At 40.6% G+C, this 106,196-nt stretch overlaps 3 protein-coding genes across 5 annotated transcripts in view; all 3 read right to left on the bottom strand.

Annotated features, from left to right (window-relative positions):
• Positions 1–8,164: 8,164 nt before the first annotated feature.
• On the bottom strand, positions 8,165–37,241 carry FZD6 (frizzled class receptor 6). The gene is made up of 6 exons (XM_038128689.1): positions 36,861–37,241; positions 19,497–19,693; positions 15,578–16,595; positions 13,101–13,249; positions 11,412–11,840; positions 8,165–10,237 (listed from the first exon to the last, which is right to left on the bottom strand). The coding sequence occupies exons 1-6, from the start codon at positions 37,038–37,040 to the stop codon at positions 10,081–10,083; spliced, it is 2,130 nt and encodes a 709-aa protein (XP_037984617.1). The 5' UTR covers positions 37,041–37,241; the 3' UTR covers positions 8,165–10,080.
• Positions 37,242–46,881: 9,640 nt separating this feature from the next.
• BAALC (BAALC binder of MAP3K1 and KLF4) lies at positions 46,882–77,504 on the bottom strand. 3 transcript variants are annotated; one of them, XM_038129551.1, is made up of 4 exons: positions 77,156–77,504; positions 59,088–59,257; positions 53,415–53,534; positions 46,882–49,209 (listed from the first exon to the last, which is right to left on the bottom strand). In XM_038129551.1, exons 1-3 carry the CDS (start codon positions 77,319–77,321, stop codon positions 53,430–53,432), a joined length of 441 nt encoding a protein of 146 aa, XP_037985479.1. In that variant the 5' UTR covers positions 77,322–77,504; the 3' UTR covers positions 46,882–49,209; positions 53,415–53,429. The 3 variants fall into 3 exon arrangements, with proteins under 3 accessions (XP_037985479.1, XP_037985480.1, XP_037985478.1); XM_038129552.1 differs by lacking the exon at positions 46,882–49,209 and adding an exon at positions 49,863–53,336; XM_038129550.1 differs by lacking the exon at positions 46,882–49,209 and having other exon boundaries at positions 49,863–53,534; positions 77,156–77,502.
• Positions 77,505–96,167: 18,663 nt separating this feature from the next.
• The window catches only part of ATP6V1C1 (ATPase H+ transporting V1 subunit C1), a 17,651-nt gene continuing 7,622 nt past the window's right edge, over positions 96,168–106,196 (bottom strand). Inside the window, exons 5-13 of the mRNA XM_038128696.1 lie at positions 106,123–106,196; positions 103,663–103,754; positions 102,499–102,597; positions 101,119–101,187; positions 99,723–99,815; positions 99,541–99,634; positions 98,918–99,015; positions 97,665–97,791; positions 96,168–96,777 (exon numbers count right to left, since the gene is read on the bottom strand). The exon at positions 106,123–106,196 is cut by the window's right edge and continues 21 nt beyond it. Coding sequence (XP_037984624.1) covers positions 96,682–96,777; positions 97,665–97,791; positions 98,918–99,015; positions 99,541–99,634; positions 99,723–99,815; positions 101,119–101,187; positions 102,499–102,597; positions 103,663–103,754; positions 106,123–106,196 — 842 coding nt within the window. The 3' untranslated portion in view covers positions 96,168–96,681. The remainder of the gene's footprint in view (positions 96,778–97,664; positions 97,792–98,917; positions 99,016–99,540; positions 99,635–99,722; positions 99,816–101,118; positions 101,188–102,498; positions 102,598–103,662; positions 103,755–106,122) is intronic.

Below are 106,196 nucleotides of genomic sequence, written 5' to 3'. Positions count from 1 at the left end.
CCGTCACACGCTGTCCTGAGAGCTGGGACTGATGTCAGCCACGTTGCTGAGGTGAGGGCTCCTACCTTGCAAAGAAAGCAAGCATTACACACTGACAACTTAAAAAAACAGCTGGTAAATAACAATGGTTCCCTAAACCAGCTGGGAAAATTTATGGAATGATGTAAACTCTTAATTGTAACAATTGCTTTGGTGACAGCCCCAGTCAGCGTCCACAAACACACACAGGCAGAGGCTTCATTGAGCAATTGCTCTGTGCTGTCAGCAAACCCTGCTGCCTCTGGGCTGATGGCAGGGCTGTGAAGGCGGTAATGTTTGATTTCTGTGTCACCTGCATGTTCACACAAGTGTCCTTACCAAGGGCTGGGGATCCTCAGCATCAACACAGGCTGTTGCTAAGGTGTGTCCCTTCACAGGGTGCCAAACTTCTGCATTACAGAATTAATTTCTTCAGGCAAGGTGCAGCAGCTGAAGTTCACAGTGCGGCAGCACTGCACGCCTTCCTAAGGCTCAGGGTTTTAGAGAATAACATTTGCATGGACGTTCACAATTATTTCCCCACCTGGGTTTGCTCACCATATGTTAAGTGTGGTTTAGAAGCTTTGAAATTCCAAATGGCTTTGCCAGAGGAAGCAAACTGAGGAGCACTGTAAGAGAAGGTTTTAGCAAACACCAGGGGGACATCTGCTTTGAGCTCTGGTGAGTGCGCTGTGCAGTTCCTAGCACTTGTTTGACTTGCAGTGTGCATTTCCATCTGGAAAACAGAAACATCAACATCCTCCTTTGCCTTCTTCAGCCCAAGCAAGCCTTGCCATCTGTTAGGCCTACGTTTTGCGGTCTTCTGATATATTTAAATGCTTCTGAGGGCACCAACCACTGCCAAATGCTGGTGAGATACTCAACTTGAATCAGAACTACTGATCTACTTTGCTTTAACTATTTTGCAGATCAAAGGAGTGATAATAAACTTGCCTGAGCATTCTCTGACCATGATCCAAGGACTGGAAATAAACCTGCCTGAGCATCCTCTGACCACGATCCATATTACATCAACTAGTGATTCTTTCATTTCATCCATCCTGCCGTATGATATAGGCTTTGTCTTTTATATGTGGCCCCGCAAACATATCAGCAAATATTATGAGTTGTTATTAATGTCAGTAAAATCTCCCAGATGTCCAGTCTGCTCCTGCACAGCCTGGGCAGGCGCACATAAGGTCACTGTGGCACAGTCAGTGCATCTTGCACCACAGATGCTCATAGATGAGGCTAATGCCATGAGTGCAGTCTCTCTGCTGCAGCTTGAGCTGCTTTCCCCCTCACACAGCCTCTCAGCATCCCAAAAATCCAGACACACAAGTCTGGAGAGGAGGATGCTCCCATACACACATGTGTTTCCATTCATCTCAGCTATAACATATTTAAATTCAAGGGTCTGCCCATGGGGTCACTGGGTCTCTCTGCCTTTCCTGTCCAAACTATTCCAGTTTATGAATACTGTTTGTTAGCACACCGGTTTGAATTCAACCAGTAAGTATTTGTTATCCAATTCAATTGTTATTCAGTCCTTATTCTTTACGGTGTGAAATAACTGCAGGGAACCAGGAGCACCAGCCTTAGGTGTCTAAACATTAGAGAAAGTTCGAGGCTGAGGATCCTGAGACAAAAGAGGCCCAGGAAGATAAATGCGAAGACTTGGACTTTTCATCTGCCTTTCCCTCTTATTACTTTATACATTTCTCTATTCTGAGGATGTCTGGGGATTTTGACTTTGGCTGGCAGCCTGATCTCTGCATCACTCTGGGGAGCATGTTGTTATACCCTGGCTAACGGCAGAGCACTCGAGGTTAGCACTGCAGTGCTCAGCATCACAATACTCAGCATCCTTGCCAACCTGTCCTTGGCGCTTTTAACTGTGGAGTTCATAATTTTAAATCTTGTTCACTTTATTACTGACATTTTAGGGTGAGTTGTAAGTTGGTGTAAAAGGCTGAGATCAGGGAAAACTGTTGAATTTTTCAAACAGCTCTTTGCAGGCTGCCTGTCTGATCAAGGAGACAAAGAGCTGTCTGTACTGCTGTGGAAGAAAACCAAAGTAAGAGCTCTCGGGTAATTTATTACAGATTTAAGAAATTGATTCCAACTTCTTTCACCAAAAAGCGTTGGAACTGCATAAAAATCAATGGGATTGTGGTCTTAGTCCCTTCTTACAACTCTTAATTTAAATATGTGATTCATATAGCATTAATAATGTTTTAAAAAAATCCAAAACATCTCTCCCTCTATTTTATTGCTTTACTAGCACAGATACACCTATTTTTAAAAAATATTCTAGTTGCTTCTACATAAAATGATAAAAGCATTATAGCGACAGCAGTTCTTTGCAGGTACACATATTAATATTTGAATCTTAAAATCTAATTTGGGGCATGTGCTCACCCTTCAGAGGCTTGTCTGCAGAAGAGAATTCCTGTGTTCACATGCATGAGGACAGCATTTTTTGAGTGTGAGAAAAAAAATCCTGACGGTAAATGTTAATTCTTTATTTCTGAATAAGCACATAGTAGTTCTTAATGTTAGCATAGGAAATGTATTTTTACATAATAGAAAACATGAGAGAATCAACACTTTTTGTTATTCATATTAATTCTGTTTTCTATGGAGAGAAATATTTAACATTGTCTCCGACAAGTCAAGACCAGGACAAAGGTCAGATACCAGTGAAAACTTATGGAAACAGTTCCTTCCATTGCCTGCTGGGGTTCCAGGCAGATATGGTTTATTCTGTCCAAGTCATCAGTTGATTTATAGTTGCATTTGCTTATAGCTGTGTTTCTACAGTAATAATGGAGGCGCCGAATATTTTAAACACTATTCACAAAGAGTCAGAGAGAGAGAAAATTTAATAAAACTATTTGGGAGAACTGTCTGCCTCACTGATAAAGGATAAATCAGGACATCCAGATGTTTCCATAGCGCAAACCCTATGATGAAAAGCCCATACTGTTTCCATTAACTGCTGGCTGCAAATTTCAGACCCTGAAGAGGTCTGGTCTGTGCCTCTGCAAGTCTGCTCCCAAGAGCAGCTGGCACAATCCCAGCTGCAATCATGGAAACATTTGGATCTGCTGGGGCATCAGGAGCACATCTGGTTGAAGCAGGTCCACTTAGATTGAGTTGTTCAAGGACTTGTAGAATGGTAAAATTATTTCAGTCCAGTTTAAAATTAAATTCACTGGGTGTCCAGTGAATCATCACGTGCAAGGGGAGAGCTGAGTCTCAGGAGGAACATTTGCTCATTAGAGTGGCTGGGAATCAGTCAGTGGTAGAAAAATCACTTGGCTACCTCATGAAACCTCAATGAATAGAAAGGCTTATACAGAACTGAAAAGCCAACTTTCCTTAAATCCTGTGCTAATAAATGGTTATTAGGATGTGAAATACAGTGCTCCATTCAGACAGGAAGGCTTCTTCAAATGAAGGGCACAATCTGCATTTTTCTACACCATTCATCAAATGCACTGCCAGAAGTTTGTCCTTCCAGTTTTGGAAGGTAGTAGCTCGAATTAGCGATAATCCTGAAATTAAAGGAATGGACTTGAACTTTGAAAGTTTTATTTTATTTCTGTCCAGTAAACCCTTTGAAAAGCAGTTCCTCAGGATAAGCAAGCTATGAGTGGGGCTGAGGCAGGGCTCTGCAGCCCTTCAAGGTGGCTTACAGAAAACAGAGGTCTACAGTGACCATAACAGGCACACACAAAATGCACAGAAGCCTGTAGATGAAGGATTTGGTCAAAGAAACAAACTATTTGGCCCATTTGCACAAAACTCAGAAGAGAGGCAGATGAGCAGAGCCAAACAACAATGACAGATGGGAACACACGTGATCACTGCAGCTCTGCTTCTTGGATATAGTAGTGGAGCTTGAAGCCTGTGGCATTCCTGTGACCTGGCTGCCCATGCCCACACTGACCTCAGTGAAAAAGTGCCATGGCTTGAGGCAAGCAGGGCTGTGGAGCTTCTGGGCACCACCTCCAGCATCTGCTCACACATGACCCACTGTCACTGAAAGGCCAATGCATGGACAGGGGCTGCTGGGTCAGGCACAGTGAGGTTCACCACAAGTGGCTCAGTGGGGTCATCCTTCAGCCCTGAGGATACTGAAACAGGTAAACTCTTGCATTTAAGTTGTTTCATGTGCTAATACAGGAATCATATTTGACTTGCATCAACAAGTGATTGGTGCGACGGCACTGGAAAGGCTCAAGCACCTGAATCCCTGGCTCATGTGGAGATGAAATTGTGTTTGGCCAGAATAGCAAAAGATCCGCCAGGTTCCTGAGAAGAAAAATGTGATTTTGAGCCCTTCTTTAAGTTATATCTTTACAGTAGGTGCTCATCTAACTACGCTTTTGTGAGGCATAACTCGCTTCTATCCTTGTAACTTTGCTGTAATTACAGCACCTCTTGGTTGATTACAGATCTTATTTATGAGGTCATAATTTCCTGTTGGCAAGTAGAGGAACTCTCAGAATGTGTGCCCTAAAAATGCTGAAGTAATTGAAGTAATGATAATAATGAAAATATAGAAGTAATATTAATTTAAAAGGCAAATTCCTTCTTTTTTTTTTTTCTTTTGTATGTGTGTGTCTGTGTGTGTGTATGCACGTGTGCTTTCTTGGCTTTTCCTGCTGGTTTGGTGACTGTCCATTTCTCTCCATAGGGAACATCATCACAGCTGTCAGCATCTTTTAAGTTTTCCTCAGGATAATCTTGCCTACTAAAATTTTAAGAAAAATGTTGAGAAAAATTTTAGGAAAAATAAATTAATTTGCATGGTGAGCCCTGACTTCAGCTAGCCCAACACATCTGCATCTCCTCCACCCACTGGCACACCACACCTATCAGTGCCACATCTTCACAGTTCATAGATTCATACGTCTAGATTATTTTTCTCTGCAGTGCATCCACTTGTTCTTTACTTGGAAGTCTGGATCACAGCCACGCCTGTAGGAATCTGGAAGGAGGAGAGCAAGTCCCAGCTGGGACTGTGTCCAGCGGGCAACACCAGTGACTCAAACCTAGGGCTCAACTGCTTCAGCTTCCTCAAAGCCTCCATCTTCAGTCATTCAAGACTTACCTGCACTCCTGGATAGTAGGTATGATGCTACTAGATTTGGGTCTGGAGGGAATGCTTCCCAGATAGCTTAAGCCTTCAATTAATAAATAATTTACTAATTATTTTTTGTGATCCAGTTTCATGTGGTAAGGTAGAACATCAGGAAGATAAACTGGGACACATTCTCTTCTTAGTCCTTCATACACAACCAACATGGAACATCCTTTTTCTTGTTAAGACCCCCTTGGTGGCCATGTCTAATCATTCCCCCCTCACCTCTCTGACAAACCTACTCAATGGCAACAAAAAGTCTTCATGCTGTTTCTCTTCACCTTGTATGGGAAAAAAGAGTCCTAAAATACCTTTCCCTTTAAAATACCTGATGTTCTCTCATGACTATCCTGCTGTACCTGAGTGTGCTCTCTGGGAGGGAGGTCAGTGTCCCTCCACATCACCTCCACCCAGTACTGAGCGCCTGTTTAGCCCTGCCCTTCCACAAAAAGTGCTTTAATCCAGGACACTTCCAAACAGCAGGAACTACTCTCCTCTCCAGCTCCTGTCTGTGCTAAGAAACCAGCTCTGACTCATTTAATGAAGGTCGGTCATTATTTGTTTAAAGAGCTCATTGGCCATTACTTTATTTCAACTAGTAAAACCTGAAAGAAAGCGAACTTTTATTTCACATTTTGTTTCAGTGATCCAAGTTTGAAATGCGGGGAATAAACATTAACAAAGAGCTCGGATATAAATGTCCTGGCATGTTTTTAATTATAATTTATATTGTAATTTTTTATCATTTTAAGATTAATTATGCTTTTAATCTCAAGTGCTTTTTAATAGGAACTAAAATCTAGTTAATAAACAGAAGTGGACTTCATAGACACACATCAGAAATACAATCTGAGCTCCACTTCTGGGTATACAAAGCAGAAAGCTCATGAATGCATGGTATAAGTTGCTTTAATTAAACTCCAGTCCATTAAAAATACAAGTATGACAAGTTTAAAGGCGTGAAAGAATAAGTGCAAAAAAAGGTAACTTGCAGGAAATAACATCTATACTCATGAGACTAGGAAATACCTTTGGTGCCAGCCATCTCAATTACTGCAAATACCACTGGTTAATACTGGCAGGGAGCTTTACCAGTGAACGCAGGCAGAGAGCAGCCAGATGCCTTCAAAGACTGATCCAACAAGTGGCCAGTGTGAAGGGAAGGATGCAGAATCCGTCCTTTGATGTGCAGCCTTCTGAAACAGCACGTTGAGACTGGGTGGTCAAACTCCACAGCAAAACAGGATTCCTCATTCTCTTCAGCTACTGCATTTTTCAGTGTTTTGCAGAATAAACTTATTCTTATTAAAGAAGTTCAATTTTTCTTTTTTTTTTTTTTCTATTTTGCTTCTGAATTTCAACTGGATTTGACTGTTTAAACCAAATATATTCTGTATCCTGTAAGGAAAAAGGAGCTACAGTTCTCTGTAAATCAGCTGAACAGTTGTCAAAGAAAATAGTATGATACTTCAGCTTGTTAGTGCTCCATCGCTGAATTGTTGGGGTTTTTACTCTAAAAAACCAGGAGGATTTAAACCAGGAGGTTTTAAATACTGCAGGTTTGTTGTTTTTTTTTTTCTTCTCTGGTAATAGCACATTTTAAATGTTACAAACATTATTTTGTTTATATTTTCAAACTTAGATTTATTTTTTCAACTATGTGCATAGATTTACACTCAGTTTTCACTAAATACGTTTAGCAAAACAGAGCAGTAAGATACAGTATAACAACATGGACCATAAAAGTACCATATTGTTAATTTCAGGTGCTGTTTATTTCACAAATCAAATATTATTTGATATGCTAAATTTACCTTGTTCTTTGAAAGATTTTCTATGCAACCTGAAAACTCAGTGCAATGCATAATTTGAACTGATTTATGACATCTTCATTCAGAGAAAGACTATTTGGCACACGAATTCCAGGTTTGGAGAAGCTGTCAGTATCCCATAGTCTAGCTTCTTGCAAACAGCGGCAGCAAACAAGACTAAAATGGCTGTATCAGTGTAAATAGCTGGATTTACAGTAGATCTTCCAGAAGATTGCCAGCCTCCATTAAACAACTTCAGCTGATGGAGATCAGCTCCCTTCTTCCCAGGGAGAAGTTATTCTCACAGGTTCAGAAACGTCCTTTGAACATGAATGGTTTAACTTCATTGAGATAACAAGAGGAAAGCAAATAAATAAATACCTTTTCTTAGAGAAATCTCATCTGCTTATGAGATTCTGCACTGCCCCTCACCGCAAAGCAGTCAGTCTTCCAGGCCCTGACTCATCTCTGTGCCCCTTTTCTTTCAGTTTCCTTCTCCTCATCACTGATGTGAGCATTCAAACAGCACTTTATTTTCCCACTGCTTGGGTACTTGGTGGTTAAAGCACCCAGAGAGGTCACAGCCTCTTTGCCTGCAAGGATCACTGCCCTGGAACACACAAAGTGCTACAGTCTCAATCTACCACTGATGGGTTCACTGCCAGTCAATGTTTTGATTATTGCTTCGTATTTCACACTTCTTTGATAATTTATCTATTTTTAAGTCCACAGTATTGCTACAACTTCAAAATTACTTTGCATTTATCTTTTGTAGAACAGTTACCACAAAAGTATTTTTTTTCAGAGCTTCCTAAAAAGGGGGAATAGCACTAAAAAAATTAGTATTTTAAGAAGGTGGCAGCATGAGCAGTCTGGAAATACACATTCTACATAATCTAAAGGAGGTCTTTAGAGGTCATGAAAGAAAAGATGCTGTAAACATTAGGATGAAAGGACTAGTTCAAGTTCCTCACTCCTGCATAAGTCTGTGTTCATGTGAACAAATCTCAGCATTGTTCTGTCTCAGTTTCTCACACAGGAGAAATAAAAACATTGCAATACTTACTAACTCACATAGCCCTACTAAAAAATACTTGTGTTTTAGGTGCAAAAATACTACAGTAGTGGGTAGAGCAACAAACATGCCGCATCTCGTTACTGAGAAATATCCACTCACAAGCTCTTACTATACAACAGCATATTTTATTACTAACAAATACAGTAATAACAAAACTACTGAACATGTGTATAAAGTGACCTGGTTACAAACAGAACTAGAAAAATGAAGGGTATTTAGTGCACCTTTTCACAGGAGGTTTTTTCATATCTTTCTTACTGTCCACTCAGTAGCAAGAATTCTGTGTACTTTTAATGGGAAAATTCTAAAAGAAAGAGCATATCCCATTGAAGGCAATAAATTACAAATGCTAAAATGTAGATACTGTAACATAAAGGTAAAGAAATTTCCTTTTTAATGCATGATGGATAAAACAAATAACTGTTTTATCAGAATTGTAGTTCCTGTTGTTCCAGCACTTACACGTCCTTTATACCACGCAATTTTCATTGTTCAATGCATCACCATGAATGCTGCCCCAATTCACAGTAAACTCTCTGCATAATACCAAAACATTGAGACATATTCTTATTAGTGGTCAAATGCAAATTATTGGACAGTTTTACAAAATGCACTGAAATTTAGTTTTAGAAAACAGCAAAATCTGTCCCCAAATTATCTCAAGTAATAAGTAATAAATCCCATTGGCTCTTAAAAAAATCGTGACTCAAATGAAGACAGACAATGAATTGGATATCAACAATAACAATTGTTATCCATGTCAGCAGTACTTGCTCCTGAGAACCACCTAGCATAAGAAAGGCTGTATGTATTAAGGCCTTTTTGATTTAGAGAAAATATATTGCTGTAGCATAATAGAAAATTAGGTTTTGTAGAAAATTAGACTTTGGAGAAAAAGTAGTAAGGCTGTCTTCTCAGTTAAATAGATTGTTAAAGAAGCCTGCATATTAATAACTCACCAGTTATTTGCAGCAGTTATCGGCAAGATATTTCTTTATAGCATTTTTTAAAAAATGAAGTTACATAGAAACAGCACGAGACGAGCAGTCGCTGCAGCTCAGGACAAAAGCCCCAAGCCTGCACGTCAGGCTGTGCCCATGGAGCCCGGGAGTCTGAGGTGTTCCCTTTGTCACCATGCCCTGGAACGCCAGGCCAGGAGAGGCTCCAAGAGGCATTTTTCTGAGACAGTGCTGCACCTTGTGCAGCATCCCTGCGGCAGGACCCGCCGCACCCCAAACATCAGAGCATGCTATGGATAAAGGTCCAGCCTGCTTTTGTCAGAACTGTGTCGTGCTGGCTGATCACCAGGGGACTGCTGGCTTCAGCAACACCCTGAGGGAAGCACGGGAACTTTCCCAGGTTTGTACAATACATACAAAACAGTAGTTCTAAAGATTGACCTTATGCAGTCACTTATTTACAAAATTCAATTTTATGTACAAAATAAACTGCTATAATTTCAGATTCCCTTTCATATTCAGTGTACAAGCTACCATAAACCAGTGTTATAATTGATACAGCATGATGTATAGAGTATTTAGAAATTTGTGCATCACTTAAGTGATACTGTTTTTTAAGAGACAGCAAAAAAGACAAAAAATTTAACAAGTTTTGAAAAATATTGAAGAGGCAGATGGAATTTTATACCTTGAGAAGTAACAATGCTTTTGAAGCATTATTTCAATGCACTTCATTACAAAGTGTTCTTTATATAAGGAATAATATTTGTCTCTCATCTTTTTCTTATTGCCATTATTATTGCCATGTCCTACAGAACTTCAATTTCCATTAGTCCTGGACAGGATTAAATACAGTACATTATTGCTAGCTGTCCGCCCCAACAAAACATACATTTTTTAAGTGCAAAGCAGGATATATGTGTTTTTTAATAAGGCACAGAATATCCATTATTTCCAGTGTAACAAAGAACTCATGTCAGTTTTATACAATGCAAATGTTTATACAAATTTTCAATCTCTCAGTTTTATGCAATACAAATGTTCATATACATTTTCAATCTTTCAAGGATTAGAACTGTTTCCTGAATCCAACTCTCTTCTGGTGTCTGAAGCTGAGTAGACGAGTAGTGATACGGAAGGTGACTGAGGGATATCAGGTATTTGGGAACAGCTCCTTTGCAGTGAAGGAGATTCACTAAAATCATTTTTAGGAGTTATTCTGTAAGTAATGAAAAATAAAACACAGATAGTAAATTTTAAGCACAGTTTAATTTCCATTACACTGGAAAAAAAATTGAGTAGTGAAATCATAATATATTTTCAGCTGTATTCTTTTCAAAAGAATGCAGTACAGTCTTTTCAAAAGAGTACAGTACACTTTTCCAAGCCAACAGTCATCATTGTTTGTCGGGACTCACCCCCGGATGGGGGTGACTCCAAAAGATGGAAAAGTCTCTCCTCCAACCCATGCCTGTAAAGAAAGACTCAGTAGTTCTCAGTTGTCCGATTTCAAGGTAGTTTATTCTAAGTTATCTGAAAGATTTTCTTCCTGAACTGTTGTGGCCTGTTCAGCAGGTCAGACAAAGGCACACACTCTGCTCCTGAGGCTGCTGCTATCTTTTATACTAAAAACTACGTGTACTATATTTACAATTCTGTACCAATAGTTATCACTTATGTTACACAGTCAGCTTTTATTCTATACCAACCTAAAAGTGCCAACATCACCCAAATCATGGAGGCTAGGAAGAAGGAAGGAAGACAAGGCACGCCCTGATTCTTTCATCTTAGAACTTCTGATCCCATGTACAAAACTCAAACCTCCTGTATAGAGCCCAAAAACCCCCCTGTACAGCACTCAGAAATTTTTCCCTTCACTTTGTGATTATCTCTACTATGCTACCTAAACTTGTGTGGCTTGTAATTCTTCATACAGAGTTGGTAATTTGCTCCACGGGCTAAGATCAAAACCCCACGTGTCTTTGGCTGCATGCCAGGGTCTCAGAGCCCCTTGCCAGGGGCTCAGGCCATCCAGGGCACCCAGAGGGGTGTCCTGGGTTCTGACAATTGTTCTTTTTCAGACCCATCACCTCTCCAAGTGATTGCAGTACAGACACAGGTTTCTTGAGGGTCACTGTTCAGCAAGGCAAGAATATCCCACAAGCTGAAGCTCCATCACACAATGCTTAAAAGAAAAAGAAGAATCCTACAAAAATACAAAACCGCCCAGAAGCTAAACATACATGGCCATGGTCTGCAAGTTCTCTTGACAGCTCCTGAAGGTCAGGTGCATCCTGAGAGTACCCTGATTCTTCAGAGAGAAGAAACAGAACACTAACAAAACCAGTGGTAATATGCAGAAACAAAGAAAATACTGAGTTCAGGAGCCTTACCTTCCTTCACCTACTCTCTTGATACTCTCAGCCAAAGTGCTCATGTGGCAGGTGCTGTCTGCTTTGTTTCTCCTTTCCACCTGATCCACGGTCAGTTTAGCACTGGGTAACATTTGATCTCCGCTGTTTTCACCTTCCTCCACTCTTCGGGCGGATGCTCCATCTGCTTCCATCTCCTTCTCAGACGTCTCTGGAGAGCTTTTAATTTCTGCCACAGTTTCTTGGCTCAAGTAATCATGATTAGTAATTGCTACTGCAGAAGTTCCATGATTTGTTGTGCCACCTGTACTGGTCCCCATTGACTTTGAAATGACTTTCAGTCTGTGTGAAGTTGACTTGTAGTGCTTCTTCTTATGTTTAACTTTGGAATTGTGCCTCAAGAAAAATTCGCATGACTCTTGCAGCACTCTTCGACTCTCACTGATTGGACTGGAAGAGAGTATAAGCACATCACTGAACAAAGAGGAAAACCCTAGCTATAATATAATAAAGACTACTACATAAAACCTTGAAAGAGCAGCAACCAGTGATGCAATCTGAGCTGGGTGTTAATGAACAGAGAGGAAAAATTGTATGTGAAAAGAGGAGGAAAAATCATAACAGCTCCAAAGTGATTGTCTGTGGAACAAATAAATAGAGCAGATTTCTACATTTCTTACTTCTGCAAATAGGTCCAATGACTACAGGGAATTAATGATCTACTAGAGAGAAAAGAAGAATTAGCTCATAAGCAGCTGCACTACCAACTTTATGTAGAGTCAACCTCCTCCAAATGAAAAAATATAAGCATTGTAAAAATGACTTCATTACTTTTAAATCCTTGTAGCTAAAAGCAATTAAAATCTGAAACACATGCAAAAATTATACAGGAAATGGAAAAAGAGGAGAGAGGGAAAGGAAACTATAAATTCACCATTGAGGAATGGAGATGTAAAATTAAAAGAGACTTAGGGCTTAGAGACTACTGCCTTGGGAAATCCAAAGAAACAAAATTATCTAAAGCCACAATATTATTTATAAGTAACAGATAATCTGAAAAGAAATAATCAAGACATAAAAAAGCATTGAAAAAAGCAACAACTACAAGAAATGGAGACAAAATTTATAAGCTATATAAGTCCATAGATATAAATTTCCTTAAATTAGGTAATAAAATGGAATTCTGCTGTTTAATTAAAAAAAAAAGGAACACTAGATTAATGCAATAAAAGTGATAGTAAGAAGGGTTCAATATTAATGAATATTAATTTTAAAAGAAGACAAGCCTGGCAGAGGAGAAAAGAGGTTATTATTATTGCATGACAGTAAACATAGTACTAAGTACTGTGTCAAATGAAATGGTCACAACACATGAAAAGAACTAAACTGATGGCTGAAATTATCTTTCCTCTTTTGACTATGAACCAGAGATGTATTAGCCAATGTTAAACACAGCAACACACCTTCTCCTCTACGAAAGAGAAATCAGCAGAGGAAAATATTTTCTGTCTTCTTGAGACTGTTGTTAAAAAGTCATTGCATATTTAAAACTTCCCTAGATTCCAGTGGAATTCTGTTGATACCCAAAGCAGCATTTATAGTCTGAGGACAACATTTTGATTACCTGAGCTATATATTAAAAAAAAAATGTCTGAAAGTCAAGTTTATTTAAGGATGCACTTTAAAAAACAGAGAAAAAAAAATTCTTACTCTCTTTTGCGATTTCTGTTGAAGAAATTGGCCCATTCGGAGCAGGTCTTTTTACTTCCCACCCAGAACACTGGAGATATGCCAACAATTAATGTCAGCAAATATTTCATCAGAAACAAAAATATTTCTGGTCTTGCTAGTGCCTTTGCCTAGAAGATAACAAAATTTAATAAATGCAAAGAAGAAAATATACTCATTGATTTATTTTTTTAAATGAAGAAAACAAATTTCTTAAATGAGAGACTTTCCCCTTATGATTGTTGTTCTTTGTTGAGGCTTGTACTGAGGACAAACATCAGACATGTACAGACAAGTCAGATGTGGTTCAGCTGAATATACACACAGAAGAGCTCTGTCAGAAGGAATTGTTTTTCTTTAAAATTGAAAGGAAAGGTAATTTTGGGAGTAATAATATTGTAAAAATATTCTCCAGAGGTAAGTGTGAAAGATTTATCCCTTCAACTTAAAAGAAACAGCAAGTGGATCACAGAATGGTTTGGGTTGGAAGGGACCTTAAAGATCATCACTTCCATCCCGGCTGCCACAGGCAGGGACACCTCCCACTAGACCAGGTTGATCAAAGCCCCATGCAGCCTGGCCTTGAAGACTTCAGGGATGAGGCATCCATAACTTCTCTGGCAAACCCATTTCAGTGCCTCTCCATCTTCAAAGTAAAGGATTTCTTCCTAATATTTTCCTAATCTAAATTTACTCTCTTTTCAGTTCAAAGCTATTCCCCCTTGTCCTGTCACTACATGCCCCTGTAAAAAGTCTCTCTTCCTCCTTCTTCTAGGCTCCCTTCAGGTACTGGAAGGATTAGCTGGGAGTTAATCTGATTAGACAGCATCTTCAAGGAGCTGCACGGAACCACACAGAAGCTTTCTGTTTATTGCAAAATTAATCCACCTATTTGCAGAGCTGTACCATAGGAGCTGAAATATTTAACTCAAGTGAGAGATCACTATCTTCAGCTCTCATGCTACAAATTTAATTTATGCCACTTGTCTTATCTGCAGCACCCATCTATGAAAGTCACTATTTTTGTTAGTCAGGTAACATTAGCTGCTTCAGTTTGTTTTTATTTGGTTTTCATCTGGCAGATGTAACAAAAGTCTACAAGCCAGCTCAGGTAAGCCAAGGCCAAGCACACCACTTTGAGCTATTCCACAATTAGCACACACTGTCTATCATAGACAGATCCCATAAAGTAGATCTCTGTGTAATACTTAATGTTGATATTTCTTCCTTCCAATGGGTTAATTAAAGGCTAAAACTACATGCTCAGTGTTATTGTGCCAAGCTGTTATATTTAAGCACTACAAAACAAATTTATTGATTATTTTTGAAGCATAAAAGTCTTGTTTTCAAACTTGTATATTCTGAAGCATTTATGTTTATACAGAGCTCAGAATAAAACCTACTGAAGTCAAAATACACTTGTTAAGAAACAGTATTGGAAGCCAAAATTACCAAGTAGCTGTGCTACTCTCAGCCTACACTGACTTCAATCCAGAGGATATTAAATGATGTTTAAGAAAGAAAAAAGGTCAATCCTGATCATTCCATAATGACTGTGTTCCTATTCCTCATTTTTAATGGTAGTTTATTGCAGCAAAAACATAGATGGGAAGTGTAATGCAATGAAAGATGTCACAAGACACTTGTATTTCTTAGTGATGCTGTCTTCTTATATATTTGCTCTCAAATGGAGAGATAATACTTGTCAGTATACAAAACTCCCTGCAACTGAGCAGATTTAATCTACTGAACACAGGCAGATTTAATTTAAAAGTCTTTCCAAGGAGGTTGGATTTTAAGAGGCAAATATTAAGCACAACCACCTCCACAATTCTAAGTTAAGGGTTTTTTTTCTTTATTTGCTTCTTTTGGTTGGCTTTTTAATAAAGAATTCTTTGCATTTCTGAAAATCAGCCTGCAAATGACAGCTATTGTGGGAAAAAATATATGGGAAATTTGTTCTGTAATTTCACATGGTTTACACTTCTACACTTTAAAGAAAAAGAAAAGAAAAAAAGTGATTATAAATCTGTTGTTACAAGCAGCATTTAAAATTCAATTTAGTCTAAATTTTTAAGAATCTTTATTTCAGCTTCAACTTACGTACTTTGATACTGAACTTGGCACCAAAGTACTCAGCATATACTTTTAGAAACAAATATTGTGAGGAACAACCCTCCTCCATCACAATTTGTAACATGAAGTTCAAAGATCATAAAAATGCTATATATTCTGTTAGAGCTGCAAGTTGAATATAATTGCTGAATGCTACCAATTAGATTAAAATTTTCAAAGCAAAAGTAATATTCCATTGTTTTTGACTTAAAGAGGAACTAATCACTCCATGTTTTTGAACTGATTACTTAACGTAAAAATAATTTACTCATTGCATGGCAGATATGCATAAGGGTTTTGGTAATTAACTTTACAGTATTATTTAAAAGGAAAACATTACTTGCCTGATAAGGGCAAGGAATATGGTACTGGTCACAGTGGTCAAACACCCAAGTAGTTTCCCAGATTTTCCGGTTCACCAGTTCATAAACGTAACATCCAAGAAGGGCTACCAGAGGCACCAAGTACAAACCACTAAAAACTCCAATTCGGATCATGAACTTCTTGAGCTTCTCCTGGTTCCTGCCATCGTGCTGAATGACCTGCCGCACGTGGTTTAGAGAAATGATGCCGGCTAGAAGCAGAGAGAGACCGAAAAAGACACAAAGGCACAGCGGCAAAAGCACGAAGTACAGAGAGGCGTCCAGGTCATAGAGACCCACAAAACAAACTCCACTGATATTGTCCCCTTCCACCTTGTTCATTGCAAGGAGCATAATGGTTAGAAAACCAGGTATTCCCCAGGCAACTGCATGGAACCACATGGCCTTTTGTGCAATAGCTTCACAGCTCCATTTTCTTCCCGCTGCAAGGAACCAAGTGATGGTCAGAATCACCCACCATATAGTTCCTGCCATAGTGAAAAAGTACAAAACCATGAAAAGGACAGTACAGGCTTTGTTTTGGGAGCCAAGAACAACCGTTTCACCAATTTCTAACTTCTCATCTGCCTCGTTACAGGCAGTTCTGTTCCCAAGTAAAAATCCAATGAAGTACATTAGAGAGACTATGCTGTAACAGACAGAATAATAGATGATTGGTCTCTCTGGGTATCTAAACCTTTTGACATCAATCAGAAAAGTTAGGAACGTGAAAAGTGTAGCACAAAGACAAAAGATTGAAACTATTCCAATGAAGCTTTTTGCCACATCCAATTCATAATTCTTGAAGTACATATTGGGACATGGGGGTGCACACTGATCAATTCCTAGAAACTTGTAGCCATGTCCATTGGTAGTGTGTAGGTGTCGGGGACACCAGAATCCATAATCCCTTCGGATCTGGCTTGGGGTCTTCTGAGTTCCATGTACGTTTGTGGTTACAGCGGCAGTGGCAGGAGCAGTCTCATCACAATTGATTAGTCTGAACAAATAAAGAGAAGAGGAAATATCTCAATAGCCCTCATTTTCAACTAGAAATGTTGCCTTAGGTTTTAGCTTTTATATTTTTCCAATTCTGTACTGCTTTAGTGTGTAGTTCTGAGCTTCATTTGAAGGGATGGTAAGCTCTCTTCACAAAGCAGCTAGACAAAACAATTCCTTTCCTAGCTTGGAACCAAGGACAACCACCCAAATTTCAGGCCCAAGAGCATAAACAACGTGGACTAAAGAGAGAAAAGCAAGCTTTAGGTTATGATGGGACTTCATAACCTAAAGTTATAACTGGACAATTAACTCCAATATGCAAATGGACCAGAACTTATAAAAGTGTGAGACCTCATGACCAGTCATCCATTTTGTGACCATTTTGGGTTCACCTCGGGTGTAGCCCTGGCTGGGCTCTTGTGCTACCCAAGGTGTATCCACTGAGGCCTTCTAATAAATACCTACTTTAGCTCTGTCTAGCCTCTGTTCTAGGTCAGCCTTGATAAGGCATCAGAACCACTCCTTAGAAATATGAGAAAAATCTGGTCCTAAGCACTGTTAAATTTTATAGATGATGTAAATGTGAAATTATGTGAAAAAAAATCATCATTTTATAATGTCAGATGACATTATAAAAACCAAACTTCAACTATCTTCATTTCAGAAGATTTCAATTGCATTTATTTACTGCTGCTTTCTAGCTGTTGTTTTATAGTTTATGCAACACTACTCAAATTGCAATCATTCTACACTTTACAATTATTTTATTTAAACTTTTACATAGGTACATAAAATATTTACAGTATATATATATATTTAAAATTTTTGATAACAGACTATTTGTGACATCAAAAAATCTTGTGAAAATACAAGCTTCCAATTAAGAAGAAGACTGACATCATACTTGATGACTAGTACATGATTATTAGAATTTTTTGTGTTGTACTGCTATTTCATTACCAACAATAAACAACCTAACTGAAAAAAAAAACCTAGGTAGAAAATGCAAGCACTGTCAAAGTTATTAGTATTTTAGCAATTTTCTAGCTCTGTGATGTTAATTTAAAAACTGCTCAAGACTCAACTACTCCAGGGTTTCAGTGGACACAGGATGTGATCTTTTTATATGGATAATACCATATTAGCAGTGCTGTATGTATCTTCAAATGAGATCATATAACTCAAGCAGGTAAGCATTTACTCAAAATGGGATTTATGGTCACGTGCATTCCAAGTTTAAGTGTACATTAAAAGGGATAAGCTTTGCATTCTAGCTTTTAAAGTAAAATTCTGTTACCTCGGCATTCTTTGTCAAACACTATCACAAGAGCCTCTCAATTCAGTATCCAAGCTCAGCTTCAGCTAAAAACTCCTTCAGTTCTTTGTTTTACTGCACTATCATGCTGTCCAACTAAATCCAGACTAATTGTTAAGAAAACTGACTCTATGGCAGATTTTTTCATTAACCACAGGCTGGAGCAGTACTTGTGGAAACAGAGTGAATTTCATTCACTCATTGTCTTAATCAGCTTCATGTTCATCTGTAAGAATACAGAAATGTCAACCTCAGTATTCCAGTTACTGCCGACGCTCACATCAGCTTCTCTTCCACGAGCTGCAGCAGCTGGATCTCTGCTGCTCTAAAAACATCCTGGACTTCTCAGAATGTGGACGTGAACTTTTCAGTATTGGCTACCAGGGAGGTATCACTTCATATATGAATAGGACAGGTTCATTTTCAGTAAATGCTAACAGTATTAAAATAATTTAAAGCTGCACTAAATCCTGCAAAAAAACATAACTTGATTTAAAATATCATTTTAAAGATATATTGAATAATTGGATTCACTTGTAATTGTCCTACTTTTTCAAAAAAATTCTTGAAGATATCTGCTGGCTGAGGGGCACTATTGTCGCATAGAACCCCACAAAAGATGGGAGAAGTTAATGACTTCTTGTCTTAAAACTCCACAACTTCTATTTTTCTGCAGAACTATGGGAAATGGCATTAATGTCACTTGTTATATTGACTCCAGTACTGATTTCTACCAGAAGTCATCCACAGGACAACTGTCCCAGCTCTCCCTCAGCCCCATCACAGATTAGCAACCACTAAAAACTGAGTTTCCAGTCTCTGCTCCTTTCCTGCACCTCTTGACCTGATATGTGTTAACAAACAAAAAAAAAATCTGGCCTTAATAATTTGTAAATATCCACAGTTGAGGTCATAATCTCAAAAAGATTGCACTGGAATGTTTCCAGTGGTTTCCATTTAAAATATATAGACATCTTTTCTCCAAATGAAGTATTAATTGTCCTCTATCTAAAACAGGCATGTGAACACCTTTGAGGAAAAGGTGACACTTCAAAAAAGGGAGTTTTGGCAGACAGTACAGGCAAAGCAACACAAGACTAGGTTGGCACATTTAAACAGTTAGGAGCAATGTAAGGTTTCTACTATGTAATGTTCTGGCTCTGTTGAAATACAGATATTCTATATTTAATTATCTTATGAGCAGTTACTTCTAAAACCCCTAATAAAGTAAGCATGATCATCCCTAGTTTAGAAGTCAGAAACCAAAGCAAAATTTATGCTGTAACATATATTTTAAACTTTCAGAAATGTACAGTGTAAAAGCTACCTCTTGGAAGGATCCGATTATTGAAAAGAACTGCTGCAGAGCTTTGTTGCAAAAACTGTCACAGGCAGAAAATGCAAGTGATAATTTGAATAAAAAAAAGTTTTAATAAAGAAATGGTCCTGTGCACAAGCACTGCAGGGTCAGCATACTAAGGAAGTTACTGTGAGGTGAGATTTAACAGTCTGCCTCAGATTTTCAACTCAGTCTGTGTCAAACATGAAAATACCACTCCCACCACCTGTCAAGATGAACAATACCTGGTGCATTCCAGCTCTTCAGGCCATGCAATTCCAAAAGTGTCCATCAACTGCTTACAGTCAGAATACACTTTCTCACAGAGGCTTCGACACGGGTGAATCACGTGAATCTGATCTAGGCAGGCTGGGACAAAAGCTCTGCACAGAAATGTGTGGACGTCTGGTGAACAGTGAAGATTCATAAGAATAAGGAAAGGCTACAGGGAAGAAAAAGGCTTTGGTTAGCAATTTTTAAAAGATAATTCAAAGCATCAAAACTAACTTTCATCACTAGGGCTTACATTTAATCCTATGTAGGTTTGAAAAGATAACTAGAAAATAATGTTTGTTCAGCAGTTCTGAAAAAGCAAAACCCGCTGGCCTGAGTGGCAAGAGGCTCCATTGGCACTTCCAGCCCAACCCTTGTCCATCCAAACCTCATTTTTCCTGTCTGACAATGTTAGAAATCTGAAAGGTATTATGAATGCCCAAGATATTTAAAAAGAAAGTAAAACATTGAGTTTCTCTGCACACTAAACAGCTTCTAAACAAATGCCCTGAGGTTTTCCAAGGTGTGTCTGTTCCTGTAGTTCCTGTTAGATTACATTTTCAGCCCTAAGTGGTGTGATGTACTCATCTCTCCCACTACAGAAATTTAGGGAGGTTTTTTTTCTGTTGCTGCTAAAGAGGTCTAAACATTATTTCCCATTTTTAAACATCTCATTTAAAATCTCTCTCAACATGACTGAGAATTCCTTTGCCTGGATTACCAAGTACCAGGCAGTGAGTAACTGATGACTGTTTTTACTAAAGAATTCATAGAATGAAGTTTAACTTTTTCTGTTCAATGCATTCAATTACTTATTCACAGTCAGACAGGCTTTCAAGTAAAAAAAACCCCAGCCTTTCTGTTCTACATTTTCTCAGCTTTATTGTTAGGGCAAATTATTTCGCCCAAAATACTACTGTGTGTGCAAATGTTATGTGTGATGCTAAACAGGGATAGTGCATGCAATTTTCAAAGTAGACCAAGCTTTCAGTAAGATTTTTATTTACTAAGAATTCTGTTTAATTATTTGCCATCAATATCTATGTCTCTCAAACATTCAACCAATGGCTGTAAAAGGAAAGATTAGATTCTGAGTCCAGAACAGTACTTTTTTCAGCTTTTAAGTATCCCGTATCTATCTATCCATCCATCCATCTACCTACCTATATCTCTACCAAAGATGTAAGTCTTACTACTGAACATACAGCTTAAAAGAAAAGACAATGCTAAATAAATGTCCCTTACAAAATGGAATACCCACAACTCCTTAAAGGACCTTGGTAATAAATACAGGAATGTGTGGGGAGGAAGGAAGGAGGTAAGGTAGAGCAAGAATAACATGAAAGTGCTTTATGAAAAACCCAAAAAATGCTGGCAGTACCCTTCAGAGCACTCCAGCTGTGTGCTGCATCTGCACTTGCCATTACAACAGGCACACATTAGTTTGATCCCCTCTCCGAATATCTCCTCTTGAGCTGCCTTGGTTGGAACCCAAGATTTGAGTATTTTGTGACAAGGACAGAAACGCAGTTCTGTGTACTGTGTGCCAGTTCCATAAGTTGGATTATTTCCTAAAGACTGCACAGTCTCAGATGAAAAAAGTAGTCAGGAGTTTACCTTACATGAATTAAATTCCCTTTGCATATTTATAATGCTTCTTTTCTTCTCAATTGTTAATTTGTATTTGCTCTGTTCTTCCCAGAACTTAGGATAAACAAAATAGCCTGGGTAGTCATATTCAATTGTTACAGAAATCGAGTTTATTTTTGACATTCTTTTGTAGAATTTGTCTTGATTGTTCTGAATTCTTCCTTTTTGTCACCCACAGTTCATCTCATTCAACAAAAAGTAAAATTAATTTTCTGGAGCAAGTTTTGGACTACCAGCCAAAAACTTTTTCATCAATCTTATCTAGAAAAGTAAAGATTTTTTTAAATCTCAGTATTTATATCAATGAAACAGAGTTTACCTACAGAGATATTTTACAAACTATATTTATATGCAACTTGACAGTTTTAAAATAGCATTTTCCAATACAGATAATAAGTTTACATATTTTAAGCCTACTCCTTTGAAAATGAGCATAAAGAAAATGTCCAGAGAAGAAAGTCAGGACATCAACCTATACCACTCTAACAGAGTTTCTGTCATATGAAGCTACCCAAAAGATAAAATAGCACAAAAATCACACCATGTATAATGGTATTGTATATTCGAGGCAGATAACAAATGACAAGCAAGATTTAAATGTTTGCAAGAGTTTTACTGAAGCATGTTGTCATTGTCTAAACACTCATTTAAAGAGTATATTTTATTTAAATGCAGAACCACCCTAACAGATAAATTTAAAAAATTTTTAGGAAGAATGCTATGTTTAGCCTATAATGTAACCAGAGTAGTATTCCAAGGACTCGGCTGCCAAGAGTAACTGTCCTTACAATATTTCTTTTATTTCTTTCAGCTTGCTAAAAATATTTACCTTCTGACACCTGAAAGCATGAGCACAAGAGCAAGAAGCTTGATGTTCTGAAAAAACAAGCTGACCTCCTGAGTCAGACCATCCAGCTGGACACCTCATTCTACCCTGGCTGGTAGCAAGGGGGCTGTAATAAGACAAGCTGACATCCCTTCCAGTTTCCTACTATCAAGGGTTTAGGAAACGAGCTGCACATTGTAACACAACCACTGTGTTGAGAAGACAGTGACAAACCTTTCTAGAGTGCATCTTACCCCTTTTCCAATCATTTAAGTTTAAACCCTTTGTAAAATACTACAGCAGTAAGTTGTTCTGCATAATTTAAGCAGACATTGGTGAGAAAAATACTGCATTTTACCTGATTATTGTAACTCCTGGTTTTGCAGCCTAATGTGTGTTCTGACAAACAGGTAACAGATTGCACTATACTTTTTCCATATCCTTTTGTCTACCTGCTATAATTTTTATATTATATTTATATATTAGTATAGTAATGCTTTATATTTTGATTTCTGCTCCTTTCATAATATACTTTGTCTTCAATTTGCCTTGACTAAATTTGAAGACTGACATCACATTTCCAGTGACAACAAAGACTCTCTGAGTGACAGTAACTGGTAAAATACTGTGCCCACCCACTAGTACAGATGGTGGGTGTTACTTTTCCCCCATATTTATTACTCTGGGGTTATTTTCCCCCAAACTTATTACTCTGCATTTCCCTACCCTAAATCACACCTGCCACTTTATTGTCCAGTTGCTTCTAGCACATAATCTCTGCAATTCTTTCATCCCATTTTGTTTTCTCAGCAAATTTAGTACCTATCCCTCTTCTAGGTCCATTTATGAATTAGTTTGTTATCAGAGGTTTCAGTACAAGTAACTAAGGGGAACCACTCTAGTGATTTATTTGGTATAGCATGAAACTATCAGCTCAGGTTTTAATACCTCTTATTGGGAAAAAAAAAAAATCTATTTATTTATACTACTTTTCTTCTTGTTCTTTAGGCAGGCATTGGAAAACAAAGTCTCCAATGAGTTACCAGCACAGTTTCTTAAAAAAAATATAGGCTGTGACCATGTTTTTGGAAACTGAAGTATATATAATCTGAATTTTCCCTTCCAACAGAAGTATGGAGTCCCTCAAAAATGAATAGATTTTACAGCCAATGAGTTTTCTCAACCAAGAAAAACCTCTATAAAATGTAAAACTTTGCCTCAAGCACACACAAATGGGATTTGTAAAATACAGATATATTTTCAGCAAGTGCCTACTTTAACATTTAAGAACATCAGAAATGTTAGTGAATTGTGCCTGCAACTGTGCTAAAATTAGTTATATTTAAATGTGGGCTTCACTTCCAGCTAGCCAAAATGGAAAAGTTTGCTCATAGAAAATAGTATGTCTGCATTTCCTGATGGACCATAAAAGCAAAATCTTACCAAAACCAAAGTATTTATTCCTCCAGCTTCATAGTCTGGAAGCACAAAGTAAAGCCAAGATCACAAGCTCGCTGACAGTAAAATTCAGTTCCTTCAAGGACACTTCATCTGAACTGTGGATGTCCCAACCACAAACCACATTTTACCCATGTGGTCAGCTGGGTAAGTTGCATGCATGCACATGCTGGTGTCCTAAGCATGCAAGTCTGGGATTAAACTCACAATCTTACACCATAATTCTCCTCTCTTAGGAAGTTCAAGGTCTGCACTTGGCACAAACAAACAAAATTCGCTCTTCCAGGAAAGTAAGGCACTTGGCATTTCAAGCATTAGCAACCACTGCCCTGTCATATGAAGAAGAGATGAAAATCTTCACACTGGGTGATGAGAATGTTAAAAATACCAATACTTTCAAGAGTGTGAAACCACACTCTTGAAAAGCAGAAAGGGAGACTCACACAGTCAATGTAAATTCTAAAATATAAATTCTCATCTTCTTGACAATTGAAAACAAAACTCAGTAAAACCCAAACCAACAAACTAATAGCAGCTGTAAAGTCAAAGATTATGTAGTCTGTAACAGCAAGAGTTAATGCCTCAAGCACTATAAGTAAAGAACCAAGGACTGTGGGATGCAACCATTCCACTAACAAACATGAACGCCGTATCAAGTCCTAGATTCCTTACAAGGTGTGTCTATATTATATTTTCTAGAGTGGCAAAGACAAGCTACCTCAGAAACCCAGTTATGGTGTGGTTCTACAAACAGTAACACAACAGAGACAAGTGAAAACAAATGGTGCAAAACACAGAAAAATGTCTAAGTGCAAACAGGTCCTTAAATGTGCTTTGCCAACAAGTAAATTGCAACCTAGAACTATATATGGATCCTGTGCTCACCATGCTTCTCTGTTTTGCAGGCTTACAACTCCAAGACACAAGAGAAACAAGTTCATTATTCAACGCAGACATTTCAAATCCTCTGTTGTACCTCACCTCAGTCTGATCCTAGAGAGAAGCATTACCAGAGATGATCAGTCTCTGGGGTTCTGATGTATGATCACTACCAGCATATACCAAAACAAGTGAGTGAAAATACTCTCTTGTACTCTGCCGATTACTGTAATCATTTTCATAATATAGAAAACTGTGGACTGAAATATCAAGGTCTTTGTTACAACCATCTATGGCAAACCTTTATTGTAAGAGACAGGAAATACCTTGAATTGCTGAGACACACAGAGGACCTGAGCCTTTGTTCAGCCACTGGAGTCAGATACCTAAGACAGTAACAACCTGCTCTCCTGACCACTTGGCTCTACTTACCATGTGAAAGCATTTAGCTTCATTAATCTAGTTAATACTGAGGATAACTGAGACACTGTCTCAGTGTTAAGCCACATCACCTCTTTGATACGTATCTTGTGACTAAAGGAACAGCATCACAACCTTGTTGCTCACAGAACTCTGTATTTCAGTCACTAAAGCAAAGGCGGGCTTAAACCTGTATTTCTACAATTCTACTACACTGTGTACCTCAGATTCCTACCTATATTAAGGATACACATCACTATTCATGTAACTATGTATCTGCTTTACAGGAAATAACACCCACCTAAATAATGAATAATTAGAGCAATAGAATATTTCAAATTAGAAGGGACCCAGAAGGATCACCAACTCCCTTGCTTCTCGCAGGGCACCTTCATGATTAATAATTAAAAATTAATTGTTAATAATTTACAGTACCATGCAAACAAACCTACTATCCAGTCACTACAGAACTGAAGTACAGCCTCAAACCCTAAACTAAATATATTTATGAGTATGTAAATTTTCAGATGTGACAGTCAGAAAATACTGCCACTGTCAATCACAGAGCATATAAACTATCTCAGAAGAGGAGACAGTAATTACTCTTGATACTCACAGAGCTACACTAACAATCTTCACAGTATCTTTAGCCACTTTTACAATGATAATCTGTTTCAATTAAAAACAGTGGAGCAAGTATGGCATGGCTGATTTAATCCTACACTATTGTTACAATGGAGTTATTCTCGACTGGACGCAAACAAGATTAGCATCACACCCAGAGAGATTAATGCCTTCATGCAATTCCTAGACAGGCTGGCAAGGGTGGCAATTTGCTGATGGCCATAGTGAAATTAGCTGCCAAGAACCTCCGACTTCTAGTTCATGCACAATTAACTAAGTCATGATAAATAAATGTCCCAACACATGAAACTAAATGAAGGATGAAATTTACAAGTTCAACAGATTCAAAGCAAGGTTAAGAAAAGACAAGGTTTTTCCCATTGGAAGTGACACTGATGAATTTAGATCAAAGGCAAAGTTAAATACATTTAATTTGGTATGTAAGGATTTTGCAGAAAGCTGAGGCAGTTTAAGCGTCAGTGCCTTGTTGCTACATGCCTGCTAAAAACTGCTACTTAACAGAACTGCAAAACAGGAACATGGGAATGCCCGGAAACATGAGTGAAATGTCAACCGTCCTTTAAACCAGCAAGGAACATGGTATGAGCTCATTTGAGAGCCCATATACACCATGTCTCTACCTGAGCTGTGAGTAATAATCAACTGTGCTGCCAGCAGCAAGTATCAGCTGTAATCTGTATTTTCTCAATTCAGTTAAAATTACATGGGTAAACCAACAAAAGGTTTTCAGGACTAAAAGTCACCATTTATATTTTAGCCATAAATATATAAAAAATATATATATTATAAATCTGAATATTTTAAGTTTAATATGCATTATTAGTGCATCTTGATTTGACAGAGGTAAAAAGAAAACCACCAAACATACATGAATTTGATATCTATTTTAATAAGCTGCTTTAAAAAAACCAGCATTACTTTCCGCAGCTTCCGCTATAAACTAAAAGTACATGAAGCTGTGTTTAATCTAAAAGCTTTTCAAACATTTTTAAAATGTAATCAACTTAATATTTACATAGATAAGAATTAAGTATTTTGTCAGAGTACAAAGTAAGTTGCCCCCGTAGTTTAAAAGACAATAGTTTAAGTTTCCTACTCCAGGAAATCTGAAGTTCAAAGAGCTGGTAGAGACTAGGGGTGGTGCAGAGAAAGAAATGGGCAGTAAACAAGCAGTGTGACAAACGTTGCTGTTCTGCAGAAAGATGTTTGCAGAGATATAAGATTATTTTTGTCCTTCAACCGAACAGCAAAGGCAACACATGCACTTAGACTGTCAAAGGGCTGTGAACAAAGCCTGGGCACAGCCCAGCGGGCAGTGGCTGATAAGCTGGACCGTGCCCAGCAGCGCTCCTCCCAGCCGGACGGGCTGGAGCTGCCTGCCGCTCAGTGCCTGAAGATCAGTGCTTAGAGGGCTGCTGGGGAAGATGAAACAGGAAAGCCTTATAAATATGATTGCAAAAGATTTTGAGAACATGGAAACTATAAGCGAGATTGAAATGAAAGCAAACTTTGAGATACCTTAGTTACTGAACAACTGGAAAACAATGGTATGGCTGGCTGAAAGTAATCCCCTTTTAATGAAACAATACCCTCTGCTTGCAGACAGGTCCAAGGTTCAGAGCAGACCCTACCAGCTTGGCAGAAGAGGTCCAAAGAGTAGTTTTTAGGGTTTAAAATGTAACACAGTATGGTAATGTAATGATTCTTATAGGCTGTATGTAAATGCTATGGGATTTGTATCATGTATTAGATTAGTTAGTGAGAATTAGAATATTCAACACAGAAGATTTATTGTATTGTATCAGGAACCTTGCTTTCTGATCCTCTCTTTTACTCTCTCATCCTCTTTACCATGCTCTTGCCTTCTCTCTCTTCACCACTCTCTTTACTTCTCTCCGGCCTGCTCGGAGCTGCGGCTGGCAGCTCCAAGCAGGGCCCCTGCACCCAGGCCCTTTGCAATAAACCGCAAGATCCACGACCCGGCTTCAGAGATCTCTCATCTCCAGCCGTCCTACTCCGTCACCCCTACAGAGGGCAAAGGGTAGCAGCTGATCCTAAAAACCCCTGTGCCGTGAAGCCGGCAGCCAGGTGCCCGTGGGGGCGGGCTCGGTGGGACTGAGCTTCATCACCCGTCCAGGCAAGAGTTCAGCTGCCGGGCTGTGCGATCGCTCAGGGAGCCCAATCGCTCAGCAGCCACGTGTTCAATGTATCTGCAGCAAGAACGAGACTGCAAACTCTTCACCATCACTCCCCCAACACATGCAATACACATACATACATATATATTATACACACATACATTTATGTGCCTGCATGTACATTCTGGTCTGAACTTTCAGATTAGCTATTCAAAGGTTATGGGAATATTAATCAAAAAATCCTACCAGGGCAAGGATAAAGCACATGAGGGAATGTTTTCAAAGGTCAATAGGACAGCAAGGCACTCATGCACTTTCAAAAAAATGTAAGACAAACTCCATAAAAACTACTCCAATACCACACCTTGGCACTAAGGTTGCCATTGACACTGTAAACGGACACAGACACAGAAGGATAAAGCAGGCTATTCTGCTTCTTTACTTTTATACACTCTGAATGGTTTTGTACTAACTATACAGAGCTGCAAGAGTTGGAAGGGACTCACTAGGACCAAGTCCAACTCAACAGAATGGCCCATGCAGGGATCTAGCAACAGAATTTCTTTCTGTAATAAAACTAAAGTCCATATTTTCTCTTTAAGTATTTTCATATGCAAAATAAAAAAACATTCATACCTGTATTTTTTAACTACAGCAAAGGTTATAAACAATATAAACAGGAACACTACATCTCACTATCTGAAACAAAGTACAAGTATTTCAAATACTTTTCAAAATAGCTTATGACCAAAATCCACTGCATTTTTCTGTTCTAACCTAAATTATAGCTTGACCTAAATTACAGATATTCCAGCCTCTGCAATTTACAGTCCTTAACAAATATGAGAACTTTTTCCCAAGTGGTACAGAACTGAACTATTTTTACAAAGATTTTCAGTTATACATTGTATCTGGTTTAGGTTTTGTGTAAACTAGACAGCATAAAAGACAGACAACTATAAGTTAACTGCAGACCCTGAGACATCTGAAGTCTAGACAGAGCTTCATTACATCTGGACTGTAGTAGCACAAGAATCTCAAATCTTAAATTCTCCTTGTATTTGCCGTGTGTTACAGGAGTACATGGATTTATCGCTAAACTTCTTGTTGTGCAGCATTCAATGTAAAGGACTGCGTGTAATACTGTTGATAGACAGTCTTATCTTTGAAAAAGCCCCCCATTTCTAAGAAATTCCAGCAGAAGTTATTACTGCTCTGGTTCCAAAAGTCATGCAGATTTATGCTTCCCTCTCTCTCTGTGAGTGTGGAGACAAACTTCAGCACAACAGCACTGCCCAAGTTACCAGAGCAGTAAACCTGCACCATTTCTTTCTTATCTACTTCATGCAATTTTAAGCAGTCTTAAATGAAAACTTTAGTAGTCTTAAAAAAACCAACTTTGTTATGATGTAGGAGATGTCAGTCAGGCATGCACAAGTCATTTAACCAAGCTGAAGCCCACAAAGCTGCAGTCACCTACCTCAGTATCTGCAATCATTACCTCTGTCTTCTGCTTTCACTGCTTCCAGTTGGTCATACATTGAGACACTCCCAGTTTTGACTGCCTGCATTAGACACTGTTTCCTTATTGTTAGCCCACAGTGCTCATCTTGGTGACATCCCCCTTTTATTATCCTCCCTATTTCTACTGTTCTAAAAACTTAAGGCCACCTTTTCTTTCTCTCTGTCATGTTACGATTTAGGACCATGTTAACCTTTGACATTTAGGACCATGTTAACCTTTGACATTTAATGTCCTGTTTGTAGCTCCCGAGCGAGACCCTCCAGGCAACTGGATTCTTAGAATGGTGCACCTTGTAGCTTCCTCGCAAGAGCATTAGCTCATGTGAAACAGTATGCAGCTGGGACATGGCATCCTAGCAAACAGGTATTGCTAGGTCACCATGAAGCTGGATGGGTACAGTCCCTCTCCAGAAAAGTAATGCTGTTAGTTTTGTATGCCCGACAACTGTGAGGAGAGTTTGGCCACTAAGTGTTTTGTGGCAGTAGCTACTGAGTCTAAAGAAATCTGATTATGCAGGCCCTCTGGGGAATACAGTGTGAGCCAGACTTGGAAGGATGTGGTTATTCTCTGAAATAACTTGATCTACCAGAAATTTAAGTACAGGAAAGGTGGATTATTTTTTCCCCTCTCAGATAGCTCTTGTCTAGAGGAGAGGTATTTTCAGTAAGAGGACACCTTTACTGTCCTACAAAGACTGATCATCCAGGCCTCTCTCCCCCCATATACAGTAGCTACTTACACAGGCAGCTCTTACACACCCCCTGCACACCTCTCCCAATAGCTAAGCAGAAATCTAGCAAGTCTCCACTCGTCTACACTACATAGCTCAGAAGAAGAGGGCAGACATATGCATCTTTTATTCTGGCAGGCAAATTACCAATGTGTTACAGCAATCACAGATGCACACAAATACACAGAAAGGACCCAAAAAGGCAACCATGTGACAAAGGAACTAGGTTTGCCCCTAAGGGCTGGTGAATCAACAGTCAGCACTGAGAGAGAGAAAAAGGCAGCAAACTTTGCAGTGCAGCTACTCCCACCCCCTCCTCTGGAATACAGTGAAGAACTAAAGAGATGACACAATAGTAGTTTTAGAAATTGTCAGCTTTAATCAGTCCACTGTCAAACTAGAAAAGAAACCATGGACATTTGACCACATTCTCCATCCAATGTGGTTATTTTCATGGTCTTTATCAATGAAGGCATAGGTAACATCTTGTAGCCAAGTTGTCACCCTGAACATCCATCCTGCAAATGGAAAACTAAGTCTGCATTCCACCTCCACCAGCACACAAAAAGGGCCCGAGCTCCATCCAGCCTCCTGACCCATGCAGCACTGTGGGCAAAGAGCATCTCACACCTGAACACCACAAAGCTTGCTCCAGAAAAACATCAGGATCCTGTACCATTTTTAGGCTAGATTTGTAGATGACAAACATCAAGAGCCTTGCAAAGATGTCCCACAATGTACCTTGGTTCACCAAATCCTTCAAGACAATCCAGTTGCTGTTGCCAGAGCTGCTGTGGGCCAATGCACTGGGTGTGAGTTGTTACCCAGTTGTCGATCCCATGCAGTTTGACAGGTCACGGACAGCAGAGGGCAAACAGCATGGACCACCAGGACACAACAATATACAATTTTGTCCTACTTGCCTACTATTCAAAGAAAGATATGTGAAGATGGCCTTCAAAATCATGGCCACCACATCACCTATCCTACCTAATCTAATGAGCAGGTGAAGTTCACAAGGTTCCAATGGGCAGCAGCCATTTCCACAAAAACTCTAAGGCAATATGGAAATTGTACCTGTGTCTCAAAGGTTCGTACCCACTGCTGACTCTCCCCAACTCCAAGGAGACAGCTCAGCTCCCAGGCCCTAACTGCCTTCTATCAGTGAAGGCAAAGAAGTTACAAACTCAGTAAGTAGCTCTGTTACTGTTTTCGTTCTGTATATAAATAGTTTCAGGGAAGCTGTTCCGTTCATCCACAGGTGTCCCCTAGGAGTAGGCTACAGCCACAGGACTAAGTCCATCACTGCCTTGATTTAGCCAGTAATTGCAGATTTGAGTGTGGAGAAGAGGGAATTGGAGACAAGGCTGCACAGCAGGAGAAGAAACCACCAACAGCTTGCAGCTACACTTGAACATTAACCAGGGCACTGCAGAAGGGACAGACATCTGCAGGAGACAAACAACAAGATACCACGGTATTTCTCAGAAGTCTGCTGTTGACAAAGATCTGCAAGACAGCCTTCCATAGGCTAGCTTCAGACCCCATGCACAGTGAGACTGGCCAAAATCTAACCCAGAGTAGAACTCCTCTGTTTCAGGCAGCAGACAGGCAAGAAGCATGCTGACAACTTCACCTAGTGATCCACTCCTGTAACACCAAATTACTTGCTAGAGTAGGCATAACCTCTGAAGATGGAAAAAGAGGAGGCTCTTGGAATCACACTGTCAACACCATCTCCCAGAACCCCAAGCACCATCTCTTCGCCAAGCAAGCAGTACTTTGGACCCCCATGCATTCTAAACAGCATCCTTGCAGAACAAAGAGCAAGACAGTGCTATTCACATTATCAAGTGGGCAAGTCCTGCTGCTCAGAGAAAGCAGCAGCAGATTTTGTGGGTGACTGATACGCTTAGAGCCAGGGTAATGGGATTACACAGATTCGCCTGCCTGCTTTCAGTCAATCTGCACAAGCCAATCACAATTGAAGGGCCTCAGTACTACAGGTAACTAACACTTTTTTAGTGGCTGTAATTTACTGTACCCATAGGAATCAGCAAAAATGGTTTATGAATGCTGCTATAAGCGCCACTCTCAGAACTAAACACAATGTATGTTTCTTTGGAATACCTGAGAGAAAGAGAACACCAAAAAAATGAACACACATGCCAAATTTTTACGTTATTTTACAAAATTAAACAGATAATTCACTTGTTTTCAAACCCTTAATCAATGCTTTTCTGCAACTTCCATGGTGATGCACAAAAGAATTACTCATGTCCAACTAATCCATATTTCTTGAGACATAACTAATAGAGAAGTCGGTTGTACTATCTTGTATGTCCTTCGATCTATATGAACTATGTATAAAAAATACTTTGACATCTGCCAACTTCCATTTAACAAGCATCAATTTAGCTGTTTCATCACCACAATCTTTCGTGATATCCACTACATTCTGAGAAGCTAGAAAAGTTATCTTAGTTTGTAAACAGTAACACATGATGTTTTAAATTTACCACTTTTTACAAAAGCCTTCCCTGCTCTTTAGTACCACGGTAAAGAGACAACAAAAATGTTATGACCAAAATATGAATTAAAGGCTCCTTTGCATTTGTTCCATTGGGTCAATGTCCACACATTTGCACACATTTCTCCATTTTAAGGTCTGAGGCAGCACCAGGGACAAAACAAAACTCCAAGCAGATCAAGAATACTGACTGTTTTCCTGAAAGATGCTGAGATTTAAGCTTCAAGTTTCAAGTACTAGCGTTTCACGTATTACACTAAGCACCACTCGTGGCGTACAAGCGAGAAGCAAAGATGGCTGTCTCTAGAGATTAAGTAAATTCACACCTGTGCTACTTTGCAGGCTATCCCAGTAATAACCTTTTCACAAAACAGCACTTATTTCCCCAAAACTCCCAACCTACAGTGGTAGACAGCTTTTTCCTTCCTGCGTGTATACACACATACGTACCAATTTAAGCTTGCAGACACCAGGTTTGCAGGTTTTTATAAGTATCATAATTTTGAATTAAGTGTAAATTTGGATTTAGTGGAAGCCAGTGAAGCCATTACATTACAAATTTTAACTCATGCAACTTCAGTATTAAACTTTGGAAGGTACTTTTTAACCCCCTCTAAATGGCTTTGTTTAAACTGACCCCAGTTCTCACACAATTTCTGCCACTGCTGCAGACAGCTGCATTTAACCCTCCATAGACATGCACACACATATTCTGGCACATGGCCATGAACTCAGAAGTGAATGGAAAACTTGCTACTGAATCATTTTTCCAGTCTCTCTGAGGTACTTCATTGTTCTCTGTGCAACATTTTCCAGTGTTTTCTATAGTCTGCTCTAAAAGCTCACTGGCAAGCTTTTCCCTTTGTACTTCTACAGACCTGGATCTTGCTCACATCAGGAAGTCTTAAGGGCTTGTCTCCTGTGGACACATTCCAGAACTGCACCAGAACAGATTAAGAGATATGAATGTAAGTTACAACACAGTAACTCTCTGCCTTGACGGAATAATGCCTTCATTTGACAACCTATACCAGGATAGTTAAAGCAGGAATTACTCTGGGATTAGAAGTGACCTGTTTTTGTGGATGACCACGAGGGGGAGTTACACCTATTTAAGTACAGCTGCAATGAACCAGATCTTCTGTTGTGTCCACTTATTTTCCTCATCAGACAAACCCTAGATCTTCCACCTCCCAATGTGAACTAGTAGTAACAAGAACAGTCACTGATAAACTGCTTTGAGATACAGAGATGGCAGGCATCTGCAAATAATCAGATTCCACAGTCATGCAGCTGTTCAGCAAACATACACAAAACTTCACGCCACAAAACCATGTGGTTTTACTTTCCTAAAGCCACCATTTGTTGTGTAAACAAAACAAATCCAAATATAAAGTAAAACTCAAGAAACCAAAACTCAGTCTGTCAAGTTGAAAGTTCAAACTTAAACTAAAAAAATAAATATGTGAATGGAGGGAGCAACTGGAAATTACATATTTTTTATTGCAGAAAACAAGATCCCAGAGGGACTATCCTCACTAGCCAGAACATCCATAACAGAGGCCCTAGGACTGAGTTAGTAATCTTCCTGCTCTAGTGCTTCAGCGTTCTGGTTTATAGCACATCATTATGAACAGCTGATACATGAGGCAGAATTGTAAAACTATGTATCAACTGCTTTCCTCAAAGACAACCGCTAGGTGTGACAGTAGCTCCACATCATCCTCTTCTGGAGGATTACCATGAAGACACCATCCAGAAATACCAATTTAACACATTCCCAGCAGAGCTCTTCTTGCTATACAACACTCCCTTGCAGAAGAGCACGCCTGAAGAGCCTTCAGAGCGGGGCATTGTGAGTTACCACTGTTTTGGCGAGTGAACTTCACCTTGAGGTGAGACTTGCCCCCTTGACAAATCTTGGTCCTTTTGGGGAGTAACCACTCCCCAAAAATTCTTAGAGGGAATAGAAACATAAACCTCGATTAATACTAGGGCTCTATGCAAAAAATATTTTTGATTTCTAGAAGAAGCCCCTACCTTGCTCCTTAGGATTGCATGATCCTACTAAAAGTCAGTTATGATACAGGGAGCAAAATACTGCAGGCCTCAACCTCAAAACCCTGTGAGACCTCACATGCAAATATGTAGATCTCATGCCCAATTTTGAGAACAGGCAGGGGGAAGGGAGGGGGAAGAGCAAGACAGAATTTAAAAATAAAGCCTTTAAGCATTCCTGCTGAGGATCAAAGGAAAGCACTTCTATCGAGTGAAAACATGTCATTAAAATTCTTTCTTTGGTATGAAGTTGGGACTGAAAATTACAAAAAAATTTAAGCTCTTAAAACAAGAGAAGTCTCCTCCACCTCCTAATCCACTGCCTTGTTATGGCTGCAAACTGAAATTAAACACTATTCCAGAAGTGAGTGACTCCTCCTCCCCTGCTGCAACACTGAAAGCCCCCTGAAAAGCAGAACCCTTTGACAATCCTGAGAAGGTTCTCTGTTGCAATCAACTATGGACAAACTGGCACCATTACTGAACGACATGAAGAATGACATCAAAATATGTGACACTGGTACACACTGGTCCCTCTCAGAAAGAAGGCCCAGCAATGAAGCACCATAAGCTTTTACCATATTAATTCCAAATCTAACCACTAGCAGCGGATTCAACATGAACTTCATACAGAATGGCAGAAAAGACCCTTTCACCTGTAAAGCAGCTGTCTTAAAAATTCACTTTGACCAAATAATCCATCATCACTGCTGGACCACAACAGAGGCAGGCAGACCACCACATAAGAGGCAGTTCAGAAATGTCTGCACAGCACCACAGTAGTTAGGAATACCAAATTAGAGGCCAGGCAGTGGGAATGACAGGAGACTAGGAAGCAAATCAAAGAGGGTAGGCAAATTAAATCCTAATAGACACTGTTGTTCCCTGCAGCCACCCAGCCAGTTGGCTGAGTAGTAATCCAACACTAGTAGTCAGGTTATAAGGGTGACAAGATGGAAAAAGAGAGAAAACAAGAAAACTTCTCACTACCACACAATTTTTAATGAAATAGCTATACAAGAAGGGAGGTAGCTATATGCAAGGCAAGCCATGAATATTTTCCAGGAGGAACTCCCTCAGCACATGCACTGGGCACAAGTTACTGAGTGTTGAGAAAAGTCAGTCATAGCAACCTAATAAAAACGGCTCTGTGGTCTCTCTGCCCTAACAGCAGCATGACTGGAAGGCACAAATACTGGCAAGTGCTGGCTCAACGGCTGCAGTTAACACACTCCGAGTCAGAAGCAGCAGCGTACCTGAGGAGATAAAGTGGCAGACACTGCAGGAAGCATTCCTGAGAAGTGATGGCTAGAGAAGCACAGCTCACAGCTGAAGCCTACAGCCTGCCTTCTGACTAAAAAGTCCTCAATTTGTCAGAGATCTGCAGCAAATTCAGTTGCCTGCAGACAGATAGCTTAACATTTGATACCAGAATTTCCCACACATCTACACCAGGCTGACAAAACCAACGTGAGACCAAAGCCTGTCGTATTTCAGGAGGGCAACTGGCAGCCGAACAGGGAATCGTGATTATCCAAAGCAACACTAAAAACATATTTCAGCAACTGAACCAAGCTCCTCCTCCAAGCTCAGTAAACAGTATGCAAATAAGATTTTAGTAGCACTACCTCCAACACCACACATAATTTTTTTTAAAGCAGAAACTTAATATTCACCTCATTTCTGTGGCACTCTCTGCCTAGCACAAGACACTGAGCTTTTCAAGACTTGTGTTAAGATTTTCCCCCTCCTCTTACCACTGAAAAGCCATTATTAAAACAGGTTTAAAACTTGTTTTACAAGCCTCTCACCCAGAGAGGCTCTCGCCCTTTACAGGTATTGCTACAGGCAAAGCCTTTCCACAACGTGGCATATTCTCAGGGGAGCCACACTCACAGTCACTTCAGGTAAGAAAAGTGCTTATTTTCAGTTTAAAAGAGTAAAGTTGCTCTTTCAGTCAGAAGTTTCAGCATCCACTCAGAAGACAACAGAATGCAAAAGCCACAATGGAGAATACGGCTAAGAATAACTTCAGGTGATCTTCCTTAGCAGATGTAAGGTGAGAGAGGATCAAAGAGCATCTTCTAAGTATGATTTTTGCACTGAGTTCAGGCAGGCCAGGATATCATAAACTATTTCTCCTGAGAATTTCAACAATTGTTCTGGATAACAGTAAGGTGCCTGACCTGTATGTGATCAGCTCTGCCAAAATGCTCTGAATAGCCACATTGCTGTGCTACACCCATTCCTCTTCCACTCTAATACAGGATCCAAGGCAGGGTGGAGGGAGGAAGTCGGTAGCTCCCTTATATAGTGCTTTACAAGAAGCTCTAGAACACTCTGTTTGAAGACACATCTATTCACTAAACATTATAAGTCTTGTCATTCAGTGCAACAGGTATCCCAAATAATTTCTTAATGACAAATTTGTTACATACTGGGGGGGAGAGGGGGGGTGGGAGAGGTGAGAAACTTACATCCATTTTGCGAGCAGCCGTGTCCTGATCATAGTGTCCCATAAGGTTTGGGAAAAAAGTCATATTGTAAGGCATTCCTGAACATCTGGAAATAGTAATTGGCTCACATGTGAATAAGCTGTGCCCTCGCACCAGAGCTAGAAGTAAAGTGCAGGTCGCAAAGAACACAAGTGCTCCCATTTTGTCAGGATCTCCAACTTCAGCACATCGCTCTGTTCAGTAGTTACACAGACCGGCGTTGCACAAGGATAAAAACATGCATCTTCCTCTGCTAGCTCCAGCGCAAGGCAGTAAGGCGCACAATCAGACTCCTCAGAGCTGCTTTAGCTATCGTCCCATTTTAGCTGAGCGCGACTTCACTAAATCCCTTCTTCTTCGAGCCTGTACGTGCAAAGACGGGACAGAGAAGTGAACAGCAGAAACAACCCGACCGCGACCACCCGTCCGAAGGCCGAGCTCGGCCTCCCGGCCGGCCTGCAGGCGAGAGGGCGGCTCCGGCCGGGCCGGCTGCCCCCGCGGCGCCTCCCCGACCCCACACACGCCGCCGGGGCCGCGGCTCGGCGCAGCCCCGCTCCGGGAGCGGCGCGTTCGTCCCCCGCTCCCGCCCGGGCCCCGGAGCCGTCTCCGCTCCCAACGCCCCGTTCCCAGCCCCGCCCTGGGAAGCGGCGCCCGCGGGCTCGGCAGCGCAGTCGGCCCAGAGCCGGGGCTCGCCGGGCGCGGCCCCGGCGCCGCATCCCCGCCACGCCCGGGCCGCGCCCCCGCCGCCCCCTCACCGGGACCCGCCTCCCGGCGGCCGCCCCGCGGCAACGCTCCGAGTTGGAGGCGCTGCTCCCCGGAACGAGACGGGACGGGACGGGACGGGGCCCTGACCCGCTGCCCGCCGCACTCACCGGCGGCGGCCCCTCCGCGATGGCCGCCCCGCGGCACCTGCAGGATGTGGCGTCTGGCGGGCGGGGCGGGGCGGCTGCACCTTCCCGCCCCGGCGGGGCTGCGGGCCGGTGGCGGCGGGCGGGGCCCCGGCCGGGACTGTGAGGGGCAGTGAGGAGCCGTGAGGAGAGTGAGGAGCCGTGAGCCGGCCGTGCGGCCCCGGCCCCGGAGCCGTCCGTATTGTCCCAGCGCGCCTCGCGAGCCGGGGTAGCCCCGGCTGAGAAGGGCTCGGGGACTGCAGCACAGAGGAAGACGGCGTGAAAATCCCTTCAAACTAACTCGGCACTGGGGTTTTTCGTAAACATCTCTGTAATGCGCTGTATAAATTCTGAAGGCAATTTACAGACATTCGAGCGTCGGGCCATGAGCCTGTCCCGCCGTTGGAAGCGATCTCGAGGATGGTTTCCAAACGCACCTCGGCCTCTGCCACGCGTGAGGGCTCCGCGCTGCCACCTTCACTGCTACCTTCACTGCCAATTTCACTGCCACCTTCACTGCCACCTTCACTGCCACCTTCACTGCCACCTTCACTGCTACCGTCACTGCCACCTTCCCTGCCACCTTCATTCCTACCTTCACTGCCACCTTCACTGCTACCTTCACTGCCAATTTCACTGCCACCTTCACTGCCACCTTCACTGCCACCTTCACTGCCACCTTCACTGCTACCGTCACTGCCACCTTCCCTGCCACCTTCACTGCTACCTTCACTGCTACCTTCACTGCTACCGTCACTGCCACCTTCACTGCTACCTTTACTGACACCTTCACCAACACCTTAACCGACACCTTAACTGACACCCTTGCTGCCACCTTCACTGTCATTGTCGCTGCCACCTGTGCTGCAACCTTCGCTGCCACTCTGGTTGCTACCTTCATTGCCACCTTTGCTGACACCCCAGCTGCCACCATCCTGCAAAAGGCCCGAATCCTCAGGAGATGACTGGTGCAGACACTCAGTAGATGAGGCTACAGCTGAGGAAGCAATTGATATTAGAAGCTGATGTTCAGCAATTGAATTTAATGAAGGAAAGGGAAGTAATCAGAAATATTTGCTGAGGAAAGGGACGCTGTGGTGAGAACAAAGGGAAATGACTGAGTGAAGGAGGAGCATTGTGGTGACTTTGGTGCTCAGACTACTGCTGTCTTCCAGAAATGCAGCTCAAGGATGTGTGAACTGTCCTCCCACTGCTCCTGCACCTGCCGCTGGCCAAGACCACACATACCAGACAAGTACTGGCCAGTAGTGCTCAACTGTGTTCACAAACACAGGCCTGAGCTAATGAGACCTAACTACAGAAATTCGGAAGGTTACTAAGCAGAGGTGACCAAATTTCTCAGCATGGAGCCATCCAAGGTCTCATCAGGCTGTTGTTCAGCCATGCAAGTTGCTCCATGCTCCAGGACTGGAACAGGAAACACCAGATGCCGAGACATGCAAACCAGGTTTAGGAAGGGTTTGATGATGTTCAGGCAGCACTGCCTCTCTTCTAATGAGCCCCTAGATAGTCTGTGCAGTCTGGCACATTCATCCAGAGAATCTCTCCATGGATTGTGTGTGGAGAGCATGAACTTCCATGTGGTTATTCAGGAGACAAGAAGTATCTAAAAGCTCTCTATTCGTGCAGATATTTTGTGTGTCATTGCCTGTGTCACCCTAAAGAAATATAAAACTCCTCCACGTTCTCTTACACCAAAGCATTTTAGCAGCTCTATGAATCATGAGGAGGATTATACCTACCTGCTGCATATCCACATAGTTCTGGCACTTGAGCAGATGGAGTAACTTGATAGCTGGAATTAAATTTGCTGTACAAACAAGCAAATGATGCTAAATTAAATGTTATTTGCAGGTTGTGGAAGTTAATGTACTTTACTATATGATAACCCCCATCTACATTATCCTTTGTCATCACTCCATTTCTCGTCTTCCAGCTGTCTTCTGTCCTTGTCTCTCTCAGTAGCTCTTCCTATCCTAGAAATACTACATTTTTCTTTCTGTGAGCACTGAGAGGCCACATATTCTAGGGTTCTGGAAGTGAGAGCCCCAGGAGCATGTAAGGGATGGTTTCCCCACTCCATTTCTGCAGAAGTTCTTATTGGGAAGTTCTTGATCAGCCCTCGCTGAAGTTGCAGAAGTGCGCTCAGCTCTGGGAACACCATCAGAGACACTGAAACCTTGCAGAGACAAAGCATGTTCAGTGCAGATTCATGCTCCACCAGGTTTCTAGTGAACTGTCTTTCCTTTCTAGTTCGATTGACTAAGATGTTATATAAAGTTGTGGCTTAGTTCATTCCATCACAATGCATTTTTTGACATAAATCTCTGCAAAACATGGTTATGTTTTGTTACTTAACTTTGTTACATGGTATGGTTAAGTAACATTCTTTTTCTTCCCTAAAGACTCTCATGTTTTTATTAGATGACAGGAAAAGGCAGAGAACAGGAAGCATGAATCCTTTCTTCAGTCACTCTATTACTATACTTTCTTTGCTCAGAACCTAGTTGTTAAGCAAGTTATTCCAGAGGTTGGTTCTCAGAGTGTGATCTAAATATATTTGTTTCTGGCTCTATTAAGGTCTTGACTAACCAGAGGGGGAATGTGAGCACTCTCTTTGGTATCTAGCAAAGCACCTTTAAGTATGATTAAGTATTTTAAGCATGTGCTCAGCTGTATTGCTGATTAGGGATGTAGCTACTCAGATGTGTAAATACTTTTCTTACCTGGCACTGGAAATATTGTTAACATTCCAGTTAATATTGATTTGCTGATCTTCCCTGGCACTGCCTCAAATAATTATAGTTTAGCAATTTTTACTGCAAAGAGTGTAAGTTATTTAAAGCCTTATTTAAATCCTAGGTCATCTTTGCAGTAAAAGAGTATAAGTTTTTAGGTCATCTTCAGATGTCTTTCAACAAATTTAGCAGAAGGGAATTGAGCAGTCATGCATTGGGCAGGTCCCTACCAAGCTCTGCTTGCTCCCACCATCTTTGCAATGGATGTGCCGGAACAGGCTTGGTGCCATCCCCTGCATTCCCATACTCCCTCCAGCTTGCTTAAACCCACCCTCAGCAGAAACATTCACAACTTGCCTGGGCTACGAGCTAAAGCACCATTTTCTCCATCCAGTTTTTATGGTGACATCCCTCCAGCAAAGGCAAACAGCAAGGTGACCATGTTTATCTGCTGCGTGAACATGTTAGTGCCCCACGTGCTCATGCTTTACGGAGGAGAGATCTCAAGCAGAGGCAGTTGTCAGGAAGAAGCCTTCCTCTCACACACCAGGAGGATGCGTGTGGTGGTAATGCTTGGGATCTGCACACGAGTACTTGTACACAAGCTTTGTTCTCTTGACACATCGAAAAGCTTCAAAATTAAATTGCACTGTTGGAACATTGTAACAAAGTTTGACTTAATGTAATTTAAATGTTACAGATTTGCCAATTACATAGCTTGATGTTGGCTGATTCAGTTAAAAGGCTCATAATGTTGTTATTATTCTGCATTTAAAACACATTATTCATAATTTGTTGGAATTTAAAAGGGCTAAATAGCCAGTAGATGGCACCAATAAATCCTGTTGTGAGACTTAGAATGGCAACGTGTAGTTCTTGTCTTTTTCTCAAATTCATTTTGGAAATGAAAAAAACTAGACAAAACAGCATAACTGACAAAATTTTACCTTTTAGTTTACAGTAATAGTTTTTGAACAGAATATTTGTCTGAAGTCAAAACTCCACTGTGTTATTGAACACATAAACTCGTGAGAAAGACCACAAAAATGTCTTACAGTAACTTCTTACAAGAACACAAAAATATCTTACAGTAATTTCCCTTTTTTCAGAAAATCCAGTCATTGATGAGTTAGTGCCCTCTGAGTACTTCTGCAGTCTCATGCATCTGTGTCAGCTTAAACTTTGTTTATAACATTTTCTTCCATAAAGCCTTTAAACTGAAACTCACCCCCCTCAACTCACTACAGCAGTGAAGACTAGGGAAGGAGTCATACAGAGAAAGCCAGAATGTTGCTGCATTGCTGAGTATTAACTGCATGGCTTGGTACTTGGAACCCCATATCATGTTCCTCCCTGAACAAAATATGTTATTTAGACTTTAGTCCTTCAAAATATTACAGCTGTGTGGGTTGTGGCACCCACACACAAGAAGATGTTGATTTCTTTGATGTAAGAAAGATCTCAAGAAAGATCTCATCTTTCATTTGTCTGTAAATGACAACACCATGCCTTCACAGCCCTGCTTTAATAAAACAGTGATTATGCTAATAGTATTTCTTTCCAAACAGGTTACCTCACCTAGCCTCAGATATTAAGCACAATGCAAACTAAACAGGAAGTACATTTGTAAAGAGTAAACTGTCCTAACAGTTTAAGACCAAGGACGCTTCATTCCTTGTGGATCTTTAGCAGCTGCCTTCACTCCTGATAAAATCTGCAGCCCGTCTGGGTGGGTGACAGTAACTGTAGCAACAGCAGTGAGCTGCTTTTCTTGACTGAGCCCCTCTTGTCCTATTGTTTCTGTGACTGGAGTGGAACTCCCCTTAGGCAATGTCACACAGCCTGGTGAAAAAGAAATCTGTGTTTCAGAGCATGAGTCATTTCCTATGGAAAAGACTGATACAAACCAAGCCGTCTGTTAGAGTGGACAGGCAAGGTATAGGTGATTCTGACAGCAAAGCAGAAAATCCTGGCTTAATGAGGTATATTGTTTTACACCTTCCAAAACATCAACCCATTAATTAGAGGTGAACTGTCCATTTCAATATAATGTGCAATTATTGAAGCAGGAGTGTCACAGATAGGTAAAACCTTACAAAAGAAAGGCCTTGTGAGACCATGGTTCAGCCTTGTTACTTCAGCTAAGTATAGCTAATAGCTAGCCTGTCCCATGAGAAGCTGCAAGCACATCAGCCATTGCTCATGAAAACTATCCGACTCCTGTGAAAGTAAGAAGTCTATCCTGTGAGAACCCGTGAAGAAAAATATGAACATCTGTTGAAGAAGAGGGCCTTAGTACGTACATACATGAGCACCTATGAACCAATGAATTGAGGGGCAAGTAAGTTACTAACCAATTTAACACAAGGCTTTTGAAAACCGTATAAAAATAGGCTGTGAACATTAAAGTCCAGCTTTTGCTGCTTGACTTTGAAAGTGTCATTTCCGTCTTTGTCCTCACAGTGACACGGGAGTGACTTCACACAGATTTCAAATGCTGTTCTTTAAGTTGGTAGTTCAAGATATTTATTGAAACGTGAGCATGCTAGAGAGACAAGAAAACAATAGCTTTGGAAGTTCAGAGGCACCTACTACAAGGTGATTCATGTCAGCCTGTTAAAGCAGACTAATGAGCATCCACAGCAGTGTTTCAGGACATTGATAATTATATCCATCTCTTAACCAGCTACTGTATCATCTCTCCTCATCATACCAATCCTGTGCCGCAGGGATCTCCCAGGTTCTGGTGAACTACATAACAGAGTACCTTGTAAAAATAAAACAGATCTGTCCGTAAATACATTCTCTCAACACCTCCTCCCAGTGGGATTTCTGGAGCAGATACACTGTTGGCTAAAACGTGAAGGAAGAAGTTCACATAAGAAGCACAAATTTTTCATTATTATTGCTTCACAATTTCTTTAATAGCATTTCTTTTCAAGCCTGTGGAATAAAGTTATTAGTAATGTGTAGAATTTTTTATTTTTTTTTAGAAAGTGTCATGATCACTGTATGCATAATCTTTACAAACAGAACAGCAAGTCATTGTCTGTCTTTTTTTGGTCACTGTTTATGACAACAAAAACTTATTTTAATAATGGTTTTAATGCTCAAAAATAATGCTTTTTCCTAAGCTTGTTTGCAGATGCTCCCGAGCTATTATAAATGCAAACATCACGCAGAATACTAAGTATGTTTTCAGCTGAGACATACAGTTTTGCCTGAGATCAATGCACAGTACAAAACTGAGTCACACTTTGGATCTTATAGTAAGTGTAACCACATAAGAACTAATTTCTCAGGTTAATAAAACCTGCTAGACTCCAGGACTTGTGTTAGCATAACAGTTTTAAATTAGGATTTGCAAAATAGGGTTCTGGAACCAGTTATACCATGTCCAGGGAGAAAGCGCTGACCATTTTTAAGGCTTCCAAATTATATAAACCTCATTTTCTTAGCCTTCTTCCATGTTTTTTCATCCTTGATGTTTAAGATCAGCCATTGTATAACCACTCAATGCCTGGAAACTAAGCCTTTCCATTCAGGCATTTGTAGTCAGATGATTCAGACACCTGTGTGAGTGTGAAAGCATCTCAAATACAAATTATAGCAGAAAATAAAATAATGGAATTATAGAATGGTTTGGGTTGTAAGTGGATCTTAAAGATAATCTCATTTCAATTTCTCTGCCATGGGCAGGGACATCTTCAAATAGATCAGGTTGCTTAGAGGCTTAGAGTCCCATCAGCTCCTGGATCCTAGAGACCTTCTGAGAAAAAGAGACACTTAGGATTCATGGGAAAGTTCTTAGGCCTTCCTTGCCAACAGCAGCCTAATCGCCATCATTATCTTTGTCCTCTGAGGACCCAAACTGCCCTTGAATGAGAGAGATGTCCATATCCTCTTCCATGGAGCACAAGGTGATGCCCTTGTCCTGCAGCAGAACACAATTCAGATCCTTCCAGTAGCAGAGGACAATGACTTAGTGATGGATAACTGCTCATTGTTGTATTTAACTGCTTTCTAAGTCCGACTCAGGGCTTTTATTTTAGTCCTGCACTGCAATAAGTTGCATTTCTACCTGTGCTGGGCCGTATGGGCACAAAAGACCACAGTGAGTCATCCTGTGCCACCAATTGTCACCTCATGCACTGATGATCCTTTGCTCAAACTTCCAGGCAGTTTAAGAACCATCCAAAAGGTTTGATTTGATCATGATATGCTGGAAGTACACATTCTTCTGGAACACTGTTTTTCGTGTCTGCATTTAGGGGTAAGTTTGGAACTATGTTTTATGTCTGGTCTAATTTCAGAGTCATATCACTCTGTAGAGCCGATACTTTCATGGTGGAAAGTGAAGAAAGGCCGAACAATCCCAGCGTAGTAGCAGAGGCCATTGGTCTGCTGAGCAGCAAGATGGAAAGGTTGATAGGTTGATCATGGCTGGGAGCCATTCCAGACCTAAGGATACTGACAACACTTAAGGGAATAGGCCAACCAATCTATGTAAAGAGGAGCATGGACATCCAGAGATGGCAATCCTGTTTACAGAGGTCAGAAAGAGAAAGACATTCCTTACCAAAGGTATTGTAATACACCTCCTGGGACCCTTTCAAAATGTCAGTAGAGCAAAATCAATAGACAAGTAAAAAATCAGTTTAACTCACCCAATTCAATTTATGATGGAAATTCAATTGGAATAATGTTACTAGAATTTGTCAGTTTGGCCCTTGGATTCATGAATCCTTCATAAATTCAATTGTCCTGTCTCTTCTTTGTGCATCACCACTCAAGTGGTTATTTGCTCTTGAACAAAGGGACTGAAATTAAATAACAGACAAAGACAGTATCTTTTTTTCTATTCTCCTCTTTGCACTTGCATTATATGAACACATTCCTCATTATATTTTGCACCAAATTAATTCAACTTCCTTAGAAAAACTCAGGTGAAACTGTTTAAGCAAGTGTTGTGGAGTAATTTATCCTAAAAACAGATACCAACAACTTTAATAGAAGTCAATAACAAGTTGTGTTATCATATCAAAAATTTTAATGTATTCATTGATTTATACAGGTATAACTAGACCAACGATTTTATCCAATGGACTGACATTCCCATACTTTCATAATTTGTATGTTTTCCTCATTCCATTCTCCTCTCTGTGCCTTTTCTGGCAAGACATACATGTTTCTGCATCTCTGCCAATTGCATTGTGTCTTTTCCTCAGCCACTAGCAAATACAAGGTTTCTACTCTCCTGGGAGTAAAGTGAATAATTTAGCTAAGCTTTTGTTTGAGCTCTACAAGAACTGTGTGAGTGAAACTGCTGAATGCCAGGAACAAGTTCTCAAATCTCTACCAAGTCAGAAGAATCTAAAGTTGCTTTATATTCAGGAGCTCTAGCTGTGTCAGTTAAGTGCTGTTTTTAACCTGTGTGTGAATTTGAAAGGAATAAAAAGGGAAGAAAATCAAACCTGCATTACTAGAGCTTTGTACTTTCATACTAATTTGTAGTAAAGTAACATGGTTTCTTCTAGATTGTGGACTATTGTAGGAGAACAGCAGCAGCATAATCCATGTTGAATGAATGAAGCCAGAGGCTCGCTAATGAACACAGCAAAGTAATTTTTTTTTGTATAAAATTATTTATAAAATGTTGTCTAAAATTATAGAAAAGTTATTTTTATGTTGTATAAAGTTATATAAGCAAAACTGTTGGAAAAACTACAAATGCACTGATCTGAGCCCACAGTTAAGTCACTTTATATCACAGTGCCAATATAAAGTCTATAGAGTGTGCAAGCCATACTCACTTTAAAGTTTTTATGCTAACAAAGTAGACAATGTGGTATGCAGTGGCCTTAGTAGTAGTGAAAATCAGTGTCTCTTCAATCAGAACTTACCTTTGCTTAATGCAACCAAAATGGTCATTGGAAGGAGAAAGATGTCATGTAGACCTATTGCCGCAGAGTTTTAGATATATGGGATAAAATCATGGAGTAGAAAAATAATTGTACTAAATTGCACTGGTGTAAGCAAAGCTTAAACTTGTCTTTTCCATGTGAAGATGGAAATCATTATTTCTTTTGATTCAAAGACATCCCAAATACACAGTGGAGGTGGAAGTTGCTATTACTTTTCTAAGAGTACAGCAGGCAGTCCAAGAGCACTGTCAAGATATATTTTATTATACTACACATGTCAAAAAAATGGTCACCTGGACTTGCTCAAGGAAATCTCCAACAGATTCTTGAGAGCACAGAAATGTATCTAAGTGGCACTGACTGTACAAGTATGTGGGATAAACCCCACATGAATTTGAAGAGAAACAGTCCAAAGAACTGAGCAGGTATAAGGGATGATATGCTGAGCTAATAAGATCATAAATATGCAACTGAAGATGTCCTGGACCAGCACAGTTTTATGGCAGAGGGAACTGGCTGTTTTGTTCCTGTGTGTTCACCAGAGGTGCACTTGAACAGGTGCCACGTGTGCAGCGCAGATGGTCTGGGACTAGGATCCAGGAGCAGGTATTGAAACTAAGAGATTTGGCAGCATAAATTCACCCTGTGATAAAAATACATCTGTAACATGAAATACCAACAAGATTTTATTAGACAGAAATTAAATGTACCTACATAATGAAGGCACAAGAAATTATTTCTCACCATGGATGCAAGTAACCAATACATTGTAAGAAAAGACAGCATGCAGACAGATGAGCAGCAATGAAGAAGGAATTTTGTGCTGGAAAAAAAATTATATACCAGTATATATTCTGTTATTCTGTAATACTTGTTAATTATTCCTCTAAATTGTCCGAAGATATCAGGCACAGACCAGGGACAGAAAATCCTTATCAGATATAAAATCCCAGCTAGAGCAGGACTGGGTATAAAGTGTTGGCTTGCACAATGATTTTAAACATGTTAGTTCATCTGAAAGATGGTTTTGAGTCAGAAATATGAATAATGAATATCATTTGCATAGGACATTATACATGTACATTAATATTAAACTCCCTACATCCCAACAGTTGCCAGAGGCGATGACACTGCTTGGGTGGGGCTGTGGCTGTTCAGTGAGTTAGTGAGAATTAATTTTGCCCCTGTGCTTGGCAGTTGTGATCATGAGCTTTAGTTTTCAGACCCATGTCTGAATTGGTAAAATTATGCTCTCAATAATATAATAATGTGTCTAATAATGTGCTGCAAAAAATAGGTCATATTAATAGTAAAGAGGAAAATAATAAAGTGGAAAAAAATTTCTAGGAGGGAACTAATTTGAGGGCAGAGGAAATGCTACTGCACTGCAGAAGGGCTGGTTTAGGGGCTTGGACCATTCACAACACCCAATGTTTTAGGTTCAAGTCAGTCCTTGAGTCAGGCAAACTAAACATAAAGCCACTTACAAGTGTGACCTGGAAAGTTCTACCTGCCTTGCATGAACAAGTCCAATATTTATTTTCCTGGTAAAACCAGATACAGATGAACATGAATAATTTCATGTCTTTTGTATTTGACAGCTCTTCATAGCTGATAAAGAATAGGCTGCTGCTTAGCTATGGTGCCTTTTTTTAAGCTGCTTTTTTGACTGTGAGCAAGCTGTTTTTTCTATCCATGCAGTAATACCCCAGACACGTTTCCTTGTATCCAAACGTGGGTGTTTTGCAGAGGTTAATGGAAATTAAATTAAAACTGAATAATACTAATTATAATGCAAAAGCGTGCAAGCAAAGCTAATTAATAAATCTGGCAGCATAGCTCAGTCTTGCCCTGTGACACCACTCTCTCTCTCTTTCTCCCTCAATCCCATTTTTTTCCTAAGCAGGGACTCACAGCAACCTAAAGCCACTTGTTTTTTACAGTCTTGAATGGACAGATACACAGCAGCATCCCACTTTTTTTTTGCACTCAGGACTTAAATGATATTCAATCCTCCAGAAAGAAATGAAAAGCTGTTTTATTCTCCCTTTTCCCTTCTTGCTTATGAACATCCTATTTCTACCATTAGGATTACAGTATTTCCTAGATTTTAGTGTTTGCTGAGTTTTTCTGTGCTAGGAGCTGTTGCAAATAAACTTGGATTTTATCTTGATTAAGTGACATTTGTCAACAAATGTAATTTCTGGTGGACCAGCTCACTTTTTTCTTATATTAATGACCCAGCTTTGCCATTAGTTTACCAGAGGGCAGAAGAATGGCTTTTAACTGTGGATAGTATGCACAGGCTACCTGAAAAAAAAATTTTAAAATCAGAAGGAAAGATTTGAAAACTGGAGGGTGGTAACAGGACAGAACAAAATCTTGCATCCCTGCATCTTAGAGTACATCTTATTTCTTGCTAGCACCTTTTCCACATGATGCACTGAGCCAGTCTGGAAAGGAGGCACCTGAGAGGGCACTGGTGCAATGAGGGAGGCTCGGCCTGAGGACAATGAAGGTTTAGTGTTTCAAAATTAAACAGTGTGTTGAGTTCAAAGGCTCCACTTGCAAGGTACTGTCTGATCCCAGATTTTGAAGCATCCTGTTTGTAGGGTTCCCATGGGCTGTTACATGCCTGACTGCTGGACTATGGCTTCCTTGTGTCCCTATATCCTTCTTCTTTTTTGGCACAGCTGAAAGCATTCCTTTGATACTATTCTTCCTTTTCCACAGGAAACAAACCAGTTGTTGTGTCAGCATCCTGGCCAGGAATCAAAGAGAACAAGCAACTTGTCAGGCAGCACCCAGGGCACAGGCAATTAGGATGGGGATGATATTTCAGCAATAGCTTTTCTGGTATTAAGGAAAAATATAATGAAAATTTCATGCAATTTTGGAAAAAAATAAGAAGCATCATCTGTAAAAGTTACGAGTTTATTTGTATGTACATGTCAGAGGTCAAACAGCACCACAGTTTTTCCATCCTATGCTCTCCAGTTCAGGCAGGAATAAGAGCTTTTTTTTGGCTATGTATTCTACTTGCCTCATAGTTGCATCATGGCATCTCAGTAGAGAAAGTGTCTCAGATTCCCAGTGTCCTCCACTTTAGCCATGACAGCAACCACAATCTCTCCCATTTATAATTACAGAGGTACAACTGTATTTTGACCTCATAATCCCTCTTTGGCAAATACACCAATTTCTTATGGGAATATATATATTTTGCCTTCTTTCATATGACCACACAGTCCATGAGCCACAACTTGAGGACATCAGATACAGAAATATTCTGATTCCATGAACAGCAGATGTGGGAACCATTCATTACACCTTTGCCCTCTTTGATCTCAGCTTTAAAAGCTAACCCAACCACAAACACAGAAATGTGAAATAAGTGGAGAAATAAACAGACTCTTTAAAAACGTTCTTTATTTTTATTTTCAAATTTAAGGTCAATCTTCATTAATTTGCTGAGAGTACAAAAATGTTTCATTTGAATTTAGATGTATTTGTAAATAAAATTAAGCCTGCTTTTTCAAATACCATTTCTGTGCACAAATTACATACCTCATTCTTTTCATAAAGCATGTAAAACAAATTTCAGCTCAAACATTAAAATATTTTACACTTGGGTATAAGAATTACAAACAGAAATTAAAGGTTCTCCAAAAAAAGTGTCTGAACTGCAGAAGTACACACTAAAGACATTACAATATACACATGCAGAGACATGCACAAATAAATATCTATGTATGTGAACACACTAGGAAAAAAATCTGTGTCCTGTTTTTTATGAAATCTCAGTAATTTAACTAACAAGAATGCATGTTTAATGCAGTACTCATATATTGCTTACACAATCATTATAGTTTCCTATTTATGTCAGTACAAAATCGTTTCAGTCACACAGTAAAATTGTGTGTCTTCCAGTCAATGTCCTACAGTGATGCTGAAATGAAGAAATACATTAAGGAATCATAAGGGAGAAGATGAAGGAATAGTGAAAGATAAAGCTGTAGTGAGTCTTTGAGAATATTAATTTGCCTCATGATGAATTGGTAACTGTAAATCCTCTCTCCTCTTTAGACAACATCCTCTTTCTTTTGAATTATTCTATTTCTCACATAGTGGAAGAAGAATGTATCAAGATATATAGGAAAGTCCTATGTATATATTGTGTTGGAATGGTGGAAACATGACAAAGTTCCTTTCTGTTTAAAATCTGAACTTAGATAAATCATAAGAACTCACCATCTGTTGGCAAATCACTCCAGCAGAAAGTGTGTTGTTTCAGTGTACCTGTAGAAATCTTCACGTGCAGCCAAGGGATATGAAACAAATTATATGGCAATAATATCTTTTTGGGGAAAATTACATTTAAAAAATCCTGACATATAAGACAGAGATGCCCACAGGTCCTTCATCTGAAAGGCCGTGTCTTTTATTATGGTTCTTTTATTTGATGTCTTTGAGCCATTTATATTTGAAAGATGATGCTCAGGGAACGGACCCTGTAAATAAGACTCCTCATTTCTAGGAAGGCCATCTGGAGTGAAAATGTCCAGATGATTCTTTGGGCTTGCTTCTTCCACTAAAACCAACACGGGAATCTATTACGAGGACTTTAAATTGTCTTAAGTAGTATAGACTAGATTCTGTCACCCTAATTATACAGAGTGGGGTATTATGTTATAAATTGGTTGTTTCTACTTGTGGTTATCTTTAATAGAAGGAAAGTAAACATAAGTATATCCCAGTCTGTGGCAAGATCTACATATCCACAACACGCTCTTAATTTTATTAAGGTCACTGGAAGTTTGCACATCAAACACTAAGAAGCCACCTAGGACATAATGCAATTTCTTTTCAGTTACTAATGCCTAATGAATAAGAACAGTAATGTATTACATGAGGAGTGTGGATAAAATTGCTTGTTACTAAACATGGCTTTTACCACAGAAGTTGGATCCAATCTTTGAATGTCATAAAGTTAAGTTTCAGAATACAAACAGGTTTAGGGGATCTTGGAGTAGCTCAGTAGCTCAGTATCATGAGCGGTCCAGGGCAGGCAGCATCCAGCGCTCTGCAGCTGCTGCCCTGCTGGGGGATGTGGTCAGCATGAGCAAGGTCTGTGCTGTGGCCCAGATAACTGTGTACCAAAGCCATCTCCTGCAAACCATCCTGTCACAGCTCATGCTCGGAACACAAGACTCAAGAGCTGCCTCCCTGATGGCTGCTGGCATGAGCCAGGGCTGCTTCATGTGCCATGCAGCTCGTGGGCTTCCTTCTGTGGTGTGACCCAAGCCGTCTGACACATCTGGTCAGCACATCATCACTAAAGAATTTCTTAGCTAATAAATAATCTCACTGCCAGGACTCCTTTGTTCTTGCATCTACTCACTCTAATGTGGTATCCACCCAAGGCACAATCTCTGGAACAGCTTCTTACACAACAAACCTTCCCTTTTACCTTCCTTCAAAATCCTGTTTACCCTTAAACACATCAGGATTATTAATCACTTTCTGTAGCTTTCTTGTATCCTACAAGTTTATACTGCACTCTCTCTGCCAGTAAATCCTTTTAGAATATGCTATGGTATGCAAAATTCTGGCTCTGACTCTGGATTCCAGTTTGCCTTTTTGTTGGAGTAATTAATTAACCATTCCTATTGCACAGACTTGTTGTACAACAAGGAAAGGAACTCACACACCTAAGCAGCAAGCTATTAAAATGATCCTAATACAGAATAAACTAGGGTTCAGTTCACAATCCTATTCTTGTTTGCTTGTTTTGAGTAGTTATTTTAAATGGCCCTTTAAGGATACTAATATACATCCATATATATATATATATATATATATATATATATGTATGTATATTATGGTTATATGGATATATGTCTGATAGGGGAGGCAAATAATTTTACTTATTTTATCTTCATAAACATGCAAACTCACAGAGAATATATATTATTACTTCCATATTAAGAAGTAATATGTTGAATTAGTTCCTAGGCTTCACTATACTGAACATTTCTATTCCTTTTAGATATATATTTATTATAATCGTGGAGTACTGTGGTGCAGGATGCTCACAATGTATTAAATAAGTTCTGCATGGTGAATTAATTGTATCTTATCAAAGAAAGTTAACTTTTTGAACTGACATTAGAATATGACTTTAAAAATTGTGGTTATTTTCTTGTAATGTTAATGGTAACTTTTTTCCTAGTCAGACTGGGCTTCAACATAATTGAAGGGGCATTTATAAAACAACCTAGTAGCCAGAACTTACTAGTTAGGATTAGGACCTTCAAGTAAGGCTGATCAATATGAAAGTTAATATTTTTAAGACCGAAATTATGTCAATACAAACAGTTGATTAAAACAAAGTAATTGAACATTTAATATATAAAAACATTACTGTGTGACTTAACTATATATAACCTATATATATAGTTGAAAAGAGATTTAGTGGAAGACTAAACTTTAGTCTCACTTTCTTGAGATATCTGGGTTTGTGTTTTAAAATATGTGAGTGCTTTAAATGAACTCTGGGTTTGAATGTCCACACTCAAAACCCCTTTATGACTAAAAATGCAGATTCATTTGTTCATCTCCTGGTTTTAATTGTGATGAGCTTTACCCCTTATTATCCAGCCTCATCTTAATAGCAACATAGAACAGGACATACACAAGGGATAACATGGAAGTCAGCAAAAACAAATACCATGAATTTCTGTGTATGTCTGTGTAGTGCCACGGCTTTAGACAAACGACTATGTCTGTCTTTAGACAAACACTAAATAATGTCTACAGCACTTGCAGCTGGTTTCCACAAGACCTGCTTCTGGAGGCACTTGGTAGCAGCTGCCTGCTGTATTCAACCTGGAACACATAGAGATCTTCATGTCTTCAGTGACTGACGTTTAAAGTGCAGTGAAGCTTTGTAAAGTCCATCCTCACCTGCAATTTTCTTCATTAATTGGCACAATTTTTTGTTTTTCTTCTGTCACTTTGTCTGATGCCTTTTGTAACGTTAATGGCGACTTCTTGTGTGGAGGTTTTCTGGGTGTCCCATTTAGTCTGTGAGAGTTTTAAACAGTACAGTAAGTTCCATGATGACAACAGAAAGAGTCACTGATGATTAACCCCTAATTTACAAAAACAGTTCTATGTAATAAACAGAATGTCTCCAGCATCCTTCACACAGCACTGTGATGCAGAGCAACTGTCTCATTCAGCGTGGACACAAGCTTTTATCCGCTGCAAAGGCAGTGGATGTCAGTAGGCTGTGGATCAACCTTCTTGCCCATAATTATCATCTCTGCATGTGTGTACTGTAAAGGCAGAGCAAATAAATCTGGTTTCAGTCCAGAAGTGAAAATTAGAGGTTTCTTTTGACGTCACTGTGAATAGTGCATCACTAGCCTGAGCTGGAATTTTCTGTACTTGATTTTATGTTTCTGATGTGAAAATAGAGCTTTGAAGTAACACTTATTTCTGTCTGCGTACAAGATCCAACCACAATATATACCTTTCAGAGATTCATCAGTTTATTTTCCATATTCAAAAAAGTTAGTCTGTCTGAGGCATGCAAATTTAAATTTATACTTTTCCATCTCCCAGACTGTCTGCTTGTTGCCATAAGCAACACACCATAATGCACAGGAAACTGGATAGGTCTAATAAAGTGTACCCAGATCTGGGCTGATAGAGACACACAGCTGTGTTAGTTGGGCTTGATTATTGCATTGCCAGTGTTCCATGAGACTCTGTGTCAGTGTAAGGAATGCCAGGTAAATTAGGCATGGTAAGAGTGCCAGGTAAAATAATGTCTGATAAAGTTCAGACACTGGCATAAGTGGAAGGTTCATATATATCACAGCGAAACACCTGGAGTTAATTTATTACTGTGTATTATTTCACATTTCTGCAGCCTGAATACACCAGCTTCTTTGCTATTTGCTCCCCCAGTGCTACTACTCATGCAAGTACTTGCCAAAAACGACAGTGAGAATCAAACCAGATTATTGTCAGTCAGGGACATAATCTGGATACCACCTTTTCTTTGGAGGGATATGTGACCAACCTGTTACCTTCACTGGTATTAGCACTCCTTTTTTTATTACAGTCTTCATCATCATCATCATCATCATCATCATCTTTTACTTCTAAATTGTTTTGACATTACCTTCACGAGAGGATAATAAAATTTCCCAGACACAGTCAGTGTCAAACCTTTTCCCCTTCAACAGCACAAGCTGTACCCTGTCATAGCCAAGTGCCAAGGGATAAGGCAGATGGCTGCTTTAGAGCTTGATGCAGGAGAAAGTGGGAAACAGAGAGATGACATGATTTAGCCCCTGCTAGCCCACAGGCCGATGGCACAACCCAAGCCTTCCACAGGCACCATGTGCTGCATTGCACTGTACTCTATAGCATGTCAAGACAAAAGAGAAACTCTAGTCAATGTGAATGCTCAGGTAGATAAAATGGGTGCATTTTGAGCTGCAGGAGATAATCACCTTTTCAACTCTAGGCATCTAAACTTAAGGTGTTCATATTATGTTTTCACATCATATGCTCACCTTATGGTTCCCTAAACAGTGGAAAAACAGAGACGCAGAATGGCAGACCAGAGCTGGAGCCTAAATTAGACACTACACTTTCTCTCTAGGCATATATATTTCCTTTTTAACCATAAATTTAGACAACTTCTTATGTACCTCCATTGGATGTGGAGAATAACATAAATGCTTTAGTTATCATCAGAAATTTTTTTGCACTGAGCTGCAACAGCACAGATACATGTTACTGAATGTATCTCAGCTAGAAAATGCAGGAGAGTATCTTTAGTCACGGGGCCTCAGGGCAGGAACCCACACTTCACTGAGTAGCACCATTACAGTCAACACTCACATTGTTAATATGTTGTGGGAATTTGCCCATACTTCCTACTAAGTGCAATACAGAAGTAATTTTCCATTCAATTACAAAATTAGACAATTGTCTCTAACAGTAGGACAGGTACACACTGGAATTATAAATTGTGACCATGTCTTTTTCAAAATGGATTGATAATTATGCAGTTCTGTTCAACCATATCCAACCTCACCAATTAAAATTCCTCTGTGGGCTAGTGGCTATGATGAGCATTTGCACTTTTCATTTACAGAAATCCCATGGCCCTGGCTGTCACGCTGCTGTGGAATGTGTCCCTGTCCACCTGGAGGTGCAGTATCTCATGAAAAGATACAGCAATACCTTTTATGTCACCTGGGAATATCTTTGTACTACAGCAATACAAAAGATAATAATACAATGGAGGTATAAAATAAATAGACATGTACTGATATGTTCTGTGTTGGCAAATGCAAGGTGAAGTTCAATCCAAATTCCCTTTTTCATTTGCTCAGACCCCTTGGTTAAAGGATGTGACTCTTAAGATGGGACAACTTCTGATGGGGTGGGTGTAGCTGTTCTGCCACATGGCATGCTGAGGCACTTTCTGTGGAAAAATGTCAAAAGACAAAGGTCAGCGAGGAGGAGTGCCCACACTGGCAGTTATTCAGCAGGAACAAACTGTGCACGCCTGAGGATCAGGGACACCAGAGGAGCTTGCTTCATGTCTGAGAGAGGCAAGAAACAAAGGGTGGAATTGCACAGAGGGGTTACAGTCATTCTCTGTTTAAAACAATGCAGCTAACAGGAATTAAGCTGAAGGAATGACCCAAATGGTGTCTAAAAGCTGAAGTTTGCTTGAACTTGAAAACACATCTTCCTTTTCATGCCCCACGTAACATGCTAACAAAGTAAAACCTGTACAGTCTTTATGTATATATAAAGTCACTCAAACTCCATTTAAGTGTGAAATTATGTAAATTAAAACTTTTTCCCCCATCCTCAAAGAGAACAATATAAATATGACTTAACAGGGGAGGGAGGTCAGAGGAGAGTCTTCCTTTGTGTCCTGGGATGCTCAACAGGCTGTAGTCTCTCCTCCCCCATGGGGACGCCCATCAGGTAAGCTTTATTCCACAGTAATAGTATTGCTTATGCATTCTGAGGTCAGTGCATTTATCAAGAGCAGCTTGTGGACCTTACTCTGTCCAAGAGGCAACAAATTGCCCTGTTTGTGAATGTGGATCTTACTGAGTTTGCCTGGACTTACAGTGCAATGCATTTCAGTTTTGCATCAGGGATTGCACTCCTGACCAGAATTACTGCGCCACCACACCGTGCCTCTGGCACCTCACCAGACTCAGAGGGCCAGATTGCTTACTCTGAAGTATTGTCTGTGAAGGTCCCCCAGGATCTCAGACAGGCAGATAATACTGAGTGAGGAAGGGAAGGGCCCCAGGCCCACTGCATCTGCAGACAACACAGAAAGCAAGGGAGGAGTCTCTCTTGCCTAATTTTTTATGTGACAGAAGAATTGGTGTAGTGAGCAGGATTGCCATGGATAAACAGTTACAGAAGTATGAATGTGCTCCTTCCCAGGCAGGCAAGGAATGGGCCCAAAAATTCTGGAGAGATGACGCAATTACTTGTGCAATGTTGGAGGCTCACTTATCTTACATGCTAAAGAGAATCAAAGAGTCCTTTCCTCAAAAAAATTATATATAGAATATGCTGCTTTGAAATCAGAAAATGGAGTATTAAAGTCATCACTGGCTTTTGAGAAGGAAATAAAAGAAAGACTGGAAATGCAAAAACAAGCTTATAACTGAGAAAGATAATTTTAAGATTCTATGCGCTTCAATGGAGCATAGGGAAAGACAATTATTGTAGAAATTAGGTAGAAAAAAACCATAGCAGTGTGAAACAAAATCTGAGAGAGGAAATAGAGGGCAGGAAAGCAACTAAATTGGTACTATCTTTGGAAACAGAACAGCTGCACAGTTGAGGAAAGAAAAGGAGATAAAGCAAAAACTGGAAGAAAAGGTAAAAATTATGCTTAAGAGGGCTGCCAATCCAGCCAGCATTGTACAGATAAGAAAACCAATTATATCCCTTGGAGAATGGTGAAAAAGCTGAGGGGACAGTGGCCACTCACCATTGTCTGCAAGAGACTGAATACCAATATTACACCTTTAACTTCTGCTGCACCAAATTTTGTGGTGCTGTAATGCAAATTCAGGGAGCCTCGTATTCACAGAGGGCAAAACTAGACATAAAAAATGTTATTTATGATTCCACTCTGGGAATACCTCAAGGCTCAATCCATGCGCACCCAGAAGGCAGTGCAGTGTACCTTTGACAGATTCCGACAGGGATGTAAACATACCCATGACTGCACATTTTGTGATTGCCAAACTTTTACAGTCTCACTCTCCCCAGATGTGAAATTAGATGATGTTGTAGTAAGAGGAGACTCCCCTGAAAAAGTAGGGGAAGCAGCAACAACAACATGGCAAGCACTTCTCAAAGTAGAAACTGAGAATCCCCCAGAAACGCCAAGGACCGTGTATAGGACTTTATCTGCTACATCTGCAGATAGCTCAGAAAATAAGAAGGTCTCCTGTAGTTATGATATTTTATGAAAATCCCTTTGCTAGGATTTTCTTCTTCTAAGAAGCTGAGAGGGCCTGTGCTTCAAGTGTAAATAATTTGTTATTTGCTACTGTGGAATGCAGCAGGTGCTTTCTCGATTGGTCGATGTAGGATATTTCTACTTAGTGACCAATCAAGAAAGCAGCAGCTCTCGGACTCTCTGGGAGTTACAGAACTTTATTATTTATTCTCTTTTATTCTTGTCTCACCTTCTGATGAATCTTTCTCTCTGTTCTTTGTAGTATAGTTATAGTGTGGTCTTTTTTATGTAATATATATCATAATATAATAAACCAGCCTTCTGAAATGGAGTCAAGATCTCTCCTTCCCTTCACCAAGTCCTAACTACCCTGAAGACCACTGCATCTAATAGTAACCCCAAACGTGTCATCAGTCTCCCTTCCCCAAATTTTTACCTAACACCTTCTTATATGAGGAACCAATGAAGCACTAAACTAGCAATAGGTTTTGGCTTTCTTTAATCTGCAGCAGCTCAGCAGCTGCTATGCAAACAGAGCAGCAAGTGGAAGGCTGTAGGAGGCAGGTGGGTGGGTAGGCAGCTGCGGCAGGGGAAGGCTGGTCTTTGGTATAGCCCCAAAGCCTTGTTCTTACAATGTATACAATGTACAAAACACGTAAGTGAGGGGGAAAGGGGGAGAGGATCTGATCCAAAGCCTACTGAAGTCATTGAAAATACATCCATTGACTTTTTCAAGCTTTATGTCCAACTTTGAATGAACCAGGGTTCGTGCAGTGCACATATTTTAAGCAGAACAGCAATTAAGGGAAAACACGTTCCTTTTCAGAAAATTAATCTACGCCACAGCTGAGTTGGAAACAAATGAGCGTGGGGGCTTTTTTTTACTGTAGCAAGTGTGTGCTACTCTGAGGCTGTTCAGGCATGAAGCATTGCCAGAGGTGCTGAGCTCAATCATGCCATGCCTGTAGCGCAGCCTGGCACCATTTTCTCATATCTCAAGACAATAAATACAGTTTCACTGCAAAGAGAAAGGCTGTCACAAAAGTACCTTAGACCTGGTTGAAGCTAGTTCTGGGCATTAGGGAACATAATTATACTCATACCTCTGTGGTCCTGAAGCCATTCTGTCTCTGTGTTGAAGTCCCAGTGCCATGGACCGCGGGGTTTGCGCACTGAGAGCCGCAGTTACTCCTCTTCTCAGCGTTCAGCATTCCAGCTGTGGCTGATGCTGTGGGTACACCTGTGTGAGCCAATTTCCCATCCTCCAGAAGACCTAGTAGGGACACATGGAATTGGGCAGTTAATACTGAGGAGCAATTTGCAGCTGGCTCTGGTGTGCCTCTATTTTGCCTCATTTTGTGGTGGTGTCAGTGATGCAAGGTTTGGTACAGTACCACAGTGAGAGCAGTCTACCTCCCTGCGGCATCTTCATCCTCACATTTGACATCATTTGGCATTTTTCCTATGGTCCACTGCTCTGAGAAACATTGGCTCAGGAAATCTTGGGAGAGCAGTCAATGAGTGCAGCATGTCAGTAGATTTTTGTCGCCTGCAGGTCTCCATTGACTTCTCTACACATGGTCTTGCATGTCCCAGATTTGAACTTAAGACCCACAGAAGGCCTCCTTAAATCTGTTCCAGTTCTGGGAAATGAAGGTGTAAGCTGTGATCATGACAGATGAGACCAATATGGATGGAAAGGTTGCTCTATACATGGCCTTGCCTTGTATATTTTTTCATTTGAAGCTGGGAAATTTAGAAAAAAAATTTATTTCATGTTGTTTTGCCTATCAGCAATCAAAATAATGAGTGATTTGCTTTCTGCTCTAGCTGTGTGGATGCACATGAATTGTACAATATGATATTGGACAGCATAGATGAATTTTCCCATCTTACTGCATTAACAAAAATCAGTTGTCATTTATGATGAGTGCAGAGCACTCAACATCTGGTTGCAACAATGGGTCTGAAATCCAAATGCAAGGAGGAAGTGGGATGCATGACTGTTCCTCTCAATTTAGTTTTTGTCAAAGCTTATTTATTAAGAGCTTTTTGTTAAAAAGAGAAACAAAGAAGGCAAATTTACTAACTGGTAATGCAGGTATCAAACCTAGAAAAATTAAGGAGTCACAGACACTAAATGAGAAAAAAAACATGTGGAAAAACAATGACAAGCCATGGCTGTATGAAGTGACATTGTATCAAAACCTTCTACATTAATCAGGTAGGAATTCGAGTGCTGTGTTAAAGATATTAAAAATGAAGCAAAGTCCTGAATTCTTTTTCAGAAATCTGTAAGAAAAGATGATTTGTCAGTAGAAAGCAACATTTGTCAGTATTAGCGAGCAAAGGCAATGGCTAAATTCAATAAAGTTTCACCCAAATATTCAAAGCCTTGGTCTTGAAAATATATTAAAATTTTGTGAAATTAAAAGGTCTTTAAGCTCTCTTCTGACTCAAGCCATTCTATGATTCTGTGAATTAAGAAGTCTGAATACAATCTAGTCACTGCATTTCCCTGAACAGTCAGAAGATGGAAGCAGAGTATTCCAAAGATATTTTAAATTATAGTGGTGATAACTAATAATGCTGTCATGTAGTTTTTGATAGAAAAAAATTTGAGCTGAAACTTGAAAATATTATATTAAACTTTATTTTAAAAAAATACTTCTGTCTTTGGAAACTGCCTTTTCTGCTAGATATAAAAGCTGATGTTGTTCTTGTGTCTAAGTTTGGATGCAACTTCAGTAAGGCAACAGCAAACTTCACCTCTCCTGCATCTCTCAAAATTCACTACCTACTTATGTTTCAGGTCTTACTTCTCCCTATCCCTCCACAGGACCAGAGGAGAGGCAGATAATGCCTTGGTGCAGAGCAGTGGGTGCCACAGGCTGATGTTGTAGACAAAAGGAGCTGTCAGGAAGGGAGATGGAGAGGCAATGAGCCACGTGTGAGTCGGAGCTCCAGCCAGGAGTCCACTGCTTCACCTTGCAGTGGAGCTCTGAGATCAAGCTTGAGCACAGCTTCCAACAGGCAAACTGCACTAGGAATTACACACTAATTCCATTAATTGAGTCTGACATTTCAAACATCCAAATGATGAGTTTTTCCTTCTGTGGAGTCATCCTATGAAATTGCTTTCCACCATGTATCTCTTTGGCAATCTGGCCTCGGACTAAATTGTCTGGTGAAACATCTGTCAGCTAAAAAGCCGGTTTGTTATTAAGTCCAATTGTTCATTTATCAGATTGTGTTGCATCTTTTAGTCTTGCAGAGAAAAATTTTTCTTGCATTAATCCATTTCCAGAGGCAGATGGAAAATCTCAATCCTGAAAATGCTATATCTGGGTCATTTTTTGTCTCTGTTAGTTTGCAGCCTGAGCATACTTGCTGCATCCTCTGTGGGGTGTGACTTATTTTGCAATACTTGTCAAATATAAACCAGGTATCAGTATTTGAGCCTTCCACTATCACTACTATATTTTTATATGGGTGACCTAGTGGTCACCAATACTAGGCAAAAAGATTTTTTATTTTATTCTGTAATGTGTTTGCTAGTCTGAATTCAAGAAGCTATTTTAGAATTTATTTTCATTAGCAAATAGATGATTTAGACGGTGGTCAACAGCTTAGTGGCTTCAGTGACTTGTTCATTATGTATGAATACCAAGAAGAAATTACAGTGAGAATACATAAGCAGTGGTGTTAAGAGCACGAGATTTGTTGGCAATCCATAAAGCAACACCTATTTTATAGATGAGATACATAACACAAAATGATGATTGCAAAACAGAGGTGATGTTTAAAAAGGATTAGGAACACAGGATTGCTTTTAAAACAGCAAACATTTTTGCATTGCTATTTGGGATTTGCCACATTACACAAAAATGAAGAGTTAACTCTCTTATGTACTGTTGGAATTTAAAAGCCAGCAGGGTGGCAATACTTAGGGTCTTGCCTCAGTATGGTTAAAAACAAGCAAACTGTTGAGGTATTTATGCCATCCTCACAGCAGGGGTTTGGTAAATAATCTCCTGGGTCTTTCGTGGAAGAGCTTCAGTTTACATCAGTGTTGTTAAATCACTGTAGACATTTAAATGAACGGGTTCAGTAATGTTGTTTTCATTCTCATCTTCTCATTTATGGCACCACTGCCAAAAGTCTGTGGGTCTCTTTAGGCCAGGGGAAAGAGCAGATCCCACCTCAATGCTCTGTCAAATACACATTTGACTTTCAAATGAACTGGCAAGATTACAATATTCTCAAGGCCCAGCTCCCAAAATCTGAGTTTCTGGGTGATTATTACATGCCCACGAATGTGATGGGGACCCTTCCCTCAGGAATGGCTGGTCAGGGTTTGGGGCCTGCCAGGCTGCTCCCTCTGTGGGGAGGAATGGATGACAAGTGGCAGGAATTTCACTGCACGTAAGCAGGTTTATTTGTAAGGAACACACACGAGTTCTCTCTCAATGGGCATAGGGAGAACAGCCCTGCAGCAGCCCCATTGCTCATCAATTAATAAATCCAAGTCTACCTTTCCAGCACAAAGTGTGCCTAAAAGAACTTCTCCTCCCATGGCAACATTTACCACCTTCCTCTTTGCTTGCTGGGCTGCACAGGCACACTAAGTCTTGCCTTTCTTACCATGTCAATAGAAATCCCTTAGGCTGGGGCTTGACAAATGCTTTTTTCAGCAGCATCATGGGAAAAAAAGGGTTATTTTAAACTGAAATCAATCCTAGACTTTATTCTTCCCCCAATGACGCAAGCAGTCAGACTGGCACAACTTGGGAGGTAACACAGGAATCAGAACAAGCAGCTGAAAGCAGCTTAGCTTGGTGTGCTCTCCGATAAAACAAAAAACACAATCATTTTAAAATTTTGAATGAGTTTTCATAAATTGCCAGACAGCATCATCCCAATTTATTGGTTTAGGAGATAGATATCTAAAATTGCAGTCTGAAAAATTGCTCACAGACTTGCAAGCTTATGTCCATTCAAAATGTTTAAATCATATAGCTTTATACCTCCACACCATTTACCTGGGGAGGGAGCTGCCTAAGAAAGCTTTGAGAATAATTATTTTAGTAAATAGGGTGTTCATCACAGAGAAGTCAGTGAACATGTAACATATAGAATGAAAATTTATGACATTTCACCTGTATTTCTTTTTTTTTTTTTTTTCTGGTTTCTTTTATTATAAAGACAACACTAATGATAACCAAGGATAAACATTGCATACATGCTGCTCTAGTTCTTCATACAGCCTAGTTACATCTAAGAATTCAAATTATTCTTAATAACAGTATTTCATAAAGAGGAAATTTTTACTCTTAACTCTTTCTAACCAGACTTTTGTATGAAGATTTTTGTATCACCTTTGTATAAAGATCATGTGAAAAAGTGGGGAAATCACCTAATTTATTCAGTTTTTGAATGTAAAACTGGTCTGAAAAACACAGTAGTGTCATGGATTGACATCTGGCACAGAGAGACAGAAAAGAGATCTATGGGGGACAATCCTGTAGCCCTTAAATATCAGGACCACAGGAAACTTCTCAAACCACAAATAACACCTAGGTAGGTCTGCCTGGATCTCCTGCACAGGCTTAATCCAAAGAGTAAATCTTAGCAAGGTTCAAGGTGACCTGAAAATTTCTGTGACTAAGAAAATCAGCAATGCTGCAGTAGCTGATGCTGTCAAGAAGTTCAGGCAGTTCTCCTTTGTAGAAAGGAGACAAAGTTAATCTTAGCCAAAAGAATCAAGTAGTTGTGGAGAAAATTATTCTGTGTTTGTTTGCCACGGTATTCTCTCCCACTTCATTTTAAAGCAACAGGTAGTGACCAAAACAGGACATGAATTCTGACCCAAACACGCTCTAGATCTGACGCAGTACCCAGGAGACCCTGTGCTGTCAGGTGTTCTGTTATGGAATAACACTTGTTTAAAGCAGGTAGCTGTTGATTAGCTAAATTTGTACCTTTGGAACTGGCTATGAACAAACCAGTAGGGTTCCATTTTCTAGTTCAGCCAGACCCTTTTTTATTTATCATGACTGTTATCTCATGTATAATGCATAAGATGCTGGTTTAGAAAACAGCTGCCTAAAAAGATGCTGCACTGTAACGATGGACTCTGAGAAACCTCACAGGGAAGACAAATGGGAAGTGTTATCAGCACATACAGGCACTTCCAGAGGAAATACGTGCTTGCAATCATCAGAGTTTCTTGCATTTAATGCTGGAGTGATAATAAGTACAGAAAGCACTGAAACATCTGTTTTCTCTACCTATTTTCCTGATGTAAAACTATATATTTTTGGTAAAGCCACACATCTGCAAGCCTGAGGGCTGATGCATGCTTTGATGCAAAAACAAGACAGAGCAAGGATCCAATAAAAAATGGAGTGGAGGCTGTGGCGAAAGTCAGGTTTAAGTCATTTCCTCCAAAGCAATAGCCTCAGGGATAAGGCCAGATGCTCAGAAAATATGCAATAGCTCTTTTACCTAACAAGAAACAATTTAGAAACTTTGAGGCATAGCAGAGAGTGACTTCGTGAGCTAGGATGAAGGATCCAGATTTACAGAGGGATGACCTACTGCAGCAGGAAAATATTATCAGAAACAATGTTTTGTGTCAATAAATACAATAATGCAATAAATTTCCTTCCCAGACATTCAGAGAATCCAGAATGATTTCTCTGAACTCTAATGGGATATGAATTTTAGACAGCGAAGTAGAATACAACAAACATATTTTCACTTTCCACCCATTTTGGAGATCTCTCCACTGCTGTCTCCAGGCAGGCAGGGCTGAGCCATGCCCAGGCACAACGCTGGTGTGGGAGGCAGCCAAGTGCTCTGTGCCTTCCTCCATACGACAGGAGGATGCTTATTTCAAGTGAGCTCATCCTAAAGTACCAACAAACTCTCAAGCTGCAAACCTTGATATCAGTTGCATGGCCTAAGTTCACAAGTACATGCTAAATCTTTGCGTATTGGTGTATTTCAATTTCAAATTGGGATATAGAATCACAGCATAACTATCTTGTAAACAAATTTAACAGTGTTGCAACTATGTCTGTGAAATAAAGGTGAATATAAAATTTATATTTATTCCCAATAAGGAAAGCATTTTACACTCTTTAACAAATGTGTGATCATTTCAAAGCTCCAGAAAAAGAGTCCTTTATGGACCTTCTATTTATGGCAAATAGAATCCAGAAGATGAATTAAAGGGAATTGGTCTGACCATCGGGGGAAGATACAAAAGGTAAACTTGAGAGAATTGTAATCGTGGTGCTAGGCAAGGACTTAATGCCAGAAAGACAACAGAGTTTAATGCATGAAGGTATAAATTTTGGTAACTGGAGCAACACAGAAGAAACAAATTTTCACTATATTTTGGAATAAGCATCAGCAACATTTTGGAAGACCTTGACAGCTGACTACACCTTTTGCCTGGGAAAATGACACAGAATGGATTAAGCAGCTAACCAGCGCCACATGATGTGCCAGAAACAGATCACTCCCTCCTCCAAACTGAAAACCTAACACACAAATAGCAAAGCTCTGAAGTGCTTTTCATGGTACTGGATTTTAGAAGGACAGAGAGTGGGGGTATTTGCTTTTCCACATGCAAATACACAGGCTGTGTTTCAGTACAGCCTGCGAAAAATACACGTTAAAAATGATACACTCCATGCACAATACCTAATATCATGGGTCCAAATTATGGCAAATCAGCCTGCTTTCCCAAAGTGCTGGCTTTTGGCTCAGTTCCTTCTAAACCTGTCCTTAAAATGCCAAGAAAGAAGCTTTCCATACAGGAGAGTGCTGTGTGAGATGGAAAACAAGCAGCAGGCTGCTGGCCCTCTCTCAGTCACCCTTCGCACAGCAGCACCCACCCTGTTCTGAGCAGTGCCTTACAGCTGAAGGTGTTCACGTGCTCTTTCCCTCCCTCTCCTTTACCTGGGCTTTCCTTCTCCTTTGGGATGTGGTAATAAAACATCTCTCATTATGATCTAGACTAATTTCCAACATAGACATGGAAAGCATTTTATTAGTCCTATTACTTAGCTAATCACACGTGGAGTTTTAATATGAGCAAAATGCATCGTTTCCCTTAATCACACTGAGAAGCAGCAAAAATATTTAGGCAGACTAAATATAAATCCTCATGAAAAGCATTTAAAGGTACATGAAACGTGAGCTGAAATGACTCCTCACTTTTGCTTACCAAGGTTCAACAGCTGGAATTGAAGTTAAATGTTCCAAGTAGTACATTGCACATTTATTTTTTTTAAATAGTGATTGACTACTGGGATAATTTACAAAGGCTTAGGCAAAATGTCAACCACTGGAAAGCTGTAAATTCAGTCTCAATGTCCCAAAGGTATGTTCCTTGTGGGAATTAACTCAGGAAACTCCAGTGGGCTGTATGGCCTGGTGGCATTCCCAGCCTTACAGGTTGAATATACAGAAGGATACTGCTGACTTAACCAGGGTAACCATGATCATAAAGTGCTTTGGCTTTAAGGTATCAGTATGCATGTGAAAAAGCCATCACTCACATTTATGTTCACTCTAAAATGAAGGCAGTAGCTACATGAAAACTTTATGCCATCAGCCATCAACCATCTTCTAGATAAATCCATTGCATTTTTCCATCTTTTCCACGCACAGTGTAAACATTTAGAAAGCACTCAGGCATCAGCCTTGTGCTAATGTCAGATATTAATGCTTTTAGTACTGCCAGTGCTTGAAACAATTTTGATGGCCCACATTGGAAATGCTAGCATTTTACAAAAATGAAAATTGCAACGTGAGGACAATATCCAGACAAAATGTACAGAGACAGAAACACAACTATATACACTGTTTGGAAACTGGTAAAAAAACCCACAATAAAAATATTTCAGTCAGTCAATAAAGAATGGGCTGGTTATTTTTCCCTTCAGCAGCCAGCATGAATCTGGACCAGCTAGCCTAAATCTTCCATCTACCAGGAGGAGATGGAGCCAGGAGGAGGCTCAACATTGCTTCGATTTAATCAGCTGCCTAAAATGTGAGGCTCAGTTAAGCAAACAAGAATGCAGAGGGGCTCAGTGAACTCAGGAAAAACTTAAAATGTGAAGTCCTGGCTCACAGCCTCCAGCTGCTCATGTTAATTGGTAAAACACCACTCCTTCATCTACCTTTTTGACTTTTAACCTGTATTTTTCCTAAACAGAACAGAAGAGGCATTGTGGCAGTCTAGGGAAGCAGGCTGGTGGTTTATTTTCTAATGTATCCATCAGAAGATAAAATTGCCTTGTTGCATTATTTCTTCGTGCACAGCAAAGGACCAAAGCACTTGTTTCATGTGAGACAGCTGCTGAAAAATGTACCCACTCACCACACAGCCAGAGAGATGTGGTCCTGTACTCCAGAAAAGAGGGGTGCTGGGTGCAGGTCAGAGGGAAAGCCTTACAATAAACTGCTGACTTTGATCATTCTGTTCCTGAGTCTTAAATATTACAGATTCAATTTAAGATAAAACCCAACTTTCAATCCCAGATTTCTTTTAACTGCAATCTGTTTTAAACTGCAGGAACATCTGAGGGAAAAAAATTTGGAACTAGCAATATGATTTTTGTTCCTATGAAGAGATATATTTCTAGAACTGATTACAGTTAAAGAAAAGAGTCACTTCAATGCTGTACTACTGCCATATGTGCTTTATGTGGAATTTTTGGAAATTTTAATCAATAAACAACAAGGTAAACTGCACTCTTAACTGTGTTTCCTGTATGCAACATATTGCTCTTCTGCTTTGAGGTTGGCAGGAATCTTTGCTTTAAGCTAATTACATTTTTAATTGTTTGCTGTGAATTCTACATTCCTAAACTGGAAAATGCAGAATTAGAACTGGCTGGAATGTGTAAATACATTCCTAAGGAAAAGTAAAATGATTTTTTAAATTTCCTGAATAGAGATATAAAGGCTGGGATGGGGCAAAAACTGCTATTTCCACAAAAAGAGTAATTTTGCAGAGCAATTTCCCTGTCAGAATTTTGCAGGCAGGATCTGCCAGCAATAAAACCACAACTCAGGTTTCCTGCTCAAACCCTTTCAGGCACTCTCCCTCTCTCACCATCCTTCCTCCCCAACACCTGCTGCAGAGACAGTGTAAAACGTCTTCCTTTAGTTAATGACAGACCTCTGGCTCTCAATAACTAGGAATATTTTTGCCTTTGAAGATTTCAGTGCTGCAAAAAAGAGTTTTTTTTTCACAGGGAAGTAATTTGGAGAGGTGGTTCCGGTTCATCTTCCTGCAAATGATGTCTGTTGATGCTCAACAGCCTTTCTGTTTTCTGGTACTGTGACAGCAGGGAAAGCCTTTCATGTAATTCAAGTGCTCCTGTATGTGACATTTTCAGTAAATTTACTTTATCAGTGGGTAAATTATTGTGGGGTAAACTGGGTGATCAATCCTAGCAGGTCTGTTTTAGACTGTAGGGAGGGTTTATCAAGACTATTGGCCATTAACTAAATGGACGCTAATCAAAGCCTGAGGTTTTGTGGAAAGATTATCACAGTTTTGGTTGGCTGGTGTTACCACTTTTGCAGTGTTTTGAGAAAATCACAGAAGTAGACAGTGTCGGAATCCAGAACATCCCTCTGGGTGCCCTGGATGGCCAGAGCCGCTGGCAGGGGGCTCTGAGACCCTGGCATGCAACCAAAGACACACGTGGGGTTTTCATCTTAGCCCATGGAGCAAATTACCAACTCTGTATGAAGAATTACAAGCCACACACACAAGTTAGGTATTGTATTAGAAGTAGTCACGAAGTGAAAGGAAGGATTTTTGAGTGCTGTACAGGGGGGTTTTAAGCCTTGTACGCAGGGGTCCAAGTTTTGTACATGGGGGTCAGAGGTTCTAAGATGGAGGGATTTGGGTGTGCCCTGTGCTCCTTCTTTCTCCTTCCTAGCCTCCATGTCTTTGGTGATGTTGGCACTCACAGATTGGTTAAGAGTAGAAAGTCACCATTCAATATAGATAGTAGGCATTGGGGGAAAAGTATAAACATGTAGTACGTAATGTATGATATAAAAGATGGCACCAGCCCCCTGGGAGGGCAGTGTGCCTTTGTCTGAGCTGCTGAATGGGCCACAGCAGTCCAGGGAGAAGAATCTTTTAGATAACCAACAATAAACTACCTTGAGAACAGAGAACAGAGGACTACTGAGTCTTTCTTTGAAGGCACGGGTTGAGGAGAGACTTTTCCATCTTTTGGGGTCACCCCAATCTGGGGCTGGAAACCCCACAGACAGTGCAATGAAGAGGCTGCTGGGGAAGGAAGAAGCATGGAGAACCCTGTCCAGCCCCTGCCCTCCCTTCCTGTCACAGGGCTGGGAGGTGGCTGCTCCCACCTGAGACATGAGGACCAGTCAGGAGGCTTCATGCAGTATCAGAATCACCTACTCTCAAACAAGACCGTAGTTTTCCCAGCAATCGGGTCTGATACATCTCACAGAATAGCAAGCTGAAGGGTCATAATAGAAGAACAATTCTCATCTCTCAATTACCTTTGACACTTTTACTTAAGTTCTGCTATCTATGGATGCATCCTTTATTTTATGGCAGTGGATATTTATTAAAAAAACAATTAATTGAAAAATACTTCCAGAGGTGGTGGGGTAGATTGCTTAGCATGATCTGATGGGCCAAATAAATATAGGTGCCATTTTTTAACTGAAATGTGAAATTAAACCATTATTGCATTATCAAATGACAGCAAAGGTGAAAATGTATGGAATGAAAGAATTAACAGCTAGGGTTGGGCTGAAAAATATGGTCATTACAAAAGGTTGTATTTATTATCTGAGTCTGATTTTTTCCAATAATTCCAGTGCTCTCTTGTGGAGCAATAAACAGTGGTTTAGGCCAATACTGCAATCCTTGATCAGCTTCTATGCCGGGCAAACCCCAAGTATATGCTGTACTGTAAAAGAAAATCCAAACAAAGGTTGTAGTGTAGTGGTAATTTTCTTGCCAGAGAAGAGCAGAGGGAGAATATGAGAGAGGAACAACCCTGCAAACACCAAGGTCAGCAGAGAAGGAGGGGAAGGAGGTGCTCCAGGCACTGGAGCTGAGATTCCTCTGCAGCCCTTGGTGAAGCAGCTGTGCCCCTGCAGCCTGTTGAGCTCCAAAGGGATGCAGAGATCCACCCACACCTGTGGATGAGACCCACGCTGGAGCAGGTGGATGCCTGGAGGAGGCTGTGACCCTGTGGAAGAGCCAGTGGAGAGAGGGCCCTGCCCCCAGGCTGGAGCAGCCTGTCCTTGGAGGACTGCACCCCTGGAAGAGTGACCCACTCTGCAGCAGTTGTGGGAGGACTGTTTGCCTGTGGGAAGGAGTCACACTGCAGCTGTTCCCAGAGAGCTGTTGCTCGTGAGATGGACTCACACTGGGGAAGTTCATGGAGAACTGTCTCCTGTGAGAGAGATCCCATGGCGCAGCAGGGGAAGGACTCCTCTCCCTGAGCAGCAGGAGAATCATTGGGTGATGAACTGACCATAACCTCCATTCCCTGCTTCCTTGAGCCACTGGGGGACGAGGTAGAGCTGGGAAGGAGGGCTCATTTTACTTCTCTCTATCCTGCTCTGATTTTGTTAGTGCAGTGAATTCACTTCATATTGCTAAGTTGAGCCTATTTTGCCAGTGACGGTATCTAACAAGTGATCTCTCTCCCAGTCCTTATCTCAACCCATGAACCTTTATTCAATTTTCTCTCCTCTGTCCAGCTATGGAGGGGAGTGAGTGAGTGCTCTGGTTGGTGCCTGACATCTGACCCAGGTCATCCCACAACAGTGTGTTGAATGGCAAATGGCAAAGGCACTGCTCTCACGTATTCTCACTCCTCTCTCCAGCTGCTCTTCTGCAGGTTCTTCCCCCCTTTACTTCTTAAATATGTTATCCCAGAGGTGTCACCACTATTGCTGATGAGCTAAGCCTTGGCCAGTGGTGGGTCCATCTCGGAGCTGCCTGGCTCCTTGGGATGTGGGGAAAGCTTCAAGCAGCTTCTCACGGAAACCAGCCCTGTACCCTGCTCCCCACTACAAAACATTGCCACGCAAACACAATACATTATTATCCCCAAGGTCTGGACTAACATGGAAAGGGAATTGCTGCAATATGTCTACAGTCCAGAAGAGCTGCATTTATTCACTTTTACTGAAATTCTGAACTGTAATAAGGCTATCTACTGAAAATATCACATCAGAATCACTGTTAGAGTTGTTTATTAAACATACCGGATTTTGAAACAGCCCATTAATAAAAGAACATAAGGGCATAAGAGCACAAAGAGATCCTGATATACCTACGTAATGCACTGATCCATCTTTACCTCTTGACCTAAAACAGACGGTTTATTAAATATTTCTCTGCAGCCCAATTCTCGAAAAACACTCTGCTGCGCCGGGTTCTTAATTTACAACCTGGTGCTTGTTTATTTCTGTCTGTTAAGCTCTTGACTTTGGGTGCACCTGGCGAAGGAGGGAGCGGCTTTAGGCAGCGCGGTGCGAGCCGGCAGCAGCCGCTGTTGTCTCGGCAACCGGAGCTCGCACAGCCCGGCCCTCGGCGGCGGCCGCTCGCAGCCCTCCGCCGCACACGATGCAAAACTGACTGTCCGAAACTTCCCCGCCAAAGGTTTCCTCTGAAACGCCGCGTTTGGCATCCTGAGGCTTGACCGAAGCCTAGCTGCAAATGAGGAGCCTGGACCGTCAAAGGTCCCGGAGCTGTCGGCGACCGGGAAGCGGCGGAGCGGCAGCATGAGCCAGGCATTTGGCCCCAGAGAGCCGGGCAAGAATCACTCATCAACACACAAGCATATTAGGGCAATTATGCGAGATAAACTGTTAGCCAGCCAGATTGCTGATTCTCTCTATTTATTTTACAAAGGACTCGATTGCCCTCCCATTTCATAGCTATTTTGCAAATGTCTTCGCTGATGCTAAATTGCAGGTTTCATTCCTGGCAGACCACTTACTGCAGTTATGTTAGCTGATGGTGTGGGCAAGTTTTCCTTCTCAGTACATCAGGTGAGTCTGTGTGAAATATGGATAATGTTTTCTTTAATATGCTTCAGGTTGAAAAAAAAGACTTCACTAAGGAAAAAATGTAAAGTTCAAAGAATAAAAAGCAATTTTTTTTAGCTGATACTGTGGGTGACATCATGATAAAAAAATCAACAAATAATTTAATAGCTGAGGAACAAGTCAGCTCTGAGGCAATCAGTATTCAGCTTTTCCATTCTGAGACAAGAGAATTATTTTTTACTTGGTTGCTACATCATTTAAAATTAGTTTATTTTATTTGCATTTCAATAACAATCCCTATTAGAGACTGGGGTCTTACTTTGCTGGTTGCTGTGGGGAAACAGTAAGGAGAGATCCTGTCTTAAGGCACTTGCAGCCCATGCGGTAAATGGATTGTAAAGTCTCTCTGACCACAAGACAATGAGCCACATCCACTCTGAGGTGCTTTCAGGTATAATAAAGAAAAAATAATTAAATGCAGCAGCTAATCTCATCAGTGAAAATAGAAAGCAGTAGAAATAAGATAGCTTAAACCTGCTTTAAAACAAACAAAATTAATTTTTGTTGGTTTATATTGAATGTGTTTATAGAGTACATGTATGGTTCTGGTTTCTGGCAGTAAATTGTACATCTTAAATTTCTAGGATATACATATACATATACATATACATATACATATACATATACATATACATATACATATACATATACATTTCAGCAAGTTATCCCAATATAACATAGCAGGCTGTGCAAGCGTGTTCCAAAATACTCGACAGTTTTTGTGTGCTTTTTGTGAATTCAATCTTTTCCCCGTGGTTTGCGTGCAACCCATGGTGACTGCCCTGGGGACTCATCTGTACCCACAGATTATTGCTTCCTCCGAAAGTCATTACTTTGCTAACAGTTCCACTTAGCTGAATCAGACCCTCTAAAGAGAAAGCAATTTGTGCAAAGAGTTGCAAGGATCAAGTAACGGTTACTAAGCAGAAATGCAGTCTATTATTTCCCCCAGCCATAGCCTACGCAGTAGCTCAGTCCTGTGAAAAGTTCTTTGCTCACATAGCAATGGATGTTCTTCCAAGAAATTGCTTTATTGTAGGGGCTCATTGTGATTCTTTCCTTTTTTTCTCCCTCACAGAAGCCACTCATCCTATGAACAGTACGTGCACTTATTTTCCAGAAAACGCCTTTCAATTCCAGCACCTGCAGTGCTTCATGAAGTTATTGCTTTTCTATCCCTCTTCATCCATACCTGGTTGCCCTGTTCCTCATTGCCAGAGCCTCAGCAGTGAACTGCAACACTATCGAGTTACATAATATACATTACTGTATAAGTTACAACCACCTATATTTGTCTCTGTTGGTGACTTCTCATCACTTGAGTTACTTCTGAGTGACTTAGGTTCATCCTAGATGAACCTAAGATCATCTCTCTTATTTTAGGTTTGTTACAGCGACTAATACTGGTCTCTATGTCTTCCTGTAAAAATTAGGGAGATTACAATACACTTTATAAAAATGGATGTAAAAAATCAAGCAGGGAAATTAACAAATTGTCTAAGAAGGGATCAACTGAAATTGGAAAAATAGAAAAGCAAATTTAAAAAATTTAAAAATTCAATACTTTCCTATTAATTTAATAATATTTAAACTTTCAAAATGCTTTGGTAAAGGTACAAACATTTGGCTACAGAAATACATATAGTTCCAATGAGAGCAGGCACAGAAAGCTGAATGTACTGGCTGAAAAAAGAGAAGCATATGATGAAATTTGTGGTGGTATGAAATTACTAAGATTAATGTATGGTAGTTACTAACCCTTTCCTCACTGATACACACTCTGATTCTGTATACACAGCATTCTTTCATCCCTGAGTGATTTACTCCTCTTTACATTTTGATGTCCAATTCTGCTGTTTTTTCTACAACTGAGACATGTCGGCAATCACAGCCACCTCTTACTGCTTTTGTCTTTTCCCAAAAAATAATTTTTTTCCCAAAATATTTCTTTCATCCTATCTCTATGTCTCTCTCTTCGCAGAATTTCACTGATTTATTCCAAGTGAAAAATGACAAAGAAGACCTTTATCCTCTTTCCCCAACCTCATTTGGCTCGTGCCCCCTTCCCTGGCTGCCTCCTCCCTTTCTGTGTCCCAGTTACAGCTCCTTCCTACCTTGCCTTGTGCCAGTGTCATCTCTCATTTCCTCATTTCTCCCATCCTGCTCTTGTCCCCTCCCTTACCTTTCCTTTTTGTCTCTCACTCTAAGGCAATTTTCAGTTCTCACATTAAAGTCATGTATTCCTCTTCATGTCTTAAACCCATGTTTGACCTCATTTGCCACTGCAATTGCTCCTTCCTCTCCCTTTCATCTGTAAATTCACTTAAAGTACTGTTATAGCCCCTGGAGAACCTCTCCTTATCCCTATTCCTTCCCTACGTCAAACCTTACCCTACGACAGCTCTCCCTGAAGTACTTTATGACTTTTGAGGCACTAATTGGGAGCAGTGTGTGTTCCTCAGGCTCCTTAAACTGCTGCCACCACAGCTCTGTTGAAGAGTGAATCTTGCCCTAACTGAAGTCCTACTCATCGTTTTTTTGCTTCTACTCTGTCCTTTCCTCATCATCTTCCTTCTAATTTCTTCTGCAAGGCTGTCTTGTAAAGCTTCTCATGCCCTCATCAGTCTCTATTGGTCTCGAGAGTTGTACTCTTCTCCTTATCTCTGGTATTCTCATCTCTGAACACAAAGTCAATTACCACATGTTTCTAGGAAGAATACTTGTTGCCATGTTTCTCCTCATGGAGAAAAGCAAGGTACAGCTTTTCCCAGGAATATAGCTAGGACTCACGTTCTCTGAACAGCAGAGAAAGAAAAACACAGTTCCTATCACTTGCTGTGCCTGTGTTGTGCCAAAGTAGAATGGAATGTAGATTGTTTACCCAAAAGTGAGGATGTTTTGTTCCCTGGCCCTCTCAGGGCCAAGAGTGTGTCTGGGTCGGACTGTCTGCTGACAGTCACGAGCAGTCAACTGAGAGTCGTAGAAGAACGAGGATGAGTGCAGTTGTGAACATGTAAGTGCATGGCAAATTCAATTGTCAATTTATAGAATAAAGTACTTCATCAACCTTCTGATAAAATAGAGTCCTCATCATCATTTTTCTCTCCCCTCGTCCGGGGTTGCCATGATTTTTGCAATAAATACTTACTGATCCACCTCTTTATTGCCTCTTGTTCAGAGTCAGATCTTGGACTGTCTAGCTTCTGTTCATGATTAAGCACCAACTTAAAGTAAACATGGCTAAGATAATGGTAAGTGCGGGTAAAAGCTAACACTCTGTTTAACTTTCACAGCTGGAGAAAACACTGTTACCTATAATTTGAACTTACTGCTCAGCATCATCTTGAGCCTCTTTAAATTCCTTATCTAATATTCTTTAATATGATATTTCATAGACCCATTCACCTTCAAATTCTCCTGGTTTCCCATGTGACTACTACAGAGTCTTTCTTGAGCCCTCAGGAGTACAACATAGACCCTTTGTGACTTCTCCCTCCCTACCATATTTTGGTCAGCAGAGAGTTGGGGTCTCCCTATTCCAGCTGGCCTGTGATGCCCACCTTTGTGAATTTTCACTCCTGCACTTTCATAATTTCTTCCTGGTGTTTTGTTGCTTTCTACAAAAGTCTGTAAAGCTACTTATCTGAACCTGCCTATAGGCATTTACTGCTTTACATGGAAATAGTAATTATTCTGGGCAGCAACCATTTGTACAATATCCAGCACAATGAATTTCTGGACTTAAGCTGAGATTTCTAGGTACTGCTGCAATACACAATAATTCTTAAACCAATTTAAACTGCACATCAGATCAGAGCTCCTCAATCCCTTTCCCATATCTGTCACTTTTGTAACACCAGGTGTACAACTGGGGATGTAGCATACTGACAAGAACAGGGAAATTCAAATTTGCGGGTCTGCTGTTGTCCAACCCACCCTCTGATCAACTTTCTGTGTATCAGAAGACATCAGAGATGGTGTGGAAGAAAGCTGCCTCTTCCCTAATTTAAATTTATTTCCTAAGTTACTTGTCTTGCAAAAGAAAAATCCACGTATTCCACAGCAAGAGCCTCAAGGACCGAGTTCTCTTCCCTTCTGATAACATTGTACCGCAGCTGACAGCGTCTGCACGCTCTCGCTGGTAGCCGAGCACCGCCTGAGAGGGTCTCTAGAGCCCGAGCCGGCTGCGGCAGCGCAGAGCCCGGGGCGCGGCGGGGCCGCTCCTGGCGCTGCCCGGGGCCGGGGCCGCTCTCGGGGCTGCCCGGGCAGGGCAGAGCTCCGGGCGCTCCGAGCCCCGCGGCTCCCGAGCAGGCTTGGGAGCCCGCATTTCTTGGCTGGGGGGCTGGAGTGGCGGAGTACTGTGCTTCTCCCAGCGGGAACACGGGTACACCCCCCCTCCATGCATACACGCCGTGTGTGTGTACGTGTATATACAGCGGGCGTCGCTGCACACGCGGCGTGTGTCGGGGCACACACAGGATGTCTAGGTGCACACAGGATCTGTAGGTGCACACACAGGATGTGTCGGTGCACACAGGATCTGTAGGTGCACACACAGGATGTGTCGGTGCACACAGGATCTGTAGGTGCACACACAGGATGTGTCGGTGCACACAGGATCTGTAGGTGCACACACAGGATGTGTCGGTGCACACAGGATCTGCAGGTGCACGCACAGGATGTGTCGGTGCACACACAGCGTGTGTCGGTGCACACACAGGATGTGTCGGTGCACACACAGGATCTGTAGGTGCACGCACAGGATGTGTCGGTGCACACACAGGATGTGTAGGTGCCCACACGCGGTGTGTCGGTGCACACACAGGATGTGTAGGTGCACGCAGAGGATCTGCAGGTGCACACACAGGATGTGTCGGTGCACACACAGCGTGTGTCGGTGCACACACAGCGTGTGTCGGTGCACACACAGGATCTGTAGGTGCACACACAGGATGTGTCGGTGCACACACACGGTGTCGCCGCCGTTGCCCTCCCCGCGGTGCCCGCTCGCGTCTCCCGCACTCACCGGGGCGCGGGCCGCCCTGCTCCCGGCCGGGGCCCTCGGCGCTGCCGCCCTCCTGCGGCGGGCTCTCGGAGTCCGTGTTGGTCAGCCAGGTGGACTCGGTCTCCCGCGTCCAGCTCTCGTAGTAGCGGGGCTCGATAGCGTCGGCCCGGCTGCCCCCGCAGCCCATGGCGACGCCCCGCTCACAGCCGCCGCCGCCGCCGCCGCCCGGGCACCATCGCCCCGCCGGGCACGGCCGCCCCGCCGGCCCCGCTCACGCCCTCAGCCCCATCCCCGCTCGTCCAGCTCTCCCCGGCTCCGCTCTTCCTTCTCCTCTTCTCCCCGGCTTTATTATCTCCGCTGCCCGCACCCCACCCCGACTCCTGGCTGTCCCCTCCCCTTCTCCTCCCGCAACCCTCCCTCCCGCTTCTCTCCCATCCCGCCGCCTCCCGGCTCGTCCCCGATCTTTCCCCACCCGCGGGTGTCTCCCATGAGCGGCGGCGCTGCCTCTGCCCTGCCGAGCCGCTCCGGCTGCCCGCGGCCGGGGGCGGACACGCCGCGGGCGGGCAGCAGCTCTCTCCTCCCCGGGTTAAGGTCTGGATAGAAAGGATCTACACGTACATGCCAGCGTGCCACAGCTAGCACCGCACAGCAGCCCCCCGGCCTGGCCCCGCACCCAGCTCGTGTGCCCTGACTGGGTCTTGTGCTCCCTTCCACTGAGCCATCCGTCCCTTCCCTGTTTCAGCCCTTAGAGCCTTGCTCCCACTTTGGTGTTGCCGTTTGCTGCTGTATAATTTGGGAACTGAAGGTGCAATACTGAGCGCTGAACTCCAGAGATACTTCCTCTCTTTCCTCTTGAATACTCACTTTGGGAAACAGCCAAGAACGTGAGACTCCTGCAAAACAGATTATAATTTAAACTGATGCTCGGGTAATCTAAGTGACAGACAGGGATTCTGCGCTGGGTCGTATTGATGGTGGTTGCAGTTTGCATCACAAGAGCTGCTTCGCAAGGTCCCTGCAGGGCTGGAACCAGCCCCATGAACACTAGACACTGTGGGGTCATATCCTGAGGAGGAGACTTTTATCCCAGGTAAAGGTTTCTCTCCTGGAGCAGCAGGAATGGCTCTTTCCCTTATAAGAACTTACAGAGCAATACAGAAGTCATGTCCTGCACTGCTCGCCATTACCCAGCATGGCTGTCAGCTATAAAGGATTCGTCCTCTGAAATCCAAAATCAAGCTGTCCAGCGTTATGGGAGCTGCAAGTAGAACACAAAGTCTCTGGAGTAAAAGCTCTGGTCCCTAAGGCTGGCTCAAGATCTTTACCAGGATCCCATAGGCCTTAGCTTTGAATCCCAGGCAGTAGGTCCCGTGTTCTTGTTCTGAAGGGATTCAGGTCAGACGCTGCTGAACAAACTGCCAAATCACCCATTGTGCTTCCCAAAACAGATGAGCACTGATGCAGCTTCCCAGACAAACACTGACTCCCAGCAATCTTACTTTCTGACTGAGGTCTGCTGAGATCCCTTACCCACGTGGGCTGCTGGCAGCTCTTGTCCCTGTAGTTGTGCTAGGCTGACTGGAGCAGTGATCTGAGCTACTTTTTCATCGCTGTGGTAATGTTTTGGTAGATTGAAAATACTTTTTTTAAATAAAAATCATAAAAAAGAGATTATATTTCAATCAAACTGCTCCCCAGTGAACAGTGCCCAGGACAATGGGATATGGTGGTGTCTGAAGCCAAAAAAGAAGCCTAACACACATCCTAACTCCCTTCCCAGGAGTTGTGTGTGCCCTAGGTGAGCGTAGGGCAGGCCCAGGAAAAGCTGCCAGACATCCCTCAGTCTCCTAATGAAAACATGACCAACACATCAGTGTCTCACACTGTAACTGTGCAAAATTTCCTAGACCAGGAGCTCTAAATGAAGAACACAGTCCTTGGGGGAGCATTTGTATTTTGTTTCATTTTAACTTAAAAGTTTAAGGGCCTCTGGCAGGTTGCTCCCTGCTAGCATGTGTGCTCTCACATCACTTTGATTTCAGTTCTAGCTCTATTTGCAGGAACTTTGTCTTCTGACGCTTATTTTTCCTAGCAGTTTTCAAACCCTTGAAAAACCAATGGCAAGAGAGCAACAAAAGGCTTCTCTTTACCTCCTATTATTACTACCACCACTAGAGAGGAATCAGACCATAAATGTGAACTGGGGTCTTAAACCATTATATTGAACCATTTTCATTCTCCTTGCACTAGTATTTCACATCACCTTTCAAATTTCCACTTTTGGTGGAACATTGAGAAAATTACTGCAGAAAAATAATAATGTAACTATTACAGATTTCATGTCTAAACTTCTGCTGTCATTTTGATTTTGAATTTAAAAACATGCTTTCAAATAAGATTTTTTTTGTATGACTAAAATAAAATGTTTGTTAGCTCTAGTAAGTAAATGATTTTGTTTTATTTTCATCAGCTCCTAGTGGAACTGAGAACTAGTTTTTGAAACTGGGATTTTTTTCCATAGCTAAAGGAAGGTTCATTCTTTAGTGTGTTTAAAATAAATTTAAGAGACTAGGAGGAAAAAAAAAGACATTTGCATTGTTTCATTAAAAGTGCCAAATACAACTGTGGGTACCCTTTTATCATAACTCATTCTGAATTACTGAAAATTACTCCTCACTGCCAAGTGTGCAGGGCACAACACTGATGGATCTGCAGCATTCTGACTCCCTCCTGAGCTGAAGAGCAAACTCTGAGGTACTGAGGCACACAGCCATGGTGTAGAGGGCGTGTGCTGTAGCTATAGAACAGCCCATGGCAGGGAAGTGCCTGTTGGCTGGCATGAAACAGAGATGGCATCTCTAATACAGCGAGGAAACAGTACAAGGGTATGTATTCAATAATATGAGTTTTGTACTGAGAATTGTATTGGGAAAGTGGGCAGACAAGGAAATCTGCCTCCAGAAACAGAAAATACCCAGGATCGGTTGAATCCTTGGCCTGATTCCATCTCTTCCAGTAGGGTAATAATATGGGAACTACTCAACTACTCACTACCCCCGTGAAGCTCGGTGGAGATCAAGTGATGCAAGGCAGGAAAAGGTTGATGGCAATGTGCAAGTGAAGAATTAAAATCTGCAGAACACTTAAAGGGAAAAACTTTACAATTTGTTTTTCTTCCGTTACTTCAGCACCTGAGGTGGTGTAGCCTAGCAGGAGAGGGATTAAAAATGCAATTTTTGGATCAAGTGTAATTTGTCATGCTGCTACCTTCACGCTGGGAGATGATTAAGGCATTAAAATCTGACCTCTCTTCATTAACTGCTAAAAACAGGGTGGTCCCCCACAGATCTTATTAGAGGAGCTTGGACTGTGTTGTAGCTGCTCTGGTTTTGTGCTGTCTGGTGCACACTGCAGCGATGCTTTTCCTCCTCATGCTGTCAGTGATGTCTGCTCTGTGTATGCTGGTTTCAAAATATGCTACTTGAAATAATGAGAATAGGAAGTAAAAGGACAGGGTGGGCAGGGGATGAACAAAGGAAGGGGATTTCAGGAAATTTACATTTGCATTTACCTCTAAAATAGGTTTAAAATAATGAAAAGAAACTCTTACTCATAAAATCCATGCGTAATTGTTGTAGGACCCATTATTAATTTTCCTTTTGCTGATACTGGGTCAGTTAATTCTTTTGCATCCAAATAACCATTTCAGTGTTAGGTGCAGAAGAAGCAACAGGAGATTTAGGAGATGTCCTGCCTCTCTTCATTTTTTGCGTGGCATCTCTGCTTGTTTTATTGGATGGTGTTAAATCTGGTTTCAAACCCCAGCTTTTCTCGCAAATCTGCTCTCTTCACCCCAGAAAGTAGACAGCAGATCAGTTTACTGACCTACCCAGGATCCCTGTGGTTCAAGAACATTATTAGAGGGGGGAGAAGAATTTGAATTTAAAACTTTTTCTTTCTAGTAATGTATTCTGTGTATCTGAGGAGAAATAGAATTATTTAGCTGTGTTATACCCATTTGACATCATCACTCCAAGCTTGCAATAAGCTTGGAAGCCAGATTGCCTCTGCAGCTTTCACACTGTTTATATGAGTAAATGATCAAGCATTCCTCTTTACTGCTGTGAACACTCAAAAAATATCATTTGCTTGCCTTGATTTCTCAAATAATTGTCTTCAAAAGTTTTTAAATTTATACCATATAATTTCCACATTGCTCTGCATTAATCATGCATTTCTTTCAACAAGGAAATAGTAGCATTCTTTAATTTGATTCGGCCATTCAAACAAGGAAAGTTTTCAGTTTAGTATTCCCAGCTTCCTGGACATGTGTGGGTGATACTCAATATTAGCTACATGTGAAGGTTTGGTAAGATATCTCCAAACAGCTCATAAATAGAGAGAAGTAAATTAACTCATTCTTCCTCTGCATGTTTGAAAATGACTCTGAAACAGAACCTCAAATTCCAATTTCACAGAGTCAGAGAGCAAGGCCTTGAATTCCCCCATCTGAAACTTTCAGTTTAGTTTCAAAATAATAATTTAACAGATTCTTATTTCTGAATAACTGTAGCCTGGCAGCACAGAAGATTCCTGTGATGGAGTACTACCAAGGAAATTTTGTGGTCATTTCTTTTCAGCTTTCTCAGCCTTTAAACTACGTCTGGACTTCCATGCTGACCTGAACTTGTCAGGGTCCTGTCTCCTTCCCTTGTGAATAGTGAATGTTTCCCAGTGAACAAACTGTAAGCTTTGCATAAGTGGGAAGTTTAGGATCAGTATAATCATATTCACTTCCCCAGCAAGTAGTGAAAAACCAATACATGGCAGGCGTCACAGTGCCCTCACTGCATGGCATCTCACTGATACCTTATGAAAACTGGGGCAGATGTGCATGTTTGTACAAGGTGCATCATACCTTTTCTGTGTGCTGTGTGAACACAAATCTTCAAAGTCAGTATGTGAAAGACAAAACCTTAGGTTTGCCTCATCTAACTTCTGACACATTGGAAGTTCAAACGTTCCAAAGTTGCTTGAGGATATTTTCATTTGTGAATTGAGCAGCAGTGCCCTTTACTGCTCTTGGAGTGCAAAGTTACCCCATTTGCAGTCAAGGGTAGCAAGTAGATTGAAACCACTGCACAGAAGCAGAGACTGGCTGATGGTGGATCCTGGGTTTTCAGGAAAGTGGATGCTCAGGGGATAGCACACTTGCTAATGGCTAGTTGTATTTGTCCTCATGGAAAATAGCTCCTATTTTCCTGTGAGTTCAAACAATTCAAAGGGATCAAAAGAACAGGAGGTAGGAAAAAGGTCATAATAGGGAAGCTGCTCATTGTCCTAAACTGTCATTCCCTTCACCAAACTGTTTGGAGGGTGCAATGACCACCCATGGAAACACATCCTACAAAGTACTGCTAGACTGTGACAGCCCAGCTGAGATGTCTTTCTTAAGGAAGGTCCAAGGTCTTCCTCCAGTCCCTTTGGGTGTCCCAGGCTTGTTCAAATAAACAGGTAGCTAGTGAAATAAAATTATTTCTGGGAAAAAACAATTGTCATCTGTGCACCAGGCCTCATTTGAGAGTGTTTAAGTATCTGTTGATTAAGGCTCCTGAATAAAGGACATCAAGTGTAATATCCAGCAAGGATGTTAAGCGTAAGTAAGAAAGGATAATGCAGAGAGAAGCCCAAAGTACCGGGGTGGTGCTCCCCAGCAGAAAGAGCCATTGAGCTTGTCCCTAAAAGGGAGCAAATCAGTCACTGCTGCCTTGCAGAAGCCAACATGGGCACCAACCATGATGTCCCTGGAAAACTCAGACTGCAAACAGAGCTGTAGCACGGAGCAGTGATGGATTTATTCTCATTTACCCAAGTGTCTGCAGAGCTCCTCCACATAAAATCTGTTTGCCTTGTACTCTGTTCCAAGATGACACTTTGTTCCTAATTAAGAAGGTAAATCATAAAACCTAGTTATGAAAGCAGTATTTTATGTAACTAAGTATCATACTGGGTAAACATTTAGCACTTCAGCTGTTCCTGGCAGAACGAGCCTGAAATTTTATGGCCCTAATACCTGAGTCTTAATTAAAATATCTTTGACTTTTTCCTTTAGATGCATTCTTCTCTCTGTATTACGAAATTAAGCCGGTACTGCCACATTTTAATTGTTTACAGGTAATTCATTTGTTTTGAAGTAGACTAGATGCTCTATCAGCCTAATGCAACAGTGCAGGAAAATCTAAATGCAATTAAAAAGGAAATAGTCAGACACTCCATTAGTTGTGTTCTACATTAGGAAAGTTCTGTAATTTGAGGAATTTCTAGTTCTACATATACAGGGCCTATTCAGTCAACTATAAACCTGACAAACACAAATTTTTCTGTCTTCTTTTCCTAGGCTTTTTTCTGTTCCCTACAATGCCAGGAGGACAGGGAAAAGGAGATGGAAACTGGCAGGACTTAATTACATTTGTGTTATCAGTGTGTAAGAGTCCAATTAAGAGCAATCATGCTGAATTTTAAACCATATTTTGTCACCTAAAAAATAAAATGTTCAGAAAAAGGAGAAAAAAACCCACCTCTATTCAATAAGTACTTGTGATTTTTTCTAAGCTTCAGCACAACTTTTTGTACATGTGTCTTCCTTTGGGCTCCTGTGATTCTGCTTATTTGAAAGTGCCCCTGAAAATTTACCTCAGTACGATTATTCTGAATTCAGCCTCACTCTTTATAAATGTTAACTCCGAAAGATCCTGTCCTGCTCTTCACATCTGTCCTCTTTTATTCTGAATTCAGCCTCACTCTTTATAAATGTTAATTCCGAAAGATCCTGTCCTGCTCTTCACATCTGTCCTCTTTTATTCTGCCTAAACACTGTGGAGCCTAGAGCAGCATCTTCCTAAGGTTCTTCCAAAGTTTTGACTCCTGGGTTGGATGTGATCAGTCCAGGGGAAACCAGAATAGGTGTGCACCTCCTATGCCCACTCCCAATACCTTTTAGCACTGAGATGTGAAATGCAACTGTAAATATTTTGAGGTTTCCCCCCTTTCAGGTTGGTACACAGCATATGACTCACTGGCTGCTGCACAGAGCCTGTGTTTGCTGTTGCAGAAAGCAGATGATACTGTTATTATGCAAAATCACTTCCACCCACCCTGGTGACTCACCAGCACGTCACCAAACAGGATTTACATCAGTTTCAAAATATATCTCCATTACCATTCCCATCTCAGCAGATTACTTATTTCTTCCTTCCACTCCTCTGAATGACGACAACGCGGCTGCGTTTTCCTCTCGGAAGCAGAGCAGGGCTGGAGGCTGCTCCTGCCTGGTTGAGCTCAGTTTGACAGAAGGTTTCACTTACAGATGGAGCAGAAATGCTGGCAAGGGCTGCCTCTCCGTCGAATGACCAAGCCCTTTTCCTATGATGGAGGTTTCCCTCTTGAGCTAAGATTTTTCTTGCTCTCTTAAGATCAGTTCCATTAATTTGTATCTCAAAGAATTGATTCATCTGTGAATTAGTGTAAGGTAGCACTGATCTCAGCTTGCTGTGATGTGACAGTCTGTAAATGGTGTCTGAAAATGGTGACAACTCAAAGGCTGCTTGACTTAAACAGATTCATTTGCCTCAGTCTAAAATTTTTAACACTTTTTAACTCCATAGTCAAACAAACTGCAGTGGGAAGTCTGTTGATTTGGGAAAGGAAAACAAAGATATTCCTCTTTTAGAAATGTTATTTATTCTCCTGTGGTAAGACACTACCTCAGTCCTGTGGAAGCACCTGGTGATGATAGTAAATAACTAAATGCATTCTTATTTATTTGAGGAAATCTATTAAATTATTAATTTCATGGTTCTCTGCTCTGGCAAGTTTTGTGTCTCAACATGAGTAGATAACATTTAAGTGTCATTGAATATTTGGGCTTAAATTTAATTGAGATTGGATGGATTTGCAAACCTGAACATATTCAGAAATTTGGAAGTTTAGCTCTCTCTCTCATTTACAAACCTGCAAAAACGGAATATTCCAGCCCTTGTTTGCTGACAAAATAAATAAACACATTGTATGGGATAACATGCTAGTACACCAACTAGGACATATGTATAAAAGCAAAGAGGTCTGTCAGGAATATCTATCCTGAGGAGTATCCCAGCCGCTTTTGAGGAGGCATAGGCTCATTCAGGCACAGAACATTCTCTGAATTTTTGATTCACCCAGCCGCTCTTTTCAGAAGGAGCTGCTCTGTGGACCAAAACACTGCTGGAAGGTATCATCTCTTTGTCCATTAGGTCTATCCATGACATCCTTTCAGTGCCCAGGTGTTCATTCAGCTTCACTCTGCCCCTGCTGTGTGCTGTGGCTGCATCGTGCTACACCTGTGCAAGCAGAGCAGCCTGAGTCAGCTGGCCTCAGAGGAGACCAGCAGCTGAGAGGGCACCGAGTGTTTGCTCTTTGCACACCTGATGGTTGAGACCGAGCCACGAGCCTGAAGCTGCTGTGTCTGACCACAGCAGGATCACTGATACAATGCCAGTGCACTCAATGCTTGGCTGGGCTCACATTTGGCAGCACCTTTGTTTCATGTTCTGTGTGTGATGCACCATAAAGATAGGGAAAAACCCCACAAATTTAAATAGCCTCAAGAAAGGTTAAAAGCAACAGAAAAAAAAAAACCAACCAAAAAAACCCCAAACAAAAACAAAAACAAAAAACAAACAAAAAACAAACAAAAAAACCAACAAAAAAAAAAGCTACGAATGCAGCTTAGCAAAACAGTGAATTGTGAGAGCTCCAGGTAAGAACTGCAGCTTGAGGAGGTTGGAGGCATCACAGGGTGGAAATGAAGTCCTTGGGATTCAGTATGAGATGAAGACATGTAACCCCATCTATGGCCCACTACAGTGCTTCTGTAAAGCAGCTGATCCACTTCCAGAGGTTATTGTGAAATTCACACCTATCTTCTGAAACTTGAATTTCATTGCTGTGGAGGAACCACTTGTTGTGGGTTTGTTGGTTTTTTTTAGTTGTTGTTTGTTAGTGGGTTTTGGTGTTTTTTATGGAGAGAGTTTTTGTGGGTTTGACTTTTGGGCTTTTTGGTTTTGGTTTTTTTTTGGGTGTTTTTTTTTTTTTTAATTTTAATTAGGAAATAGTTCAAGAGGAACAATGTATCCATAGAGTTATTTTAAACAAAAATGGATTTTGTATTGTTATTCTCATTTGACTATTCCATTTCTTGGGGTCAGCTGCATGAGAGCCAACAAGAGATACAAAGGCCTGAATTAGGAGCCTGAACTGTCATCCAGCAAAGCAGAACAACAGGAAAATTATAGGTTTGATTTAGCATTTTTAGTGCAATTCAAGTCTGACAGAAACAAGTGACAAGAGATCATTAACTGAAATGGAGATGGCATTAACCTGCTCATTTTAGCTCCAAGTTTTGAAGCTTTGAAGTCTGAAGTGCTTGAATGAAAAATGTACTTTTTTATTACAACAACTTTTTTCACAGAAACAAAAGAGAATCCCTATCTGTCTTAAGTAATACCTTTTAATAAGGCCAGCTGAAATATTTAATAACTCTAAACCTGATTTTTAAGAATTAGAAGTGGGTTTTTTTAAAAGAATATAAAGTTATTTTTACCTAATTATTGTATTAATGTGTTTTCCATTAGGAAATACACAAAAATAATTTTAAACCACTACTTTACAGCACTAACCACAGTAATTTTTAGAAAAATACCAAGATGCAGGTACCATAATCCATTCTGGTATCAGCTGGGCTAATTCTTCCTAAATAGTTCAATTATCAATTTTCCACTGAGTTTAGTCCCACTGAAAAACACTGAGTATTAGGTTTGAAACTGTTATTTTCAGTACTAATGACTGTCACAGCAGTCACAGTGCTAAACACGGTGGCTGTAAATGCCTACTTAGCATCTACAAAAAAGACACCCAGGCCCATGAGGTGTGTTGGTGTTTCAAGATGGCTTTAGTGCTGTCCCCTCAGAGACACAACTCCAAAAGATTTGGTTCTTTCATCCATCTTCATTCATCTACAGTGCCATTGGAACACCTCAAATCTTCAGAGGAGGAAAAAGTCCTTTGCAAAAGAGTCAGGCCAAAGCTCCCTTCGCCAAAGCTGGGCAAAGCTGTTTTTCTAAGCCACAGCAATTCCACAAGGTGACAATCCCAGGTCAAGACCAGAGGGAAACTGGATTAAAATCACCTCTAGCTGGTAACAAAGATGTTTGTAGATATGTACTTACAAGCATTTTTCAAAATTCTTATGAAAATTTAGCCACTACAGGCGAGTCACACACTTTTAGAAACTAACTGTTTTGGACAGTTTAAGTGAAGAATTCTTATTACATCAGTTTGGTATTTGGGAAGAAACTTGTTATTTCTGTTTCATTCTGATGAAATAAAATTGATGTAAGCTTTATTCTTCAAAGTTATGTACCTCAGTTAAAAATATCATTGATTTACTATCTAGCACAAAATTGTTCATCATTATTAATTTCAGATTTTGCTGCCACCAGGAATTAAAATCGGCTGTTTTACAGTTTCTCTGTAAGTGCAGACACAGGGACCCTTACAACACTGCTGACACAATAGTTTCACTGGTGTAGAGCCAGGATCCAACAGCACAGCAATGGTGTCAGAACTGATCCTTTTCAGATGGGGAAATACACTCAGCAAGTGCTGCAATGGCCCGTTAAGGCAGACCCTGCCACTTCACACCAGGCTGTGTGCAGGTAACAGCCGTGGCAGAGTAACAGCATCCCACTGGTTCACAGATTACTCATCATGGCCTGAAAAAGTACATTTAAATTTGTCCTTACAGGGTCTCTAAAGGTGCTGAGCATTTCTAAGCCATCTGAGTGTCCAGGGTATCAGGCTAGCAAAGCCTCCCTGGTGCCACAGTGGCACTGACACCTCTCCCAGAAGCAGTACAGGCCTCTCACCTGGGGATGAACTCTCTCTGGCTGCACCTGCTGTGTATTTACTCTTGCATTCATCTAAGCTCATGATGTTTGTTTTCTTGTTTTTTTTCTGACACCTATTTAACTTTGAATTAAGTTGAAAGAACACTGACATAGGTAACTCTGATCCACCATTTCACAAGGGGTAAGTGGAATTTTTATGGATAGTTTGACTCCAATAGCTGGTGAAAACAGTGTCTTTTCATCTTGATTACTTGCTGTACCACTAGTAGCTGAAAATCCATATGTAATTTAGTATTTCCAGACCCTTAATCAGTGCAGCATAATGAGCAGATTGGCCAAATAATCAGCCTGTCCTTTGCTTCACAATACTTTGGGGCATTGGTGATGGCTGCAGCATGATGGCTTCAAGTCACACGCTCCAGAGCCCGGTCCAGGTTGGATAAGCCCTTATGAGCAGGTTGCAAGTCTCTTGTAACAACACAGTCAACAAATAAATTGTGAAATGTAACCAATTCTGAAACAGTGTTGTCCAAGAAAACAGTTTTAGTAATGACTACAAGCTTTCACAAGGGTGAATGTGGCAAGGTAAGCTGTTCTTTAGCTATGGGAGATAAAGACAAAAATGCATCTGAATTTAGGGCAACTAAGTGGGAACTGCAGGTACTAAACTGGTTTTCTGAGAAAACCTGGCTGTTGAGAAGAGAGGAAAAATATCACTTAGCAACATGAAAACACTCAAAAGTGCAGCCTCTGGTAGTGTGGCAGTGTATAAATACAAGAGGAACAAGGAAAGGGAGGCATAGAAGAGTATTAACAAGTGGGGAAAAGGGGAAAATGGGAAAGTTGTAGTTGCAGGAGGACAGAGAACTAAGAGATTCAGTAAGGAACATGCAAGGACCTGTGGCAGAGTATGTAACCAAGGTGATGTGACAGAGCAGAACAGGACTGGGAAGCTAGCAGGGCTGAGGCCCTGCTCCTGGCTGCTCTGCTGTGGGAAAGCAGGGCCTTACCACTTGTGAGATTGTCCCATGTAAGCCACAGTGACACTTGCAGCTGCTTTCTTCATTGTGTTTACAGGTGAAGTTTGGTAGAAAACAGCTTTTCTGTTTTCTTTTACCCAAAGGAGGTAACCAGGACATGGGAAAACAGGTGGGGTTCAGCTGGACCAGCTGGCAGATCTGCTTTGGACTGATGCTGTTGCTCACACCAGGCAGAGAATGGCAAAACAAACAGGTGCAAGATAAAGTAACTGTGTCATGATTGCCACATGTCCCCAGAGACCAGGAATTCCTCCTGAAGAGTTTAAAAGGGAAAGGCCAGGCTCTACTAGAAGTTATCAAAGTCCTCACATTTTGAGTATTTGATTAAAAAAATCTAAGTTTGTTGTGGAAATGAAACTTAGTAGCTCAGGAACTACAGGAATATTTTCAAACATCAAAAAATTCACAAATCTATTTTAAAAGAAGATTAAAAGGCCTGCATTAAAGTTCTACAGCCTTCAGCTCCAGGATCTCTTCTGTTGCCATGGGTGCAGAGCAGGGTTGAACATTGCAAAAAGAGATGGTACAGAAGGTTGGAAGCTGAAGACTTTTGCTTTGATGGAAAATACATGTGATCCCTCAAATTCCTTCATTTAATATTTGGTAAAATAAACAGTACTAGTAAACAGTGCAGTCAAAGAATCTACTTTTAAAATATTGACATCTCATAATGTACCTTAAATTAGACATATACCATTTTAAGTAGCAATTCTGAGACCACCAGAATTCTCTTCCACCATTGGGACATACCAACTGCTTCAGGCTCTTCAGAGAGAAGCTGGATATGTGCTTGGCACCACATGAATCTTTAGGGAGTATGGGGAAGCAAACCATAGTAATTATGGACAATATTAAAAACTTCCTTGGTACTATGAGACCACGAGAACATTCAAAGACCGAACATTTCAGTTCAAATGCAAATCATTCAGCAGAGGCTTCGTGAGAGCTTTACCCTGTTACTTGAGAGCAGCTCGAGGTTGCTCTCTAGAGGTGATAAATACAGATTTCACTTCTGCAGATGATGCAACCAAAGCATTTCGTCAAGAACATGTGACAGCAAGCACCCAGACAGAGTTAGACAGGAGAGGTCCTCGATGAGCCTACAGAGGACAAAAGCTAAACCCATTCCATTATCAGAAAAGTGATAGTGAGGCCAAAACCAAGCGATCAGTCCTACAATGGTGTGCACACACACTGCTCTCTGTGACTCTTTAGCATGACAGTGTTGTCATCTGCTCAAAGCCGGCTCTCCACCACTTCCTTTTGCCTAACGTAGTTTCCCCTGTAGTTTTCTCACTGGCTCTGTCCAATGTAGGACTGTCCAGAAGTGTCCACACAGCCACAGCTTCCCAGGTCCCACCACCACTGTTTCCCACCCAGTGTTCCAGGGAAATACAGCATTGCAACAACCTACTTACAGGTTCCAAAGAACCTCAGGAAAAACACATTCCACTCAGTGAAGCTGCAGAATACAAGCACTACACTTGTATTTCCCCAGAGCCTACAAAATGTGAGCTTCTTGGTGAAACACAAACCCCAGACTTCTGCAAGAGGAAACATTCATGATTTAGTCCGTCCATGATTCTTGCCATCGATGCCACAGTACAGAGAGTGGCAGAGTTCATTTGTTTATACTGAAGCAACATTAAATGATCCCAGGTAGGGATCCTATGCCCATGAAGTGAAGCATGATACCATTTGCTTCTGACTCATATCACCAATTGTGCTCTTAAAGATATTTAAGTCAGTATAAGATAAACTACACACTGTCTGCCTGGAAACAAATACTAAGCTGCTGGCAAATATTGGAGTCTTTCACTCTAAGAATCCAGGCCTGGTGGGGCGGAAGACAAACACTGCAATTGTTGACATAAGTGATGGAGCACAATTCAAACATCCCTTCTGCAGTGGGAATTCTGCCAGAAAACCACAATTAAAGTACAAATATATCTGGGAAAGTTACTTTCTAAACACTTCTCAGAAACCAATCACTGCCTGAAGTATATCTAATAGTTCAGCAGATCATAGATACATTTATCTTTCAGAAGGCTTTAAAATCATCAACATCTTTATGAAAACTGAATTTATATAGAGGTTTAAATGCTAAGCATTTCAGACTGTTATATATTAAAAAGAAACCAAAACATAGATCCCACATCTGCTGGTCACTCACTGTGCATTGCTGTATCTAAGAGCTATATTCCTTACAACAGAAATAGCCCCAGAAAACAAGTGCTTGAACACTGCAGAGGCCTCCAGTACCCTCTGCTCAAGAAAATAATTAGTCTCAAGAGCACCTTATCAATGTTTATTCATACTGATGGAAGGGTGTAAAGAGGGAGCCTAACTTCTCAGTGGTGCCCAAACAGAGACAATGGGCATAGAGACACATCTTGTCCTGTCTAAACAGAACACAATTTTACCTCCTGGATGTTTGAACACCAGGGAAGATTGCACTGAAAGTGTTGTGGAGTATCCAGTCTTGGAGATTTTCAACCCCTTACTGGACACAGTACAGAGCAATCTGCTTTTCCTGACCTTGCTTGAGGAGGGAGGACTAGATGATGGTCTTCAGTGGTGCCTGCCAACCTCAGCCACTGCCAAGCTGTGATGTGTCTCCACAGTGCTGAGGTGAAGAGACTAACCACCCTCCTCAACCCCACTGGCAGTGCTCTTCCTAAGGTGTGCTGTTGGCCTTCTCCACTACAATTGGACATTGCTGGCACATTGCTGCCCCATGCTCAACTTTTCCAAATGGAGCCCTGGGTACTTTTTCTGCAAACATGCTTCCTGGCCAGTTGGCTACCAGTGTGTACTGGTATGTGGCCAATCTGGTATTCTTCCTGAGATGTGGGACTTGACATTTCCCTCTGTTACATAAAATTCCCACGTTCCAACTTCTGCAGTGTATTGAGTGCCCCTGAACAGGGACCATTTGCATATGAGCCTCTCCTCCCAGTTTTGTGTCACCAGCAAACTTGGTGAAGGTGCACTGTCCCCTCATCCAGGTCACTAATAAAAATGTTTAAAAATACTGGCCCCAGTATTGAACCCTGAGATATACCAGTAGTAGCTAGTGGCTTCTGCATGGACTTCGTGTCACTGATTACAAACCTTTGGCCCCACAAATTCAATTACTTTTCAGTTCACCTCACCATGCATTTACCTAGTCTGTATTCCATCAGATTGCCAATGATGCTACAGGAGACAGCATCAAGGGCCATGATACACACACAGCTACTGCTCTGCTCTCATCCACTGATCCAATCATCTCATTGCAGTAGTCCATCAGGTCAGTAAGGCACAAATCCAGGCCTACTACCCTTAATCACCTTCCTGTCCTCGGCACAGTTTGCTCCTTCATCCTTCCCAGAGATCGAGGTCAAGCTGCCCAGACCTCATCAGCAGATCTGGGTCAGTAGTTCCCCAGATTGTCCTCTTGGCCTTCTTCAAGACAGAGTGATGCCTCTTTACTTCCAACAAGTTTGTAGTGGTTCATTTTCCTTAAAGTTCACTGAAATCCTCCCCTGCTCTAACCTCAGCTGTTGTGATGCTCCCCCATACCCTCTCCTGTTCAGTAAGGAGTTACTAGGTCTGTTTAACTGCCCTTCTTACAAGCTCCTGGCTGCCACATTCCTACTGCCTCCTCCCAGCTCTCTGCTCATTCTTCCCAGTCCTGGTGATCCCAGAACTCACTGCAGGTATTACTTTGTCACACAATTTCATCACTAAGTTTTATTTGTGAGCTGTCAAATACCATCCATCAGCATTTCAAGATCTATGTTAAATTTACTGAAAGACTAGTGTATTACTATTTTACATACTTCTGTGCAGCAGATATCTCCCCTTCTCAGACTTTGACTACAGACTGTAAATTGTAACAATCCAGTTATGTCTGCTTTTCCTATTAAGACATAAATCATCTGTTGTTACTTAATTATAAGAAAAATAACATTCCCATACTCCTCACATTCCAGACTATACTATATTTTTCATTTCTTCCACAAATTACTCTTTAACCTAATCACTTGCCATGCTTCTTGGAAACAAAATGAAAAATTTCCATTTCTACAGAGTTTTAACTTTGTTTCAGTTGCCAGAAATCTTTGAAGAACCACAGAAATACAATAAACTGTAAAATTATGTGGGTCTGGTTCTAGCTTTTCCCTATAAATCAAATCTAACAGACTGACTAACTCAACTAACTGACTCCCAGCTCCTGTATCCAAAGTATCTCTCTTCATCACTAGAAAGGCCCAACAATATCCCGACATCAGCTATTCCAGGCTGGTTACTAATAATTAATACTGTGCAATTTTCCCTTCTTTTAAGCAGCAATTTTGAGTCTACTCAGCCACAGGTAATGCCAGATTAGATACATCATTGAAAGGAAATGCACTGCAGGTTATTTATTTCCCTGTAGCCCACAGAGGGGACCACAGTGGAGCAGGAACTGTCCTGCAGCCTGATTAGAGGCCTGTGCCAGAGCACATATCCACACTGCAGCCTCTGGAGGACCCAAATCAGACCAGGGGGACAAGACCTGAAGGAAATGTGACTCACATAGGATCTGTGCTAGACTAGGTTTACTCTGAAGGACTACGGCCCGTGGAAGGAGCCATGCTGGAGCAGGGGAAACGTGTGAGGGGGAAGATAAAGCAGAGAGGAATTATTATGAACATATGATCATAACCTCTATTCCCCATCCTTCTAAGCTGCTGGACAGAAGGACAGAGGTTAGAAGTAAAGGAGTTAAGCTGAGCCTCAGGACAAAAAAAGGGGATAAGGTGTTTCACTTTTTGTCTGCTTCTCACAAACCACATCTTCTTGAACTGGCAATAAACTTCTGCAACTCTAACTCTCCCATCTTGCCAAAGCCCAGCCTGTTTTGACTGTAACAGTAACTGATCTTTATCTCAACTCAGGAGCTTTAGCACCCTGTTTTCTCCTCTGTCCCATCAAGCAGGAGTAGTGAGAGAGCAGCTGGTGGGTAACTGGCCACCAGCTAAGGTCAACCCACCACCAGCAAGCCTTCAGCGAGCATTTCCCACACTCAAACTTGCATCCTTTGCCTCTCCTTATTGCCATGTACCTCTGAGACGTGCTCAGGCACATCAGAAGGCTCCATCTTCTCCGTATCTTCTGTTCAGGCAGCTGGAAATAAAATCAGTAACATCTGCTCTTTGCTTTTCCCATTTCTTCCACAGCATGGAGAGACACGATTCTCCCAGTCAGTGTCACATGCTCCACCTCCCCGACAAGCTTGGGTAGCTTCCACTGGACTTTTTCCATCGTGGTACTCCATTTTCTTGCATTATAGAGCCCAGACAGGACTTCCCAAGTGCCAAATACTATGGAAGGATGGCTACCCTCTTGCTAGCAGCCATCCCAGGAGATGGCTGGCCACAACCACAACTAGCTTCCCATGAGCAATCCCAGCTCCTTCTCTGCAGTGTTGCTTCTGGCTTAGTCCACACTCAGCCCACACTGGGGCATAAGAGTTTCTCATCCCCCAGCACCGGACTCTGCAATTCTCTTTGCTGCAGTCCATGCAGGGCTTGTCAGCCCATTTCTCCAGCATTTCCACATCTCTCTGTTTTTCAGCGTATTGACTGCTTCCCTCACTTTGGATGGTGGTGTCATTCTATTGTCCTTTGCTTCCATTCATCCCAGAAGGATCTAAGGCTGATTGAGCAGGGACCAGTGTAGTGAACAGGGTGAAACACACAGCAAAGCATCTCATACAGCACTTACTGGAAACCTAAGCCCTTACCCACACTTGTTGGTAGAACAGCTCTGAAAACAACATCAAAAGAGAACTAAGTGAAGAACAGACAACAGTTTAGCCTTATTCTTCCTGTGATTCCTCCTGTGATTAGAGAGGCAGGACAAAAAACCCCTCTTCACCTTTAAGCAGTGTACATGTTATAGTGTGCTCAGAACCAAGATGACAACCTTTGTGAGCAGTAGTAACAAAAGAAGCCAGTGGAAGAGGCAGAGCTGGGTGATAAAAGGGAAAACCTCTTCCACTTGGGCACACTTTTAACAACTGGACAACAGACTAAACAGCTGTTATCTTCTGTAAGGAACTGAGAAGTGGGAGAAGCAGAAATGTGACCACAACAGGACACTTGATCTCACTATTTCCCTTTTTGTCTATAAAAGTAGGAAGAAAAGCAAACATAAATTTACACAGCAAATATTTTCATAGATGTCAAACCCTGTCAAAATCAGTAGCTAGATGCAACTCTTGCACTCAAAACCTAGACTCCCTTTTAATAATTAGAAATACCAATGTAGGCTTACAAAGTTAGCCAATTCCTCAAAGGTGCTGCTGGGTTATGAGTAGAGATCCCACAGCTGAAAGCTCTATAATGCTTGGAGCTCTGATATTTTCAGTTAGGGACTAAATGAGAAAAGAATACAGTAGTTACAGTACTTCAAATACTAATTTTGATAAATCAAAACTCCTCCAGTCTCACTCGATTCAAGTCAGTTTTAAACAATACTGCAGCTTTTACTGCATATTTAGCTACTCAGACAGGCAGAATACTTGTAATAGCTGCTACTGAAATAAAAAACTCCTCTCTATCCACATTAGAAAGAAGTCATCATATTCCCTGTGAGGAGAAGAGATGTTGCAAAAAAAAAAAAAAAAGTGAGCATCTAATAGTGTTCAAAGCTATAAAATTGTCTCAAGCTTCAATTGACTGAAAAGAAAGAAGAATTATCAAAATCCCAGCTCAGCCTAGCTTGTTATTATTCCAGCTTGCCATCATCTTCCCAGTAATTGTCTCACATCTTTTCTTCAGAGTCACAAAGATATAAACATGAAGAACATTCATACATATGTGTGGTGGCCAAACAACATACTTGAGCCTTTCTGCACCAAGCAAAATTAGTCCCTGCATCTCCTAAAAGTACTTGTGCTTGAAGCCAATTGCATTTCTGTACCAGTGCGTGCAGGATGCAGCACTATTAAAGACTTAACATACTGCTTCAGTTTAGACACAAGTATCTGCAATTTTATGTGGTAGAAGAAAGGGACACATTTGCACAGGTATGTTTATTTTCCCTGTGTTTACAGTGCATCAATTGTAATTTTAAACCATTCAGAAAGCACGATTTCATACCAATTTTACATACTTTACATCACAGTTCAACAACGTTAACACAGTTGTATCTACTAAATCAAATGAACAAAATGGCCATGAACATTTACACTAGTCTTCTGTAAACAAGTTTTCTTTATAAACAACAGTAAATGGAATTAACACAGACCACCATAGGAAAGAGGGATAAGCTTTTCCTTAAATAAATCACTCTGTTTATAAATACTTCAATTCTCTCAATATACATTTACAGACATAGTCGATTAAAAGCTGGTTACCTACACTGCTCTTCAAAAAGAAAATGTCTAGAGATGGACCACAGTGTGTTCAATTCACCTAACATAAGAAGCAAGCATATGATTAGTAGAATGTTAAAAGTATTACTATACTTCAATCTCACTTCTGTTTGTTTACACCAACACTGAGAAGATTGTCATGTTAGGGAACTTTTACTTGAATTCCAGCAAATTACAATCGATCTTGTAGTACACATATGGGTAGTACTCCTGTTGGCTGAGGTTTAAACCTGGAATATCCATAGTTGCCTGCAAATAAAGTTTTGAAACCAGTTAAACTCTTACAATTCAGACTCCTATTGAACAGTAGATGAAATATTCTTATGTTTTAGAAGCAAATAGACCAGGTAAGACTTCAAGCTTAAATTTTCACATTCAAGTGACTGTTTAAATAACAGATAAAGTTAGAACTTTGACAAATGACTAACAGTATTTTTCAAAGGTAAATACAAAGTGCTTTTTCAAAATCAAATAGTTCTGTATCAATAATTCACATCCATTGCTATAGTAAAGACATCATCACTACTACATCTAGACACTGTCAGTTTCTGATGAGAATGTCATAGGGTGCTGAATGATCCAGGATGTTATATAAGTTCAGCATCTTTAATTTTCACCTAAATTGTCTCACATCCTCTTTCCACAAAAAGGCCTAGAAACACATTACATTCAATATAACGTTAAGAATCTTTTTTAATTCAGCTAAACTCATGGTATCTTCAGTTAACCTTTAACTACAAACATCATTGCTTTTCAATACAAAGCAAATTAGTAGAATAAGCCTCCCAACAAACCATTTTTTACACATGAAAATGAGACCTCTACAGATGAAAAGGCTGATTCCATTTTGAAAATGATTCAGCCTTCTTCAGATAAGTCTATCTTTCCATCAGTAGTAGGAAAGAATGCAGTAAGAAGAAATTCCATGTGACTTTTAAGCCAGACAGCTCTTCAAATATATTGGTTGCAACTTTAAATACAATCTGCATCGCAAAAGTGTAAAACGGAAGCAGCATTTTTTTAAGGAGACAAATGCTCTGTACTGTGAGAAAATGAAGAATATGGAGAGGTATAGCTTTTTAATGATGCCAATAGACTTTGTTTAAACATACTAGTAGCAGTTAAAAAGTACTTACATCAATGATAGCTGCTGCACTGCTGTCAAGGTGTTTGTATAAGTCATACAGAACTTCCCTCAGTTTCTTCATTGTTTTCTTATTGGGCTGAAGCAGCATTGCCTGGAAGTTAACTGGCAAACCGTACCTGAGGAAGTCAAGTAGAAAACCATGGAAATGCTGAAATAAACCTTCTTTCATAATTCAAAGCAAAATTTTATTTTGAGAAAGAATCCTATGGCTGAAGAGGAAATTCTGCTAACTTCCATTTTTGCAAAACCATTCTGTGTCTACAATTCATAAGGTATCAAAAAAGTAGAACTTCAAGCTTAAAATAACAAAACAGAAGCCTAAATATTTTTAAAATAATTTTAAATCCTTGAGTATTTAGCATAAATTTAAATGTTACCTGAACACAGACTAAATTTTGAACACTCCATTAGTTTACTTTGCTTATGACACTTGGTGGACAGTGTAGTTTCTACTTAATCCTCCTTTCTAGGAGTGTGGAAACAGCTGCCCACATTCCAGTCAGGTTCAGTTTTCTTCTTTACTCAAGTTTTGTCTTCTCAATAAGGCCACGGCAGCAAGAATGCAAGTTCATGTGATTTCTTTTTCTCCTCTGCTTTTCTCCATAATGACAACTGATCAAAAAGGCTAAAAACACCTTGCCCTTTACTGACCATGGTAGGAACATCTTCAGCTATAAAAAATAAAGGTCTTTGTAGCACAACTACAGCTGCTATTGACTAGCAACAACACTAATGGATAGTATGCAGAAAAAAAGCAGGTAAGTTTTCTAGTTAGAATATTGAATAGTTTCATACTGAAAAATTTAGACTACAAAAGGCATGTCTTAAAGAAAAAGCATAGATTTCATTATGCCAAGCTATGTTACTGAAAGCCCAAATAGTTGTTATTCTAACTATTCAAATTTGCCGTTTAAATATAAGATGTAGTTAGTTCTTGTTACAAGCAGCTCATAAAGTAACCTAAAAATCAGCAAGTATGTCTTCCTGCTATGTACAGAGTATCTGTAACTCCTAAAGCAACAGTGAAAAGACTATCCAAGGGGAAGAGACACAATTAGCTACCTCAAATATTTCACAACTGGCAACAAGAGCTATTGCCACCAGCTATTCTTACTGCGCTACTTTTTGCTTCCTCCTTCCTGGAAGAGCAGCATTCACAGGCTTCGGTTTGGTAAACCCAAGCTAGATGCGAATTCTTACCAAGTCTAGGAAGAAAATCACTATTCAAATCTGCCTCATTACCTTAAAACAGATTCAACAAAAACACGTAATGCTTTCACGTGAATCCATGCAATGAAAGCTTCACTGAAATTGACTTTCAGCCACCGAACCAGAGGCCCCTGTGAAAGAAAAGAGGGAAATAATAAGCTATTCAAACATCAGAAAAAGACTCAGCCCATTATGCATGTTTGAACAGCTACTCAATATCAGTACCATGATAATAAAAGAGAAGTTAAAGACAGAGTTCACTATGGACATAATGGCTCAAGAGTGTTTTGATACAAAGTAAAGAGACATTTAATGAGAGTTCCCATTGTCCCTTCAGTTCCCCATCTCAGTTGTCACTATCTAACTATATTAAAGATCCTTTTAGTAATATCTGGTTACGTAATTCAAACACTTGTCCATTTTCAAACTTCAAACATTATCAGCTGCAATACCAGCCCTTGGTTCAATACAGTGAGGAGCACTTGTGCTGCATGAAATTCAATTATCCTGGAGTAGATTAGCTGGGTGGCAGGCTGGCTACATCATGTCATCCCTACAATGCTTTCTCTGAATCACAACCTCATGAAAATTTTATGCAGCAATAGCAAGTCTTAGGTGTCCCACATTTCTGTAATGACCACTTTATTAAGACTTACAAACTGTTTCTTCTTGTCAGTTGACAGTCTATTCATTTCTTCTTTATCAGCTTTCATCTCTTCTTCATTGTACTGGAAGTCACGGACCATAAATCTGCATTTGGAAGTGAATAAAATCAAAAGTGCTTGTCTAGAGAGCTTTCAAAGCATGAGAGACAGAATGCACTCAAAATAAACCTTACTTATATTCTCTGGCTTTGTGCTTGAAGTCATCCACTGCCTTCCTGAACAAGGTGACATTACAAAGGTAGCTGTCTTGGTCCTCAAAGAGTACACTACACGGAAAGTAAACAAGCCAAGTGTCAGAATTCAACAGGTTCAAGTCAGCACAGATCAGTCACACAGTACCACATGTTGTACTTTATTGCTACAAGGCAAGACATAAATGTAGATAATTATACAAGATTTAGTTCCCAAATTAAGCACCTCATCCAGAATGTAACTGACTGCTCTGAATTATTCCCTTCATAAAAGATGGCAGCTTACAGTTCACATTCAGAGACTTCATCCCACAAAACCACTTCATACGATATTTGTTCAAATTAAAACTTATTTAACAAAAAAAGTAACTGAAGCTGGTTTAGTAGTGAAACCTTTTGACTACAGTTTTATTAGAAATGTGTATTTTAAAGAAAAATGAAATGGATATAAAATAGAAAAATACACAAATTAAAAAGATACAGGTTGGCAAAACAAAATGTTTCTTAGGCTGCAAAGATGACCCCTAGATGTGCTATTTTAAAATTAAAAATATTATTGCTTATTTTGAGGCTTTACCTAAGGAAAAAAAAAAACTTGAACAGATTTAGACTGTTCCTCAATGTCATACTGTCTTCAACATGAGCATTATTCAATAGTTTAACAAGCTGCCTTTTCTGAAGCTAGCCCTAGGCCATGGTTTCCCAATATTTAAATAAGAAGCACTAGCAGGTCTTCCAAATGTGAAGCTATCCAGAGCAAGTTCAGATTTTTTAACTGGCACAGAACTGGTAATATCAGATTTTCCTGATCAAAACCTCAGTCTGTCAGTTAAAATTAACCACAAATCAATGCTTTGTGCTACGCCTGGACTTAATCTTCAATGTGGTTACAAGGTTGCTAAAGTGGTTTAATCTTGCCCACCAGAGCACCTAGCATCAGCTTGATACCAGGGACCCAAGCTACCTTTCTTTGTACACAACAAAACCATTTACACTTCAGTTCTCCATTCTTTGGAAGTTTTCAGAGTTCATATAACTTGTTTCAAGTCCTGTGAATACAGACCTAAAGCTTACAGGCCAGCAGCCAGCATTTCTTGCTTATCTCCACCACGCTCCAGCTAGAGGCTGAATATATCTGACCAGAACTAGATTAACTTTTCAATCCTCTTACTCTTCTCACATAACTTAAGTCTGATATCTTTGTTAACCCTAGCGTTCATTTGAATCTTTCCTCAATTACTGGATCAGATTTGATCAGATAAAGCTAGACATATTGACAAGTTTTTGACCCATTTTTATCATTCAAAGTCTTTCTAGATAAAGAACACCCCTGAAACACAGCACATGCAAATATGAGACCTAGCATTTAACAACTTACTTGCTGGAACGTGGTACAACCATCTCTGCTAGTGTTTCATACTGCTTAACCCAGTCATTGTAATTTAACCTAGAGAATACACAGGTTATGGTTAGACTTTAAATCTGAGATTAATGGATCAAGGTTTTTTTAAAAGGTAAAAACATTTAAGCATCACATCTTCCATCTCAGATGGAGGTTGACAGAAATATGCAAGACTCAAGAAACACTCAGTTCTCTTCATGCTGTTTTTATAATTATTGATAAATAAACTATAGTGATTGCAAAAGTAACATATTTTCAGTCTTCATGTCAGTTTACAAGTGCAACATTTTTAAAATCAAAGAACTATGAAATTAAATCATCATTAAGTAGAGATCTCAGGGGACCAAATGGAATTAACTGTCAAGGTTAATTGGAAACTCCTCATGCAACTCTGCTCTTTTGAGCAGAAGAATACTTCTTCCACAATTATAAACAGTTTCCCTAGAGTCCTGCACTTCTTGAAGGACTGGGAGTTTTGGAAGCCCTGCCTTTCTGTAGTTAGTAGTGAAGAGGTTCCATCCTTTCAACAGCAAAAACAAGACAAAGAAAAATAACAGCTGAGATATTCCAACCACCTGCCTTCTGCTAAAGCCACCGCAAAACTGTTTTTCCTTCACCAGAGGAAAAACATGTGACAGGTTCTAATGGCTCCTGTGGTAAAGAGAGCCAGCGGGCTTTTCATAAATTAGAAGCTCTCTTCGCTTGCAGCTCCAGTCAAGGGCCGTTTTTTCATTTTACAACAGTTTTGAGGGCATCTGTATCACCACTTTCCTTGGCCAGGGGAAAACACGAGGTTTCTGCTGTTCAAACATTTCAAATAAGAACAGCCTGTTTCCCCATATCCCCCAGATAGGACAGGACATAAGCAGGGTTCCAGTGGCACAGATTTAGTAAAGTAAAAAAAACAAAAAAAAAACCAGTGTTCAGGCAATCTAAAAACGTGCAGAACAAAGCAGTAGTGGTAAAAGTTGGCATAGTCCTCACCAGGATAATTTAATGACTAAGCCTTCTAATGTAAAACAAGTCATGTTTTTACTCAGCACTTATTTTCATAAGGACACCATCTGGAACATGACTAGCCATAGCAAACACTGAATAAGAGACATAAATCTAATTTCCAGTTTCTTTAAGAAATTCACAACCATTCAGCAGTCCTTATAAGAAGTTTTTGTTAACAAAGAAACGCAGGCACAGACGCTCACTTATCTCTCCTGAGCATCTGAACAGTTCTGTTTGCTCATCCAGGAAAGCCCCAAGTAAATTCAGATGACATTCTGACAGTATTATAGAGTTGTGATATCTATTATTTGATTTATATTTTTTATTGTATTCTACTCCTAGGATGAATAAACTTACTTCGGCACAATCACTAATAATGTGACCAAATATTCTGAATCAAGTACAAAGTCCTCTTTCTTTACGATATCAGCAAGACTTCTGGTTAGCAAGCTTCCCCTGCAGAGAAACAAAGCCAGAACAATTACATGTTTAAGAACCGAATCTGTCTGGAAAAGTTTCCAGTGCTTGACAATATAGCATTCTCAAAAATACATTTTACCTGCACAATTGCTATTAGCAGAGCAAACAAAATGTCCTTATATGCATTTTATATCTCACTGTCCAAAGTCACTGACATTTTTATCAGTAGCTCCACTGCTGTGCGTCATTTCCATATTCCAAATACGTCACACGCTTAAGTGGCCAACTTGTCTTTTTAAAAGTGATTTAAAATGGCAAGACCCATTAAAACCATTAACTGTGGATTCCAGCACACAGAGTCTCAGAGTTATAACTAATGTAGTACAGACCTCCATGTAGAACATCAATAAAAACTTAAAGCAGAGTAATTCCTCGTATTCATAAAAGACCAAGAACGCACACAGGTTTAATGGTGTTCAGCTGACAAACTGCCATGGCTTAGCACTGAACTTGTGTGTCACTCCTAAAACAGCTTGTCACACACTGTCATTGGCATGACCCATGGCTCTGAATCAGCCAGCAGGCTTGTGCCATTCACTGCAATGGCAGGGTTCAGGCACATTAATCAACCACATTTGCACAGAAGAACTACTGTACCTCAACCGTACTTCAGATAACCATCACATGTATGTGACAAGACAACACACAGTCCTTGTTTAATTTAATATCTGTGTGTACCCAACAGCTGTCTCTGCTGGTAAATTCTGAGGGAAGAAAACCAGTTAAGATGGTGTGAAGGAAAGACTTTCTTATTTAGACAAGACACCTAAGTAGCAGCGTTACCACTAACAGCGAGCTCCTCTAAGAAGTTCCAGCAATTTATGCTATTTGTACATGCTGTTGTGATTTCTTAATTGCTTTTCAGTCACAGGTAAGTTAACACCAACCAGACAGCTGGTAATAAATGTTCTTTTATGACAGCTGCTCTTCAAGACTGATAAACACCTCAAAAATACATTAAGCTTAGAGTTAACATTTTTTTAAGTTTTCATGATTAGATAATGTTCCTGCACTACATTAGAAAAAATTAATACAACTTACGCATTCTTTCTTTCCAAATTCTGAAGGTTCCCTTTCAGATTATTGTATGCCGAGGCTCTTGCTTTTAGATCATTGTCAATCTGGTTTACTCCCTTAAAAACAAAAAGGAAAGGGACTGTGTCTAAAGAACTAAAATAGAACTTATGTTCAGCTTGTCACTTCTGCTCAAGCAATCCTGGAGGATGGATTTGAGAAGGATGGCTTAATTAGCACGATTACCAAAAATGATTCATTCCCAGCTAGATAACTTGGCAGCAAGTGAAAGAATACAACAAATGAAGCACTTTGGTACATGTTAAACTGCCAACCATACTCATATCAGCGGGTACCCTACACAAGGAAGTGTCACCAATTTCAAATTCAAAGAATAACTCAATCAAGTGACAGCTCTCACACAGCACAAACACCATCTCAAAAGTCTTCTGTACTGATGCTGGGGTTCACAAAACTTCTGGAAGTTAAAAGCTGAAAAAACCTGACAGATAGTTCCAGCAGACATCATTTTATTTTAAATGTTTCTCACACTGCTGTAATTTCTTCTCAACTGACTTCCCGCACTGCAACTGCCATTACTCATTTTGACAGATATCAGAATCTGCTGCCTGAGTGAGGATGATATAAAACCACACAGGAAAAGTAGTAATTCATTATTTGACAAACTTTTCAAATTATTTAACATCAACTGTCAAGAGGCTTCCCATATTTTAATTAATGTAGCTCTATCAATTTTCCTATATCTTCACTTTGTGATTCCATGAAGACTTTATCTCTGTAAGACTATTTCTGCCTGGGGACAAAACTGTTTCAAGTCCTGTGATATGATCTCCTTGGGGTCATTTCTATAGGAACATCAGGCATCTTCAGTCATCTTCCTTCTCTTCTCTACTTTATGGACACACATCTATGGCTCACAGTTGAAAATATTTTATAAACTATTTGAAATCAGATTTATGACACAGGTGTCCTAAAGCTGTCCCTACAGAATACAAACACAGCTAAACATGAAGCAAAATGGAAATCCCCAACAGGATGACTCAGGCTGAACTCCAACAGACCTGTTTCTCTACATTTACTATTCAATACAACAGGCCAATGAGGTCCCTAAAGTAGATAAAGAATGTAAGACAGTTAAAGTTCAGGTTCTAGAGCTTTGTTGCAGCAGATTATTTATCTAGCAGACTCTGGGACACAGAATAACATGCACTGAATATTTGATAATTTTCAATAAAGGGCATATCTCTTCATGTCCTGTGTTTCTTTTCCAACAAATTTAATTTCTGCAAAAACAAGTGCCGTACTATAACAGCTGTAAAAAGTTCAGTGCTTCATTTTGGTACCTTCTACTGAAGAAGTAAATAGTATGTGCTAGTGTCAGATATTAAGATTTTTATTTTATATCTGTAAGATATTCTTAATGAGCAAATCTTCAGAGCCATAAGACAGCCAGTCATCCTCCAGCAAAAGGCCACACTGCAGGTGTTTTCCAAGAATATTTACTAAATGCTATTTGTGAAACAAATTCAAGACACGGTGATAGTCCCAAAGAAAACATCCAAAATGAAAGTACTAATTGCATTCTCAGTCAGCTTTGTAGCATATATTAAAATTTTCTAATCTCTGCAAAAAATTAATGTAATAGTTTCAGGAATCTGCAGTAATAGCAAAGCTCAAGTCTGCCAGCACTTCCCACATTCCAACCCCATTACAGTCCCTACACATCCACCACCAAAGACTGTCTCTCTAGGTACCCAGAACAGCCTCTTCTTTTTTGCAAGGTATGTATATCCAGTTAGTAACACAGGCAGTTCCAAGAGCCAGTCTGCAGCTTACAGAAAACAGGGAAAGGAAAAAAAAAAAACAGCCTGAAGAGGCTGAGAAGATCTTAAAGCAAGGATTGTCTACAGAGAACTCTCTCACTGTCCAAATCAGCCAGTCACTGCTGAGGACCCTGTAGAGGCTCACAAGCAAGTAAAAAAATAAAACCCTCCATTATGTGAAACACTTTGCCAAAGTAAAGATGAGGAAAAGACATGACAACTCTCAAAAAGCTTTCTTTACATCTAACAATGAAGGCTTATTTCTCCCCTCTCAACCGAGTGCCACAGCTTTCAGAATGCAAATAAGTTCCCTGGTTCACTGCTAACAGCCCACGAGGCTTGAGAACATCAGACAAACAATATGCCAGCACAGCAAAACTGAAATGTAAACATCATTTCCTGGCTATTTATTTGTTAGCTCAGTGATCCTAGGAAACAAAAATCAGCAAAGACAGCATGATGGCCTTCAGGGAGCACTCTCCAAATCCTAGCCACATCCTAATGTATTTCTTTGGTTACTAACTGCTACGAAGTTCACTACTGTTGTTTGCTGACTAAAACAGACAAATTGTTTTGAGAGCAAGTTTTGTGCATAAATATCTCAAGTTCAAATAGGGAAGTTTTATAAAACCAGTTACCTTACCTTTGCAATAATTTCTGAAATATTCTTCAAGGATTGCTTGATTGGGTATTTGGCCATATCCCACTGGAACCTTG

The sequence above is a fragment of the Motacilla alba genome, chromosome 2, assembly GCF_015832195.1.
Source record: "Motacilla alba alba isolate MOTALB_02 chromosome 2, Motacilla_alba_V1.0_pri, whole genome shotgun sequence".
Classification (NCBI taxonomy): Eukaryota; Metazoa; Chordata; class Aves; order Passeriformes; family Motacillidae; genus Motacilla; species Motacilla alba.
The sequence above is the reverse complement of the archived record's forward strand: the minus strand, read 5'-3'. Positions and strand labels throughout refer to the sequence as shown.

Excerpts from the sequence above, each read along its gene's own strand:
- BAALC (XM_038129551.1), bottom strand. The coding sequence starts at position 77,321 with ATGGGCTGCGGGGGCAGCCGGGCCGACGCTATCGAGCCCCGCTACTAC. Across the intron at positions 59,258-77,155 it reads GCAGGGCGGCCCGCGCCCCG|GTCTTCTGGAGGATGGGAAA; the intron begins GTGAGTGCGGGA and ends TGTCCCTACTAG. Across the intron at positions 53,535-59,087 it reads ATGGCTTCAGGACCACAGAG|ACTAAATGGGACACCCAGAA; the intron begins GTATGAGTATAA and ends AAACTCTCACAG.
- FZD6 (XM_038128689.1), bottom strand. The coding sequence starts at position 37,040 with ATGGGAGCACTTGTGTTCTTTGCGACCTGCACTTTACTTCTAGCTCTG. Across the intron at positions 11,841-13,100 it reads AACAGAAATCGCAAAAGAGA|TCCAATCAGTGAGAGTCGAA; the intron begins GTAAGAATTTTT and ends ACTCTCTTCCAG. Across the intron at positions 10,238-11,411 it reads AAGAGAGTAGGTGAAGGAAG|AATAACTCCTAAAAATGATT; the intron begins GTAAGGCTCCTG and ends CATTACTTACAG.